The 144,179-nt window shown below is 40.1% G+C and overlaps 2 protein-coding genes across 10 annotated transcripts in view; both read right to left on the bottom strand.

Moving 5' to 3' along the window:
* The window catches only part of LOC6033674 (band 4.1-like protein 4), a 351,812-nt gene extending 345,552 nt beyond the window's left edge, over nt 1-6,260 (bottom strand). For 5 of the 7 annotated variants that reach the window (XM_038249855.1, XM_038249852.1, XM_038249858.1 and 2 more), the window contains exon 1: nt 5,194-6,260. The gene's annotated coding sequence lies outside the window, so the exon portion shown is untranslated. Of the gene's footprint in view, nt 1-4,658 lie in introns of all 7 variants that reach the window. The other 2 variants (XM_038249854.1, XM_038249853.1) reach the window with 1 other exon arrangement.
* Nucleotides 6,261-87,994: 81,734 nt separating this feature from the next.
* Nucleotides 87,995-139,456, bottom strand: LOC6033676 (twitchin). Of its 3 annotated transcripts, XM_038252837.1 has the most exons (26): nt 139,332-139,456; nt 125,995-126,573; nt 125,197-125,218; nt 124,625-124,787; nt 124,408-124,549; nt 123,462-123,597; nt 123,097-123,300; nt 118,633-118,934; nt 117,426-118,052; nt 116,345-117,363; nt 116,163-116,282; nt 115,782-115,820; nt 110,886-111,036; nt 110,325-110,698; nt 109,373-110,195; nt 108,960-109,313; nt 107,435-108,844; nt 106,961-107,263; nt 105,860-106,753; nt 104,908-105,798; nt 102,026-104,689; nt 101,686-101,967; nt 101,319-101,624; nt 89,300-101,257; nt 88,932-89,234; nt 87,995-88,874 (listed from the first exon to the last, which is right to left on the bottom strand). In XM_038252837.1, exons 2-26 carry the CDS (start codon nt 126,302-126,304, stop codon nt 88,246-88,248), a joined length of 24,426 nt encoding a protein of 8,141 aa, XP_038108765.1. In that variant the 5' UTR covers nt 126,305-126,573; nt 139,332-139,456; the 3' UTR covers nt 87,995-88,245. The 3 variants fall into 3 exon arrangements, with proteins under 3 accessions (XP_038108765.1, XP_038108771.1, XP_001844102.2); XM_038252843.1 differs by lacking the exons at nt 110,325-110,698; nt 110,886-111,036; nt 115,782-115,820; XM_001844050.2 differs by lacking the exons at nt 118,633-118,934; nt 123,097-123,300; nt 123,462-123,597.
* Nucleotides 139,457-144,179: the final 4,723 nt, after the last annotated feature.

The following is a 144,179-nucleotide window of genomic DNA, read 5'->3' as shown; positions in this document are numbered from 1 at the left end:
TTGTCGGAGAAGCAGTCGATTGGGCGGTCTCTATCACTCAAGTATCGGACTAACATTCCCATCCACTTTCCCGTGACCCTACCACTGGTCGTGGCCGGCGCCGGTATTGATCAGCATGATAGGGGCCTTTGAGAAGTTGCGAAGCGAGGAAAGATAGCACCCACTTATCTTCCACGGCTCGTGGATGTAACTTCTGGAGGTCCTGGTCAATAACGGAGTAGCAACTGCGGGTGGGCACCTATGCTTATGCTTATGCTTAAATATTATCATCCTCAATTTCAGAATTGTTACGTTACAAATTAAAAATACATTAAACGTTAAATAAAAACGTTACTTAATCCACCTTTAGGTGGTTGGTGCCTTCCTCACATTTATAAAGTACCCGAGCATGGGTAAATAACAAGGGAAATGCGTAATAATACCTTTCTCTGGTATCAATACAAAATTTTGGTATTCCTGGACCCTTTAAAATTTGTCTTAAGGATTATGCAAGAGCAAAATGTGCTATCATACCAATTAAAGGTATTGTTTTGATAATGCAAAATTGCAGAATTTGTCAATGGTCGAACACCACATATTGGTATTCTTTTGGTATTACAGTGTTTTATCAAATTCCTCTGAAACTTTGGGAAAATTTTGACCAATTTTGACAAAATAATTAATTTTGCGCTAAAATGATGTCTCGAAGCGAATGCTTTCATTGAAAACCGGAAATTTCAAACTTGATTTCAAACATTTTTGATATACCCCCTAAAGAAATGACTTGAAATTGTGGAAAATTTTCTAAGTCAGGATGGCACATTTTGGTATTATTTTGGTATTAAAGTGTTTTATCAAATTCCTCTGAAACTATGGGAACATTTTGACCAATTTTGACAAAATAATTAATTTTGCGCTTAAATGATGTCTCGAAGCGAATGCTTTCATTGAAAACCGGAAATTTCAAACTTGATTTTAAACATTTTTGATATACCCCCTAAAGAAATGACTTGACATTGTGGAAAAATTTCTAAGTCAGGATGGCGCATTTTGGTATAATTTTGGTATTGAAAGGTTTCATCAAATTCCTCTGAAACTATGGGATTTTTTTTTATATATTTTGATGAGATAATTAATTTTGCGCTAAAATGACTTGAAACCCAAAAATGTTAAAGCTGATTTTTAAATTTTTTTATATACCCACTAAGATTTTATTTAAACGTTGAAATTTCTCTAAGTTGGGATAACCAAATACTTTGAAAAACGAGTTAATCGACAGATTATAGAATTTTGGTGAATTTCAATCCAGTTTCATTTTAATAACACTTATTTTTCAATCTTGTTATTTTTCAGAATCTTCAAGAACTTTAAGCACAGGCCGTTCATCAATGACAAATGCATTCAATGTGGTGAAGAATATCACTAAGAACAACATGGAATCATCAGGTGAGTAGATTTGGCTGTTGCATATGGATCATTTCCGTTTTTTGACTAACTGCAACTGTTGCACTAAAAATGGTATGAAAATACCAAATTTAGGTATTTCTTGTGCAAATACCAGCGACCAAAATGTGATCTTGGTTGCCCAGTAATAGATGGTAAAATACCATGAAATCATACCAAAATCATGTATTTGGAAGACCATAGGAATACCAAAATCTGATTTTCCAAGGGCGCGGGAATACCTAAAAATTAAACCATGGCAACACCAAGTTTTGGTATTCAAGCAATGTTCAAAAATCCAGAAGACCTCAACTTGGTATTGAAATGGTTTTATTTTGAGGTATTATTTTACCCTTGGAATAACATGGTTTGGTATTGTTGTGCCCTTCCACATACTAGACTTTGGTATGATTTCATGGTATTTTACCATCTATTACTGGGCAACCAAGGGCACATTTTGGTCCCTGTTATTTGCCCAAGTAATAACAAAATTTGGTATTCCCGTGTTATTTACCCCTGCTCGAGTAAAGACACTACACATCCTCCAAAAAATGTATAAATAACACTTATTTTTTATCAAATTATTTGAGATCCGGCCTCAAAAAAGTGTATCAAAAACACTAAAGTACTTATAGCTTTTGATAGGGTTGTCAGATCTTCAATCTTTTGGACTTGTTGAAAAGGTCTTTTGATTACCTATCCAACGATGGGTCGCATGATAGATCCGGACAACTTTTTCATCAAAATATTTGAGATCCGGCTTCAAAAAAGTCTATAAATAACACTTAAGTGCTCATAACTTTTGATGGGGTTGTCAGATCTTCAATCTTTTTAACGCGTTGGAAAGGTCTTTAAAATACATTTCTAATAATATATAGCATGACGGGTTTTCTTACAAAAACCACCCTTTTTACAATCTTCCGAAGTTTAGCTAAAATCGTTTTTTTAGCATAACTTTTGAAGTACTTTTCTAAACTTCGTAATATTAACTAGGGTCTTGTGGGACCCCAAGACGGATCGAATGAGACCAAAACGGTCCAATTCGGTTCAGCCAGTCCGGAGATAATCGAGTGCATATTTTTCGGTGCACGGACTCACATCCAGACACACGCACAGACATTTGTTCAGAATTTGATTCTGAGTCGATACGTATACGTGAAGGTGGGTCTACGAGGTCAAATAAAGAAGTTCATTTTTCGAGTGATTTTAAAGCCTTTCCTCATTGAGGTGAGGAAGGCAAAAAGGGAATATTTCAGGCCACTGCAAATTGTCCAACATGTTCTGGAGCCACTTCAAAACTCAAAAATGACAGCACATTTTTATATTTTTGAAAAAGGACTTTTAGAATTTTTGTTCATGTTGAATTTTGGGACCATTGATCGGAAAAAGAAATAAAACTTTAAAAAAATCCTTGCACTGAAATTCGGTCCATAAATTCGTTCAATAATACTGGGGTGACATTGATAATAAATCCGGGGTGACATTGGTAGCCAGGGTGAAATTGATAGGTTGAAGATGTGTTAGCAAATTGAAAAATGAGTATTAAATTTAAACGGAATGATATGGAACCAAACCAAGCTTGGTAAAAAAGTGTCCAAAGTACCTCAAGAAGTGGTTTTCAACCAATTTAGAAAAGTTTTGAAAGTTAGTTAAATACAAAATATATAAAATATGAAAACATTGATAAATAGAAAAATTTCAATACTCTCAAAGTAACAAGGTTTTATAAATGAACATGAATTTAATATGGAAAATGAACTACACTATCGGGGTCTGTGGACAGTTTATCACTAAGAGCAGTTTACAAATTTTATGTGTTATTAAAACCGAATTTAAAAAATTCTTCTGACCTACAGTCCATACTCGATTAACCGAAGGCCTCGGAACTCGGAACTTCACATAATCGAATCACGAAAAAAAATTCTTTCGATGTCTTATTTCTGTATGTCAATATAGTATTTTTAAATCCAAGATGGCGACCAATATGGCGTTGACGAAATGTTGAAAAATGCGTTTTGTTTTTTGATAGGCAATCAACAATTCAAATTTGACTAAAATGGGGCCACAGAATTCGAATTTGATGTAAAAAAACAAGAAAATGAAATAAAACGATAAAAGATTTGTTTGTGATTTTATTATCCAAAGTCCCATACAAACCTTCGAATAATCGAACTTCGGATAATCGAGTCTGGAATGTACAGGCATTTTCATGTTATAAAATCAAACTGGGAACTTTTTATTAAACTTATATATTTTTTAAAAAAGCTGATGAACTTAGTTGAAAAACAAGGTTTTGGTTTAATAATTGACATTATCAATTCCGTTTGCAAACTTGTATACGAAAATTGGTTAGATATAAAGTAAAAGTGAAAGTAACAATTTTCAACAAATTATTTTTTAAACCTCTATTGATTTTTTGAACGTACATGGACATTGTGTAGCATACCCCATTACATGTTTCAAAAATGTAAATCTTGAGACTAGTCGTTTAAATAATATTTGAAAAATGTTTGAATTAAATATTTTGATTGTCAGCTCGGTTATTGTGACTTTTTTATCAGTTTAGAAAACAAAAATATTTTTAATTATGAAAAAACACATGAAACACAGTTATTGTCAATTAGTTTAATATGAAAATTTAAGGATTCAATGATAGCACTTGTGCAAATTTTGAGCGAAATTGGTTGAGGTTAACCAATTGAAACCCGAGCCTAAAGTTGGAGAAAAATAGTTTTTCATGCAAAAATGACTTTTTTAAATCGCTAGCACTAGCGTGCCCAGGTCCTCAAGGAAGGTGGGGCAAAAATATTAGAGTTTTGAAAATTTCGTCGTTTATGGACACCCCCTGCCCAATTTTAGAACAAATTTCCGAGGATGGTGGGGCAACTGCCCCATGTTGCCCCACCCTGGGCACGCTAGTGATCGCTAGTAACTTTTCAGGATCGAGTTTTACAGCTTTTAAAGGCATGTCTGTAGTTTTAAGAATTCTAAAATGTATGTAATAAAATTCGCGATGAAAAAAGTTTCTTTTTCATTTTTATATGACATTCAGCTTAACCCAAAAAATAAAGTTGAGGTAATCCCACGGTTTGCAAAGCAAAAAAAACTTTTCAAAATTTGCATACAAAACTTCAACTCCAAACTCATCACATTTTCCCACCTGCAACTGGCTCTCCCCAACAGTAACACAATCAAATTACACCAAAAAGTCACAATAATTGATGATTACCACCTACCTCTTGTACGGATCGGTGCATGCTCCCCGGGTAATTCAGCAGATCTTCAATTAACACCCCGTCGCTCTCTCACCATCGTCTCCAGCACACCGTCATCTTCACGCAGCGGCAAAACGCGCGAATCACACCAAAATGCCAAACAAGAGAGGAACAACAACAAAAAAAAAAGATTCAATTTCGCCCATTGTTTGCGGCGGAGGCTGCACCAATTACCGCGGTGGGATTAAAAACTCCATTCTTCTTGTTTTCTTCCGAATCTCTCACACTTGCGATAGCAGAGCCGGTGACCTCCTGCGAAACAACACCCAACTCCGGGAGTCGACCGGAGATGAAGCTGTAGTGACAATTATGCTATTGTTCTGCGCACGCGGTGGGGGATTTTACTCTTACTTTGGGAGGGAAATGCTCTCAGATTGGGGGAGGAGGAAGGTAGGGAGCGGGGATTTAGTGCAAAGTGCCAACTCGAAATTAGAACACTACTCAGCACGGTAGTGCGGAGAAAGACAAAAGAGTAAGAAATTTTCCTACGATTTACCTCGTTTCAGCTTCTGGCACTGTTTTTTTTTAATTTCCGCGCCGAGGGAAAATGAGAAATTGTAGAGCTCACAAGTGCAAAACCAACAGGCAACAACACTTTACAAGTCGCGAGGTCTGGTTTTCTTTTATTTTTATGGAACGCACACTGATCACACTATTCACCGGGAGATAATACCTGGGAACTTTGCTGTACTTATTTGGAGCAGACGGTCCCACCCCCGTTTCTGTTGAATTTCGGGCTACGACAGCCTACGCACAGGTCGCGAGAGGTCTGACACTGACGAGCAGTACACAATACGGTCTGCTGAGCAAAACCGGCAGCACCCTGATTCTCTTGGGTGGAGCCCACAACCGAGCGTGGGAGTTTTGAACTCCCCTTTGTGTCACACTCGTCACAGGATGATCTTCTTGACTACAACGGGACAGGATATCGCTGGCTTTTGTGTACCAGCTAACCACAAGCACTTTGTACCATTGTACCACTCCACAGGAAAACCACCGAAACTCGTTTCTCGGGTTTCACTTTTATCCGTCTTCACCAGTCTTCACCGGTCACTCTGGGGATCTTCTTCGAGAGGGTCCTCCCGATCCAAAACGCATCCAACCGTAACAATCCGCTTCAATACACCGCTTTACGCATAAGGAAGTGCTGCACTGTACCACCTATCGCTGCACGCCGTACAGCTATGTGTTTACACTACAAGGCAGCTATTAATAGTCTGCTGGAGCATAAAACAGTGAAACACCATAAACATCCAGAGCACATATGGCCAGACCTTCGAAAGGGCCTTTCTCCGCAAACGCACCAGATCATCCGAACATTGTTTGTATTGCTGGAAACTGGAGCACAGACTCGGTACCAGTCACGTGCAACACCGGGTGATCCCGCGCACGCACTACCGGAACCTCCGGAAGATTCCGAAAACACCACCAAATCCAAGACAGTAACACAGAGAAACACTAGACAACCGACAACACCGAAGAAGAGCGGGGGGCAGAAGGAGGAGAGATTGAACCGTCCGTACGGATCAACAGCTAGCCGGCAACTGACTGGCGGCGGCCCCCGGAACGGCGTCGTCCGGGACGTCGTTGTTCTGGGCAAACAGCGTGTTGCTCTGTAGCTCCCCCGCTGTGGGAGCGAATTCGGAGAACGAGAGAGCGAACGGGTGTGCTCGTGAAAGAGGGAGAGCAGAGAGAATGTGGCGAGCACGTGGGCGATTGTTGCGTGACGCGTGAGCGGGCGGCATTGTTTTGATACATTTTCGGAGGGTGGTGCGTGTTGCGCAGGGTTAAGGTGGGAATTGTGGACTAGAAAAATTGAAATGCAACTTAAAAGCAATTTTTTTCCTGAGTCGAACAGATTTAAACCAGTTCAAAATTATATTTTTTGCTGTTTATATAACTTACTCATTACCTTATATTATATAACTTACTCATTAACAGAGCTGTGAATTCGGAGCCGGAGGACCCAAAGTCAGAGTTGGAGTCGTTAAGTTATGAGTAGCCGAAGTCATTAAATCTTCAGAAACCGGATTTGAAACCGGAGTTGAATTAGGCTAATTTTCAACAACCTTGTATGAGAATTGCAGGAATTGGAGTGGAATCGGTGGAGTCAGGTTTATTTCGAGACCTGAATTCGGAGTCAAATTGATGAGTCGCTACAAAAACTGTCCAACTTCAGAACCATGCTTTCATGTCACTCTGAAGCAACGAAACAACTTTCTTTGTAGCTTACAAAGTGGGAGTGCTTGAAAGTTATTTTCAAAATCCGTAAGAGTGATGAAAAATTCATTTTTAATTATTTTCTAAGCCTGTGCAAAAGTAACTCGAAACTAATCTTACCAAATCAAATACACCCATCCGCAACAATTAAACAATTGACAATTAACAATTAACAATTGAACAAAATTGAAAATCCTTCGAAAATTTGTCTCAGGAACACGAAAGTTAGCTCAAAAATTCTATTGAAATATGCGCTAGATGTGAAAATTATCTTTTACAACCTAGCCCCCTAGAGACGGGCTTCGATGTAAAAAATCGCCAACAATCCATTTCAACCAATTTCTGATCTTTAAAAAGAATTGGAAAGAAGAACTCATTAAATTTTACAAAAAAATAACGCCTCTTTTTAAAATAATGTCTCATTTTAGGGGTCAACTTTGGCTGTGTTTTATACTAACATTTCCTATATTTTTAGTAAAAAGAAGTGTGCAGTACGTCTCTACGCATTTTTTTACAATTTAAATGATAATGGTGCCATTCGAGAGAAGAACGTGTGAAAACAAGCAAAAAATACAAAAAAGTGACTGTTAAAACATAACATAACATAACATGTCTGGCTAAATGTAATGATGGGAGATGGTAGAATAGGCTAATTACTACCATTAACAAACTTACTTTAAAGAAAACAAGAGAAGTAAAGTTTTTCGTAGAACAAAAGTTGCTCAAAAACACGAGAAAGAAAATTTCGAAAAAAATAGCACGTAAGAGAGCACTGGCTGACCCGATTTGGACCGTTTCCAGAAGATTGTTAAAAGGGTGGTTTTTGTAAGAACTCCCATCAAGCTACAAATTTTTAGAAAGGTATTAGAAAAACCTTTTCAACGAGTTCAAAAGATTAAAGATATGACGAGTTATGAGCACTTAAGTGTTATTTATGAACTTTTTGGAGGCCGAATTCCAGATATTTTGACAAAAACGTTGTCCGGATCTATCATGCAATCTGTCATTGCAATGGATAGGTAATCAAAAGACCTTTTCAACGAGTTCAAAGATTTAAGATCTGACAATCCTATCAAAAGTTATAATCACATAAGTGCCCTGAATTATGAAGATCTGACTACCCAATCTAATGGCATGAATAATGAATCGAGTTGGTAGAACAGTGAAAGGTCCGCCTTTTTGTATCTATTTTGGATAGCATTACCCTCTGAATGTGAGGAAGGCACCAATCACCTAACGATGGTGGCTTTAATAACACTCAACACGCAAAAAACAAGTTTGTTTATTGGACCTTTCTTAAAAAAATCGATTGCTGTGTACGTTTGAGGTGAACCATGTATATAATTTCAATTTTTGTCCCCCCCCTTCTCAAAGTTCGTCAAAGTTGAGGGACACGCCTAATAAATATAATTTCATAAAAAAAATATCAAAAATAAGCCGCATTTGTCGGGAACATCTAGTAGTTTTGGAAACAAACCTGATTTGCTACAAAGTGTAATCGGAGTTTCGGTAAAGTCCAGACTTAATTTCAGTCAAATTTAAATGGTTGACTGCTTTTCAAAATACCAAATGCTATTTTTCAATATATCTATAACCGCCATCTTGGGTTAAAAAAAACTCTTAAGAGCGAGTTTTTCACCAATGTGTAACAGGTCGTATCGAGGTGCTCCGATTTCGATGAAACTTTCAGCGTTTGTTTGTCTTTACATGAGATGAACTCATGCCAAATATGAGCCCTCTACGGCAAAGGGAAGTGGGGTAAAACGGGCTTTGAACTTTAAGGTCTAAAAACATAAAAAATCTTAAAATTGCTCGCATTTCCGTAAAACTTCATCAATTCCAACTCTCTTAGATGCATTCGAAAGGTCTTCTGGAACAATTCAAAATGTGCCATAGACATCCAGGATTGGTTTGACTTTTTCTCTTAGCTTTTGCAAATTACTGTCAAAAATGGATTTTTTTAAAACCTTAATATCTTTTTCCAACAGCCTCCAACACCCATACTCCCATACGTCAAAAGATAGGTAATTTTATGGACTATAAGCCTACGGTATTAACTTTTTGGCCAATTGCAGTTTTTCTCATAGTTTTTCGATTTTTCTGCAACAAACATTTTACAACGTTAGTTTTTGCCCTGTAGGCCTCCATAGCGGCCCTTTTTGGTCTCAATTTTGTCATATTCGGAATCCTCGGACAATTTCACGTAAACTAGAAGTATTGGAGTTGTAAATTTGATTGGAAAAATTGCCATTTAGAACGAATTAAAATATTTTTTAACAATTTGTTGGATTACGGGTAAAACAGGTTTTCGCCTACTTGATACAGCATTTGACGTATTGATCATAGGGTAAATAAAATCAATTTCTTTTTTCAAAAATATTTTATTTAATTATTTTTTAAATCAAAATTAGAATTCCAATATTTCTAACTTACGTGAAATTGTCCGGGGATTCCGAATATGACAAAACTGAGACCAAAAAGTGCCGCTATGGAGGCCAGCAGTGTAAAAACTAACGTTGTAAATTGTTTGTTGTAGAAAAATCGAAAAACTATGAGAAAAACTGCGATTGGCCAAAAAGTTAATACCATAGGCTTATAGTCCATGAAATTGCCTATCTTTTGACCTATAGGAGTATGGGCGTTGGAGGCTGTTGGAAAAAGATATTAAGGTTTTAAAAAAATCCATTTTTGACAGTAATTTGCAAAAAGCTAAGAGAAAAAGTCAAACCAATCCTGGATGTCTATGGCACATTTTGAAGTGCATCAAAAGCAGAGGTGCATCGGCACGGCACGGGTGCTGCTCTTGTTCTTCTAAGATTTAAAAACACCGTGTTTTTAATCAAAGTACGCGCACGGGCTCTGTGTCAGAACTTTAACTGTACGTGCAAATGTCAATGTTTTTTTTCTGGATTCAACTTTGTGTAATGGAAAAATGAGGAAAATAAGGCTAAAGTAAACCGTGCAGTGAAATATTCAGCAGTTACCAGTGTGTGAAACAAATAGAAACTATCCGGAATAGCTGCCAAGTGGGCTATGCTAAGAACTTCGGATGTTTGATGACCATTTTTACGGAAACCAGTTTTTTGCATATTCTTTGGCCTTTTAAACCTGTGCTGTTGGATTTCCATGTTAGGAAACAACTAATCGTGCCCTTTACTAGCAAATGTATAAATTTCATTGTTGTTTAAGGTGAGTTTTAATTTAATATTTTTAAAAAAAAGTTGAAGATCTCAGATTGAGCTTCGGCGCTACAACATTTCATAAAAAGAACTGGCCTAGCTCAAAATATAAGTGAAAAATAGTAGAACATAAAAAAAACATGTACAATTCTTCAAAGAGCCGCTAAGAGTTCGGCACGCGTTCTCGTAAGGTGGTAAAAACACCATGTTCTGTGCCTCCTAGATGTGCTTATAAGAACGGGAAGTGCAAGTACAGTTCGTTCAAATGCATGTCTGATCAAAAGACCTTTCGAATGCATCTAAGAGAGTTGGAATTGATGAAGTTTTACAGAAATGCGAGCAATTTTAAGATTTTTTTATGTTTTTTTGACCTCAAACTTCAAAGCCCGTTTTACCCCACTTCCCTTTGTCGTAGAAGGCTCATATTTGGCATGAGTTTATCTCATACATAGACAAACAAACGCTGAAAGTTTCATCCAAATCGGAGCACCTCGATACGACCTTTAGAACAAACCTAGCAATATTTACAAATACTGCCTCTTAATCACTTTAGAGTAGTTTAGGGGTCAAACAAGAAATAAGACAACGAAAAATAATATTTATATCATGATTCGATTATCCGAAATAACAATTTTCCACGGCCTTCGGATAATCGAGTAATGAAATGGTTGGAAGCAGACATGAATATTTTTTATTATTTATGCAACTATCTTAAGTAATTACCCCTGGAAATATGATTTTAATAAGATATTGATAAACAGAATAGTGTGACGAAGACGTAAGACCTGTTTGTGATCTCGCTCTTAAACACTAGTATGATTTAAATAACTTGAATATTTTGAAAGTATTAGCCATGTTTTGTAATTTTGTAACTCACAAAAAAATAATGACAAATCAACTTGTTTCGATAATATCTAGTAAAGAAACTTCCTCCCCGACCTATCAAGTCACCGCCCATGCAACACGCAGATGTCACACAGAACGCAACAGTTAATGTTGCGCAACATTGACAAGTCCCGGGCGGCTGACCACGTGACATTGCACGGACCTCTGTTTCCAAGGTTTCTTCAAAATAGAGAGAGAGCGACAGAGAGAAATCTGCTGCTCTGAGCTGAAAAAGAGAGGATCACACAGAAACCATAACAGCATCATCATCACAAGGCGGCATCATCCGCCCAATCCAACCTCCCAGTAGCTGAAGGCAGCAGCAGCATCAGGTTATTGCGAAGCAGTTTACATTGCACTTGACTTCCTTTGACGCGCATCACAACCGTCCAGTGCGTGGTGGCACACGTAAAAGGTAGCACGATTGAAGAGATTCAATTTTGATATTGGGACTGGTTCTTCTTATTATGTCTTGTTATGTGTCACTTGTTTAAATTAAAAGTTGATTTTTCAACCAAATTTTCCGTATATTTAATTGATCTAAGTGCATGACCACATAGTTACAGAAAATACCAATTTTAGTAATTTCAGAAGGAGCACAAAAAAAGTCCAAAGGGTCATTAATTTGCAAAATCGACTGAATTTCCCGAAAAGAATAGGGTAGCGTAGTCATCAATGAGACACTTTTGGTTTTCAACTTTCAATGATTTTTGTATTTTTATCATCTGCATTTTTTAATGAGCTTTTTGTTACATTTTCTTTCAATTAAAGTGTTCTAGCATTGATCAAAATATGAGATCGATCTGATGTCTACAGCCAGAGGTATTCAACTGTCTCATTGTAGACGCACTTGGCAGGAACAATGAGACAGGTGGGGAACAATGAGACACTCTATAAAAATCAAAACTTTTCGAGCTAAACATCATGTTTTTGTGTTGTATCATTGCAGGTAACTTGGCTTGAACATTTTAAAGCAATTTTGCCAACTTGAAACTTTAATTAACAAAAGTTATACTAAAAAGTATCTAAATGTTGTAAAATCCATATATTCATACCAAATAACTTTATATTTTTGGTTAAATGAAGCATAAACTCAATAAATATGCCAAAAATCACTTTAAATTCATGTTTTGAAAGATTTCCAAAGATTTTGAAAAGTTTAATGAAGAAAAATCGAAGTGTCTCATTGTTACCCATGAACTGAAAAGAGTGGGGAACAATGAGACAGCCCTGGATTCTGGGTATATTCTTAATTTTGGTCAACACTGATGAAAGGACATTGTAGCCCAACTCATTCCCTATGAATAGTCGAAAGAAATCTGAAGAAAAATTAGTTTTTGTGTTATTGGCAGCCTATGAGCGAAAATGTAATTTTTGTCCATAATTTACTTTTACACTCCAGAATCAAACATTTATGAATAACTTTGCAAGGGAGCGTCCATAACCAAAGCCACTATTATGGCAGACGTGTATCAAGTAGACACACCTTTCCCCCAAATATGAGCCTGATTGGTTGAAACTACGACTTGTGAGAGCCATTTTATCATTGTTCCCCGTGTCTCATTGATGACTACTCTACCCTACTTTTAATAGCACACAATTGGTCAAAAATGGTCAAAACCAACTCGATTTCAAAAAACTTTCTCGAAAAATTCAGTTAACTCGTGAAAAATTCATGGAAACCTCTTATGTTTATGCAAATGTTTATTTTTGTCTGCTCTACTGTCCATGTTCGCAGAAATGTCCCATATGTAAAAACAGCAAACTGATGAAAACGTTTTTGAAATTTGTCCCACACATAAGGCTATGCGTTGAGTTTTCGCGTAAGAACTGGATTATCTTCTGATTTCTATAACAAAGTACGAGTCAGTCAGACGATTTTGAGCGATGAAAATGCATATGGGACATTTATGCGATCAGGCGCAGTCTACACCTTTTTAAAACATTGGTAAATTATAGAAAGTAACCCTGCAAAGTTACAAAAACACGAATTTTTGAAATGAAATGAGTTTTGTTCTGAATAAAATAAGTGACCTCTCTGGGTTATTGCAGATTATTTCACATAAATGATCTTTCGATCATTCGATTGCTTAGTAAATGGAAGGTAGCGTTTCATCACAAGCTGCACCTTATCACGAATCCTTAGGGAAGGCGACCTATGGGATGTTAACATTCACACTAAAACATAAAACCTGATACTCGTTAATGGTGTTTCCCTAAGGAAAACTGGGAAAGAAAGTACTTTTTTATCAGACTTGAAATTGAAAAAAAATGCAAATAATTTTTTGTTATATTTTAGTTAGAAACCTCACACAAGCAAGGAAAGATAGCACCCACTCATCTTCCACGGCTCGTGGATGTAACTTCTGGAGGTCCTGGTCAATAACGGAGTAGCAACTGCGGGTGGGCACCTATGCTTATGCTTATGCTCAGGGCTGCGGAGTCGGGTCATATTTCAAGCGACTCCGACTCCGACACCGACACCAGCTATCAAAAATGGTTGGCTCCGACTCCGACTCCAACTCCACATATTTTTAAATATTTCAAAAGTTAGTTTACTATGATTTCGAAAACATTGATAAATAGGATTATTTAAAAACTTTTTAAGTGAAAAACCCAGAAAAAAGTTTCTAGTTTTACAAGTTTTAGACGTTATTCAAACAGAAAAATAAAAAACGCCAGTTTTGAAGGCATTTTCAGAAGAACAGTTTGATAGGGAAATTTGGACCTCAAATTTTCATTAAATTGATTAAAAGCTAAAATATTAAATTGTAATTTTTTTAATGATTATTGAAAGAATGCTGGCCTAAATGATTGATTTAACATATAAATTCAATTTGCTCACTTTTAAGTTGACATTTATGAGAAGCACAGTGACTATCATAGTCACCTTGTATTTTTAAATAACAATTTTAAACGAAACTATTTTTTAAAGCTCCATTGAAATTTTTAATACGTACATTGACATCACACCAAGGCTGAAGAAGTTTATTATTACAAATCAATGTATCTTAAAAAATCTTCGTGGTAAGAACGCTTCAGGGGTCCTTTTCAAATATCCGTGATCTAGAAAATATTTTACCTCGGAATTTTGGATTTATTTGAATTTTTAATTTTTATATACGATACTTCTTGCATCTTCACCTAAAACGAAGCTTTATGAATGGTCGTGCTCCTCCATGTAAATATATGAAAAAACTTAGAATTGGATAAAAACAAAAATCCACAGGATAAATATTTTCTACACGGAGAAAAGAGAGTTCCCAAAATCGTGAACAAGCGTTCATGAAAATGGGAACCTCGAACAAAGTGTTCAAATTTCATGGTACGTTTTCCTGAAATCTTGAGATTCGTAATTTGCAACAATATCAAAATAGTTTGCCTAAGGATCAACATTCTCAGACACTTTTAATTTTTTGTACAAAGTTATAAACAAAATGCGCATATTGAATTCCAAGTAATAGATTGTTATAATCGTTGAATATTTGTTGGAAGAGTTATCCTGTCAGTGATTTTTTGGTTTGCGATTTCCATAAATAGTGATTATTATTTATATTTTTGATGTCCCTCGTAACTTTTTTCCTGAACATTGATTTACTTACAATCACCAAGACATTCACTATGGGGGTTTAAGATGACTGTGTTTGTACTTTTTACAGAAAGAACTAGATTAAATTTGGTCAAATTTGAGTTTAAAGGGTACATAAATATTGGCAATAGGATGCAGTCAAAAATCAATTGAATATTTCTGACTACAAAACCAATATTGTTTATATTTTTATTTGAGTTATGATGAAACTACATACAAGGGTAGGAGCTGATTAACAGGTTATCATTTAGTGATCTCTAAAAAAATAAAATTGGCAACGCAGCGCATTCAACTTGAAAAAAATTTAAAAATATAAGAAGTTTTGTAAATTCTTCTGTTTTATAGCAAATACAAAAAAATAAAAAATAAACATATTTTTTGTTGAATTTAAGATAACTCCGACTCCGACTCCTACTCCGGGTAATCAGAAATTTTCGGCTCCGACTCCGAATCCGACTCCAGCTAATAAAATTTAGCCGACTCCGGCTCCGACTCCGACTCCAGCTGTTCGAGTTTTTACGACTCCGACTCCGACTCCGACTCCAGGCTTCCCAAAAAGACCCGACTCCACCGACTCCGGCTCCGACTCCGACTCCGACTCCACAGCCCTGCTTATGCTTATGCTTATTTTAGTTAGAAACCTCACAGGTTGAAAACTTTTTTGAATTTTATTTTAAAGACACTTTCAGCTATTACATAATTTTTAGAAGCGTTATACCCTTCATCCAATGCAATGACTCAAAACCCGAACGACAAGGCGAGAACGCGATTCGCGCCAAACCGCACACGTATTAATCACAATCTTCGCGAACGCGATATCCTCATCCGGTGAATAACCGTTCTTGTTGCAGCTCCATTCGGAATGCCCTTTCATTTTCTTTTCCTGCCGTTGTTGTTCTGCTACAGTAAAACCCGAGAAGGTGCACTGTGCTTACAACCCAAGTAAAACAAGAATCCCTGTCAAACCATCGGGGTCTTACCGTACCCAACAGCAGCTTGCTGGGCAGCTCTCCCGACGTCACACATCCTTCACTTGGGCGATTTATCACTGGAAAACACGTACAAAAACAGTTCTTTCTCCTGCTTTCGGTCTTCTCTCGCGAAAACCTTCAGGATATTACTGATTCGTTGAAGGTTTATTTTTTTCATCCACTCTACTAAAGCTTTATGCATTTCTCTCCAGCAATAACAGTTTAGTCTTGAGTTTAGTGCAAATCGGTGCGGCCCAGCGGCTGTCCACGGCCAATGAATCGTTCAATTGTGCACGCTGCTGACCCACGTGGAATGTGCGAATGCGCGCGCGCCCGCTATCTCGCGGGAATTTTCCTTTTGGTCGGGATAGTTGATGCTCAAGAATGTAGGCCCCCGAGGAAACAAACATCTGTACGTTTGCCGGATGAATGCACCGACGTTCGGAGCGTACTCGGAGGAGAGTGTTGTAGGATTCGCGCGCGCATATATGCAAATGATGCGTTTGCAGGCTGAATATAGATTCCCTTTTCCTGATAACCACAACGCGCTGCAGGAAACGGAGATAATCGCCAAAGTGAGTGAGGAGTTTCTAGGAGTTGTATTAGTGAGGTAATGAGTTCATTTCAAACGTTAAGCTCATTTTAAATCCAAGGGTCATTAGTTTCAGAATTCATATTTGTTGGTTTGTGCGCTTATCTTCTGGTGATAAGGCTTGAAGCAGATGATTTTTTTGTACATTAGTTTTGTACATATTTCTGGAACATTTAATTTAAATAATTTTAAAACCTCTGATTGACTTACTTGATGTCGGCATAAGAAAAAAAGATGGAAATATTGTTGTTTTGCCACTTTTGATGACCAACAATTTTCATAAATGCATTGAAAACATTTTTTCATAAAACTTTTCCATTTTGCTATTGTGTATTATTAGACTTTCACACAGCAAAAAAGTTGAAACCATAGCTGCTGGGTGTAAAATAAATTTTGCATTATTTTATGAAATGTTATGTAATATTACACGCTAAAATGTGCAGCCCATCAGTATGGAAAACCTGCTTGACCTGAATGTAAAGCGCGTTTATCCTTTCCAATCTTCATCGGTTTGTTGACCGAACGGGCTAATGGCCAGTCCTTACTGGTTGCTGGGTTTGAATCCCAACTCTTTTGTTTTTGTTTTACAAAAACTGTCCATGCAGTGTGTAATATTTTTACGAAGGTGGTGTCTTTTTTACGAAGGTGGTGTGCATGCTTTTGTATGCGATTTTACATGTTTGCATTCTGCATGTTCTGCATAATCCAAAATAATGTTGACTTACTTGTACAATTCGCAACTTTAATGGGGTTTTAATCGAGGGGCTGGAAACTCTGATATTACTTAGGAATACTGAGTATCCTAATGATATTCCAGTATACTTGTTAGTATACTAACCGAAAAGCAATAAACTGTTAGTATATTAAGATACTCTCAGTATATTGGTAAGTATACTGGCGGTATGTAAAGGAAATAATTAGTATACTAACATATATTTTGATATACTGGTTAACATAATAAGTATAGCTCTAAGAGTTTCCAACCCCTTGGTTTTAATAGAAATTAAAAATGCATATTTCAAAATAAAATTTGTCATGTATGTCTAAGAGGATTTTTATTTTAAATAAACTCCAAAAATTCTTTCAAGCTCTTAACTTTTGTTGCTCACAGGCACAACTTTTTTTTTTCCCCCAAATTCCCGTTTTGATAAATTATGCACTTTACTTAATTTGCACTTCTCCTGGATCGGCGCAACTCAGCGTCCAAAAAACAGTTCCGTTGAAGGATGCAGCTGATGAAGGGGGCCGACTTTCTCGGAAATATGTGTGTTTGTGTGCGTTCCCTGTTTAACAATGGACTCAATGAATCGTCCACCCTCGTCTCCCTTTAGATCCACAAATTGTGGATGCTTTTCATGATTCTGGCCCTGGCTGACCCGTGGAACCACAGGGGCTAACCAACTGTGTAGACACTATAATCCCTTTGATATCAGATAAGGAGCGATGGGGTCAGGACTTGGGTCACACACGTTGATAGGAGCTTATTTCTTCCATGAATTTTCTTTCAAATGAATTTCAAACATTGCCCTCAAGAAGTTTTATTGTCAATTTTGACAAAACTGTTCCAGATTCCCCAACAAACCCTAATTGTTTGTATTTTTGGCACGATACATTCCACCCGCCAAAGCCCATGCCTCCGGAGTTCTTTTTTCGGTTCAAATCTTTTGCGATCCCTTTTCGGAGGTGCACCACACCGTGATATATGAGAATACCTGGTAATTTATGATTATTATTATAAAGACGCACATCCAAAAAGCGCGCGGCGACTGACTACCATTAGCGGATTGATTCGAAACGGCCCTCGACGCCGCGTTGAAAGTGGTTCACCACCATCGGGACCGCTGGAGGTTTAGCTGGGGGAAACCCTCGAGGGGTTTCAGAACTTGTGGTCGGACAGAGTTGCTCCTCAGAGTTGCAGCAACCCCAAATTTATGATAAGGGATTATGGAATCGGAAGGTTGCTTTTATTTTGTGGTTTAATTACTGATAAAGATGTGAAGAGGCCTTGGACAAATAATTTGATGGTTCTTTGTGGAGATTTGGAATCTTTTGATTTGATTTATTTCCTTTCACAAGACGTTTATACTTGTTATCGAGATATAACGTCGTTATAAACAATTTATATTAGATACTGTTTTCTAATATATAACTTCATTTTTTGCGATCACGATTGCCTGAAGAAAGGCCCTCTGGCCTCTGAGTATGCTTTGATCTCGTTTTTATACTTACCGTATCTATCTATTGATAGATAGCCGAAATCCGATGGACCGATTGGACCATCCCTTTAATTTAGGACCCACTTTATTGAAATCAAACATCAAATCAAATCAAATTATTCGCTCTACAGCATTGCCTTAGCGTTCTCGATTTCGAGATTCCTACTCGAAACTAAGTGTCCGAAGGCTTGATTGTTGAGGCAATTGCAAACCTCTTTTTACACCTTAGCTTCCATCCATCCCGGGATTCGAACTGACGACCTTTGGATTGATAGTCCAACTGCCTACCCGCGACTCCACCGAGACAGGACCCAGGGAGACGACTCCTACACCTCGACTGAGCTAACGACCTAACCTTTTTAGGTTAGTCCGGGGCCAACATTCACTTCCCGTCCGACGGAAGGCGTGATCAGACAAATCTCGTCTCAAAATTTGCCACCGGATCCTTCTGGGATCGAACCCAGGCCAACTGGGTGAGAGGCAACCACGCTTACTCCTACACCACGGTCCCCGCTTTATTGACGATTTTCAAAAAAGTACTATTTTTCTTCTTTTACTCGTAACTTTGCAACTACCAGACCAAAAGACTTTCTTCTGGTGGCATAATATAGGAATTTGTCCAAGGAATTCGATTAAAAATGAATATCAATGTTTTGAAAATGTCTTCATGCATAAAGTATACCACGCTACAATCAGCCATAAATCTGAAATGGTCGCAAAATTTCCCCGTTTGTTACATCCTCTACTCTCTACTCTATTACCATGTTTTAAAGAATAAGTTTGTTTTTGAAATTTTAAACAAAATGCTTCAATACCATGATTGAATCATCAGCTCAAATTGCATTTCAAATGCAAATATGTTTTTCCCTATCCTTTTGCTTCTCATCAAATGTCAGATAACTATCAGTTCAGAAATCGATAATGATAGCCTTTCAAACCGGTTGGCCCGAATGATACGAATCGACTTCCATTATGAACTGATGTAATCCCAGGCAAATTGAATGCAAACAAACAAACAAACAGTTCAACAGTTGACCGAGCATTAACAACATCTCCCGCGTCTCCATCCCGGCCATCCCATCCCATCGACTGCGAGCACTTATTCTAATCAAAGCGATTGCCGGCGTTTGTTTACACCGGATAGTTATCGTCAGGTAATCCCAGAAAATCACCTTTCCTCTTTCTCACCCTCTTTCTCTCCCAACTCGTCCATTTACATTTAATCACATTATTCATGTGTCTACAAAGTTGCTGGCCGCCGCGCCGCCAAGAAGCGACTACGAAATGATTACCTGGCCGCCGCCGCAATCATCGCTGAATAAATTCTCGTTTACTCTAAAACAAACCCGCGCGCAAAGTGAGGAACAATCCGTTTCGCACCACACCGGGTGCCATTATCCGCGGACTAAGGGTTCTCGGGAACTCAAGCTGGAAATCTCTGGAAATTTTATTTTTATAGATATCCAACTAAAAAGCATTTATTTGAAAATCAGACCAGTTCGAAAAATATTTATTTAAATGTTAGTTACAACAAGGCCACAAAAAATATTAAAAGCTATTTGCAATTAAAAAAACTTCCTTGAACTATTCTCTGAAAATATTTTTTACTACTTCTTAAAAGTTTAACACATTCAAGATAAAATCAAAAAAAAACAGAAAGAAAGCTTTTCCATAGAACTGTCCTCTTTGAACAACCAAAACCCCAAGTCGTGGTCCGGTTTGGTGGCACGGGAGCGCAAGGAAACCAATCAAATAATTTACTCATAATAGCTTATTACTATTTCATGTCTACGTGGTTTGTGTTTTTTTCTCTGGCTGCCTTAGAGAATATCGTATCGTCAGGGCAGTTTCTTGGACTTGTCTTAAATTGGTCGCCCAAGTAACTTAAGGCAAAATTCTAAGGTGATTACGGCTCATCATTTATGCAATCGGCATAGTTTGCGTTTTTGTTTTTGCGGACTCAAGATTTGTGTAGACGTGTGCGTTCCTCAGTACAATCTGGGTACATTTTTTGAAACAGATGAATATCGGGATTTTTGCGCAAATCACCTTATTTCACATCAGAGCAGGGTCGTACTACGGTGAAGCTATCATGAAACTCCTCAGTTTATGGATTTGATTTATGACAAAGTATCAGTATCATTGATTGCATGACAATTGGTTTAAAATGACATTGGTTATCTGGAATTATTTAATTACTTTAAATATTTCACCCAAATATCACTTATATAGTCATAACTCGAGACAGGGTTGCCAGATCTTCAATGATTGGAACTCATTGGAAAGGTCTTTCAATTACCTAACCAACGATGGGTTGGATGATGGATCCGAGAATCTTTTACATACATTTAAGTGAGATCCAGATATATGTGAAAACAATTTTTTATACATAACTTTTGAACTACTTCCCGGGCAGACGGTAATAACAAAATTTATAATATTTCAATAAAAAGTCCTGTTAAAATAACAAAAAGTGTTATTGTTTTATCCTGAAGTTCAAATTCAAAAAGAAAAAATAATAACAGTTTCTGATAGAATCACAAAATTTGGTATTGAAGTGATATTATATTGAAAATGTTTAATAACACGCTAATCAGAGGAAATGTTATACATTTCAAAAACTTTTCTAATAACAAAATTTGTTATTCGTTCGTTATGCTGACTTAAAAAAAAATTACCATAAATCGCACAAATGGAAAAAATTCTAAGTGCCCATAACACAATCTGTTATTAGTTTTTCTTTTGTTAAATATGTTTAGATCTTTGGGATAATTTTGTCTAATTTCGTCGGGGTCATTATTTTGGCCATGAAATGGGGTCCTTAAGCTAAAATAATTTAAAAAGTAGAAATTTTGGAATTTGATTTTTTTAATTATTTGATATGCCCCCTAAGGAACTATGCTAAACAGTCTTCCCGAAACGCGCGCACGCCGTACACGCCGTACAAGTTTCCAGTGCAGATGAACCTCAAACACACCAGGCTGCCATGTTCGAGTTCTCCCCGCACGGCGCACTCAAGTTTACACGCGGTGTAAACACGGGGTGCACACCTCGGGTACAACGCCGTGCGAGCGAAGAGCGTGTAAAGAGACGTAAAAATGACTGCTTCTCACTCTCTCTGTGGCAAACACTGTAGTGTGACTGCAGCGGAGAATGAAACACCACTTTACAGCAGAGGGAGCGTGAGGGAACTATTTTTGTCTCTTTTCTGCGTCGTCGGCTTGCACGGGGTTTGTACCCGGGGTGCAAGGTTCGGTTTTAAACTCGAGGTTCGTGTGCGCGTACAGACTGTACACGGCAGAGTTTAGGTTTGCTTGTACGCGTGCACACGCGGTTCTGGTGTTTGATCGAGTACAGAAAACAGAGAACGCGGTTGAACGCGGTGCACGGGGATCACTGATGCTAAACTTGGCTAGAACTATGGGATAATTTTGGCCAATTTCGTCAGGATCATTATTTTGGCCATGAAATGGGGTCCTTAAGCTAAAATTATTCTGAAAAGTTGAAATTTTGAAAGTTGATTTTTTTTAATTATTTGATATACCCCCTAAGGGATTTAACTAAAATTGGCTAGAACTATGACATAATTTTGACCAATTTCATCGGGGTAATTTATTTCACTATGAAATGGGGTTTCAAGCTAAAATTAATCCGATAAAATTAACTTTTGAGAGTTCATTTTTCAAATTTTGTTATATTCCCTAACGGAATTGAGAATTTTGGAAGTGTGAATAACAAAAACTGTTATTATTTTCACAGAGCCAGGAAGTCGGAGCTGACGTTGAAGTTCGAGCTGGAGTGAGACCTCGGAGACTGCATCGGATTCAGCAAATTTTCAGCAACTTTTACTTGGAGTCGGAATCTCTGAAGTCGGGTATTTTTGGAGAGCTGAAGTCGTCGTTGACGTCATATCCTGCATCCAGAGTCGGAGTTGTCTTCAAAGTATGGATTTAAAGTTGCTTGGAGGTACCCGACTCTGCAGCCCTGACTAGTTCAGAGGAATTATGGCAACTGCAGGTTTATTTGCAAATTACAAATAAACCAATACAATAACTTTTTTTGTTATGGAGACATACCAGTTCAAAAAAATTTTTTTTTGTTATTATGCTGCTCCACCTCTCCGCACAAAATAACAAATCTTGTTATTCCTTCATGATTCCTTCTGTGTTATTGGTTTGTTATTGCAATAACAACATAATAACAGTTTAAGTTATTCTTCGAACAAATCTTTGTTATTGATTTTTGGTATTTTAACAACTAATCCGATCATCCCAAAAACATATTTCGATCTTCTCACAATATCAAAAACTGACCTTCCCAAGTTATTTCCGTCTGCTCGGGATATTGAAAGTTCAAAAAATTCCATAGCGACGTATGGGTCTCCAAACCAAGTCGAATGCAGCTTGTTTGACCAAAATCGGTTCGGCCAGCCCATGTTCTGAATTTAATGGAGGTTCTACATCTGAAAAATGGTACGATTCGGATAATTATGGCACCTTCCACAGGAAAAAAAGTAAAACAGTTGCTTTTCTCCATACATTTTGACGATTTTTCCCATACAAACTTTAGCTTAGTGATGGTTCAATCTTTGATTTCAGGGGGTAGCCCCGAGAAAGCCCAGATTTGGACCACCCTAACGAGGATGGGTCTACGAGCTTTAATTAAAAAGTTCATTTTTAGAACAGGATTATAGCCTTACCTCAGTGAGGAAGGCAAAACCGACAGCTACTCAAACTCCGTGAAAGGCCACAGTATGGTTAATTTTACGATTATTCTATAACAAACTATTGGCGCCGGTAATGTTTTTTCTTGTGCTCTACACGAAGGCTCAATTTTAACTAGCTCTAAGTTCTCGAGAATTTCTACGTAAGTTTGAGGTACAAAGAGACGAGTTGTTCCTAAAACGCTAAAACGCTCAACCAAACCACAAAGGTTGAGGTGTTGGTGTTGTAAATTTGATTGAGAAAAATTGCAATTTAGTATCAATTTACAGAATATTTGCCTACTTAAGAGCATTTGACGCATTGATCACAGGTTTAACATGATCTGTTTTGTAACAAGATTCTTTGTGAAATTATTTTACAATCAAATTTCTCCCACACCTCCAACTGTTACACGACAAATCTGAATCTTTTGAAACCGGAAGCATCCAAATTGATCAATTCTACCAAAAGTTATGAGATGTTTAAGAAAAAAAGAAGTCGTATGACTACCCGAGCGTTTAAGTGTTTATAACATAGACTCGTCGCCGAGCCCTCTAAGCTATGATGCTATGAGATTAGTTTTCTGATCAATACAAAAACACTATGCCTAATTAAAAAAAATTTGCGCTGCTGGCTATCGGCTATCGTTATTAATTTTTTGCGCTGTTGGAAAATTATATTCAAGGCTTATCAGACAAATTCTATGGCAGTTCAAATTGTTATATTACCAACACTTGACATTATTGCCTGATAACTACATAAATCAAGAACCATTTTAAGATTAGAAAGCAATACACCTTTGATTTTGCCAGTGACATAATTTCAGAATTAGGTTTTCAGGTTGTCTGTTATTTACCGATCCGTCGCTGACAAAGCTGACCAATAAAATTCGATTTAAAATTTGGCTAGGAGAAAATGAGATTTTTGGAATGAGCTGTGAGTAACGAGGAAATGACCACATAATAATGTTAAACAAAGAGCTGCAAGCCAAGAGTTTGACGTTTAATTAAAATTATTTAGTTTGGATCGTCAAAGTTTAAACAGTAAATGGTAGACCACAATTCCTAATACAAATTTGAAATCACATTTTCCTCCAGTCAAATTTCGAATTTAATTCATTGGCTAGGTTTGTCAACGTATGAACAGTGAATGGTAGACCACTTGAACTAATATAAATTTGGAAACTGTTACACAGCCAAACCCAATGCACCGTGGTCCAGATAGGAAAATTAAGTGGAAAATTGATTTTCCGATACTTCATGAAGTTTTGGAGCTTTGAGCTTCAGAAGAGTTATTGCAAATGGAAAGGGCAACTTTTGATTTGGTTGAAAATAAGAGTAGTTCACGGTTTGGGTGATTTGATTGGAATTGTTTTGTCTTCTAGAAATTTTGTGGGCTTGCTAGTACAAACAACTTTGCCCAAGTCACCGAAATTTTAACTAGCAATCTACGCTTTCTACGACAAAGTTAAGTGAAAGAATTTTAGCAAACCTTCCAAAATCAGTTTTTTTATTGTAGCAATTCAGGATTGAGTCTTGAAAGTGATGTTCTGAGCATTTTTAGAACTCTAAAAAAATAAACTTTTTTTTCTGGGGTCAAAAGTTGACAGCCATTTTCAGGTAAAAAATATTATCAGGGATGTTTTTTGCGCCTCTTCCCAAAATACTTTCCTCGTGTCTTCGCATGTAAATAATGCCCAGCCGATCGGTATTGCACTGCAGTCCAGTCGCATTGTCCAGATCAGAGCAAAGGGAACACCGCAAGATTTGCGCCGCAAAAAGATAATTGTCTTTACAAGACCCCGCGCGGCAAATAATAGCTGCTGGGAAGAGCTTGAAAAATGACACGAAAAAATTGTCACCGCGGTTCTAGCGATACATAGCGCACAAGGCACAAGGAATGGAGTTTACAGCATCTGGATGGAACAGCACTTTTCCTCTCAATAGGAACTGTGTTATAGATCTGGAAATGCTTAATAACAGCAAAAATGGGTAACACGATACAATAGTCCTTGTAATCAGGATTCCGTGTCTTAATACTCAAACGGAAAAAAATTATTGGGCCCAAAATTTTAAGCTTTTCTAAAATTTATTTCCAGAGATATAGGGGAACAGCATCTAATTCCAGCGTGCCTCTAATGTTGGCAGGTCAGAACTTTAACATGCAATAAAAGCTAATTAAAAGCGTTTTCAACTGAACTCGAGTGATAAATAGCTCAATAAGAAGTGAGCAAGCAAGTTTCTACCAAAAGTTTTGCAAAATTAGTTGTTTAAATAGTAAAAATCAGCAAATTGAATGGAGTTAGGAGCGAGAGCTTAACCTGCCAAAGATACGAGAATTTCCCCTAGCCATATTTGTGTTTTACGTCTTATTTTTACCCTGTTTTTTTCCTATTAAATTGTAGGTTTTATACAGAATCATATACTGAACATCAAATTCGAAGTCCTGGCTCATTCTCTCTTTGTCAAGTCGAAGCATAAACGCCAGCACATTTACGCTTGCGCGTTTTTCGCTGCACGTGAAAGTGTTCTTTCTGGCTTCTCATAATAGATTGACAAAGTGCAATATCGATGCATATTTTTTAAGTTAATCATAGACAATAGTCTATATATAACATTGAATTCTGAGTACCCTTTATTCTTTTCTAATAATTTCAAACCAATATGTTTTTCCTAATTAAATATAATTGTCTTGCGACCTATAATGTGCCTCTGAAATTAAAAAAAAATGGCTTTCAAGGTTTAGCCTAAAAAGATTCGAAGTTTTAGGTCAAACTCTCACTGGGTGATATCATTATGTTTCTGAAAAATTAATTGCACCAATATATTTGTCCGAGTTTCATAATTTTGTAAGAAAGGTTCTATTTCACCTCTGGTGATATTAAATCAGGTTTTTTTTTTCTTAAAACTCGAGATATGTAAAAAAACGAAACTATTGGCACTACGCCCCCCGGGGCATGGCCTTCCTCTAACGTGGGATTTCTGCTCCAGCGCCTCTGACGAGACAGGAGAAACCGGGACCGACGTTTTACTTCACCATCCGATAGAAGCTCAGTGGATAAGGCGGGAATCGAACCCGCGTCTCATAGCATCATCGGGATATGTATCTTCATTTCAAAATGTAAAATTTTCAAAGGAAAATGTATGGGACCACCCGAACAAAATTCTAAAATTGTCCAACCATATGTTTTTCAATGTAGTTTTGCTCACTGAGTCTGGATCTGCCCTCAGAATTGAGCCAAATTGTCAAAATATTGTTTTTTTGTCATATTTTGGGTTCTGTATGAAATTATCATACCATAAATTATCATAATATGTTCGTTTCAAGAATTGTTCCTCTAAAACCTGAGTCAGACCCTGTCCAACACAGTCATTTAGCAACGGGCGAAATTCTCGCCACCTTCACGAGACAAAATCACGACTCTCGAACCCGCCAACTACAGGCTCCCAGATCCTGCCGCGAGAAACAACTGATAATTGAGGATTAGAAGCAAGAGGCAATATTTGCATGTTACTGCACTATTAAGTTCATTCATAATCTTTCTTGGTACTGCAAGTCGTCCTGCCCGGACAGCCCGGGAAGGTCCCGGGCAACAACAGGGAACACGCAAATCAGTGCACGACTCGTACTCCTTTTCCCCTTTCCATTCAAACAACTCATAAGGCAGTTCTACCCGGCGTCGTCGTCGAATTGCGGGTGCTCAATTATGGCAATCCTTTTCATGAGCTGTGAGGATGGTGATTATCTTCGTCGCTACCGCTGTCGAACGATTTCCCCCCCCCCCCCCTCCTCAACCAGTTGCTCATCCTGGGATCTTCCCGGTAATGCTGCAGGGTTTCCACAGCGGACTGGTTTGGAAATTGTTTGTTTGTGTGCGCTCGCAGAAAGAGAGTACCGACCGAAAGATTTCCCGCGGGCAAATCCGACTCTGCGGTCGATGGCAAACGATTCGAACTTTAATTATGAGTCGTTTTGATGAGAGGCAATTTGTAATTACATGACTTTGATGATGTTTGTATTTGCGTGGAACTTTGGTCGTTAAGCTGATTGTTTTATCTGTACAATAAGGGGACAAGTATGTTTTATTGCAATTTTAAAATTTGCTTTGTTTAAATTTCACGGTAAAAATACTTCTTTCGCAGTTATAATTTAGGATTTTGAAGGAAACATACCGCGCAGGTGGAAACGAAACGAAATCACATTGTCTTAATATATTCGTTGTAAAATAAAACTAAATTGCAAATTTCAAGCCTAACTTCCAAAATGTGCAAATCATTACAGTTATGTTGCTATCAAAAGATTTAAGAATATATTTATAAATTTATGAGAAAAAAATACAGTCCAAAATCGAAAAATGTAGAAATATTTAATAGTTTACTATACTATTTTCAATCTACAAAAGATACAAGAGTTTTAAACGAACTCAAACATACTAAATATGATTATCAACCAGGATTGCCTGGTCAACATTTGAAAAATATGACAAAGTACCTATTACAAATCTGGAAAAATCTGAACACGGAAATCGAACAATTCTGAATGGTGAAGGGGAAGAATTGAATATGAATTAATTAAAAAAAAATTCAGACGGTTTAACTGATTTTATGACCTTAAAACGTTACTTAATCCAGGTGGTTGGTGCCTTCCTCTCATTTATAGAGTAATTCCAACCCCCCAAAAGTGTCCACATTGTTATGGATCTTTGCTAACGTGACCGCAGGCCTAAGAGGTAAGTGATGAGTAAAAAAACAGACTACCTACAGACTTATTGTCAAGATTATAGAGACAACGCCTTTGAGGAAAATGGCATCCCTCTACACGGTTTTTTCGTGGTCAGACCCGACCATTTGAGGTTATGTAAATTCAAACCATTTTTTTAACTGCTTGTAAGTTTTGATAGGTAAGTCAGATCTTGAAAATTCTTACTGCACTTAAAAGGTCTTCTCATATGCTTTCTAAAAATATGTAACATGTGCGGGTTTCATGAAAAAAACAACCCTTTTGCGAAATTGTGAAATTTATATGCAGCAAATTTTTAAGCATAACTTTTGATGTACTTTACAAAGTCTTATAAATTTCAATAGGGGCTTATGGGACCCCAAGACGAATCGAATGAGGCCAATACGGTCAAAATCGGCTCAGTCAATGACTCAGCTGGTGATTCTGAGTCGATATGTATAAATGACGGTAGGTCTAGGAGGTCTAATTAAAAAGTTCATTTTTCGAGTGATTTTATAGCCTTTCCTCAGTAAGGTGAGGAAGGCAAAATGTTGAATTTACATCTTCTCATTCTCGTACTCAAACACATTCTATTTTTACTTGATTTTCAATTATGTAAGTTCATTTTAATCAAAAATTTGTTCAAGTTGGGCATAAACTGAAAAATCTGGCAAAATCTGTTTTTAGAATATCTGGCACAGAGAAGGATGAATCTTTATTTTGGCTGACACTTGAAAAATCTGGCCTTCCTAGACTTATCTGGCAACCTGGCAACTCTGATCAACACAGGATAATCCACTTCAAAATATTTTCTGAAAAATATTTGCAAAGGCCAAATTAAAAGAAGGAATACATCAGACATCACTTTCCTTTCTTGACCAATTTTTTCAACATTCAAGGACCACACTTGGCGCAAAACTAGAGCGCCAACATCGGGAACTCGATAGCGGTGTGCTCTAATGTTCTAACTGAAAATTGGGCCAAAATGAGTTAATGATGCCATCTTTTAGCTAATTCCCTACAAAACGCTTCTAACAGATCTGAAAAATTCGTTTCCTACGCGGAGATATCGCCTTGCAACCATTTGTACTAACTGACATTTTCGAACGCATCATGGATGTGCTCTCTTATTTTCCATCATGGCTTGACCTTTTGAAAACACGCAAATCCATAAAAATACGATTACACTATAATATTATGGTAAATTGCCAGGTGTCCTTACTAGTTTGAGCAATATTATGGAGCACTATTTTGGAAGGCAAATAGCACAAGTGTGCACATTTGGAAGCGAGAAGGAATTATCAGTTAGGTGTAGTGTGTTAAAATGGTTTAGTGGAGTAGTTTTTTTTTTGTTTGGACGACCCATTGATTAGGATTAGTGTATTTAGGTTCTGTAGGTTAGTTTAAAATGTTGTTACGTAGTTTTCTTTGCATGGACGACCCCTGCAGTTGCACAACGACTTGAAGAATGTTTCAAATTGGCCTTTTGGGTTGAGCTAAATGGGCAATGGGTTGGGGAAAATTATTGTTACGTCGTTTTTTTGCATGGACGACCCCTGTACGTGAGCTAGGAGTGCACAACGATTTGAAAAATGTTTCAAATTAGACTTTTGGGTTAGGCTAAGTGGGCATTGGGTTGGAGAAAATTATTGTTACGTCGTTTTTTTTTGCATGGACGACCCCTACAGTTGTGCTAGGAGTGCACAACGACTTGAAGAATGTTTCAAACTGGACTTTTGGGTTGGGCTAAGTGGGCATTGGGTTGGGTAAATTATTGTTACGTCGTTTTTTTGCATGGACGACCCCTACAGTTGTGCTAGGAGTGCACAACGACTTGAAAAATGTTTCAAATTGGACTTTTGGGTTGGGCTAAGTGGGCATTGGGTTGGGGAAAAATGTTGTTAGGTCGTTTTTTTGCATGGACGACCCCTGTACGTGAGCTAGGATTGCACAACGACTTGAAAAATGTTTCAAATTGGACTTTTGGGTTGGGCTAAGTGGGTAATGGGTTGGGGAAAAATGTTGTTAGGTCGTTTTTTTGCATGGACGACCCCCTTCATTTGTGCTAGGAGTGCACAACTACTCGAAAAATGTTTCAAATTGGACTTTTGGGTTGGGCTAAGTGGGTAATGGGTAGGGGAAAAATGTTGTTACGTCGTTTTTTTTCATGGACGACCCCTACAGTTGTGCTAAGAGTGCACAACGACTTGAAGAATGTTTAAATTGGACTTTTGGGTTGGGCTAAGTGGGTAATGGGTTGGGGAAAAATGTTGTTACGTCGTTTTTTTTGCATGTACGACCCCTTCAGTTGTGCTAGGAGTGCACAACGACTTGAAGAATGTTTCAAACTGTTACGTCGTTTTTTTACATGGACGACCCCTTCAGTTGAGCTAAGCGTGCACAACGACATGAATAATGTTTCAAATTGGACTTTCGAGTTGGGCTACTATACAATATTATACCATTTTAACAGAATTTAGAGTCATAGAGACGCACCTGAGAAATGGTAAAATCCGTAAAAAAATACTTTGACTCAATCTCACCCCCCAGACCCAGTGTCACCCCCACTAACGGTACGTAGTATTTTTTTGCATAAACGAACCCTGCAGTTAAGCTGAGAGTGAACAACGACTTAAAGAATGTATTCAATTTGGTCTTTTGGGTTGGAACCCACTTGTAAAATGTTGTTACGTAGCTGCACAATAAAGCTCATACAAAATCCCATACAAAGTACTTAAAAAGATTAAAAAAAAGCTCACGACCCACTTAGCCCAACCAAAAATCCAATTTAATATTCTTCAAGTCGTTGTGCACTCTTAGCTCAACTGAAGGGGTCGTCCATGCAAAAAAACAACGTAACAACAATTTTCCCCAACCCAATACCCACTTAGCCCAACCTATAAGGCAAATTTTAACATTCTTCAAGTCATTGTGCACTCCTAGCTCAACTGCAGGGGTCGTCCATGCAAAAAAAAAACGACGTAACAACATTTTCCCCAACCCATTACCCACTTAGCCCAACCCAAAAGTCCAATTTAATATTTTTCAAGTCGTTGTGCACTCTTAGCTCAACTGTAGGGGTCGTCCAGGCAAAAAAAAACGACGTAACAACATTTTTCCCCAACCCATTACCCACTGAACCCAACCCAAAAGTCAAATTTAATATTCTTCAAGACGTTGTGCACTCCTAGCTCAACTGCAGGGGTCGTCCAGGCAAAAAAAAAAAAACGACGTAACAACATTTTTCCCCAACCCATTACCCACTTAGCCCAACCTAAAAGTCAAATTTTACCATTCTTCAAGTCGTTGTGCACTCTTAGCTCAACTGCAGGCGTCGTCCATGCAAAAAACTACGTAACAATATCTTTCATAGATGATTTGCACACTTGGCTCAACTGTATGGGTCCTCCATACTTAAAAATATTACGTATTTAATTTGTTTGAGGCACATTTGTTCTATTCAATACACACATCGATTCCATTGCATGAGGCACACTTGTTCCAACTGCAATTCACCATAAATCTAAATAACGGTTTGTGCCTTGGATACCATTCGTTTTTGAAAGGTCGTATGATATTATTGAAATAAAATAAAGTAGCTAAAAGTTTTTACAACATCATTTTCTTATGTTTTTAGGAATACATCAACCTAGTATTCGTCATAGTTGATGTATTATGGATGGTTTTACAATTATATTCATAAAAAATATAATTTCACTAATTTTTTCATACAAAAATTTTGATTTAAATGCTAATTTTTCCAAAAAGTTAATTTTCCTACCAAATTCAAACTAAAATAAGTGTTTGAAAAAAGTTTTGATATAAAATGTTTTTCTTACGCTGAAATTAACCAACTCGTGAAAAAATAACATTGAAACAACTAATTTGAACTATTTTAACAATAAATTTACTTTGCACGCTTTTGTACCAAAGCCCTGTGCACGTTTGTGCTAACTCATACAAATTACCTCCCAAAACACACTTGTGCCAATTGCAAGCATGATTTTTTTTCTTATTTTCTCTGCCAAAATTTTTCTAGCATTTCAAAAGTTTTTATATTTCACAATGTCTTTAAGTAATGTTAGGTGCATACTTTAAAATTGTTAGAACAATTGTTTGTCGAATAGTTTTCCAGAAACAGTAATTCAAAGTTTAAAAATCGATTTTCTCGCAACTACCAAAATGTCAGTTAGTATAAGAGAGCACACCGCTATCGAACTAATAATACGTTATTCTGCAGCCACCAAGTATGTGCATTTTGGGCTTTTTGACTCCAAGCTGCTGCCAAAAAGTTTCCCAGTTTCGAGGGCCTTTGTGTTCCATTTTTTTCCGACAAAAATGAATGGAGAAAAATCACCAACCTATCACATTGTCGTAATTTCTAGTGGGTGATATGGGGTTAAATGGTACAATCTGACATCCAAGTTTTAGTGGAAAATCTTAAAATTTAGGTGAATTTGACTGACAAATGATTTCTTGGAAACAAAAACACTATTCATTTGAGTAAATTTGCCCTAACTGCCACATAGAAGTAAAGAAGAGGAAGTGCTCAAGTCCTACCGTTGGCTATCACGAGTTTGATTCCAAGTTGAGCTGTCCGAGACGAAAAAAAATCGCAAAACAATGAACGCGCAAACTTTGGGGGAAGCTTTATGGGATAATAAAGGGGGTCATCAGGATCAAAAGGTTTTTCTTCCCGTTTCCACGCGGCGGCTGGCTCCAGACAAGACAGCAAATATTAATAACGCATCGAAGACCAAGCTGAAGGATGAATCACTAACGACTGACGAACTGCTGTTTCCACACGGATTCGTTTTTTGTGTTTCGCCCAGTCCAGAATTATTGCACCGAAAATCCCGCCGGTGTCTGCCTCGGCGAAAACGTGATCTGCAAATGCAAAATAATTGACCCACTGCGGTGCCCGCGGATATCTTCTTGCGATTCTCCCCGCGCAGGACAATCAGCGGCGGCCAGAAGCTGCGTAACCGAGGGTAATGTTAGGAGGATGATCGCAGCGAAGTCAGGTATTGAGTGTGTGTCTGAGCTGCAATTTTGGACGAGGTCAACGTACGACAAGGACTGTGAGAAAGAAGGATACACTTTTGGGATAAGCGCCTAGAGCACTGATGCCATTAGACAGGGATAATTAGTCCTTTTGGTACGTTTAACCGAACTCAATCGATGAAGGAAGCGTGAGAAATTTATTGAAATACTGAAAGTTTATATTGAGAACACCTTGGTCTTGTCTGTCTTATCTGTCTTGTCTGTCTTGTCTGTCTTGTCTGTCTTGTCTGTCTTGTCTGTCTTGTCTGTCTTGTCTGTCTTGTCTGTCTTGTCTGTCTTGTCTGTCTTGTCTGTCTTGTCTGTCTTGTCTGTCTTGTCTGTCTTGTCTGTCTTGTCTGTCTTGTCTGTCTTGTCTGTCTTGTCTGTCTTGTCTGTCTTGTCTGTCTTGTCTGTCTTGTCTGTCTTGTCTGTCTTGTCTGTCTTGTCTGTCTTGTCTGTCTTGTCTGTCTTGTCTGTCTTGTCTGTCTTGTCTGTCTTGTCTGTCTTGTCTGTCTTGTCTGTCTTGTCTGTCTTGTCTGTCTTGTCTGTCTTGTCTGTCTTGTCTGTCTTGTCTGTCTTGTCTGTCTTGTCTGTCTTGTCTGTCTTGTCTGTCTTGTCTGTCTTGTCTGTCTTGTCTGTCTTGTCTGTCTTGTCTGTCTTGTCTGTCTTGTCTGTCTTGTCTGTCTTGTCTGTCTTGTCTGTCTTGTCTGTCTTGTCTGTCTTGTCTGTCTTGTCTGTCTTGTCTGTCTTGTCTGTCTTGTCTGTCTTGTCTGTCTTGTCTGTCTTGTCTGTCTTGTCTGTCTTGTCTGTCTTGTCTGTCTTGTCTGTCTTGTCTGTCTTGTCTGTCTTGTCTGTCTTGTCTGTCTTGTCTGTCTTGTCTGTCTTGTCTGTCTTGTCTGTCTTGTCTGTCTTGTCTGTCTTGTCTGTCTTGTCTGTCTTGTCTGTCTTGTCTGTCTTGTCTGTCTTGTCTGTCTTGTCTGTCTTGTCTGTCTTGTCTGTCTTGTCTGTCTTGTCTGTCTTGTCTGTCTTGTCTGTCTTGTCTGTCTTGTCTGTCTTGTCTGTCTTGTCTGTCTTGTCTGTCTTTTCCTCTGTTTTTTTGCTTTTGATGATTATTTGATGATATTTTGCCTTGGCATCCTTTTAATAGTGGCTAGCTAATTGCAATGCAAACAGTATGCACTTCTGTCAAGCTCATACAGTCAGCCAACAATAGATCCTTTCCTCATTACGATTCAACACGAAGTCAATCATCGCTCAATCAGTCTGCCACCAACCGTCAATCCAGTGCGGAAGCCAAAAGGTTGGTTACCTTCAAAGGCAGAGAAAGAGTTCCCGCAAGGTGGCGTGGTGTGTGTGTCCTTAGCGGCAACCCATCAACCGACAAAGCCATCACCCGGCAGCCAATAAGTCATTAATCGCTTCTCGCCAACAGCCACCAGCAGCAGCCACAAGCCGGTGCCAGGAGTGTGGTTTTAATGATTTAATAAGCTTCTAGACATGCATCGGCTCAAGCAGGTTGTTGAACCATTGGGCTTTTGTAGTTGGTTTGTCAACTGGTGGATTTATTTTGAAAAAATCTTAATCTTGAATTCATTTAAATAAAAAATCAACGCTCAAATTGCAAAATGAAAAAAAATATTCAAAAAACGTGAAAATCTTATCTGCAAACCCCGCCTAGATAAACCATTTCAAAAAAAAGAGTCGATAACACTACTCGACAAAACAAAACTTGTGTCAAGGGATTCACGATATCTCATCCGTTCCTGAGAGAAAAGGCATCCCCGAATCCGATGCAATCGACAGAATTTGATTTTATGTCCACGCGGACTGACGAAAAGTTGGTACATTTTTTAACATAAAAAATCGAACAATTTAAAAAAACCATGCGTCTCCTCCCAATTATATGAGCCATCTACAAGAATATGGAAGCGCCTGGTGCATAGCCATTTCCTTTAAGCACAATGGAAACAACCAATACAAATATATAAGAAAGTTGTCAAGTTCTCGGGGGGTCCACAGCTAGCATTTTTTGTACGATTATAAAAAATAAATATTAAAATTTTAAAATTAATTTATTTAAAAAACATATTTTTTGATTTATTTGTTTACTAAAATTTTATGTATCTCAAGGTCTATGGGTACATCGGGATGTCCATGGTCATCCGAGGACTCCCTGGTGTTAAGATCTACGAGTCTACCGCCGTAACAAGCAAGAGGTCGTCGGATTTTGACCCCGAATCTTGTGTGTATAGCATCAGTGCATATGGTAGACTACTGTATGAATGTGTTGGGTTGTTCATGGTCATCCAAGGACTCCCTGGAGTTAAGATCTACGAGTCTACCGCCGTAACAAGCAAGAGGTCGTCGGATTTTGACCCCGGATCATGTGAGTATAGCATCAGTGCATATGGTAGACTACTATATGAATGTGTTGGGATGTTCATGGTCATCCAAGGACTCCCTGGAGTTAAGATCTACGAGTCTACCGCCGTAACAAGCAAGAGGTCGTCGGATTTTGACCCCGAATCTTGTGTGTATAGCATCAGTGCATATGGTAGACTACTGTATGAATGTGTTGGGTTGTTCATGGTCATCCAAGGACTCCCTGGAGTTAAGATCTACGAGTCTACCGCCGTAACAAGCAAGAGGTCGTCGAATTTTGACCCCGGATCATGTGCGTATAGCATCAGTGCATATGGTAGACTACTATATGAATGTGTTGGGATGTTCATGGTCATCCAAGGACTCCCTGGAGTTAAGATCTACGAGTCTACCGCCGAAACAAGCAAGAGGTCGTCGGATTTTGACCCCGGATCTTGTGTGTATAGCATCAGTGCATATAGTAGACTACTGTATGAATGTGTTGGGTTGTTCATGGTCATCCAAGGACTCCCTGGTGTTAAGATCTACGAGTCTACCGCCGTAACAAGCAAGAGGTCGTCGGATTTTGACCCCGGATCATGTGAGTATAGCATCAGTGCATATGGTAGACTACTGTATGAATGTGTTGGGTTGTTCATGGTCATCCAAGGACTCCCTGGAGTTAAGATATACGAGTCTACCGCCGTAACAAGCAAGAGGTCGTCGGATTTTGACCCCGGATCATGTGAGTATAGCATCAGTGCATATGGTAGACTACTATATGAATGTGTTGGGATGTTCATGATCATCCAAGGACTCCCTGGAGTAAAGATCTACGAGTCTACCGCCGTAACAAGCAAGAGGTCGTCGGATTTTGACCCAGGATCATGTGCGTATAGCATCAGTGCATATGGTAGACTACTAAATGAATGTGTTGGGTTGTTCATGGTCATGCAAGGACTCCCTGGAGTTAAGATCTACGAGTCTACCGCCGTAACAAGCAAGAGGTCGTCGGATTTTGACCCCGGATCTTGTGTGTATAGCATCAGTGCATATGGTAGACTACTGTATGAATGTATTGGGTTGTTCATGGTCATCCAAGGACTCCCTGGTGTTAAGATCTACGAGTCTACCGCCGTAACAAGCAAGAGGTCGTCGAATTTTGACCCCGGATCATGTGCGTATAGCATCAGTGCATATGGTAGACTACTATATGAATGTGTTGGGATGTTCATGGTCATCCAAGGACTCCCTGGAGTTATGATCTACGAGTCTACCGCCGTAACAAGCAATAGGTCGTCGGATTTTGACCCCGGATCATGTGCGTATAGCATCAGTGCATATGGTAGACTACTATATGAATGTGTTGGGATGTTCATGGTCATCCAAGGACTCCCTGGAGTTAAGATCTACGAGTCTACCGCCGTAACAAGCAAGAGGTCGTCGGATTTTGACCCCGGAGCATGTGCGTATAGCATCAGTGGATATGGTAGACTACTGTATGAATGTGTTGGGATGTCCATGGTCATCCGAGGACTCCCTAGAGTAAAGATCTACGTGTCAACCGCCGTAACAAGCAAGAGGTAGTCGGATTTTGACCCCGGATCTTGTGTGTATAGCATCAGTGCATATGGTAGACTACTATATGAATGTAATGGGATGTCCATGGTCATCCGAGGACTCCCTGGAGTAAAGATCTACGAGTCTACCGCCGTAACAAGCAAGAGGTAGTCGGATTTTGACCCCGGATCTTATGTGTATAGCATCAGTGCATATGGTAGACTACTATATGAATGTAATGGGATGTCCATGGTCATCCGAGGACTCCCTGGAGTTAAGATCTACGAGTCTACCGCCGTAACAAGCAAGAGGTTGTCAGATTTTGACCCCGAATCTTGTGTGTATAGCATCAGTAGATATGGTAGACTGTGAACGATGAACAAAAATCCTTGCTTACCACTTAAGCCAAACGGCGACCTATTGTTTGTTACGGCGGTAGACTCGTAGATCATTACTCCAGGGAGTCCTCGGATGACCATGGACATCCCAACACATTTATACAGTAGTCTACCATATCCACTGATGCTATACGCCCATGATCCGGGGTCAAAATCCGACGACCTCTTGCTTGTTACGGCGGTAGACTCGTAGATCTTAACTCCAGGGAGTCCTTGGATGACCATGAACAACCCAACACATTCATACAGTAGTCTACCATATGCACTGATGCTATACACACAAGATCCGGGGTCAAAATCCGACGACCTCTTGCTTGTTTCGGCGGTAGACTCGTAGATCTTAACTCCAGGGAGTCCTTGGATGACCATGAACAACCCAACGCATTCATACAGTAGTCTACCATATGCACTGATGCTATACACACAAGATTCGGGGTCAAAATCCGACGACCTCTTGCTTGTTTCGGCGGTAGACTCGTAGATCTTAACACCAGGGAGTCCTTGGATGACCATGAACAACCCAACACATTCATACAGTAGTCTACCATATGCACTGATGCTATACACACAAGATCCGGGGTCAAAATCCGACGACCTCTTGCTTGTTACGGCGGTAGACTCGTAGATCTTAACACCAGGGAGTCCTTGGATGACCATGAACAACCCAATACATTCATACAGTAGTCTACCATATGCACTGATGTTATACGCACATGATCCGGGGTCAAAATTCGACGACCTCTTGCTTGTTACGGCGGTAGACTCGTAGATCTTAACTCCAGGGAGTCCTTGGATGACCATGAACATCCCAACACATTCATATAGTAGTCTACCATATGCACTGATGCTATACGCACATGATCCTGGGTCAAAATCCGACGACCTCTTGCTTGTTACGGCGGTAGACTCGTAGATCTTAACACCAGGGAGTCCTTGGATGACCATGAACAACCCGACACATTCATACAGTAGTCTACTATATGCACTGATGCTATACACACGAGATCCGGGGTCAAAATCCGACGACCTCTTGCTTGTTACGGCGGTAGACTTGAAGATCTTAACTCCAGAGAGTCCTCGGATGACCATGAACATCCCAACACATTCATACCCTAGTAACATTTTTAAACTTACAGGTTTTATCATGGTTCTGAAAACCCTCATACGGCCTAAATAGGCTTTTATGGCCTACTTAAAACCTAAAATGTTACTAGGGTATAGTGGTCTATCATATGCACTGATGCTATACGCACATGATCCGGGGTCAAAATCCGACGACCTCTTGCTTGTTACGGCGGTAGACTCGTAGATCTTAACTCCAGGGAGTCCTTGGATGACCATGAACAACTCAACACATTCATACAGTAGTCTACCATATCCACTGATGCTATACGCACATGATCCGGGGTCAAAGTTCGACGACCTCTTGCTTGTTACGGCGGTAGACTCGTAGATCTTAACACCAGGGAGTCCTCGGATGACCATGGACATCCCGAAGTACCCATAGACCTTTGAGATACATAAAATTTTAGTAAACAAATAAATAAAAAAATATGTTTTTTAAATAAATTAATTTTAAACTTTTAATATTTATTTTTTATAATCGTACAAAAAATGCTAGCTGTGGACCCCCGAGAACTTGACAACTTTCTTATATATTTGTATTGGTTGTTTCCGTTGTGCTTAAAGGAAATGGCTATGCACCAGGCGCTTCGATATTCTTGTAGATGGCTCATATAATTGGGAGGAGACGCATGTTTTTTTTTAAATTGTTCGATTTTTTATGTTAAAAAATGTACCAACTTTTCGTCAGTCCGCGTGGACATAAAATCAAATTCTGTCGATTGCATCGGATTCGGGGATGCCTTTTCTCTCAGGAACGGATGAGATATCGTGAATCCCTTGACACAAGTTTTGTTTTGTCGAGTAGTGTAATCGCTGATTAAATACCTCAATGTAACAAGTCTCGTTTCAATGAAACATTACACTTTGCTACCAAACTCACGATGCTGGTCATCATCTGAACGGATTTTAGATCATGCACTTATCGGTTATACGTCGAATTTGCATCCAGAGTTGCTCAAATTTGTAACAATTTTGAGCTACTTGTTTTGAAATGTTGATGATGCAGATGCTAAAGTTTTTGTGAAAAATGGAATTTGAGCTTTAAATTTGAACAAAGTCGTACCACATTGAACAAATTATTTCGTGGTACCAAATTTCACCATCATTTGTTAAAGATTTTTAAGAGTGTAAAAATAATTCAACATCAATATGGTTTTGATTCAATAAGGGTTTTTAGATTGTCGTAAATATGGAATTTTACCTTTCACCATTGTAGACGCATGTGGTTATCGGCAAAGCAAGGGCTTTATGGAATGTGTAATTAAATTTCTGGTCGGCGGGCGGCGACAGTGCATTATGTGTCACATGCACTTGGGCACATGCTGTGAAAGCAATTAAATGCTTTGCCAGAATGCAGTATCGAATTGTGGTTTGTGGGATTTATGAGGGCTTGCCTGTTTGTCGATGCAGGCGGAATTTCGTTTGATGATTGTTTAAGTCATTTCAAAGTTTGATGTGTCAAACAACTCAATCAGTCTTAAACTATGATCAAATGTTATATTGCCTAATAAAGAATAACAGACAAGACAGACAAGACAGACAAGACAGACAAGACAGACAAGACAGACAAGACAGACAAGACAGACAAGACAGACAAGACAGACAAGACAGACAAGACAGACAAGACAGACAAGACAGACAAGGCACACAAGACAGACAAGACAGACAAGACAGACAATACAGACAATACAGACAAGACAGACAAGACAGACAAGACAGACAAGACAGACAAGACAGACAAGACAGACAAGACAGACAAGACAGACAAGACAGACAAGACAGACAAGACAGACAAGACAGACAAGACAGACAAGACAGACAAGACAGACAAGACAGACAAGACAGACAAGACAGACAAGACAGACAAGACAGACAAGACAGACAAGACAGACAAGACAGACAAGACAGACAAGACAGACAAGACAGACAAGACAGACAAGACAGACAAGACAGACAAGACAGACAAGACAGACAAGACAGACAAGACAGACAAGACAGACAAGACAGACAAGACAGACAAGACAGACAAGAAAATTACCATTTCAAAGATAGTTTAACAATAATAATCTTTGCAAGCACAAAAACTGACATCAAATTCATAAGTCATCGTCGGGATAATATCCTGCAGAGGAAACAAAACCACCTTCTTCTAGAAAAAAAAAGTTGCACTTTCTTCGTGTCTGCCAAGTTGTTTTGCAAATGCAGCAAAACGATGCCTTTCGCTGTACGGATATATTGCGCTCCAAACCCGTCTACGATGTATGCACGTTCGCAGTAAAGCAAAGCATCAGCAAACACGCGTCCCTGGATCATGACTTTCCGGGAAGAGTAAATCTAGAACAAGTGTTCGCAGTAAGCGAGGAGTGGAGTGCGGCGTCGCGACGCTGCTATGTTCTTACACATGGAGCGAGCGAAGTGCGCACTCCAAAGACATGGACGTGTTTGCAGAAGGCAATCAGCAAATATTGAACTGGATGAATAATGAACTTGGCAATTAATTGATTTTCTACGTTGGCTTGAAGTTTTCTGTTTACTCAAGCCAGTAATTGAATTAGTTTGTTGCGCCTCAGGAGGTGGAACTCAGCCGAGAAGTTCGTCGAACTGTTGTTGCACTTCTTAAAGTCTTGAAGTTGTGCGATGTTCTTGGCGTGGTTGTCATTAACCGATGCCACTTCGCAATTCATAAAGCAAAGCTCGACAAAAGCTTAATCAACGGATTTAACCCTTTCCCTCTGTTCAGACTCTCTTTATTTCGGGGAACATTTCGAATTCTTGTCACAAATTTGTATTCCGACAGTGATATCTTCATTACCCATTCAGCTCTTGTTGATTCATTCATTCATTCAAAGTGCATGGCTGCCATTCATCCAGCAGCAGTTTTATGCTTTTTGAGCATTTCTCTGCGTTTTGCTTTCGGCATTTTTGTTCCACCAATCTGTCTTTATGAAAGAGAGACACTTTGACTCTGCTGACTCCACTGTGTAGAAGTTTACACAACAGAACTCCGTCCACGGTAGAAAGCCTGCCCAAAATTATCCCAATAAAAGAAAGACCACTTGACCCACGTCTCCGGCCGCTCCAGTCTCTGCTCCGGCGGTCAGGTGTGCACTCGCAAGGTTGGGACGAAGAGAGGCGGTCACGGGTCGTTAAAAGAATTACACCTGAAAATACTTAACTGTCAAAAGTCATTGGCTTCGAGCAGTCAGTGGTGCGGACAAACGGAACAGAGTTCGTGTTCTTCCCTAGAATCGCAAGTCGTTCGAGTGGGTCTTTCTTCAAAAACTCACACAATTTGTGGGAGAAATGTGTGTTTTCAATTGAATTCCGATGGGTTATGCTCGCGCCTATGAATAACGACAAAATGTCAACGGCTTGAAAGAACATTCTCCTCCGTAATAAGCTGAATAGTTGGGTGAAATTGTTCGAACCGTTAGAACAAACAGAGAAAAAGGCACCGGCCGCTGGATGTGGGAGTTCGCGTGCTGGGCGGGGACACCGTTTGGACTACTAATTGGGTGTTCGGCTCCAGCGTGGACATTTGATTTGTATGGAGAATAGATAATAGAATGTGATGGTGGTGATATTATGTGTTGAAAACTTTGATAGTCATGAGGAGAATGTAAATAGTCTAATTTATGTTGAAACTAAAAAAAGTTTTTGTTTTATTATTTCGTTTTGACGTCACAACTCTTAAATGATTGATTTCGGAATGACTTGTAACATTTCAAAAGGCTAGATACTTATTTTTAAATCTTCGTCATCATAATGAGCCTTTTGATTTTTGGACGTCTAGAACTATTACGAATACATTTTTTTTTCAAGATTAATTTGCATTTGAATCAAAATAGTGTTTATGAGAATTTCCACTTTTCTCATTCAAAATCTTAGTGAGACCAATGTAAATTCTACTTCAGGTTTTTGTTTTTTTCAATTTCTCTCATAAATCAGGTAGCAGATAATACAAAAAAATTAAACATTAATTTGAAATAAGCAGAGCAACATGTCATTCCATCGAGCACCTAATGTTGTCATGTCAGCAATGTGACGTTCAATAACAGCTTTTAAAATGCATTTCCAATCGTAATTAAATAACAAGCAGCTCTATAGGAAGTATGTCAATTCGTCGAATGTTTTACAACATGATTTTTTTTTAAAGTAATATTTAGCAAAAATTTCTGGAAATAGGAACGAATCCTTAACCTGCCAAACATATTAGAATTTTTTACTTTTCAGCAAAAGTTGTAAAACATTTTTTTTGTATTTATCTAGATAGGAATCCCGGCAAGCTTAGTACAAGAGAGCACACCGGCATCGAAATGATTAATGAAAACATGTCTAGCCAAAAATATAATAAGTTTAAAATGAAAATTAAAAATCAAAATGATTTATCTAAAAACAGTCACCCGAAAGACACAAAGATATTTTCAGAAAATGTAGTTGAAAGTGTGTAGTCTAAAATGAATTATTTGATTTTGCGCCAAAATGCGCCATTTTGAAAACAAATCAACTTGAAAAAAGGCTCAAAATCACTTCCAAATAGTTATAACTCCTTAAAAACGTTACTTAATCCACCTTTAGGTGGTTGGTGCCTTCCTCACATTCATAAAGTCAATACATTCAGTAAAAAAAGCAACATTCCCTTAACATGTTTAACAAATCAACTTTATTACTCATTTCTTTTGATAGGGTTCGATGATCTTCAATTTGTCTGGCTCATCGGCACGGTCTGATAAAAAACTAACTTAATCCACCTATGTGGTTGGAGCCTTCCTCACAACAATGGCAAGTTTCATCAATTTTTTAGATCCGGCTTCCAAAAAGTACATCGATATCACTTAAGTGGCCATGTCTCGAGACAGGGTTGCCAGATCTTCGATGTTTTGCACTCGTTGGAAAGGTCTTTTGATAACCTAACCTAACCAACAATGGGTCGGATGATGGACCTGGACATAGTTTACATACATTTAAGTGAGATCCGGCTTCAAAAAAGTTCATCAATATCACTTAAGTGGCCATATCTCGAGACAGGGTTGCCAGATCTTCAATGTTTTGCACTCGTTGGAAAGGTCTTTTGATAACCTAACCAACAATGGGTCGGATAGTGAATCCGTACATAGTTTACATACATTTAAGTGAGATCCGGCTTCAAAAAAGTACATCAATATCACTTAAGGGGCCATATCTCGAGACAGGGTTGCCAGATCTTCGATGTTTTGCACTCGTTGGAAAGGTCTTTTGATAACCTAACCGGATGATGGACCTGGACATAGTTTACATACATTTAAGTGAGATCCGGCTTCAAAAAAGTTCATCAATATCACTTAAGTGGCCATATCTCGAGACAGGGTTGCCAGATCTTCAATGTTTTGCACTCGTTGGAAAGGTCTTTTGATAACCTAACCAACAATGGGTCGGATAGTGAATCCGTACATAGTTTACATACATTTAAGTGAGATCCGGCTTCAAAAAAGTACATCAATATCACTTAAGGGGCCATATCTCGAGACAGGGTTGCCAGATCTTCAATGTTTTAGACTCGTTGGAAAGGTCTTTTGATAACCTAACCAGCAATAGGTCGGATAGAGGATCCGGACAAAGTTTACATACATTTAAGTGAGATCCAGCTTCAAAAAAGTACATCAATATCACTTAAGAGGTCATATCTCGAGACAGGGTTGCCAGATCTTTAATGTTTTAGACTCGTTGGAAAGGTATTTTGATAACCTAACTAACGTTGGGTCGGATAGTGGAGCCGGATATAGTTTACATACATTTAAGTGAGATCCGGCTTCAAAAAAATACATCAATATCACATAAGTGGCCATATCTCGAGACAGGGTTGCCAGATCTTCAATGTTTTAGACTCGTTGGAAAGGTCTTTTGATAATCTAACCAACGATGGGTCGGATGATGGACTCGGACATAGTTTACATACATTTAAGTGAGATCCGGCTTCAAAAAAGTACATCAATATCACTTAAGTGGCCATATCTCGAGACAGGGTTGCCAGATCTTCAATGTTTTAGACTCGTTGGAAAGGTCTTTTGATAACCTAACCAGCAATAGGTCGGATAGAGGATCCGGACATAGTTTACATACATTTAAGTGAGATCCGGCTTCAAAAAAGTACATCAATATCACTTAAGAGGCCATATCTCGAGACAGGGTTGCCAGATCTTTAATGTTTTAGACTCGTTGGAAAGGTATTTTGATAACCTAACTAACGTTTGGTCGGATAGTGGAGCCGGCCATAGTTTACATACATTTAAGTGAGATCCGGCTTCATAAAAGTACATCAATATCACATAAGTGGCCATATCTCGAGACAGGGCTGCCAGATCTTCAATGTTTTAGACTCGTTGGAAAGGTCTTTTAATAATCTAACCAACAATGGGTCGGATGGAGGATCCGGACATAGTTTACATACATTTAAGGGAGATCCGGCTTCAAAAAAGTACGTCAATATCACTTAAGTGGCCATATCTCGAGACAGGGTTGCCAGATATTCAATGTTTTGGACTCATTGGAAAGTTCTTTTGATAAGTTAACCAGCAATAGTTCGGATGGTGGATCCGGACATAGTTTACATACATTTAAGTGAGATCCGGCTTCAAAAAAGTACATCAATATCACTTAAGGGGCCATATCTCGAGACAGGGTTGCCAGATCTTCAATGTTTTAGACTCGTTGGAAAGGTCTTTTGATAATCTAACCAACGATAGGTCGGATGATGGACTCGGACATAGTTTACATACATTTAAGTGAGATCCGGCTTCAAAAAAGTACATCAATATCACTTAAGTGGCCATATCTCGAGACAGGGTTGCCAGATCTTTAATGTTTTGGACTCGTTGGAAAGGTCTTTTGATAACCTAACCAACGATGGGTCGGATGATAGACCCGGACATAGTTTACATACAGTTAAGTGAGATCCAAATATATGTGAAAACACATTCTTATACATAACTTTTGAACTACTTATCGAAACTTCAATCTGTATAAAACTCGATCTATGGGACCCTAAACCAAGTCGAATGCAACAAGTTCGGGTCAAATCGGTTCAGCCAGTGCCGAGAAACATGAGCTAGTTTGTTGGTCACATACATACATACACACACACATACACACACACATACACACACACACACACACACATACACACAGACATTTGTTCAGTTTTCGATTCTGAGTCGATATGTATACATGAAGGTGGGTCTACGACGTTTTTATACGAAGTTCATTTTTAGAGCAGGATTATAGCCTTACCTCAGTGAGGAAGGCAAAAACCTATCCAACAATAGTTCACATGGAAGATTCAGACAATATTTTTACACAATATCTGAGATCCGGCCTCCAAAAAGTGTATAAATAACACTTAAGTGCTAATAACTTTTGATAGGGTTGTCAGATCCTTGATGTTTTAGGCTCATTTGAAAGGTCTTTCAATTATCTAACTAACGATGGGTCGCATGATGGACATGGACATCATTTTTTACTGAAATATCTGAGATCCGGCCTCCAAAAAATGTATAAATAACACTTAAGTGCTAATATCTTTTGATAGGGTTGTCAGATCTCCAATGTTTTGGGCTCATTGGAAAGGTATTTTTAATACCTTTCTGAAAATGTATAACATGATAGGGTTTCTAGCAAAAACCACCCTTTTTACAATCTTCCGGATATACGCCAAAATGGTTTTTTTAGCATAACTTTTGAAGAACTTAACTAAACTTGCTGATTTTAAATAGAGACCTATGGGACCCCAAGACGGATCGAATGAGACTAATACGGTCAAAATCCGTTCATCCAGTCCGGAGATAATCGAGTGACATTTTTTTTGTCCATCCACCTACACACATCCACACAGGCATTTGCTTAGAACATGATTCTGAGTCGATAGGTATACGTGAAGGTGGGTCTACGAGGTCGAATTAAGAAGTTCATTTTTCGAGTGATTTCATAGCCTTTCCTCAGTAAGGTGAGGAAGGCAAAAAGGCACAAAAGACTTTGCTGTCTGCGGCAAAAATGTGTAATTTCATCCTTATTACACAGAGAACAGATGTATATCATTGAACAAACAGCATTGAAAAACGTGTGTAAAAATTCAAACCAAAATACGTTGAAAAGAACTAGGTTGTGCACCATCCGTCTAGATAGCGCCCTTCATCAGAGGGTTGCAATTTTACGCGCCAAAGAAGGTAAACAAAACGAAATCGGACATAACATGTGTAAAGGGACTATTTTAAGTTGTCGCTTGAAAAATATTTTTTAAATGAATTTTCTGTTATGTTTTCGTTAATGTTAATGCCTTTTTAGCATTGTTTTTAGTCAACTGGAATTATACAGAAGTGGATTTTATATTTAAACGAGGTTAACATTTATTTTCTTTCGAAATTTGAGCCTTTTTCATTGTTAAGTCAAGTATTCTCAGCCGTGACGGTGGCGCCGCCAAGCGTATCCTGCACACTCTAATTTCTTTGATGCAAGATTGTATGCAACGTATTTTTTTAGTACAACAGTGTTTACACACAATTTCGAGCCTAGATGTACATCTGTTCTCTGTGCTTATTAGTTATCACAAAAAAGTGCGTGTAGATCAAGAGCTAAAAATTGGCATGATCAAGAAATTTCCATGAATTTTTATCCTCTACAGCTGTGCCGAAGATACCAAAGCCCAAAAAATGTCATCCAGCAAAGTTAGATTTTGATTGACATCCTGGAAGGTCGTCACCCTATATGTCAATAACTTCAAAATGTATCCCTGGTCAAGTACAACAACTCTTCCAAAGACAACATTTGACTAGGACGTTTAATAAAGGAGTTAACAATGCATTCCACTTAATTTTTCCATTCCGAACACAGTGCAAAGTTGTACAAAATTGTAGAGCAGACAATTATGTATTTATTTACGCAACTTCGGATCACACAAATATATTAACAGAACGTTCTGCTATTACGTAACGAAGTAGGTAGAAAAAGGGGGGAGGGGGGTTTGATAGCCGTGTTACGCTCCATACAAAATTCGCTTGGAAATTTGGTTTATTTTTTGTTTTGTACGAGAGGGCGTCCAAAATCGTTTTTTTTTGCGTTACGTAATAAAAGAACGCTCCCATACAGCGTTTCTATGTCAAACCAGCAAAATTAAGATCAAAACATAGCTGAGTTCACAGCTGAAAAAACAGATCAAATGAAAGATCAAATGAAAACTTTGTTTGATGATCTGATAGTCTTGGGACCGAAGAGCTCACAGCTGATAATATTTTTCTATAATTTTTCATGTTGCGTTTTTTGTAACATATCCAAAAATAATGAATATCCATTTACAGGAGTCTGAGATATGATTAAAAAAAACTAGATTTTTCGATACTCCGCGCGTTGAAACGGAAAGCTGACAAACTCGAGAAAAAATCTATGTTCGTAAAAAAACGCAATTCTTGATTCTGCTAGTTTAACGGGGAATATTTGAATATAAGTGTGAGGTTTTCTTGCAACCATCACGAGTTTGTGCGATTTTTTTTCTATAAATTTATATTAATGATTCAAAATTGATGCGTTGCAATTAACTAGTATGGGGTTTGAACGGGAAATTGATAACAGTGACCCGATGTCAAGCTCATTATAGGAATATCATTAGTTGATGATGTATCTAAACAAAAGACGCTCTAACAATCGATAATCACTAGAAATTATTATCACATCAATCATTAGTGCTTGCACTGTTCTTGACACTCTTTCGACGTGGCGTTGCGTTTAATTACTTACCGTGAATATCATGGGATGAGTCTTTCAATTCCCTAAGGCTATCCCGTCTAATGGGCACAAATTTCAATAGACAATTTGCGATGATTAATATCAGCTGCCTGTCATCGTGGCTGTGCGTTGAAAACACCTCTCTTCCCATTCCCCCTTCACCCAACCGGAAATGGTTTTCCAATTTCGCGCCAATCGAACAGCCGCTGAAAACCACTTTCCCACCAATTCTGATTCTAAAGTTATTCGCCCCAATTAAATGTCACTTTCAATTGTGCGTTGCTTCCTCGTGGGAGCTGAAATATTGGCACTGCAACATAATCAATTTCCACGTGTTTTGCGGGGTTGCTTGTGTGTGTGTGTGGGGTGGGAAATTAATTTTCCACTCGCTGCCATCGCAACGCAACACTTTTCCTTTTTTCACTGCTATTATTTGTCACCCTGGAAATTTGCCGTTCCGTTTGTGTGGGTGCGAGTGTGACTGTGAATGCATATACGACACACAACGCCAAAGGACGAGAAGCTTTTCCATCTATTATTTTCCAAGCTCACCTTGGTTCAAACCGATCCGTACGGTGGTGAGGAAAACCTCATTTTTAAAATTCAATATGCCTTCGTTTCACGCTGTGGGTGGTGGCGGCTCTGTTCGCTGTGTGTCTCTGGCAGGTTCAACTGGTTCCAGCCAGCCAGCCAGCAACAAGGTGGGCGAGTTTTCGTTAGAGTGTTCAAGGTTTTGTAGTGAAGTTTGAAAAGTATGGTTTTCATTGCAAAAGCATTTCTATTATATTTGAGCAATTCACTGGCTTTTCCAAAAACTTGTTACTGGATAAGAAATTTTCTGATCGTTTTGGTATGTTGGACAAAGTTGTAGATTATATAATGACGAATTTTCACAGTCCACGATTAAACGTTGAATAACGACTTACTCGAAGGCACTGGGTGCCATTCCATTCGCTTACATCTTCGCTTCAGAAAAAAATAACAGCTAGATTTTATCATTGGCAAAATTGTTTTTCATCGACACGACACAATTCAATGTTTTACAATGTTTTTTTTTTTCAGTTGCATTACATTTTGCAGTAAATCATGAGTTTACCAAGCCAATCATTACAATTCTCGCACCTCTCGATAAACTTAACTAACTTGAACTATACGCTATTCAACGCAAACTTAACGAAATTATACAAAGTGCTACTTTTTCTAGTTTTTGATTTGGGTTATTTTATATTAAAAAATTTGATATTTTTTCATATTTAAAAAAGGGTCCATCCTCGTGCAATGCATCTCAGCAAAGATTAATTTACACGTTGCTTTGGAAATTCTCCACAATTTTCGTTATTTTACGTTTTTCGTCCGACTTTTAATTGATGAGCAAAAAAGTGCGAGTCACTCAAAGGTTCACTAGAGCGAGCCATCCATGGCTCACAATAATAGATCCGCTGTTTTTTTGAAACTCGGGATTTTTTTAAGAACCGTTCCAAGATGGAACGATTTTTTAGCTTGTGTCTATTAAATTAAAATTAACAAATTTTGTATGTTTATTAATACCGTCAGTGGGGGTGACTATGGGTCAAAAAACGATACACCTCTCGTATTTTCTTAATAACAAAAACAATTTAAATAACATCGAAAATCATTCAACGTAGATTTGTTCTAAGTAAGTTTGCTAACATTTTACCAAAATATGGTGGATTTTGATGGACACTACCTTAAATGCCTATTGTTTGAAAATTGACCCAATCTCGTCATCCCACCAAAATAAAAATTCTGAACCACCCTAAAATTTGGACCACCCTAATGTCCACCAAACCAAAAGATGCCTTAATTGACCCTGATCATTTGTCCCGAAGACACCAAAGCTCTAAATCTTAACGTGTGGCCGCTATCAATTTTGTCACGCTAGATTTCGGTTTCGGACCACTGTGCACTGACGGTATAATTGATTTCAATGTTTATAAAAAATAATGCCAAAATTGTCCCACGGTGTACATTTTCAAGTAATTTAGGATAAAAAAAAACAGCAGGAGCTATTTTTCGACTTTTTGAGAGTCATATTGCAACTTTCTTAAAGTAGTTCTTATATAGTGAAAGAATTATTTATGCCAGGACTTGAACACCACTAAAAAGTTTTCGAACTCATATTTTCTTAGATTAGATTCTTAGATTCTTATAAAAATATTTAATATTCTTAAAGTGAATGTTTTTCTAAACAAAATAACCACCTTTTTACTGAAAAACTGATTGTAAAAAAGTATTGCTCATGTACAAATTTTGAGCATTTCAAATGGTTTAACCTGGAATTTTTTTCCTTTAATCTGCTAAATAGCCCACGAGATTTTGGAAAAAAAACATCTTGCCCGATTAAACTTTACTATTTTTAGACATTATCGATTAATGTTTTATGTTTTATTTTATTCACCGCCTCCATCTGAAATGCTCAGGCTGTATCTTAACACTAACTAATTCTAATTTCAAACACAGATTTGGTCACAGCATAATCGAAACAAGTACAGACTTCGTTGAATTTACGGAGACAAACATCGAGCGGGTTATAATAACCGTAGTCAAACAGATGCCTCGGAATCCACAATAAAGGACGTTCACTTCTGAGTCCTTGGCGCGCCAGTTCGTTGAAGCGTACGTTGCCGCGGATGCTGTCGCAGTCGATGTTGCCTCGTAGCAGGTCGAACACGAAGAGGCGCTGCATCAGGATCCTACGCTGGGCGAGAGATTGCAACCTAAACAGCAAGCAGCGTTCCTCGTACGGTGGCAGGATTTGCGGGTTGGTCCATGGTAGCTTGCGTAAAGCAAACCTCACAAAGGCACGCTGTACTCGTTCAAGCCGTGCAGAGTGCGTTACGTGTTAAGGCGCCCAGACTATCGCAGCATACTCCAGCACACTCCTGACCAGCGAGACGTACAACACCTTCAGAGCGAAAGGGTCGTCAAAGTGGGCGGTGTTTCGCTTCAGAAAACCCAGCATGGCAAATGCCTTTGCAGTTGTCAGCGCAATGTGTTCATTGAACCTCATTTTACGATCTACCGTCACGCCTAGATCCTTGATCGATGTGACACGATCTAGAGCACGACGCTCCACTGTGTACTCGAAGCGCAAGGGATCCCTAGAACGGCTGAACGAGACGACCTTGCACTTCTTCGCGTGCACCTTCATGCCATTCAAATCGCACCAGTTGAGAAGAGAGTTGATGTCCGACTGCAGTGCACAGCAATCGGCGTTGTTCTTTACTTTGCGGAACATCTTCAAGTCGTCAGCGTACATCAGCGTACTGGAGCTGGTAAACGCGCAGATTTCGTTCACAAACAGAATAAAAATAAGAGGACCTAGGTGACTGCCTTGTGGGACGCCGGAAGGAATTTCAAATATGCCGGAATGAGCGACTCGAAGGTTGACGAAGGCCTTCCGATTCGTCAGGTACGAACGAAGCCATTCAGTAATCCAGTCGGGGAGACCAAGCCTGCGGAGCTTCCGAATGGTAAGTGCATGAGGTACCTTATCGAACGCCTTCTCAAAGTCGATGTAGGGGTCAAGAAACAGCTTCACGAACAGCAGAACAAAGGAGAGGGAGAGATTTCTTGGGGCTTTTCTTCACCCTCTCTGGCTTGCTTTCGCTGCTGCTGCTGCCCATTTGATTTTTTTTTTTGACCGATTCCTTCCGAAGTGCATACACCGCTTAAATCAGAATGTGCAATGAGTTCGCAGACTGCCTACCAGTGACTCCACCGAGGCAGGACCCAGGGAGACGACTCCTACACCTGGCTTGAGCTAACGACCTAACCTCTAGATAAGACCGGGCCAACATTTACTTCCCCGTCCGGGACCTTCTGGGAACGAACCCAGGCCGACCGGGTGAGAGGCAACCACGCTTACCCCTACACAGCGGGTCCCGAGAGAAAATGAACGACTCCTAAAAATAGCGGTTTTGCCCACCTCTAAGAACAAAAATTGGAAAAGTTAGGTCATGGGCTACCCCAATTTGTCAAAGTGTCAAACAACAGAGTTTGTGGCAAGAATGGCCGCGAATCAAATTTAGAAAATCTTTACTAATCTTTTGGTGTAGAGGTGGGCAAAAAAAGAGCGAGCCGCTCAAAGAGCCGGTTCACTGAAAAGAGCGAACGAGCCGTGGCTCACAAAAAAAGTACCGCGGTTCTTTTTATACTCCGGTCTTTTGAAAGAACTATTTCAATATGGCATGATTTTTGATATAAATATAATTTATTGAATTAAAAAAAATAGTATTTAATTTGTTTTTGAGAATTGGAAGTGCAATTTCAAATATTTCGATGCTTATTAAAATAATCCCAAAAGTAATTGATTTGTTAAATTATTACCAAAAATCTACTGAATAGTTCAGAGATTTTATCGATTAAATCAGAAAGTAGAAAAAGTTCACAGAATATTTTCTCCAAATAAAATATTAGCATTTTTTCCATTCATGTAGAAATAAATAAAATTTTAAAAATTAAAAGCAATTTTTCCGGCATCCTAGATTTATGTTTGGATGCCATTCAATTACCCGAATGTTTAGGTTCGAGTAGAAATCTTGACATAGAGACCACCATGAAGTATGTTTTTCAAGGGCATCTTCTCGTTTTCAGTTTAATTTTTTTTATCAAATAATTTATAAAAGTCCAATGTGAAATAACTAATAAAATCACACGATTCTTAAAAACAAAACCTTTTCATCCAAATATTGAAAAAGAGCGAAAGAGCCGTTCAAAAGAGCGGCTCTTTTTAATGAGCGAACGAAAATGAGCGGCTCCTAAAAAAGAGCGATTATGCCCATCTCTACTTTGGTGATTTTATAAAACAGCGCTATTGTTGTGTATCATAGAATCAGCTTGTTAAGGTTAATTTTAGGCAATCGGCAATCTTTATAATCTTCCTAAATTTCGATAGAATACCATTCTACCAAACTATTTTGATTAATTATTCTGCCGAACTCAAAAATCGAAATGAGGTTAGAAAATGAGAAAATTGAATGTGAGAAAATATCGCTTTCATCATTGTAAAAACCATGTGAAATCCAAAACATATTTGTTTTGTCAAAACTACGTTAGTGAACCACCTTATCGATCACACACTTGCCACAGACAACACATATGTGCGGACCGTTTTATAGCATTCTCGCGTGGTCCCTTGCAAAAATCTGAAAAAAAAAACTGAATCTCTTCCCTTTTCCAGCACGGAACCTAACCTCACGTGCTCATGAAGCCTGACAGCGACGTCGTCCGGAAGAGAAAAAAAAATCCCCGATTCGTCCAGGTACGGACACTATTTGGTGCCTCACGTGGCCGAATGGCAGTGCAAAAAAAAAGAGATTCAACAAAACGACGCAAATAAACAAATTTTCAAACAACAAATTATTTGGCGTGAACGTCCAAACCGAACTCTCGGACACAGAGACCGACCGGCCAAGAGATGGCAGCACCCGGTGGTTGAGAGAAAGAGCGAAACACAATGGCGGATGGCCAGTGTCTGAGAGCTGGAATACTGGGTTGAGGGATTGAATCGAGTCTGTCCGTCAATCCAACCTGTCTGGCTTAAAACAGGGGATGGCAAGGCTGTGTGTGCGATTGCATTTATATGTATGCGTTCTCCCCACGGGGGGGCCTCCACTGGTCCCGAAGGGCGAATCGTAACTGCTGTGCCGGGAACAATGGCGAAATGCAATTTAAATTTGCATCAAACGCAGTGATCGAGAGTCCTAAATGGGGTGGTAGGTGAGCGGGGGTCAGATTGGTTCTAGTTGATTTGCACCGCAGGTGACGATGCAATAAAAGTGCGATGGACTCGGGGCCAGTTCGATTGTTGTTTGGGGGGAGGCCCAAACACACGAGTCCGAACAAATGAATGATTTGTTCTCAATTCAGGAAGCGCAACAAATTTTAAATGGTATGAGGTTACATTTGAAACACATCATTATCGTTTGAAAATTAGTTTGGAACTGGACGAATTGTTTCCGGTGTCAAAAGCAGTCGCCTTTTTCAAACAAGGTTTCGATGCTAATTATTTTAGTTTTGGTTTGATTGTTTCCGATTGTGTGGTGTATCGCCACGTCAGTGCAGTTAATTTGACATCTTATATTGATTTAAACAAATAGCAGCACTATGAAGCATTAATACAATTAGCGGACTTTATAGAACATTTATAAATGAAGTACTTTTTGTTATACCTCACACAGCAGTTGCCCCGAGCCCTCTTCGATTTCCGTGATATTTGCTGTAAGGAATTGTTGATCCCTGATCACGAATCCGAGGTCCATTTTTTGAAATCTCTTGACGATAGGGCGGTACGACCCCATTCATTTTTCTGGATTTTTACTAAGACACGTTTTTATGTAATTTCTTGTTCAAAACCGTAAAGAAGTAGAAATTTGGTATAAGAAGAATTTTTTTGTAAAATTGGTCGTCACAACGTAGTGAAATTCCGAAAAACGTATTTTTCATCTATTAAAAGTATTTTTTGTAAGCAGCGGCCGTGGCTGACTAGTTACGGTGTTCGCTTTAGGCTGGTACAAATATTTTTAAAAGTTCCCCCCCCCCCTCTTCAAAATTGGTCCGAAAAATCAGGGGGCAAAAAAAATATTTTTACAATAAACTTTAAAATTTCAATGAAAATTCAAGTGCAACTAGCTGAAATCAAATTAAAATACATTCTCCTGCGTTTAAAATCATTTTTAGCATGTTTGGGTTTATTAAAAAATCTCAAGATTTTTTGAAAATTTTCGATGCAAAATCTTTTTTTTTTTCGATACAATTTTTGTTTTTGTCAGATCTTAGATTTTTTGAAAACTAATGATTGCAAAACAACTGAACTAGTGTAAAATGCATTTTAAAACACTTTTTTCATTTAAATGTGAAGACTATGGCTTGTTATTTAAATTTTTATATTTTTTTATTTTTTTGCCCCCTTGACCTCGGCCAGGGCCGAGGGACAAAAACTTTTTTAAATATTTGCATCGGCCTTATAAGCGAATGTTCCTGGGCTCGATGCCCATCTGCTCCCAACGAGAAAGTTAAGAACGCAGTAATTTGAAATGATGAAAATGGACGAAAAATCAAAGTCGCTCGAGGCGGGGTTCGATCCCCCGTCTTTTGGATTGGTAAGCAAAAGCGCTAACCTCTAGGCCACACAGAACAAAATAATGTAAATTTGGAAGCTGTAATTTTTGAAGGTTGAATATTACCTCTTTTATGATGTAATTTTACCTCAATTTAGACTGAAAAAGTGACATTACACCAGAAAAGTGGTAAAATTACACATTTTCAGAGGTAAAATAACACCTTTTTTCTGACATAAAAGATGTACCCCTTCCCAGATGTAATATTACCAGGGGGTAGCGAAGAAGCCGCCATCTTGGAAGTTCAGAAAACAAACACTCAGAATCAGTATTATTCATATTATTTTGGTAACACGAAGTGTGTTATCCTGGTTAAACTCAAAAGTCCCATGCAAATGTGTAAAACCAAACCGAAAAATGTATAATGCCGATTCACAGTGTACGGGCGCACTGTTTGATCGACCAAAAGAAAAAAAGCAAAAAAAGGTAAACAGAAAAATCACTCTTTTCGATATGAATTTTCAGCCAATATTGGGATGGAATCTCCAAGGATATGATAGAATTTACCATCAGCAACACAATTCACGTGTTTTTTCAAGTATTTATCGTTTGAATTGCGGGAAAATTGAAAACCAAAAACCCAAACAATGGTTTGTTATGGGCTACCATTTGACAGCTAGTGCTTTTGTTGTGGGCTCTCATTTGACAACCGTGCTAATGTCGACTGTTGTCAGTTTGCTTTGGTCGGAATAGGGTTGCCATCCCCCCGAATATTACCATGATTTTTTTTCTGTGCATGACGACTTAATGAGCCTACACAGAAAAAAATAATGTAAAATTGGAAGCTTTAATTTTGGAAGGTTGAATATTACCTCTTTTATGATGTAATTTTACCTCAATTTAGACTGAAAAAGTGACATTACACCAGAAAAGTGGTAAAATTACACATTTTCAGAGGTAAAATTACACCTTTTTTCTGACATAAAAGCTGTACCCCTTCCCAGATGTAATATTACCATGATTTTTTTTTCTGTGTAGATTGGAATTAGGAATACTGTTGCAGGGAGCGAGTTGTGGCTCTATAACCACGGCAAATTAGACTCAGCCGAACTGTAGAGCACCTCCCCGGCTTCCTTCTCCGTGGCTTCACCGCCTCGGGAGCCACCTTGGCTGCTTCCTGCGGGTCGTGGGCGATCCTTCGCTTTTCCGTCCGGAACTGCGCCCAGCAGCGGAGGAAACTCCGCCGGCGTGAACGCCGGAAATGCTGGAATCTGCTTCTCCGCCTTCCTTGCCGGCGCTTTCGGTTTCGACGCCTACTGGCGCCTCCGGATGAAGTCCGCACGCTTGGGGCAGCTGCGGTCCGTGGCTTCGTGGGCTCCAGAGCAGTTGGCACACCGCTTCGGCTCTGCTTCTTGGACTTTGCACTCGTCTGTCTTATGGGGACCCCCACAGTTGTTGCATCTTGAGGTGGCAGTTCCTGGTCCCATGACCCAGCTGCAAGCAGTTCCTGCACTGAGTCACGTTCGGCCGCTTGTTCCGGTAGACCTCCCACCGGATGTGAAATGCTTGCAGGAGCTTAATTTCACTCAGCTTCTTGAGGTCGGTGTACCCCTTGGGGAACGTAACAATGTACGAGGTTTCCGTGGATGAGGCGAACTCCCCTTTTCTCTTGATGGCATGCATCCAGGTTGTGCAATTCCTTGAGTTTCTTCTTGACGAATTACGGGTGAAGCCGGTGTAAGTCCCCTGATGACGACACGGAGTTGCCGCTCGCTTCGTTATTCTTCATGTAAACTAATGTCAACAACAAAAACAATGACTTTTATATCCCGCCATTTGGCATGTAAATTGGGTCCTAAAATGAAGCTTAGATTGCTGATATTATAGTTTACAGCGATAAAGCTTATTTTTCTGAGTACAATGACCCATTGCACGACCACAAAGAGTTAAAAATGGATTTTTGAATCAATTTTGAAAAATTAACCCCGCGGTCCTTCTTGACAGAAAAGCTCCTACTTGACAGCTCTTTCCAAGGGGACCATAGTTGATCCATCGAAAAAATGTTGTCTTGACAAAAAAAAAATTTGCGTTAAAATGAAAAAAAGTGATCAGAAATGGTTTTTAATCGTGTTTTTTACCGTTGTACATAAAAAATTACATAGGGCTTTAGTACCCAATTGGGGTCATCCCGCCAAACATATCATAGTAACCTTGGGTTGCGATGGAAAAAAATCATGTTAAAAATTTTCAAGTGATGTTTGGAACAGTTTGGTACGGTGTCAACGGTCGATTTGAAATCGTAAATTATGGCAGGAGAAAAGAAAAGCCCGGAATAAATGGACCTTGGGCAGCGAGTGGATCGAGTTCCAGCTGCCCTACAATCTGGAGTCTTCCGCAGAATTTATCCCATCGGTATCTGTCCGGGGCCCAAAATGATGGCCGTTTGATAGCAAAATTTGCAAGCTTCTGAAGATTAGTTGTTCGATAGAGTGAGCTACGAAGCTGTTTTACGCCGACATTTTGAAGCAAATAACATCCAAATTGAAAAAAGGAAGACAAATATACTAAATAAGATGTTTGATGATTTTTATATGATTGAATATAGTTTAAAACATTTGAACGTATCAGCTTGAGGTCATCGAGAGCTCGATTTTACTGCCAATGACGCAAAAAAAGTGTTTCAGACAATCTAAGGAAGAGAAAAAACACAACTTTGCAATCTTTGTGTCTTCAATTTGTTTTCTTATGAAAAAAAAAATCATGTTTTATCTCTAACCTTTATTTATTTCTTATTAAATAATTTTCCAAGATCGACAAATAAAAATACGGTTGATCAAATACGATACAATTTCCAACTTAAACACACTCTTACAACAAGATTCACCCCCTAATAAACATATTTATTTCACTTGCAAATTTACACATAAATAACAAATTATACATAATAAGTCTTCTTAAGCCAGGTGCTTCAGATTCACTTTGAAAAAAATGATGAATATTTGCTTCGTTTCCACTCAACCGTCCGCCGAAAGCTTCGCTTCACTTCCCATCATCATGTGTATCCGGAACCGCAAAATTAATTTTTTGAGCCATTCCCCATGTTGAAGTATCGCAGATCGGGATTCACAAAGAAAGTTGACCAGTTTTCTCCGGCCTAATCCGGTCCTGTTTAAAACCGGACCCCAAAAAACACCACCGTTTCAAAAGAAAACAAAACATTTTTGACAAGGACTTTTCCAAATTTCCCCCCAGCAACCCCCAGTGTGCTGCGATTTGTTTGGCGGGTTTCAAAAATCATGCATGTCAAACGGCGGGGTTTAAAAGTCATTGTTTATGTTTTTGACATTAGTTTACATGAAGAATTCGTGGGTATAGAACTCCACTTTGTTCGCGATCAAGTGGGCCCGCGCGGTTTCAAAACGCTCCTCGGAGATACACAGCAATTTGATCCCGAACGGAGTCAACTTGTAAGTTGGTTTGGTTGTGCACGACAACATTACACTCCTCAGCTTGCCGAAGCTCATATTCTTTACCACCAGAGGAGGTGGGTTCTTGGCCACTGGAACCGGTGGGACGCTTCCTTTCCCGGCTGGGTTACCTTTGTTATTGTTGTTGTTGTTCTCCACCAGGCTGAACTTGTTGTTGTTGAGGAGCTGTTCCTCGTTGCCATTTCCGATGTCGGCTCCGTCGTCACTTGTCTTCTTCCGCTTCCGCGTTCCGACAACGGGAAGAAACTCGTCGTCGGAGGAATCTTCCACCTCCATCCACAAGCATTTTTCGCGCAGCAACAACAGAGGAAAGACGCGTTCACCACGTTGAGCTGTCAAACGGGTTCTGAGTACCAAACCTTCTAATCCAACCAAAAATTTCGGAGCGTATAGTGGTGTGTCCCCACGCTTCTTCCTCCCCTGTCGATTCAGAATAGTGTTGTTGTTCGAACACTCTGTGCTCAAACTCAACCCACTTCAATCGAATCATGTCTCTGCGATTACGACTTTACGCTGTAGGCCTGGCCGCTTTAACGTCTCTTATGTTTCAATGCATTCCGATGCAATGGCGCACTACAAATGTTAATAAATTACAAGAAGAGTGCTAGGCGTCATCTAACCTAAGGCACTCTCCTGGATCCCTTCGAAAGATTGTCTGCGCTAGGGTTTGATTATATTAGATAAGATTGGAATTAAAGTAATTTTTGTAACTTTGCAGGGTTGCTTGTTGCAATGTTCTAAAAAGCTGTAAAACAACAAAAATGTGTATGCATAAACATAAAGGGTTTGCATGTACTCTTCACGAGTTATCAGAGTTTTACGAAAAAGTTTTTTTGGTGATTTTATTGAAGATTTTTAACCCTTAAAAATCAATCGTGTGCATTTAAAAGTATTTTTTTAAATTTACCATAAAATGACATATCTCTCGATTTTTGACAATTGAGTAACGGTAAATGGCAGTGAAAAACTATTTTTTTTTAACTTTTTCGATGTTGGGTACGTTCCCTTCAATGATTTTTTTTAGCCCGAGCAATCATGCATTTTGCATGTATTCAATCACTTTCGATGAAACGACGCAAAGAGTGCGAATCCCGTCAGGGGAGCTGCTACTCCAGGTGTGAACCCAGCCCGCACCAAGGAAGCCAGATCAACGACTTTTAACGGTACACGCTTATGACAGAGGAGTGGCAGGCCGGCCGGCCGAGGAATGATGTAAGCGCCCAAGTGTATCTTTACAAACTATTTATCGCCCAAGCCTCACTCACTTTGCCCCATTGAGTCCGTTCTTTCCGCTACAGGATGATAAAATGTGTGATTATGTCACGCAATTAAGGGCTCTTCACCGCTGCAGATTTATTCCTTCCCCAACGTGGCTGCCGTTTTGCGAGCTCTTTTGACATAGGTCGTGTTGATCATTGCTTGGTTTGTGGTTTCCCTTGGTGAAAAATCAAAAACGAACGGATGTCATTCGTTGCCATCCTTTGATTTTACGGTATTCTTTTTACATGCAACGCCATTTGAAACGAAAAATTTAAATCCTTGCTAATTATGCTCCGTTTTGCTTTAGATTTTATGAAAATGATGACGTTGAAGTACCGATGTTGTAAATTTATTGAATCGAATCAAAATGCTGCATTTCTCGACTAAAAATGAACCAATTAGTAACGACATTTTAATTGAAATAACTTTCAACAGTGCACCCAAATTTGAGCAGCCAAATTTGCTTAAAAATTTGTTAGAAACTGTGACTCTTATATCCAATGTAACCGACATATTAAGCTCCTTAAAAGTGTATTTTTTTCGGAAAGCCCGTCAAATTTCCTACAAGTTTGTCTTTGACCACTTTTTGATACGATGCAACGGCTTCGAGATACAGCAATATTTAAATTACGAAATACAAAAATATTTAAAACACTTACGCCCTTCTAAAATGTCATTATCGAGTGTAACTGACTCCATATTAGGGTGCCCAGAAAAAATGACCCCCAGCTCCACAAGCCGAAAACTGATCCCTAGGGTATTCTAAGCCTCTGTGCAAAATTTGAGCGAAATCGGTCAACATTAACCCATTGATACTCGGGCATGAAGTTTGTATGGGAAAAATCGTCAAAATGTATGGAGAAACGGCACAGTTTCGTAATACTCCCTGTAGGTGGCGTTGCGAGTGATCAAAGTTTGCCAAACGTGAGATTCTTATGTGAAATTTAATGCCCAACAACTTTGTAGAAGAGTGCAAGACGATCCGAGTCAACCCCAAAAAGTTATTAGCATTTTAGTGAAGTGGTCTCCAACCGACATGGCCAAAGGGCCTAATCCGGTATTGCCACTCAGCAATTCTCCACGAAAACAGCATGGAAAAAAACCAAAGTCCTCGGATCGGGCTCAATTTTTGTCTGGGGGTTCCCTGGCTGAAATAATCAGACCCGTATTTTTTTGTTTGGCCATTAGGGTGACCTACGCCGTGTTAGGGTGGTCTGAAAAATGGCAATTTTCGTCGATTTTCGCAAAAACCACTTTTTTCGAAAAATCATAACTCCTCGCCATTTTAACCGATTTCAATTGTCTTATACGCAAATGAAAGGTGATAAGTCGGTCTTTCAAAGAAAAATGGTAAGAAGTTTCAAAAATCTAGCCTAACATATGAAAAGGGCGTATGAAACTTTAAAATGCCGTTTTGACGGTGTATGGACCAAAGAGCCTATGTCTGGAAATATTTTTATTGGATTCCCCGGACATTTTTACATAACATACTAAAAAATGGGAGGAGTTCATTAACAGGATTCCGAGATATGATTTTTTGAAAAAAAAATCCGTGTTTTTTGACGCGCCGCGCGCAAAAACCGGAGAATGACGAAATTGGCAAAAAATCAACTTTTTTCACTAAAACTGTGATAACTTCAAAATTTTAGCGATGACCTATACATGTCTGGGTACCAAAAGTTGCGTCTTTTAATTACGAAAATTTTGGTACCCAAACATCTATAGGTCATCGCTGAAATTTTAATGTTATCGCAGTTTTAGTGAAAAAGTTGTTTTTTTGCCAATTTCGTCATTCTCCGGTTTTTGCGCGCGGCGCGTCAAAAAACACGGATTTTATTTTCAAAAAATGATATCTCGGAATCCTGTTAATGAACTCCTTCCATTTTTTAGTAAATTATGTAAAAATGTCTGGGGAATCCAATAAAAATATTTCCAGATATAGGCTCTTTGGTCCAGACACCGTCAAAACGGCATTTTAAAGTTTCATACTCCCTTTTCATAAGTTAGGCTAGATTTTTGAAACTTCTTACTATTTTTTTTTTGAAAGGCCGACTTATCACCTTTCATTTGTGTATAAGAAAATTGAAATCGGTTAAAATGGCGAGGAGTCATGATTTTTTGAAAAAAGTGGTTTTTGCGAAAATCGACGAAAATGGCCATATTTCAGACCACCCTAACACGGCGTAGGTCACCCTAATGGCCAAACAAAAAAATACGGGTCTAATTATTTCGGCCAGGGAACCCCCAGAAAATTTTGAGCCCGATCCGAGCACTTTGTTTTTTCCATGCTGTTTTCGTGGGGAATTGCTGCACTAAGGAAAGCAAGCATAAAATTGTAATTTTGGGATATTTTTTGTCAAACAAAGAAAACAAAATCAACAAAGTATGAATTAGACTAAATCGATCCAGCTGAATCCGAATTTAAAGGTTGATAGGCGAAATTTTCAAAGAGACGCAAGACATTCAAGATGGCGGCTGTATAGAAAACCCTAAACACAAAGGGTATTATGTGACCGGCAAACGGCTACTCAAATTTAACTAATCTTGGGGCTCTGAGCACGATTAAGACCACTACAGACTTCCAAACAGACAATGTTATTCAAACCAAGATGGCGGCCAAGATGGCGGCTGTATAGAAAATGCTAAACACAAAGGGTATTATGTGACCGGCAAACGACTACTCAAATTTAACTAATCTTGGGAATCTGAACACGATTAAGACCACAAACTTCCAAACAGACAAGGTTATCCCTCTACAACCCAACCCCGCCTTTAGACGGGATTAGATTTAAAAAATCGCCAAAAATCCATTGTTCAACAAATTTTTCATCTTTAAAAAGCATTGGAAAGAAGATCCCTTAAATTTTAAATACTGTGTGGGTTGGAAGTACTTGATTATTGTGAGTGACTTCGTCAATGTTTTTAAAAATGTATTTTTTAGGGGTCAGCTTTGGCTGTGTTTTTTACTAACATTTCCTAGACTTTAAGTAAAAAGAAGAATGCAGTATTTTTTCTAGTGCCCCAGACTATGCCTCTTAAAATTTATTTACAATTCAAATGATTATGATTATGATTATGAATTTTGATTTGTATTTTAGTATTTTAGTATTTTAGTATTTTAGTATTTTAGTATTTTAGTATTTTAGTATTTTAGTATTTTAGTATTTTAGTATTTTAGTATTTTAGTATTTTAGTATTTTAGTATTTTAGTATTTTAGTATTTTAGTATTTTAGTATTTTAGTATTTTAGTATTTTAGTATTTTAGTATTTTAGTATTTTAGTATTTTAGTATTTTAGTATTTTAGTATTTTAGTATTTTAGTATTTTAGTATTTTAGTATTTTAGTATTTTAGTATTTTAGTATTTTAGTATTTTAGTATTTTAGTATTTTAGTATTTTAGTATTTTAGTATTTTAGTATTTTAGTATTTTAGTATTTTATATTTTAGTATTTTAGTATTTTAGTATTTTAGTATTTTAGTATTTTAGTATTTTAGTATTTTAGTATTTTAGTATTTTAGTATTTTAGTATTTTAGTATTTTAGTATTTTAGTATTTTAGTATTTTAGTATTTTAGTATTTAGTATTTTAGTATTTTAGTATTTTAGTATTTTAGTATTTTAGTATTTTAGTATTTTAGTATTTTAGTATTTTAGTATTTTAGTATTTTAGTATTTTAGTATTTTAGCATTTTAGTATTTTAGCATTTTAGCATTTTAGTATTTTAGTATTTTAGTATTTTAGTATTTTAGTATTTTAGTATTTTAGTATTTTAGTATTTTAGTATTTTAGTATTTTAGTATTTTAGTATTTTAGTATTTTAGTATTTTAGTATTTTAGTATTTTAGTATTTTAGTATTTTAGTATTTTAGTATTTTAGTATTTTAGTATTTTAGTATTTTAGTATTTTAGTATTTTAGTATTTTAGTATTTTAGTATTTTAGTATTTTAGTATTTTAGTATTTTAGTATTTTAGTATTTTAGTATTTTAGTATTTTGGTATTTTAGTATTTCATTATCTATAGGATTTTCTATACATCCGCCATCTTGGCCACCATCTTAGTTTGAATAACCTTGTCTGTTTGGAAGTCTGTAGGGGTCTTAATCGTGTTTAGAGCCCCAAGATTAGTTAAATTTGAGTAGTCGATTGCAGGTCACATAATACCCTTTGTGTTTAGGGTTTTCTATACAGCCGCCATCTTGGCCGCCATCTTGAATCTCTTGCGTCTCTTTGAAAATTTCGCCTATCAACCTTTAAATTCGGATTCAGCTGGATCGATTTAGTCTAATTCATACTTTGTTGATTTTGTTTTCTTTGTTTGACAAAAAATATCCCAAAATTACAATTTTATGCTTGCTTTCTTTAAGGGGGCAATACCGGATTAGGCCCTTTGGCCATGTCGGTTGGAGACCACTTCACTAAAATGCTAATAACTTTTTGGGGTTAACTCGGATCGTCTTGCACTCTTCTACAAAGTTGTTGGGCATTAAATTTCACATAAGAATCTCACGTTTGGCAAACTTTAAACACTCGCAACGCCACCTACAGGGAGTATTACGAAACTGTGCCGTTTCTCCATACATTTTGACGATTTTTCCCATACAAACTTCATGCCCGAGTATCAATGGGTTAATGTTGACCGATTTCGCTCAAATTTTGCACAGAGGCTTAGAATACCCTAGGGAACAGTTCTCGGCTTGTGGAGCGAGGTTTTGAAACATTTGAAATCGAAGTGGGTCGAGAAAAAAGTACCTAAAAAATTCCGGTTTTGGGCTGGAATTGCTCTTAACATTTTGACAAAGAACTTTGTCCTAAGGGCACTGTCTACGGGTGTCAATCCAAAATTTCGCGAAGCGAAAGTGTAACGATTTGTGTAATCGTTTAAACGCTTATATCTTCCACGCAATTCAAGGAATCTGCATGCTTTATCCACCAAACGAAAGGGGAAGTCTTAAATTGCAAGTAGACTACCTCACAAAGTTGATAAAACTTTGTTAAAGTACTCAAAAGTTAAGATGAAAAATAAAAATTCAGACCGGGAAAATCCCGGTCGCTGATTGGTTGAGCGCAACCTTTCCCGAACACATTAATCAGATTCAAGTATCTAGCACTTAGCAAATTTTGCTCTCTGCCACTGCTTCGAAAGCGTCGAGCCGTCACAGCCAAGCGAGGTTATAAAAGAGCGCCGTGCCGCCGGTTGAAGCTCAAACGAGTCCGAAGCTTTGCACGAGGAGGATCGAGAAGCAGCAGCAGCACAGCAGAGCCGCCGAGAGGAAGGAGAGAATTAAAAAATTGGAAAGAGAGGCAGAGCAGGCGCGGGAGGGAAAATTGCCGGCAACTTGGAGTGTCATCAACGCATGGTTTTATCATCGTCATAGGACGTTAAAATAACCCTTTTCAGGGCCAATTCACACGAAAGAGTATTCTTTAAAAATCTGGTTGGGTACGGTAGTGAGTGTTTGTGTGTGCGGAAGGGAAATCGAGTGGCAAGTTTGGGGCTTGAAAGAGCACCAAATTATCAACGCATACACACAAACGCGGGCTGGGGAGCTTCATTTGTGTGCGCCTGGTTTCTGCCGTGCAACTACCCTTCACGAGTTTGCTCATCCGATCGATCTTGGGGAAAATCGATTTTCGATATTAGTGTGGTTCCGCGAACACAATTTTAGTGTGGTTTACTACACACACACACACACACACACACACACACACACGAGCAAATCCACAGTCGATGGCGCTTTTTTGCTACAAATACACTTGCAACGCACTGTTTGGTGCTCTAGGTGGTGTGTAGTATGTGTAAAGAGAATGAATAAAAAGATCGGAACCCAATTTTTGCGGAGCGAAATCGTTACGTGGCGATTTCCCCTCTTCGCAGACTTCCCCTCCTTTTCCTTCACGCTGATTGGTTGAACAAACCTTTCCCGATCATCCTCTCCGAGAGACGTGAGATTGATGTATTTAAAATCACCTCCACTCAAGCTCATAATTTTCTGACAGCCGAGGAGTCAACATCGAGTGGCAGTTGCAGAATCAGAAGGGACAGCAGAAATTTCCCCCGGTCAACGACGTATAGAGGTTGCCGAAATGGCTCGGGCCGTCGCAGGAACGGGACGGATTGTCGCTGCAGGCCATCAAGGAAGAACGTTAGGGACCGATGTGGTCAAGCTGCTGATCCCGGAAGGCTCCGGTTAACGGCATCAAGAAGGGGTCTCCGTGTTGATCGAAAACCAGTTCCCTTTGGGTCAAGTTGGTTGTGGTTGCGATAAAGTTTATGGTTTTTGATACTGGACATGAAATTTAACATTTCGGCAGTCGTGACCGCAATCCGGAGTGGCCGGAGGCCCCGCGGATGTTCCGAAAGGGGACATTTCCCGAACCAAAAGAGTTGGGGCAATATGGGTATCAAACTTTATGGTTTTTGATACTGGACATGAAATTTGAAATTTCGGAAGTATTGGCCACAATCCGTAGTGGCCGGAGGCCCCGCGGATGTTCCGATGAGGGGACATTTGCGGAACCATAAGAGTTAGGGCAATATGGGTATCAAACTTTATGGATTTTGATACTGGACATAAAATTTGACATTTCAGCAGTAGTGACCACAATCCGGAGGCCCCGGGGATGTTCCGGTGGGGGGACATTTCCCGAACCATAAGAGTTGAGGCAATATGGGTATCAAACTTCATAGTTTTTGATACTGGACATGAAATTTGAAATTTCGGAAGTATTGGCTACAATCCGGAGTGGCCGGAGGCCCCGCGGATGTTCCGATGAGGGGACAGTTGCCGAACTATAAGAGCTAGGGCAATATGGGTATCAAACTTTATGGTTTTTGATACTGCACATGCATCTGACCATTATCTGAAGTTACGCAGTTAAAATAAATCGCTTATTTTACGCAGGAAGTAATAAATCGATTACTGCGATTGCCTTTTTATTGTGCCGTGGCGAAATTCTGTTTCTGGAAATATAGAATAACTATTTCAAATTCAATTAAAGCCCTGGAAAGGGCAGTTTTAATGTTTGCTGTTGAAATTTACTTTGCTGCCGCCAATTGGGTACTAAAGCCCTATGCCAATTTTTATGTACAACGGTAAAAAACACGATTAAAAACCATTTCTGATCACTTTTTTTCATTTTAATGCAAAATTTTTTTTTGACAAGACAACATTTTTTCGATGGATTAACTATGGTCCCCTTGGAACGAACTGTCAAGTAGGAGCTTTTCTGTCAAGAAGTACCGCGAGGTTAATTTTTCAAAATTGATTTAAAAATCCATTTTAAGCTCTTTATGGTCGTACAAAGGGTCATTGTACTCAGAAAAATAAGCTTTATCGCTGTGAACAATAATATCAGCAATCTAAGCTTCATTTTAGGACCCAATTGCTTGCAACAGCCTTGCAAAAACATTTCCGCATCTTGATAACTTTCGAGTGGTGAGGGAAAGTCGATTGATTTCACCTTGATTTCTTTTGCAGCTCCATTTGCAATTTCCGTCCCCTTAGTTCGATAGGACGTTGATATTATGTCTTAAAACTATTCACAAAAGAGTTGTCTTAAGTAATTATAAGGGAATCATGGGGAAATTTGGACCGGACATTCTTATCGAAAATTTCAACAATCATCTTGCAAAGTTCTTTGTCATACTGGTCATGTGTAACATAACCACCTGCACCTTTTTTAGCTAAACACTTCAGTTATAACGGTTATTTCTAGAGTCGACGTTGTTGCTTACTGTGCGGTTCTGAGAGCTGTACAACTTTGATCGATTTTTGCCTTACTAAGACTAGGGGGACAGCATGCAATTCCATCGTGCACCTAATTTTGGTTTATCAGCACATTTAAATTCAATCACAACCCCCCTTTTCTCCTTTATTTTGGAGATTTGGTTAAAATAGAATTGAAAATTGCTTTTTCTGGTAAAAACAATAACTATAAAAAAATTTAATGAAAAAAAAAATAAATTAAAAAAAATAATAAAAAAATAATAAAAACTCTTAAGTTAATTTGAAAATACAACGTAAAATACAACATTAATGTGAGGAAGGCACCAACCACCTTAAGGTGGATTAAGTCATGTAAACATTAAATGCATCATCCCGATGGCTGCACAAAGCTCACGTGCCCTCCGGGATGCAACGCAATTGAAGGTCGACCATCCAACCGTTCTCAAGGGAGCACGCTCTTCCGTCCCAACCTCCGATCACCACAATCCCAGTCGCGAGACGCACAGAAGGCAAGCGAAAGCAAAACAACATCAACTTTCACCCTCTGGCGGCGGAGTTCGCCGACGTCTGCCGTAATGTTCCGGACTGTTGGAAAGGGCTCCAAGAGCTCCAGAAACAGTGGCGTAGAATCCCAATGGAACGTTAGCCAACCGGAGCTATTACGGCATTTTGCGAGGTTGAGGACATTTTTTGCCCTCCCACCACTTGACTTCCTTTGAACTTGCAACTAAAACATTTATTTTATTTCATGTATCCGCCAGCCTTCCCGCGAACCGTTATGAGAGTGTTTTTTTATTTCATTTAATTTTCTGCTTTCAAAAGGACCCACTTGTACTCCACAGAGAAGTAAAGTGTTTTTAATACGCTCTCATTAGTACAGAAGAGCAGTTCTCTCAGATTTCGGTCATTCGATTTTTTTTTTGTATTTTTGAATACGACTAAAACTTTTTTGGTGCCTTCGGTATGCCCAAAGAAGCCATTTTGCATCATTAGTTTGTCCATATAATTTTCCAAAGCAATTTGGCAGCTGTCCGTACAAAAATGATGCATGAAAATTCAAAAATCTGTATCTTTTGAAGGATTTTTTTTGATCGATTTGGTGTCTTGGACAAAGTTGTAGGTATGGATATGGAATACACTGAAAAAAAATTATACATGTTTAAAAAATTGGTGATTTTTTATTTAACTTTTTGTCACTGTTCACTGATTTGCAAAAAACACTATTTTTTTTATTTTTTAATGTTTTAGAGGACTTAATTTTTCGATGTAAAATCAAATTTGCAATCAAAAAGTACCCAAGTGAAATAATGATAAAGTTCTCCGTTTTCCAGTTAAGGTTATTTTTGGTTAACTTTTTAAAAATAGTCGCAGTTTATCATTTTTTTAAATAAGTGCACATGTTTGCCCACTTTTGAAAAAAAATATTTTTGAAAAGCTGAGTAAATTCTCTATATTTTGCTTTTCTGAACTTTGCTGATACGATCCTTAGTTGTTGAGATATTGCCAAGCAAAGGATAAAAAACATGAAAATTGATGTTTTTTTAAGTCTCACCCAAAAAATCCACCGTTTTCTAATGTCGATATCTCAGCAGCTAATGGTCCGATTTACAATGTTAAAATATAAAACAGTCGTCCGATCTTTTCGTAAAAAATATTTTCAAATTTTTTAAACCAAGACTAACATTTTAAAAGGGCGTAATATTGAATATTTGGCCCTTTTGAAATGTTAGTCTTGATTTGAATTTTTTGAAAATATTGTTTTCAAAAAGATCGGAAAATTTCACGAATGTTTCATACAGGGAAACCTCTTTTTACGCGGTGGCGTTTCGCTTTTTGTCTCGAAGATTTCTCTTAAATCATACAATATTTTTGCAAACTTCAAAAAGCGTTTTGTAGATCTGAACAAAACCTACAAAATGCTTTTGAAACATTGCAAAAATTGTTCTGTCGTTCCAGAAAAATCGACAAATTAGAAAAACGTAACGCACCGCGTAAAAAGAGGATTCACTGTATTTTAATATTGTAAATCAGCCCATTAGTTGCTGAGATAACGACGGTTCAAAAATATTCTTTTCAAAAGTGGGCAAACATGTGCACTAATGTAAAAAAAATGAAAAACTGCGACTATTTTCAAAAAAGTTAACTAAAAATGGCCTTGCCAATTTGGTTTTACATCGAAAAATGAAGTTGAACATTTTTTGCGACCAATATTTTGATTTTTTGAAAAAAAATCAGAATTGATTAAAAAGTTCATAACTCGGTCAAAGATTTTTTTCATAAACTGGAAATTTCTGAAAAGTTGGCATTTGATGTCCTCTAAAACATATCAAAAAATAAAAAAAAAATGAAAATAGTGTTTTTTGTTTGCAAATGAAGTTTTAGCGACAAAATTTTAAATAAAAAAATCATCAAATTATTTTTTACCGTGCATCATTTTTGTCAGTGCAGTCCGTATCCATACCTACAACTTTGCCCAAGACACCAAATCGATCAAAAAAATCCTTCAAAAGATACAGATTTTTGTATTTTCATACATCGTATGGACAGATGCCAAATTTGTATTTACAAACTAATGATGCAAAATGGCTTATCTGGGCATACCGAAGGCACCAAAAAAGTTGCAGTCGGATTAAAAAATACAAAAATTAAAATTCTAAAAAAAATACCGATTTCGTAGAGAATTGCTCAGAAATAAAAGTGATTAATAACAAATTAGTGCGATAAGCAGAGAGAGGATTTGAAATAAGAACGGCGTTTGCACACTCTATCATTAATTCACAAAAGTTTGCTTTGTTCAAAAATTATAAGTGAAATGTTTTTTTTTTGTTTTTGGTCATAATTCATTCCTAGACCTTTATCGAAGAAATTACATCGTTCAAGAAATCAATTATATTGTAATGATTTTAACATCCAGTAGTGGAAAGTTCGTTTTCCCGCTCAAATGATTACAAAAAAGTTTTACTCTGCTTTTGAAAAAATCTGCGAGGCTGAAACATTCTCAATGTTGTCTGAAATTAAATCAGGATGTGCACCCCAGTTACAGCTCTCCGGTAAATTTCATTACAAATCAGCAGCCTAAAGTTATGCACCCTCCAAAACGCACCCTCTAACTCGATGGAATTCACCTACAGGTCGCATCATCGCACGACGTACTGCCCCCGCCAGACAGACGGACGGAAGAGCGATCCAAAAATTTGCAATTATGATTTATTTGATTGACCATCCACAGCCCGACCGAACTCCATCGATGTTGTCAGACAGGCCAGCACCTGATGGAAAGCAACAGTCAACGGCGGGAAATTCTATCGGAAATCCATGCGCTGTAGCAATGTTCCTGTTCCTGGGTACAGTTATGTGTTGTCCATGGAATGACCCAAGGGTTTCCAGCAAGGCCACAGACTGGCAAGTAATTAATAATTACTTTGATTTTTAGCTGGTAATTAGGTAATTCTTTAATTACTTAGTAATTCACGGTAATTAGCGTAATTTAAAGTAATTAATTGGTAATTAAAGTAATTTTTGAGTAATTACAGTAATTGATTTTTTTAAATTGTACTTTTTCAACAAAACTATTTACTTTTTACATATAATCTATTATAACAGAATCTTATTGATTTCAAATAAGAGTGAAACACAAAGATTACAAAAAACTGATTCTGTATGAGAAGGCCTTATTCACCACACAGAAAAAAAGTGTAATTTACTCGACACGGAAAAGATGAATCACATTTAAACACAGTTGATGTAAACTTGAGATTTGATGTAAACAGTTGAATCACACGTGAAATCATGTTTTTACGTATAATTTGTTGCAAATTTACATCAAATTCCATTTAAATTTAAATGTTTAATGACGTGCAAAAGTGTTACATCATAAATGATGTAACATTCGGAAATATTTTTTTTGTGTGCATAGTTCTCTCCTAAAACTTTCCTAAAATTTATTTTTATCATGTTGTTTATCAAACTGATTAACAACGAAAGGCCATGATATATTACCCAGTGAAAAATGTTTTGTGAATCTAAAATCTATTTATTTTTATTAAGTTATTATAAAAATATGTTTTTTTGCAAGAACTACATTAGAATCGATTTTTTTATGCTTTTTCTTCTAATAGGCAGTCAAAATAATTTGAAGTTTTTGTGGATCAAATATTTTAAACCAAAATGTACTTAATTATCATTGAAACAAACAAAGTTTTCAAGTGATGGCCATTTAAAAATCAATAATAATAAAAATATGTTTTTTTATATTTTTTCATCATCTGCAGAAATTGACAGTCCTGTAATATCTCTCTATTAAGAGATCAGTAATTTTCCCTAAAAATTTCCAAATATTTCTGAGACAAATGTTTCAATGGTAAAAATCAAACTCAGTGAAATTAAAATCAACTAATATTCAGATGCCATTGAATCCAATGTTAATGTCACGTTCCACATAATCTGTATTTTCAGTAACAGATTTTTTAAATTTGCTTGAGAAAAAAAATGCAAAGTAATGTCAAACCAATGTTTGAAAAGCGTTTTGAAACTTAACGTTATTTTGATAAATTTCACAATTCTCAAGAAAAGCCGCTGCAAATATTTGTCAAAGTTTTTGTATAGCTCAAATAATCAGGGGCCTTTTTACATCAAATTCTATATATTAATGGCATTCGACTTTGGAAGCTGAAAATATTATTAATTTCATATATTGAAGTAAAGTAGTACAATTTTTTTGCTTTTATGGCAAACATGACTTCAAAAACGTAAGTCAACTTAAATAATCTTCATTTGCAATTGATTGATAAGGGTTCGGTTGATTGAAACGTGAAACATAATGAAATTTCGAATCAGATAATGAACAGGTTAAATTGGCCATGAAACAATTATTATTGGTCATTTCCAGATATTTTTTAAAGGTCCTTTAAGCTATTGTGTTTTATATGTTTATAAGACTTTTAAAAAATTCTAGATATCAATTGAGCTACTTATTTTTACCGAAAAGTTGTGTAATTAAATACGAATGTCAATTTTATAATAAAATAAAAATTCCAAATTTCAAACCAACTCGCTGTAGGATATCATGTAAACATCACTCAAAGTTTCAGCGCCCTCTAGTTGGGGGCATTTTTGACGTTTAATCGCCTATATCTATTATCAATAAAAATTATACGTGAAAAAACAAAGTAAACAGAATAATTTTTGAAAGAGTTATCGAATGATCTATTTATCTATAATTTAGTTAAGAACCGTAGAAATGAATACTTAAATATAAATAAAATGTTTTATCGTAGTGAAAAGTAATTAAGTAATTTGTGTAATTAATCATTTTGGACCAGTAATTCGAGTAATTAATTGGCAGACTGGCATGTAATGAACGCTTCTGGAAACCCTTGGAATGACCTATTATGAGAAACGAGACAGATGCCTGGATGGCCGGAAACCGGACCTGGATAATGTGCACAATGTGAGGAGTCGGGACCGGATCAACCATCGCTGGCGTGAGGGTAAATTTGGTCGGGGAAAAGATTTTTCGATTAAAATTCCACTCATTTTTCCATCCTTTAGGGTGGGGATGATATGTTCAGGTTGGCGGTGGAAAGTGGAAAAAATCCTATATCGATAACCCCCTGAAACCTTAATAAAAAAAGGTCATTGTTAAGTTATTTCAGTTTTGTCATGTGGATTTTAACCCAGTTTCTTGATAAAACAACAAAACTCTGTCAACTTATATGAAATTTTGATTCTGTTTTCAAATGAATGTACTCTTTATTGAACCTTTAAACAATTAATAAATTCTTATATACAAGTAGGGGAAGAGAGGGTAATATGCAACCCCATTTTACCTAGTCCAAAAGTCATACAGAAAGTCCAGTCAAATGAAAACACAACGTTTTCAAGTTATGAAAATAACATAAGCTGTTTTTATACATACTAAAGTGCTCCAGTTTTGCCATGTTAACATGTTGTTACAATGTTACCCACCCCGCCTCTAGGTGCGTTTCAATCCAAAAATTCACCAAAAATCTTTTTATCAACAAATTTTTAATCTTTTAAAAGCATTGTAATGAAGAAATCTTAAAATTTAAGAACATTCTTTGGTTGGAAGTGTGACTTGTTTTATGTGTATTTGGCAATGTTTTTAAACATATTTTTTCTGAGGTCAACTATAAATGTGTTACTTACTAACATTTCCTCTATATATTGTGAAAATGAGTATGCAGCATTTTTTGTAGTGTATCACACTATGCCTCTAAGATTTTTTTTGCAATTAAAATGATAACTTTATTGATCAATATTATCGGCGCAGCACCAAACTGAAGTGCGCATCACTTCTGTTGCGCGAACAAATCAGTTGCGCCGAACAAAAATGTAGTGGTTCGTCGTTAGCGTGTGCATAATCCTGTGGTGCAACAGCTTAGACAGGTTGCGCTCGTATTTTGATTTTTGTCTGCTTTCACAATAGTAGAAAATGTGTAACCGTCGGGACATCTCTAGTGAAAATTTCCGCGGATTTCTCGTAGAAAATTCGTAAAAATGTCATCCTTGGCTAGTATTTGTGTGTCTGGTGGTTTTCTCCCAGCGAAGCCCGGCACACCTCTACCAACGAACTTCCATAACCCGCCACCAGAGGATCTATTAGTTGTGAGCGGGGAGGCGAAAGGAGTCGTGACAGGAAGGATTGGGGTCAGATCTAGATGAGGAGGCAAGGGGAAGAACTAAGACCACCATCTTTCTGGGAATCCGCGGAATCGTTCTATTCCCCGGACGACGCCAAAGCGAACAGATGGATCGACTACCATCTGTTCCGCCAGGTTTTCTTTTTTTAGTTTGCTTTTTTTTACTTTTTTTTAAGTGTCAAACTATCTACTGCCAGGACTCCTTGTGTTTGGTGGCAACCATCTCAGTGCCAACGACGCAAGGCTGTATATCATAGGTACTCGCGATCTTGCTTTGCATTAGTGTGAGTGCATGACTCCGTGCCACTAAAACCAAAACAATAACAAACGAACAATGGACCGTGCCCGGAAAACCAAAACATAAACAAAGTCAGTGTCAGTGGAGTGAGAGAGTCAGAGATATCGATTTTGACAACCGCACTACTACACACTCAATCGCGAGTACCTTAGGTAGAAAGCCATGCCAACGACGGCTCACCCGTATCGCAGACACCTACCGGAGACTCGAACTACCCTCGAGTCTCCCTGAACGCAATTGTTACCGGGATAACCTGCTCGCAACTGTGCCTATCCGGGGATTCTTGGCACTCTCGAAGGTGTACCGAAGGCCACAGCCGCAACCATCTGTGGCGAGACCAGGGCGAGCAGCGGACGGGTCCATCGACGACGCGCCGTAGGAGAACCACTTTGGACGGCAAGCGGTCGATTGTAACAAATGTGAAAAACAAGCAAACAATTGAAAAAAATCTGTAGAAACATGAAAAAACTTGACAGACAACAGGTAATGATAGGAGGTGGTAGATTAAGCCAGATACTTACTAAAACAAACATAACCTAAACATGATAAATGCAAGAAAAATAACGAAAAAATAATCAAGAAAAATATAAACAAGAAAAGTTAAGTTTTTCGTAGAAAAAAAGTTGCTGAGTACGGGAAACACAAACAACCTACAACAAAAAATTGGGCAGCAGAGGTTTAAGCTTCCAATTTGTTAGCAATTCCATGCAAAATAGGAAATCGGTTTTACCCGACCCTCTCCGATTTCAATGGAACTTCAGAGACAAACTAATCGAAATTTTGACAGGCTTTCTAGAAAACATCTAGCAAAACATTGCAATAGGGCCGAAGCCGAAGTGTAAACAAAGAGTCGATCCTGCTCGTTCCTAATGTAAGCACCAAATGACGTGAGCAGGATAGACTCTTTGTTCACACTTCGGCTTCGGCCCTTTTACATTGCTTTGCTTGACATATACTGAAAGAAAAAAAAACACTCCACTAATATGAAATTTTATGATTTTTAAGTTTATAATCAAATTTAAAGGTGAGGTCACGATTTTTTTTTGTTCCAAAACTAACAGCCTAAGGCTTGGTCTACAACAGGAAACTCGCAGGATCCCAGACGCAACCGCAAGTTTTGAACACATGCAATTCAATCTGATCTTCTACAATGGCAATGTTGCGGTGCGGCGAGGCTGTACTAAAAACACAGAACGCAGTTCGCAAGTTCTAGTTTTTTTTAAATATATGCAGACTTACCTGCGAGTTTTTTTCTGAAAAGTAGTCAAGTGGTTGAGTGGTTGAGTGGTATGCCCATTTTTTGTAGACCCTTAAAACTACTGCGACCAGTTATACACCCGAAGTTAAAGGAACGGAATCGACGTAACACCTTATTGTGGCCCTCTTAAACCTTGCGGTTTCGTCAACGGATCCACATGCGTGTATCGTTCTTTTTGCGACAAGACTCCGCCTCCCGGGTCTCCTAAGTGTGAAGGTATGGCACGGGAAGAGGGCACCGAAAATTTATATTTACACTTAGAATTTATTTGCGTCCGCCTCGGGATTTGAACCGGCGACCTCTGGATTGTGAGTCCAGTGCGCGGTCCGATCGATCCACACAGGCAGACAGAAGTTAAAGACTAAGTGGATAGTTCTCCCGAAAAGAAACGAGAGGAAAGTTTCTATTTAGCGAGAGATCTCTCGCGCTTACAACAACAACAAATCGTGTTCATTCATAGAAACAGTCCATCCCATTGAGTGGCTTATATAGACAAATGATCGCCACTTAGTCACCAAATCATGGTGGCCGATACAGCAATGCCAAACTCGGTATCGGAACTTTTTTTTAAAGATGTATTTTTCGGAAAATGAACCCATGAGTAAAGTACTATCGGTAATTTCGGGATTTATCCTCTCCGTCCATTGACAGTAGAGCAATTCCTGCCCAAAACAGGAATTTTTCAGGTACTTTTTTCTCGACCTTCTCCGATTTCAATGAAACTTTGTAGACATGTTATCCTACGCTTATATAAGCCACTCGATAACGACATTTGAGAAGGGCGTAAGTGTTTTAAAAAATTTTGTAATTCGGAATTTAAAAATTTCTGTATCTCGAAGCCGTTGCATCGTATCAAAAAGTGGTCTGAGACAAACTTGTAGTTTGACGGGCTTTCCGAAAAAAAATACACTGAAAGAAAAAAAAACACTCTACTTTTACGGGATTTTTCGATTTTTAAGTTTAAAAGTCAAATTTGAGGAGGAGTTGTTACAAAAAGACTCAAGAAAAATGCAGGATGGAGCACCTAAAAAAATACAAAAATCATTTACTAAAACTGTTTTTTTGAAAAGTGCTCTAAACGATTTTTTGATGGTTTTTTGCAATTTCTATGTGACAGACTTGATTTTTCAGTCTCGTAAATATTTTTACCGAAAAGCTCGTCCAATTTCCCATAAGATTGTCTTTGACCTCTTTTCAAAATAACTCATTTTTTTGATGATTTAAGCTAATTCACTATCCAGGTTACTATACTACACTGAAAAAAATATTATGTTTTCAGTTATGAGCAATGTAATTAGCTTATATCTGTAAGCCCATACATCCAATTGAAATGTGGTCTGAGACAAACTTATGGGAAATTGGACGAGCTTTCCGGTAAAAATATTTTCGAGACTGAAAAATCAAGTCTGTCATATAGAAATTGCAAAAAACCATCAAAAAACCATTTTTTTCAACATTTTTATTTTTAAAACCGCTGTAACTTCACAAGGATTGGACTTAGGACAGTAGTCAATATGGAGACTTTTATGTAAAATTGTCTGGAGAATCGATTCCCACTTTCGGTTTTTGAAATCAGTTTCAGTAAATGATTTTTGTATTTTTTTTAGGTGAGTTGCTCCACCCTGCATTTTTCTTGAATCTTTTTGTAACATCTTAGGCTATCTTCACAAAAATTTTGAACGAAAAAAAGTCGTGGGCTCCTCCTCAAATTTGACTTTTAAACTTAAAAATCGAAAAATCTCGTAAAAGTATGAAAAAAAGTCGGAATTACCATTTCAGTCTAACAACTCAAAATACTTTGGTAAACTTAATTAAGAACATTCATACCTCCTTTAATTTTATTTTTTTTCGGTTTAGGTTTGGTTTTTGTTGTTATCAAGTATATTTTTAACTGTTCTGATATTGAAAACTGTTCAACCTTCCCTTGATATTAAAAAAAAAACATCCATAGGGAATTCCTTTGGGAACCAACAACGAGAGAGGTATCCTAAATATTAGCTCCTGAAAAGTGCTAAAAAGTGCAAAAATGCCTCACGGCAAGAAAAAGAGGCGGTCCTCACCAGCACGATCGGTAGATTTAAAGAAGCTAAAGAATGCCGATGCGCTACCTGTAAAACCAGGCAGTTTGAGCAAGGACGCTCAAAATTCGTCTGGAAACCAGTTCGCTACCCTTTCCGTGGACGTGAGCGAGAAGGAAGAATTTTAACGACGCTTGTGTGCTTATGGACTCCAAATTCTGCTACATGGCAGAAAGGATTACAACTACGTTCGAGATTTCTTGAACAACACCAAGATTAACCACTGGAAGCCATGACGATCCAGTTAAACGACCCATGAAACAGGTCCTCCGTGGCTTGTATGACATGGAAGAGCTAAAAACTCTTAATTTGAACGTGATCGAAGTTTTCAAGATGACGAGACACAACAAGAACATCAAGTATCGTGATCAACTGTCCTTCGTTCATCTCGAGAAAGGATCGACTACGCCAGCTGAGCTGAAAGCAGTTCGGGCAATTTTCAACATCATCGTGTCTTGGGAACGTTATCGTCCAGTACACCGTGACGTGACACAGTGTTCAAACTGCTTGCAGTTTGGACATGGTGGAAGGGACTGTTTCATCAAGAGTCGTTGTGCAACCTGCGGAGGTGAGCACAAATGCTTCAATTGCGGTGGCGACCATTCGACCAAGAATCGGAGCTACCCAAAACGTGCTGAGTTTGTAAAAGATGGGCAGCCAGCGACGACGAGGCACCAACCAAATCGTCGCAAAACACCACCAGCATTCACGAACGTGAATTTTCCTGCTTTGACGTCACCAGGAGCGGGATCTGTTCGAGTGGTTCCAAATCTGCAGCCATTGCCGTTGAATCAGCGGCAAAAAGTTGCAGAGAATACAACACCTCCTGGCTTTAGTCAGCAACCGAGGGAAAATCAACCAGCATCAACGGATGAAGGCAGTGGTGACCTGTTTTCACTACAAGAACTTTCGGCTAGCGGCGTGCTGGATTTCCAATGCAGGGGTTGGGGGAGTTCGATTCTCGTACCGGGATGATGAAGTTAAAAAAAATCAAACATGCGCACGTTGACAACTCAAAACGTTGCTATGCAGTTGTTTGTTAACCTTTAATTTGGAAATGTCAACTTATCTTAGAGTTTGAAATTTTTCAAACCTTAGGCTACCAACTGTACGGATTTTTCCCTTACCATACGGATTTTGAACCTCTTCGCGGATTTTTAACAGGCCGGAATTTTTGTAGGGAATTTTACGCATAATACAGATTTGTACGGAATTTTAACAACTTTTTAATCATTGAATTGCTTTTTTGATTTGTTCGAAGCTTTTGTTAACTACAAATTTTGATTTTTCTGTGAGATTGATTTAAAAAGGGAGAGTTTTCCGGGGTTTCCTCAATTCAAACTTGATTATCAATAATTCTAAAGTTTTTGAACTAATGTCTTTCATATGTTGATAGGACCTTTAAAAAAAACTCTAGAATTGTTCTTTTAGAAATTCCTTACTAAATATATTTATCCATTTTCAAAGGCTTTCTAAAACTTGTGAAAACATTTGAACATTTGAATAAGCAAATCTAGAGTTTTTTTAAAGGTCCTATAAACTGTTGTGTTACACATGTTAAAGGACCTTTTCGATAAAAAAAACTCGGATGCGGATTTTTGCTCTGCAAGAGTTGGTAGCCTTATTCAAACCATATGTCAAGTTTCTAATTTGATTACTTTTCCATTGTAGAAAATCAAATTCATTTCTATTGAGTCAAAAAGCCAAACTAAGTGCAATTTTTTAAGTAAGGTGATTGTAGATAGGCCATGACAATATCGGAATGTTACAACTAATTTTCATAAACTCCCCTCGGCTTGACAAACCACAGATGCACCCTACTGGGAGAAAGTAATTTGCTTTCGATCTCCTGTAGTGACATTTCCTGTCGGTTGGATGCTACAGGACAAAGCCAGGTATTGATTTAATATTAATTCCGTTTCAAATTCGTCATGCTAGCTAGCGGCTGGTGGGGGAGGTCAATTTCCATGCACCAATAATGACGCACTCATACAAGCACAAAATTGAGCGTCACGGGCCATTGATTGAATATTGAAATTCTGCACGTGTGAACACCGGAAATGTGGAACCGGAACCGGCGTTGCTGTAGCTTGCAGCGATCCCCAACACGGTTCACGTTTAGTGAATATGAACATTCACACCTTGCCGGTCATTGATTTTGCACGCTAGTGTTAAGAGATAGAGAGAATGGAAAACATACTACTGTCAGTTGTTAACAATCAATGATTGTTATCAAACGTGAAAGCCATACGCGCATCTGGAGAATACAGTCCAGACTCGATTTTCGGAAGGTTTGCATGGGACTTCGGATTCGAATCACGAACAAAAAAATGTATTTTTTAGTTTTAACACCAAATTCGAGTTCTGCGACCCCATTTTAGTCAAATTTGTTTGGTTGTTCACCTATTAGAGCAACCTTACCAGCGTGAGTATTAGGCCGGTTTTAGGGTTTTGTAACGCGTGTTAGTAACTTTGCTCCCACACCGGTCGTTGCTAAATGGGTTGCTAAACTAAAACGTAACGCGTCGGTTGGGAGCGAGTTACCAAATCTAGCAACGCGCTAGCAACGCAACTAAAACTTGGAACTGTCAAAGTTCAAAACAAAGCTGGTTCAGTTTTTATGTTTGAATGTTGTTTATGTGTTTTTTTTTTCGTCTTTTGTCGGTCGAAGTGACCAATCCGCGCAAAAAATAAAAAGGGGTGGATTGCGGCAATAAAAAATCCGGTATGTATCGTGAAAAATGGCCTGGATTCCGGGTTTACTGGCCACGGAACCGGCTACTGAAGGATTGCTCATGAGAATGGTTTTCCCAGTTTTCTGAATACTCGGACAGCATCCTTCCTCTAGCGCAGAAAACTCCTTCCGGATGGTCACGGAGCTGGCAAAAAAATCCGGCAGCATCATCTCATGCGCAGGGAACTCCTTCCGGATGATGTTTGCTGGTTTCGTAACCATGCGGAACGAGTTCCCTGCGCAAGAGGGAGGAAACTGTTTGGACTTCCGATAGTCAGAGCCGGCAAAAACATCCGGAAGGAGTTCCCTTTACATCAGGGTGGATGCTTCTTGGCTTTCTGAAAGTTTTTGCTGGTTCCCACATAAGGTATTGGGGTCCTTTTCGACCCCAAACTTTAAAAAATCGTCATAAATCCAGTTTTTGACCGATTCCGGTTCTTTTGGTCACAAATGAAAACTTAAGATGTCCCCTTTTCGAAACCGACATAGAAAACCGGATTTGGACACCGGTGGCCACGGGAATCGGTTAAAACCGAAAAAAGACCTTTTTGAGACCCCAACTTTGACACCTGTATCTCCGGCAAATTTCAACCAATCAGGATGCTCCGGGTTGCATTAAACAGGTATTTACCTGTACTTTGACCACACATATTAATATCAGGGCCAGGTGACCTACCGGTTCCGGAAATCCGGAACGTCCGAAAAATTCATGTTTTAATGTTTTACACATATATGTGATACAAATACTCTCACAATGGTTGAGTTGATCCATAAAACTTACTAAAAATACAATACACGATTGCCAGAACCACTCTGGAGTGTTAGTGGCCACTTCCGGGTATCCTGGAACCGGTTCCCGAGAACCCGATGAACGGCCAACTTGACTTTTTTGGTGAAAACCCATCATGTTGCACTTCAAACTCCATGAAATTGAAAGATATGTCCATCTTTGGTAATGCCGCTATTAGCTGAGCCATCCTGGCCAATCTGGAACCGGTTACCGGTGGCCCCTTGGGGACACTTCCGGAGTATGAGAGAAACCCTATCATCCGATATATCAAACTTCATAAAATTGAAAGATATGTCAATCTACGGTCATACCGTTGTTCACTGACCCATTCTGGCCAATCTGGAACAGGTTACCGGTGGCCCCTTGGGGATACTTCCGGAATATGAGAGAAACCCTATCATCTTACATATCAAACTTCATGAAATTGATAGATATTATCGCGGGTGTCGATAATTAGAATTCACGCGCGTTGATACGGCCGCAGAAGAATGGTCGCATGACAGTCGCAGAACAAATGTTTGGCTGTTGTCAAAGGTTGCCTTGAGTTTTCTGCTGACTTTTTGGAAAATATTCAAAACAAATCAAGTTGACAGCTAAATCATTGCTGAATTTCAGTTCAACTCGCTGATTTTTGCACCGCGGTAGTTCGGCGGCTGTAACCTCCTGTCAGTCTTAGCGGAGGAGATATGGGATTTTATCTCGCAATAAGCAATATGTCAATAAACATCGAAATGTCAAACTTTATGAAATTGAAAGATATGTCAATTTACGGTCATGCCGTTGTTCGCTGACCCATTCCGGCCATTCTGTAACCGGTAACCGGTGGCCCCTTGGGTACACTCCTGGAATATGAAAGTAACCCTACCATCCGACATATCAAACTTCATGAAATTGAAAGATTTGTCAATCTACGGTCTTGCCGATGTTCGCTGACCCATTTTGGCCAATCTGGAACAGGTTACTGGTGGCCCCTTGGGGACACTCTCGGAATATGAGAGAAACCCCATTATCCGACATATCAAACATCATGAAATTGATAGATATGCCAATCTTTGGTCATGCCGTTGATCGCTGACCAATCTTGGCCAATCCTGAACCGGTAACCAGTGGCCCCTTTGGGACAATCCCGGAATATGAGAGAAATCCTATCATCCGACATATCAAACTTCATGAAATTGAAGGATGCAGGCACCTAGCTAGGGGATGAGCTTCGGGCAAACCCCCTGAATTTTTGGAATACATATGGGAGAGAGGGAAGAAGAACAAAAAAGAAGAAAAATTCATGTTCAAGCCCCCCCCCCCCTCCGGACCAAAATTCTGGCTACACTTCTGGAAGGATGTGTCAATCTACGGTCATGCCTTTGTACTCTTATTCATTCTGGCAATTCTGAAACTAATTCCCGGTGGCCTCTTGGACGCTTCCAGAATATGAGAGAAACCCTATCATCCGATGTATCAAACTTCATGAAATTCATAGATATTTCAACCAACGGTCAGCGATCAATTGCATAACCGTAGATTAAGGTAGTTTTCAATTTCATGAAGTTTGATATGTCGGATGATAGGATTTCTCTCATATTCCGGAAGTGTCCCCAAGGGGTCACCAGTAACCTGTTCCAGATTGGCCAGAATGGGTCAGTGAACAACGGCATGACCGTAGATTGACATATCTTTCAATTTCATGAAGTTTGATATGTCGGATTATAGGATTTCTCTCATATTCCGGAAGTGTCCCCAAGGGGCCACCGGTAACCGGTTCCAGATTGGCCAGAATGGGTCAGCAAACATCGGCATGACCGTAGATTTACATATCTTTCAATTCCATAAAGTTTAATATCCAACATGACAAGGTTTCATTAACAATAATCAAGTTGGCCATTTTTCTGGTATCCGTTTCCATGTTAACTGGCCATTTGGCCAATAAGCATGGTGATTCTGGAAGGCGTCTTCTGTTTTTGTAGTATGTTTTTTGTTTCAATAAAAAAAATATAATTGAAAATGGTGAAAGCTTTTATGTTTTCTTAAAAAAATGATGTCGAATCATTTTCATGAAACTGCCATACACAACAGTTCAGCAACCACCGGTAAGGTTGCCGGGTAGTAATTTGCTAACCCAATTTAGCAACGACCGGTGTGGGACCGGGTGACTAAACTAAAATAGAAGCGTTACGGGTTAATAAAATAGCAACAATTTCCGCAACGCACCGGTAATGATGCTCTTAATGTAAAAAAATGCATGCAACTGCAATGCAACTCAATACTCAATACTCAAATAATCCTGGGTTGATCCTGGGTTTTTTTTTTTTTTTTTTTTCAAACAAACACAGCAAAAATGCTCAATTACCCGACTTTGCAGGCATGATGTAACGACGAGGTCCAGTCATTCTGGCAGCAGCATTCAACCGAAATCATTCACCTCAGTTGATTTCTATAGCAGAATAAAGTGCCTCCCCGTGGCCAAACAAGTGAACTCACACGTCACGCGCCTTTACCCCTCATAAATGTCATCGATATCACTGAAATCTTGCAATTTATAATTTTATTTGTGGCGCAATGCCCTCCCTACACATTCAATAAGTGCCAAAAGTTAGAGTTCTTGTACCTATTTTTGCCTCCAATTCTTCTCTTTAGCTTTTGAGTTTTGACCCACGATGCACGTATTTTCGACCTGGATTGGCTGAAAACTCGAAGCACTGACTGGAACTTTGATATTGCTGTTTAAAAAAAAAACATGGGTCCAGTTTGCATACTAGTTCAACAATAGAGACAACAACCCTAATATAATAGAATGCATATTATTACAAAAAGGTTTCCAACTCAGTCTCCAACTTTTCGGTCAACTCTCTGTTGGAGCAAAAAGGCGTACCTCTGGCAACCACAAAAAAAGAACACCACCGTTTGTTCGTGCTTTATCGGACCCGTATCGAATTGTTGTCCCATGATTTATGGGTCGATTCACGGTGCGAGCTTACATTCGGCTCCTTAAACCACCAACTTCAACCAGAACTACTCTGTGCTGGGCGAAAAGTGGTAGGCCTTACGAAAGGCCACCTCATGCGATGAGGAACGGGACAAGACTGAACGGACCATTAAGTACACAAATTTATGCACTTTGGCAATAAAGATATCGGAACTCGCCCAAGAGGTCGGATCTATGCGACGATTTTGTAGATCTCAGGGAGGAATGAGACGTCGTCATTACGGGGAATGCTTTGTCGACATTGGTGGCACACGTTTGAGTGGTTGCGTTTGTCACGTCGTTTGAGTTTTGTCTTGTAGGGTTAAAATTGTCAGGAATCATCTGGATTTTATATTTTTTGGATATTACAGACCATCCATGAACATCGGACATTTTTTGTAAACCTCATATTTGGAATTTGGGCACATAAGCCTACTGGAACAAGTCAGTAAGTATTTTTTTCCCATAACTCAGTAGTAGTATCTCAGAGTATCGGGGACGCATTTACAAAGCGGATTTAGTGGCTATTTATTAACTTAATGTTAACATGTTATGATTAGTGTTAACATTCCATAGGTTGCCTCCCTAAGGTATCATGTTAAGTTCCAGCTTATGACGATGCACTACCTTCCCTTTACTAAACAATCGAATCCAGAAGAGAAAAGATCGCCAGTTGTGTTGGTCCGAACCGGGATTTGAACCCCGATCTACCGCTTACAAGGCGGAAGCGTTACCACTGGGCTACGTGGCTCGGTCTCGGAACAAGGCCCTGAATAAGATAGTTTCATTGATTTCAATTTAAAATTGATTTCATGTAGTTTGTGTTGATAACAACCAATAAATATTCGCTCACTAAACAACATTAACGATAACAATGCTTTCACCATGAAACACCTTCGCTGAGAGCGGAAGTTACCAGGTTTGGAAAGCTAATGAAAAACTTTCCTTCGACAGACTCAAGCAAAAACATTATCATTCTGCCTCCGTTCGACCCATTCGGTTATCTGATTGGCGACAAGGGAGTCATTTGAGAAATTATGACCACATCAACAAACAGCAACAAAAAAATCAAAACCATTTCCAATCTGTGGCAGTCGCACTATCCATCACTGTCGACAATCCGACAATTCGAGCAAAATTCTAAGCGGGTCGGGAAAAGGGCTGAAGAAATTTTCCAATTTTCCTTAGCCTGGCACAATCTTACACAGCTTCTTGTAACGCTTTGCTGTGCAACTATTGATTTCCTGCAAACAGATTCATGCCAACGAAAACAAACGATCCCATCGTGCGGGGATCATTTATCACGCCGAGGAATTCAATTTCAAAAGACGAGTGAAGGAAAATTTGGCGTGACTGGAGCAAACACTTCTGGTTCAACCATTCCCACCCAATGTTAAGTGGGGAAGGAGGAGTAACCTCAACCCAAATATTTTTTTTTTCTCTTTCGCTGTTGGTCGGTGGGGGATTTGAACTTGCTGTTCTGATTGGAAATTGAAAAGCAGCTGACGAACGTCTGGTGATGACAAAACGTTGGAAGCAATTTGCTGGTGATGCTTCTGGCTTTTGCCAAAAATATGATTGATGAGTGGTCGAACTGGGGCGATTTGTAGAACTGTGCTTTAACTTCTCTTGTTTAAAGATAATTTTACATAAATTAAATTAAATTAAAAAAACGTTGAAAGCTTGATTACGATTTTAAAAACAGGATAAATCATAGACTAATAAAAGACTACTCAGTGAGCTCTGAACCATGACTCAACCTTTTTATGACCCCTCGACAGGGCCGGTTCACTGTCAAAAATGACAGATCGAAATGTCAACAACTGGCAGCTCTGACTTTGACATGACATTTTGCGCAATGTTATTGTTTGGGTTTGGGTTTTTGTTTTGATTTAAACGGAACCAGTTTCCGGAAGAGGACGGTGATTAGTAGAGTGAACCATCGTCTGGAGGGGATCCCGAACGAGATCCCGAGGGTGGTCGATTCTAGACAAGAAGCGGCTCTCGATCGAGATCATTGCGGAATGTTGATAATCTTCTTCTCCGAGAACGATCACGTGAGCACCGTCGGGTTTGCCAAGCAAAGCCGGCGCGGGCCGCCTCCGGTTAATACCGGCAGGGCAAAACCGTCCTCCTCCAACCCGGAATTGTCACTCTGAAAGGAATGAATGTCTTTGCAGACGCCATCTTGGCCTCGACGAATTGCACCTACTTCAAAAACCTCAAAACAGCCAAGATCTTTGCTCTGAACTGTCAACTTGTGGCATTCCGAACCCCAGCGATAACGTCGTCAAACAAAAATTTGTCCCCGAACCAGCATCACCAACAAACCGCCCCGAGCACCTCTTTTGCCGTCGCCGATATAGGCGAGCTGTACGCGGAGGTCAGCAGGAAGAAAGCCCCCAAAAAGGAAGCCCGCTTCGTCCCGGAACTGAAACCCGCCGAAGTCGCTAAGTCCAAGAATCCTCTTAATGGGTCATGGGAAAAAACCCTTCTTTTACTTTAGTACAAAGAAAACAATAACGCCGATATTTTTATCCTGCACTTGAAAGTTTATTTTCAATGGTTGGTTACTATTTTTTTCAACATGATCGAAATTCACTTTTTTTGTTCACAAAGTTCTTCTTGACAAACTCCTTGCCCTTCCGGATGTTTGTTTCAGCTCCGGAATGTCCTTCTTTAGCAGCTCTAGCTCGTAGGCGTTCACGGGCTTCGGCGTAGGCCGTCGTGAACGTGGCCGATCCGACACCGGCCTTGGCCTTGAGGACCTCCTGAATGCGTGCCGTCAGGGCGGCAATCTTGTCCTGGGGAAGCTCTGGGGTTCACTGGGATAATGGTCTTGCCGGAGTGGCCTCCGATGACCGGAATGTTGGCCCGCCGAAGTCGACACCCTCACAGATGAACTTGTTGGCACGGATAATGTGCAGCGTCGAAATGCCTAACACGCTCTTTCGGGCCCAAAACTCCGGAAGGCAATCGTTACCATCGAGTTGACTAGGTTCGAGGTGATTCAATCATCCGGCGGCGAGGTCGCGGACGATCGAGCCGTTCGTATTGAACAGATTTGGCTTGCGAGGAATGATGAGAAAACAGCAATCATCTGGAAAAGAGAACATAAATGATAAACCGAATAAAATAAGCATTTATTTTAAAAGCTAAACATTACCTTACAAACCAAACACCAGTAAATTTCGCTTGTTTCGCCAAACAAAAATCCCTGCACAGCTGATTGACTTGTTTGCAGCCTGCTGCCTTGATTGCTAAGAAAAACAAAAACAAACAAGATGCGCGCGTAAATCAGCACAAAACGAAATCGAAAAAACCAGCGCTGCCATGTCGTTCTGTCATACGAGGGGCAAGCCGATGCGTGGTTCAACGTGGTACCCGCGGTTCACAGCTTATGAGTCATAATTTTTGAAAATTTTGGTTCCGAGTGTTTAGTCTTTAATTAGTCTATGGGATAAATGCTGCCAGGCGAAAACTTTTCTAGAGTCTTTCATTGAAAGCTGAGTCAACATAAGGTGCCAAATAGAAATTAATGATACTACCTTACTTTTACCCAGACATTAATTATTGGCAACATTTGTTATTGTGTATTGATCATAAGAATTATATGTCATAGGTCATTAAATAATTAACACTCACATCGTTCTCAAATATTTTTTTATTAAATTTTTCTGTAAATCAACAATAAAAAATCAATTCCTACCTCATTATGCTTGTTGGATGTCGATAATACTTTACAAAAATATTACTTACACGTGAAAGCTAAATAAAAAAAATCGCTCACAGTACCGAAAACAAACAATAAAAAAAAATCTTCCAAAATATTAAGTTCTCCTCTTCTTTGGATCTACCTAGCTAACATTCTAGTACCTTATCACTTAGAACAACCTATTACGCACTAACATTGACGGAGAAGGAAGCCAGTGCGTCACCTTGGCGTGTGACCACCCGCACCTGGTACTGGCCAATGTCCTCGAACGAGCACTTGGCAATGGTGAAGGTGTACTTGTTGTCCTTCTTCACGAACCGGTACCGGTTGGAGGACTCGTTGATAGGCTCGCCGTCCTTGTACCACTCGAGTTTGGTCGGAGAGTCGTACGTCTCGCAGGTGAACACGGCCTTCGCACCGTCCAGCACACTCAACGAGGCCGGGAACTTGGCGAAGGTCGGCGTGTCCTTCTGCTCGCTGCTCGACAAAACCGTAATGGTACAGGAACTGAAGCTCTCTCCGCCCTTGTTGAACGCCTCGCACGTGTACGTGCCGGCGTCCTCGGGGAAGATTTCAGGAATATGCAGCGAGTAAACGTCGCCGTCGTTCAGATATTCAAAGTCGGGGGTGTTTTTGATTTCGCGATTGTCGTGCAGCCAGATCACGTTGAACGGATCCGGGCAGGAAATGTTGCAAACGATCGTTACTTCCGAGCCGTCCTTGTAGTAACCGGACTCGGCGTGCTTGTTGATGATCGGGGCCTTGGACGAGCCACCCTTCTTTTCCGGTCGGGCAGTGCCGGCTGGTCCCTCTGTTGAAAGAGCAATATTAGTAATTCTTCTCGGATAGACTACCTCATTCAACTCACTCTTCACATCGAGCACACACTGCGTCGAGGTTTCTCCCATGGAGTTCTTCGCTGTGCACACGTACGTGCCAGAGTCCTCCGGGAACAGTTCGTTGATTCGAAGGCTAGCGATGCCGGATTTGTACTTGATGTCAATAACAGCCGAAGAGGTCAGCTTCTTGCCGTTCTTGGTCCATACGATCTGAGGCAGCGGATCGCCGCTCACGTGGCAGTTTAGCTGCAGTGGTTCGCCGTCGGACGCGACAACGTCCTTCAGCTTTCTGGTGAAGTCCGGTGGGCACATCATGCTGTCCGATTTCAGTGCTGTTAAACAAGAAAAAAAACCATTAGTAAGGTCTACGACAAGCTTTCTCCAGTTGACAACTTACGCAATAGCTCGCGGGTCGACTGGCGGGATCGTGCATCTGGAGGTCCGAGTTGTTTCGATGGAGCGGCCTTGGCTTCCGGTTTCTTGATCGATTTCTTACCATCAGCCTTCGGCTGTGGAAGATCCAACTGGCGGCGGCGGTCTTCAACGATAACGACGCAGCTGGTTTCAGCCTTTCCAAGCGGGTTGACGGCAACGCACTTGTACTCGCCCGAATCGTCAACCTTGGTGTCGATGATCTCCATCGTCACCACGCCATCGGTGTGCGTCATAGCGTACTCAAACCGGCTAAGCTCGCGGCCATTCTTGAACCACTTAACGGTCGGCACAGGCTTTCCGCTTAGACAACACAACAGCTTGCAAGTGTCTCGCAGCTGCATGACACGAGGACGCAGAGCAAAGGTGAACACCGGAGCGGCATCGGACTCTTCCTGCCACATTGGCCGTGGGCTTGGTTCACGCTTTCTGACGGTGAGGGTCTCGGGTTTGTAAACTGGAATCTGCTTAGACATCGGGTGGACATTCAGGAAGATGACCTCCTCGCGAGATCCGTAGTGGTTCTCAGCACGGATAATGTACTCGCCACGATCATCCAGCTTGACGCGGTTGATAATGAAGTAGTAGTCGTCGTTGGCGTAACGCTTCATGAACTTGACCGACTGCTTGAGCTCCTGGTTGTTGTGGTACCAGGTCACAACCGAAGTTGCCACACCAATAACACGGCAGTAGAACTTGCAGCTTTGTCCTTCGTAACAGAATGCCGACTGCGGACGAATGACGAACCGAGGAGCAGCCTGTCGTCGGTCGAACGAGGTTTCGTGGATCTTGTACTTGGTAACAAGCAACTTGCGCAGTGCAGAGTATTCCGAAAGTCTACCCAGCGGCAGCACAAACGATGCCCAGTTGTCGTACTTTCTGCGGATAAGATCGCGGATGGTCTTGTAGCGTTCAATCGAGATCAGCGAAGTCGAGCTGTTGTAGCTATCGCTCAACCAGGCGTGCATCAGACACTCGTGAGCAGTCATACGCTTCTCCTTGGTCTTGATCAACAGCCGGCGGATAAAGTCCTTACACTCTTCCGACACGTCCTTGAATGCAACCTCATCGAACTCCCACGTTCCTTGTTTGATGTTCTTCAACGTATCGATGTCGGTCTCTCCAGCGAATGGTGAAAGACCGCTAATCAAAACGTAAGCCAACACACCTACAGCCCACATGTCAGTGTAGAAACCAACAGGTTCACGCTCAACAATTTCCGGAGCAGCAAACTCAGCGGTTCCTGTCGAGATCTTGACCATTTCGTTGGGGTTCAGTCGTGTGGCCAATCCGAAATCGATCAGCTTAACTTGGTTGCTGTTTCTCGTCTGGCACATGACATTCTCCGGCTTGATATCCAAGTGGATGATGTTCTTCTCATGCATGTACTTGACAGCCTCGCAGATCTGCTTCATGTACTCAATGATCTCCTGTTCACACATGCGGTAGCCTTCGGTGGTGATGCGCTCAAACAGTTCACCTCCAGACAAGAACTCGTAAATCAGCACAAACTCATCCTCATCCTCGAAGGCATCGTGCAGGTGGATCAACTTGCGATGGTGCAGCTGGTTCATGATGTCAATTTCCTTGCGAATCAAGTCACGCTCAGAGTTCTGAGACACTGGAATGAACTTGGCGGCAAACACATTTCCAGTCTTGCGCTCACGGCAACGATGAACAACGCCAAACGCTCCCGTACCAATTTCCTCCAAAATCTCGTACAGGTCATAGACGCTCTTGTTGGAGATCTCAACTGGCTTAGTCTGGTACTTGGAGAACACGTCAAACACATAGGTATCGTAGTCTCCAATTGGCTCACGCTTGCCCTGGCGTTTCGGCTTGCCGTTCTCGTCCAGCTCGTACTTGACGCGCTTGACTTGCTTAATGCCCAGATCCTTCAGACTGACCAATTCGGTCTGATCTGATGGGTCAGAGCGGCCGTAAACGTTTTCAGCAAAGCAACGGAACTCGTACTGATGTCCAGGAGACAGATGCGGAACGATAAGCTGATTGAAGCGGGTGGTGCCAGCGCGGATCCAGGTTGACAACGGAACTTCGCGTTTCTCAACGATGTAGTTGGTAATACTTGCTCCACCATCCCAAGATGGTGCCAGCCAGCTCAGAGTAACATGATCCAGTCCAATCTGGTCGACGCTAAGGTTCTTCGGCTTGTCTGGACGATCGCTGATTTGAATCTTGATTTCGGCGGTGTCCTGTCCCAATTCGTTCTCGATAGTGATCGTGTAGTCGCCAGAGTCGAACTGAGAACCATCACGAATAGTCAGCACAGTGTGTCGCTCACGAGTTTCAATGTGATAATGGCTGCCAGACTCGATCTGTTCGCCCTTGAGGTTCCAGTGACATCTTGGTTTCGGGAATCCAGTGAACGGAATCTTGATCTCAATGTTCTCGCCGTTATCGAAGAAGGCAGTATCACGGAATCGCGGAGGAACGTTCAGTTTCGGTGGCGATTTGATGATAAGCGAAGCCTTGGTAGACTTAACGCCTCCCTTGTTGACGGCACGGCAAGTGTACTCATCGGCATCTTCACCAAACACATCGTTGATAGCCAAATGGTGCATATCTCCATCGCTGTACATATGATAACGCGATCCAGAGCAGATCTCGCGAGCTCCCTTGTGCCAGGTAATCTTGGGCCGGGGAACACCGGTGATCTTGCAGACGAACTCGACATTTCTGTTCTGCACGCAAGTCATTGTGTTCAGTGGTTTGACAACTTCTGGTGCCTTGCACACATCTGGATCTTCAGCCTTCACCAGCTGCGAAGCCTTCGAGAATTCAGAAATGCCAACTTCGTTCTGAGCAGCAACACGGAACTCGTAGAATCGTCCCTCAACCAGATTGACGCAGTTAATGGTGCAGATAGAGCACGACACGGTGTTGACGCGCTGCCATGTTTCAATGCCCTGTTCACGCTTCTCGATCCAGTATCCGGTAATACGGGAGCCTCCGTCAGAGACTGGTTTCTCCCATTCCAGGTTGACAAAGTCACCTCCCACTTCGTGAATGATCGGAATACCAGGGGGCGATGGCAGATCGTACGGTCCACGAGCCTTGATGGCATCGACTCCCACCAATGGTGAGCCCATTCCATTCTCGTTAACAGCCGACACGCGGAACATGTACTCGGAGTTCTCGATCAATCCCTTAACGATCAACTGACATTCCTTGACGTAGTTCGATACAATTAGCCAGTGCTGCGACTTGATATCACGACGTTCAATGACATAGTGAGTGATCTTGCGTCCGCCATCCGATGCTGGTGGTTTCCACGAAATCGTGCACATGTTCTTGGTAATATGGCTGGTAAGCAGAGGTCCAGTTGGAGGTCCAGGAAGTCCAGTGACGTGAACATTAACGTTGCACGAAACGCTTCCACTGTCGTTCTTGAAGTTGACCAAGTATACACCCTGGTCAACTTGTTCCACTTCTCTGATGTAGATAACAGCATAATCATCAAACACGGTGTATTTAATGTGCTCGGTTTCGATCAACTTCTCACGATCCTTCGAGATGTTAACCTCCAGAGGCTGGTCGCCGCTAAATCCAAGCTTAATCTTTGCGTTATCTCCCTTGATAAGGTACACGTCCGATGGAATGTTGACCAATTTCGGTGGCACTCCAATCTTGACCGCAGCCGTAGTGTGAACGACGCCAACAAAGTTGATTGCCTCGCAAGTGTAATCACCCTCATCGCGATAAGTAACGTTAGAAATGTGCAACGAGAACACACCGTTCTTGCTTTCCAGTGCGAACTGCCCTCCATGCGTAATCTCCTTTCCGTTACGCAGCCATCTGCAGGTTGGTTCCGGTTTACCATGAGCCTCACATGTCAGCTGCACAGACTTGCCTAAAGGCACCAAGCTGAACTTCAATCTTTGCACCCATTCTGGTTTCTCCGTATCGAGCAATTCACCAATTCTGACCGAGCGTGTCTCAACAGATGGTGGAGAAACTCCGTAATTATTGACAGCGTAAACACGGAACTCGTAGACTCCGCCCTCAATGAGGTTCGTAACAGTGAGCTCCGTGACTGGAATATTCGACTCGTTGCACTTGACCCATCGGGCACCACCAATGTCTCGTCGCTCGACGTAGTATCCGGTGATCTTGGAACCACCGTCACTGGCTGGTGTCGTCCAGCTAAGGTCAACGAAGCTCTTGCCAACCTTGACAATCGCTGGTGCTCCAGGTGGCGATGGTGCCGTAACCTTTCCGTGAATCTTGAACTTCTTAGACGATGCCGATGGTTTGCTCACACCTGCAGCGTTCTGCGCACGAACACGGAACTCGTATTGACGGCCAGGCAGCAGATTGTACACCTGGTACGTGTTGTCCTTAATGAGGAAGTTACAAATAATCCATGAGCTGTCAGTAACATCTCTGTACTCGAAGCGATAGCCTTGAATACGGGAACCTCCATCCATGAGCGGGCGTTCCCAGGTGACAGTGACGTAGTTGGCATCCCAATCGGTAACACGTGGTGGATTTGGTGGATCCGGAACAGTGAACGGATAGCGGGCAATAATTGGTTCCTCCAGAATCAACGGATCGCTGATGCCGTACTGGTTCTCAGCGCGTACTCTGAAGCTGTACTGCTTGTTAGCTTCCATTCCCATGTTGTCGTAATGGTTGGACCGAACAAAGCTGCTAGCCTTGGTCCAGTATCCGAGCGGCTCATATCGTTCAACAATGTAGTTTGTGATTGGACTACCACCATCATCAAGCGGCACCTTCCACGTCAGAGTACAAGATTCGGGCGTAATTTCCGTAACCTCAAGTGGTCCAATTGGTGGTGTTGGCTTGTCAACAACCAACACACGGCAAGAAGCGGTGTCCTTACCAACGCAATTGACCAAATGGATGGTGTAGCTTCCGGAATCCATGCGTTTGGCGTTATCATTCTTGAAGACAGCCTCATTGTCGTTAATGTGAAGTTCAATTCTATCGTTTCTTGAGACTTCATTACCATTGACCAACCAGAAGGCGTCTGGTCTCGGAGAAGCAGAGTATGGTACGATAATCTTGAACGGATCCTTAGCGATAACCAAGATGTCACGCATACCAATGTCGGAAGTAATCTTCGGAGAACTGAACGCAGCAGTAACCATAATTGGATCCGATGCAGAGCTGAACGGACTCTGCCCAGCTGCATTAACGGCTGCCACACGGAAGATGTATTCCCGGTTTTCAGTAAGTCCCGCAACCTTGCACACCAGATCCTTGAGCGAACCCTGCTGTACCTTGGTCCAGCTACCTTCAGAGGCGAGACGCTTCTCAACAACGTAGTGAGTGATTGGCGAACCACCGTTGCTAGCCGGCTTAGTCCAGGTAATGGTGACAGAGTCTTCGGTGGTTTCCACACGAGTCGGGGTTCCTGGCTGAGTTGGAATATCGAACGGATGTTTGGCAACAATCGCACCAGATTGTCCGGGATCAGACATTCCGTACTTGTTTTCGGCATAGACACGGAACTCATACTGCTGATTGATACGTAGATTGCGAATCTTGAGGAATGTAGCAGTGCAGTAGCTGCTGACCTTGGTCCAGTTTGATGAGCTCTTGTCCTTCTTCTCGACGACGTAGTTGGTAACCGGTGAACCACCATCATCCAATGGTGTGTTCCAGCACAGAATGAGATGTTCACCTCCAAAGGACTCAACAGCGACATTCTCAGGCTTGCTTGGTCTATCCAAAACCTTAACGTTGCACGTGGCAATATCGGTACCAGATGGATTCTTCAGCATCAAACGGTACTGCTTTGAGTCCGTACGCTTGCTGTTGGTCACGACAATGCTGGCAGCTTCGTCAGTAAGCTGTCTGTGCACACGAGAATCGGAATCGTCGATTTGTTCCTCGTTGGCCAACCAAGTTGCAACCGGTTTCGGGAAGGCAGTATACGGAACATGGATGTTGAAGTCATCTCCTGCTCTGACCGTGATATCACGAACATTGCTGAGATCCATCTTTGGTCTGTTGGGCTGTTCTGCCAAGCTGACCGAAATGCTCGGACGGGATGGGTCAGACGATCCAATGTCGTTGACAGCAATAAGACGGAACTGGTACTCCTTACCCTCTTCCAAGTTCTCTACGCGGTAATATTGATCTGAGATCAAATCATCCTTACTGTTGGCATCAGACCAGTTTTCGGCGTCTTTGAGACGATACTGCACAATGTATCCCTTGATCTTTTCCTTGGCATCTCTGCGCAACGTACGCCACGAAAGCGAAACGCTGCTGCGAGCGATCTTTTCGATTGCCGGTGGATCTGGTTGATTCGGACGCTTGCGCTGGTGTTGGGCAGTGATCGGATCGGTCGGTTCGCTTGGCTTGCTGCAGCCCACATCGTTAACAGTCTTGACACGGAATTCGTAGCGGAATCCTTCCATCAGATCAGGAATAGTGTACGTAAGGTTAGCAGTTGGATAGTTGTTAACCTGCACCCAATCTCCGGTTCCACGTTCGCGTTTCTCGACAATGTATCCAACAACTGGTCTGGTTTGCACACGTGGAGGCTTCCATGAGATGGTACACGAGCTGGGAGTGAAATCCTCGACAACTGGCTTGTCAACGGCCTGTGGTGGATCGGGGCTCTTTGGCGAAATGGTCTTGCTCTCAGTCGGTTCCGAAGATCCATACAGATTCTCAGCACGAACACGGAAGATGTATTCGTGGTTTTCGGTCAAATGCTTGACTGTATGCGAGCAACGAGGAACAGTACCGTACACCATCTTCCAGTTGTCCGATGGGAACTCTTTGTATTCAATGCTGTATCCCGTGATTTCTGAACCACCATCGTCTTTGGGAGCGTCCCAGTTGAGCGTGACAGTATCTTGAGTAGTCTCCAGAGCAAACACATTCCTTGGAGGCTGAGGACGATCAACCACGATAACTTCGAATTCTTTGACGTCTTCGCCATACTGGTTGGAAGCCTTGATCTTGTAGGTATCAGAGTCAATACGGTCGCTCTTCTCCACACGGAACACGGTTTGCTCACTGTTGGTATCAATCGAAACTCGGGAAGTTTCCGGAATCTTAACACCGCTGCGGAACCATTCGACGGTTGGGATTGGAGCACCCACCAGTGGGATAGTGATGATGATTGGTTCACCAGCACGAACCTTGATAGTTCGCTTTCTGAAGCTGTCCATGTTGAGAGCCGGTTTCTGCTGCATCGGTTTGGCCCAAGCCTTGTGAGATGGATCACTAGGACTGCCCTGGCCAGCAGCGTTGACAGCCGATACACGGTAGTCGTACTGTTTGTTCTTAGTAACGCCAGTGTCAGTGAACTCAATGTTTTGTACTGGATACTTGTTCGCCAAGATCCAGCGACCAGTAGTAGCATCGCGACGTTCAATATTGTATCCGGTAATTCTCGATCCTCCATCACTGATTGGTGGCTTCCAGCTGATTGTAATTTGATCGTAGTTGCTATCGATAATGTCCGGTTTAGTCGGTGCTCCAGGAACAACAAACTGATCCTTGGCAACCACTGGGTGCTTGCTCATCAGACCCTCCGAACGGCCTTGCAGATTCTCAGCCATAACACGGAACTCGTATTTGTTGCCCTTGTTCAGACGTGGCACGACAGTATGAGTGTACTTCGGACTGACATAAGCAACGGCCGGGACCCATCCACCGCCATGGGTGAGATCCTTCTTCTCCACAACGTATCCAGTAATTTCGGATCCTCCATTGTCCTTTGGTGGCTTCCACGAAATCGTAACGCTCTTCTCGGTGATCTCTTCGTAGTTCATTGGGCCCTCTGGTGGGTCTGGACGGTCCAGCACAGTAAGACGCATCTGGCCTTCGTCAGTACCACTCGAGTTTTTGATAACCAGTTTGTATTCGCCCGAGTCTCCACGGTTACAATTCACAGTGTGCACGATGGTATGATGTCCAACAGCGGTCAACGTGGTGCGCTTATCAGTTTCAACTGGTTTACCATTCAACGTCCATGTGACTTCCGGAGCGGGTTCGCCAGTAAAGTTCACATCCAAGTGGAAGATTAATCCAGCCTTGACCACCATGTCACGCAACGGGGTAACGATCTTCGGAGCAATGAATCTCGAACGAGTCAACACAGCATCCGATGCATCTGAAGGCTCAGACTCTCCTGCAGCGTTGACAGCAATAACACGGAACTCCCATTCAGTTTCTGTAGCAAGATCCGGAACCTTAAGGTTACGCTGGATTCCAGGAACTTTTCCAGCATTGCTCCAGTACGGGCTGTCCTTTTCTTTCTTCTGGATAATGTACTCCGTGATCGGAGCTCCTCCGTCGGACTTGGGAGCATTCCATTCCAAGCTAACCGAGTTGGCATCCCAATCGACCACCTGCGGTTTCGGGGGCTGCGATGGCTCTTCGAAGTCGTTCTTGGCAACAATCGGATGAGACGATTCCAATGCCTCCGATTCGCCAATCTCGTTAACAGCCTTCACTCGGAAGGAGTAACGCTTGTTGTGAATGAGACGAGAAATCTCGTTCACCAGCGAAGTGCTCATTCCAGCAGCGGTCCAAGTACCACGAGACATGTCCATTTTCTCGATGACGTAATGAGTGATTGCGCTACCACCGTCGTCCTTGGGTAGCTTCCATTCCAGACGGCATCCCTCAGTAGTAATGTTACTGATCTTGAGCGGACCTTCTGGTGGTGCTGGTTTGTCCAACACGGTAACGTGTGCAGAGGCAGAGAACTCGCCACACTCGTTCTTCACGATGAGAGTGTACATACCGCTGTCGTCACGAATCGAGAATGGAATCTCAAGAGAAACCTCGTTGTTGTAATCTTCACGAATAACTCTCTGAGACTCTGGAATTACAACGCCATTGCGCTTCCAGACAGCAGTGACCTTTGGCGAAGCTTGCACAGAAACGTTGTACGCAATCTTCTTGCCAACGGGAATAATCATGTCCCTCAGAGCGCCCTTGTCGAAGTGCGGGGCCACGAAACGAGACTTGCACAAAACAGGGTCGGAAGACTCGCTTGGGTCACCCACACCGGCCTTGTTCACGGCACACACGCGGAACTCATACTCTTCGTCCTTGGTGAGATCGGTGATCTTTGCGTGAGGATGGAACAAATCGGTGAATTCACCAGCAAACTTCCAATCTCCGTAACGAGGCTTCTTCTCAACGATGTAGCTCGTGATCGGCGATCCACCGTCCTTCTTTGGAATGCTCCATTCCAGCTGTACGAAGTTATCTCCCCAGTCAGCGGCCACAGGCTTTCCAGGCTTGTCGGGCTTGGCGTAAGGATCCTTGGCAGTGATCGGCTGGGAAGTAGACAGTGGGATAGATTCACCCTGCTTGTTAACAGCACGAACACGGAACTGATACGAGTGACCCTCAATCAAGTTATCCGGACGAATCTTCGTGGAGATAGTTTCACCAACCGGAATCCAGCGGAGCTGATCGGTGTCAAGTTTCTCGACAACGTAGTGCAAGATTTCAGAACCACCATCATCCTTCGGAGGACGCCACATCATTGTTACGCCATTCTTCGACAGGTTCTCGAAACGAATGGGTCCCTCTGGTGGTGCTGGAACGTCCAAAACGGTAACATTCACATCAGCAATGTCAACGCCGTTCTTGTTCTTAGCGGTCAAAGTGTAAACGCCACTGTCCGCCCGCTTGACATCCATAACGCGCAGCTTGGTTCTGTAGTTTTCGTAAAGAACCTTGACGCGATCCGTGTTGATGATCATGTTATCCTTGTGCGTCCATTCCTTGGCTGGAACAGGCTCACCCTGAACAGGAACATCGAACTCAAAGGTAAGTCCAGCACGAACCTTGACGTTGGACATCGAGTAACGATCAATCTTTGGTGGTTGGTTCTTGCTACGAGCAATGTGCGATTCAGTTGGCCTGCTGGCTTCACCTTCTCCTGCGCGGTTGATTGCCTTTACGCGGAATTGGTAAGCCGTTCCTTCGATGAGATCTGGAACCTTGGCAGCAGTTTTGTTTCCTTCAACTTCAACACACTTCTCCCAGTCTCCAGAATATTTGCTGAGCTTCTCAATCACGTAACCAGTAATTGGCGCACCTCCATCGTTATCCGGGGCCTGCCACTCCAGCTCGACGTAATCTTTGTCGTAGTCCTTGATAACGACGTTTTCCGGACGTGCCGGAGCACGGAACGGATTCTTCACCACAACAGCGTTGGCCATCGACAGTGGTTCCGATTTGCCCATCTTGTTCTGAGCACGCACACGGAACTTGTACGAATGTCCTTCAATGAGACCGTCGATTTCGGCATTGCAAACGTTGTATCCAGAATCGCCGGCGTACGCCCACGTTCCCTTGGTTTCGTCCAGCTTCTCAATGATGTAGTTGTCAATCGGTAGACCACCGTCATCCTCTGGAGCAAGCCATTCCAGGGTGGCTCCATTGTTAGTGATTTCCTTGACCTTGAGTGGACCACGAGGCGGGCTCGGAACATCCAGCACCGTCACAAACACCTCGGCCGAATCCTTTCCATTTTCATTCTCCGCTTCGATAGTGTAAGTGCCCGTTTCTCCACGAGTTGCTGAGCGAATCGTGATCTTAGTGTTGTAGTCGTAGTTCTGGATCTTGAAACGCTCGTTCTGTTTAAGCTCACGCTTGTTCAACGACCACTTGGTAGTCGGGATCGGTTCACCTGTGACCTTAACGTCAAAGACAACATTGTTTCCAGCCTTGATGCGCACATCGTTGAGGTTCGTGCGATCAATTCTTGGAGGCTGGTTCTTCTGCTTGCAGATAATTGGTGGCGTGGCGTTGCTTGGATCGCTAGGACCGGCATCGTTCACCGCACGCACACGGAATTCGTACTTTTGTCCTTCCATAAGATCCGGAACGAAGGCCTCGGTAGCACTGGCTGGCACCTGCATCTTCCTCTCCCATTCACCGTACTTATCCTTAACTTCGACGACGTAACCAGTAACTGGGGAGCCACCATCGCTAACCGGAGGCTGCCAGACGAGCTGGACAAAGTCTGGACCCCAGTCGGTGGCCTTGCAATCGCGAGGAGCGGACGGTTCGTCGAACGGATTCTTGGCAACGAATTCGCCATCCTGTTCGAGAGGCTTGGATTCGCCTTCGGCATTGATCGCGCTGACACGGAACTTGTACTTCTTGCCGTTCTGCAGTCCACTGATGTCGGCGTTCGTTTCTACGCTGCGAGCATGTGGAATCCATGCCTTAGCCTCATCGTCGTAACGTTCAATCTGGTAATATTCAATGTCACAGCCACCATCGTCACGTGGGCGCTTCCACTTGAGTTTGCAAGTTTCTTTGGTGATGTCCGACACCAGCATCGGTCCTTCCGGTGGAGTGGGTTTGTCAGTAACCACTACTTGAACTTGGACCTGGTCACGACCAGATGAGTTCGTGGCAGTGATTTCGTAGTCTCCAGAATCGTTACGGTTTGCTGGACGCAGAATAAACTTGGAGTTGTACTCCGTGTCGAGAATTTCAGCACGCCTATCGGTAACGTGAGCCTTGTTGATACGCCATTCGGTTTTAGGAGCTGGCTCACCAGTAATGACAACATCAAACTTGAGCATCGATCCGGCAGAGATCGAAAGATCTCTGATCGTTCTACGATCAATCTTGGGTGGAGCAAAGCGAGGCTTGGCAGTGAACGTGCGGCTTGCGTCAGATGGATCCGACTGTCCAGCCTTGTTGACAGCGACAACACGGAACTGATACTCGTTGCCTTCGACCAATCCTCCCACCGTAGCAGTCGGGTTCGGCGACGTCGTTTCGCATGCCTTCTCCCAGATCGGACTGTATTTATCCTTCTTCTCAATGATGTAACCAGTTATTGGGCTGCCACCATCGTCGGGCTCTGGCCATTTAAGAACAGCGTGATTCTCTGACCAATCAACAACCGTTGGAGCGCTCGGAGTATCAGGAACAGCTATCGAAGAAAGAAATAAAGGTTACTAAAATTAACATTAAAGATGATAGGAATTACTTACAGAAGCTATCCTTGGCAAGAACAGTTCCAGCGGTCTCCAACGGCTCGGATTCACCCTCGGGGTTCACAGCCTTGACACGGAACTTGTAACGATGGCCAGGAACCAGTCCTTCAACCGGGAACTCGGTGAACGGTCCGTCGGTCTTTCCGGCGGTCATCCAGATACCATTATCAGGATCGAACTTCTCGATAACGTAATGATCGATTGGAACACCACCATCGTCCTTTGGCTTTTGCCACTCCAGCTTGCAGCTATCCTTGGTCATGTCCTTGACCTCCAACGGACCCTCAGGAATGCTAGGCTTAGCTGTAATTTATAAATAACACTTTAAGTATCGTTCAACAGGGTTCACAAGGCTATTACTTACATCTCACGGTAACAGTGATCTCAACCTGATCGGTGCCAAACTTGTTGGTTGCCTTGATCACGTACTTGCCAGAATCTCTGCGATCTGGTTCGGTGTTGACGAACTTGCTGTTGTACGGTACATTGTCGATCGTACGAGTGGTAGTCACCGTAACCATGCGATCATTGATGGTCCAGTCCACTTCTGGAGCAGGTTCACCCGAGATCTTGACGTCGAAGCCAAACGGTTCTCCGACAGCAACGCTGAGGTTCTTGAGGTTGCGACGATCGATCTTGGGTGGCACTAAAAGAAAGTATTTCTTTGCTATTGAATTACCATAGAAAATATAAAAAGTACTCACGTTTTCTTGGTTTAGCGGTGATCGGTTTGCTGTGGTCACTCCAGATACCCGGACCAGCTTCGTTAACGGCTCGGACCTTAAACTCGTACACTTCGCCTTCGTTTAGTTCAGTCACCTTAGCCTCGCACTTGTTGCCAATGACCTCGGCACATCTGATCCACTTGATGGTGCCGTGAGTGCGTTTTTCGAGAACGTACTTGGTAATCGGAGATCCGCCATCGCTGACCGGTGGAGTCCAGCGCAACTCGATAAAGTTCTTGTCCCAGTCGTAGGCTTCCGGGGTACCTGGTTTGCTTGGCTCGTCGAATGGATTCTTCGCCAGCATGTACGTATCGGTAGCCAGTGGCTCAGATATACCCTCGTCGTTGACAGCCGAGACGCGGAACAGATATTCCTGGCCTGGTTCCAAGTTGGCGACTTCCATGTGAGTATCGGCAGTCCTTCCAACTGGAACCCATCGTCCAGTTTCCTTGTCAAACTTCTCCACATTGTAGTGATCGATTGGAACACCACCATCGTCTAGTGGTGGGTTCCACTTCAGAGAGCATCCCTCTTTGTGTACGTTCGATACCTTCAACGGTCCTTCTGGTGCAGTAGGTTTGTCCAGGACAGTGATATTGATTTGGACCTCATCGTAACCAGAAGCATTTTCAGCCTTAATTTCATATGGACCGTTGTGTGCACGGGTAACGCTGCTGATAGTCAACTTAGCACGATAGTCTTCAAACTCAACACGTACATCTGGGTTGTCCTTTTCAACGCGTGCCTTGTTCAACAACCAATACTTCGTCGGTGCAGGCTCGCCACTGATCTTGCAATCCAACCTCAACGACTGTCCACCCTTCAGCGTCAAGTTCTTGAGCGTAGAACGATCGATTCTTGGTGGAGCAAAGCGGTCCTTAACCAACACTGGTTCAGAAATCGGCGAGTAGGGACTATGTCCACCCTTGTTGACTGCCTTCACGCGGAACTGGTACGTTGTACCCTCAAACAGATCCGGAACCTTAGCCTTCGTGACAGGCTCGTCGGTTTCCATAGCCTTTTGCCACTTGGTGCTGTTGACATCCTTCTTTTCGATGATGTACTTGGTAATCGGAGCGCCACCGTCGCTTTCCGGTTCCTTCCACTCCAGGAACACATGCTTCCTGGACCAGTCGGTCGCCTTGGGCTTTCCGGGAGCACTCGGGGCGTCGTAAGGATTCTTCGCTCGGATGCTGGTGTCGGTCTCCAGTGGCTCAGATTCACCCTCGCTGTTGACGGCCTTTACGCGGAACATGTAATCCTTTCCTTCCTGGAGTCCAGAAACATCCGCCTCTGGGAAGCGAGATTCGCAAACTTGAATCCAGCGACCGCTGTCGACATCCATACGCTCGACGACGTACGCCTGAATGGGCTCGCCTCCATCATCCTCTGGTGGCAACCAAGCCAACTTACATCCCTCAGCTGTCACATCCGACACCTTCAGAGGACCCATACACTTGGATGGTTTAGCCAGGACAACAAGCTCCATTTCAACCATGTCGGTACCAGAGGGATTCTTGGCAGTGATCTTGTAAATGCCAGAGTCTGCGCGTTTCAAGTTCCTAATGATCAGATTAGTCTTGTAGTCTTCATTGTCCAACCTGATCCGTTCATCTCCTCCGCCAGTGATAATCTTCTCCTTGAGCTCCCAAGTAACCTTTGGTGCTGGTTCACCAGTGATATCTGCTTCAACATTGAGCAACTGTCCAGAGCGAAGAATCTTCTTGTCCAGGTTCTTACGATCAATTCTTGGCGCCAAGAAACGAGGCTTAGCGACAACGCTATCCGAAATATCGCTAGGCTCCGATGGACCAGCCTTATTAACAGCAATCACACGGAACTCATACTCATGACCCTCTTCGACATCTTCCACCATTCCACGAGTACGATCTCCACCGATCGTCGCAGCATCTTGCCACTTTCGGCTAGCTTTGTCACGCTTCTGAATGATGTACTCGCTAATTGGAGCACCACCATCCGATTTTGGCTTAGTCCATTCCAGCTCAACAAAGTCCTTGCTCCAGTTAATCGGAGTCGGACGACCGGGCTTGCTTGGCTCGCTGTACGGATCCTTCGCAATCACAACAGTCTCCATCTCCAAAGGCTCACTGTCACCTTCCTTATTAAATGCCTTGACGCGGAACTTGTACTGTTTGCCTTCCTGGAGACCAGCGACGTTAACTTCCGGAGTGGTGCTCTGTGCACACGGAATCCATTGTCCGGTGAGTGGATCCAACTTTTCAATTTCGTATCCCTCGATTGGCATACCACCGTCGTCTAGTGGTGGCTTCCACTTCAACTTGCATCCATGCTTGTGCACATCCGAAGCCTCCAGCGGACCTTGCGGCGTACTTGGCTTGCTCAAGATGGTGATCTCAACCTCAGCACGATCCTCACCGTGAGCGTTGGTCGCCACGATGGTGTACTTGCCGCTGAGATTTCTGCGACCTCGCAGGATGAAGAACTTGGTGTTGTAGTCGATGTTGTCGATCTTGTAGTCGGCATCGGTAGCAACTTCCTTCTCGCCGTGCAACCATTTCACCGTCGGTGCTGGTTCACCCTCGATGTCGATGTCGTACTGAACCGACAGTCCAGCCTTGATGGTAACTGCCGCCAAGTTGGTACGATCGATACGCGGACGCACTACGAGAGATAGAGGAGAAATAAGTTTATGATCGCTTGAATTAGGACTTCCAATGGATGACGATCTTGTGAAGTAGTAAGGAAGACTTCATGCCATTGGATTTTAGCTAAAATTTGTAATTTTAAATTAGAAGAAGTTAGGAGTGAAAGACTGTCTTTAAACGCATTTATTATTTCGTCTTCATAATAGAGTAAAAGTTCTGACGATGAATACTTACGATTGCGATGCTTGATAGTATGGAAGTTAGTTGGATCGGAAGCTTCACCCGTTCCGGCCTTATTGATCGCGCTAACGCGGAACTGGAAGATGTGTTTCTCTGGCAAATCACCCAGCTTGGCTTGACACTCGGGACTGTGCGTAGTAAGAGCTGGCTCCCATTTGGTTTCACCACGTTCCTTCTTTTCGATGAAATAGCCAGTAATTGCGGCCCCTCCGTCCGAGTAAGGACGCTTCCATTGCAGAGTTACGCTGGAATTGTCCCAATCGTTGATGACTACGTCGATAGGAGCCTTCGGCACATCGAACGGATTCTTTGCAACGGTGTACTCTTCAGTCTCCAGGGGCTCAGATTCACCCTCGTCGTTAACAGCCTTGACGCGGAACTTGTAGTGCTGACCTTCCTGCAGTCCAGTCACGTCGAACTCTTCCGCAGTTCCAGGAGTCTTTCCGATCGGTACCCATCGTCCAACCTTCTGATCGTACTTCTCCAGTACATATCCGGTAATTGGTTTGCCACCGTCATCATCAGGCTTCTTCCATTTCAGCTTGCAACCATCCTTAGTGACATCCTTAACTTCCAGAGGACCCTTCGGTCTGCTGGGACTAGCTAGAACAGTGATCTCCACGACTTCTTTGTCCATACCATGCTGGTTCTTGGCCATAATTTCATATAGACCGCTATGCTTACGCAAGCTGTCCTTGATGGTAAACTTGGTGTTGTAGTTCTGGTTGACAATTTCGTAGTGGTCGTCGTTGAACACCTGCTTCTCCTTCAGAGACCAGGTGATCTCTGGCTCCGGCTCACCCTTCACGTTCACGTCGTAGTGAACCATCTTGCCACCACGCACCACAATGGGCTTCAGATTTGTACGATCGATACGAGGTTTCACTGCAGATAGATTTGATCAATGTTTGGGCGTTCAAAGAAGTCAGCAGACAAAAATACTTACATGCACGATGCTTAACCTTATGCGTTCCAGTTGGTTCCGACTCGGGCGAGCGGCCAGCCTTGTTGACGGCAATGATACGGAACTGGCACTCGGTGTTCTCCTTCAAATCTTCCACCGTTGCGGTAGTTTCACCTCCAGGTACTTCGAGCACATCTTCCCATTCCTTGAAACGATCCTTCTTCTGAATAACGTAGTTCTGGATTGGCGCACCGCCATCGGACTTGGGTGCAGCCCACTTCAGTTTGACGGTTTTGTTGTCGAAATCGACAATTTCCGGTTGGCCTGGCTTCCATGGTTCGTCGAACGGATTCTTAGCCACAACCTCGTCCGATTCGAGTGGTTCCGATTCACCCTCGGCGTTTACACCGATAACGCGGAATTTGTACGTTTGACCTTCGTCGAGTCCAGTAATGTCAGCTTCCAGGATTTCGGGTCCTCCCTTCACGGTGCCACATCGCACCCACTTTCCGTTACGGTTCTTCAGCTTTTCAATCTTGTACTCGGTAATCGGGCAGCCACCGTCATCGGCAGGTTTCTTCCACTTGAGCTTCAAGCCCTTCTTCGTAACGTTGGAAATTTCCAACTTGCCTTGGCATTTACCGGGCGCACCCAACACGACCAGCTCGATTTCCTCCTCGTCCTTGCCCGAGGCGTTCTGTGCGATGACCTTGTACTTGCCAGTATCGGCACGTTTAGCTTCCTTAATCGAGAAGTTGGTGTGGTAGTTGCCATTTTCAATCTTAATGTTCTCGGTTACTGTCAATGGAATGTTGTCTCGCCAGCACCAGATGATCTCCGGCTCTGGCTCACCCTTCACGTCCGCAGACCAGAGATGAGTCTTTCCAGCCTTGATGGTAACGTTCTTCAGGTTGGTACGATCGATACGAGGTTTCACTGTACAAACGAATGGAAGCGTTAGAAAGCTGCTTGGAAAGCAGTTCTTGACCCATTTACGCGGCAAAACTTTAGAACCATTTGTTTGTCCATCACGGGATGGAACATTTTACTGACGCGTGACCATTTGATAGCAAAACAGTTGACAGAGTTGACAGCCTAAATCTACATGGTTTACGGGATGCTTTCCCTGCCAGAGATACTCACAGTTCTTATGCTTGACGGTGTGGTTGTCGCTAGGCTCCGATGCCTTGGAAGCGCCACCCTTGTTAACGGCACGCACGCGGAACTGGTACACGACCTTCTCCTTGAGTCCAGTAACCTTGCACGTGGCGTCGGCCGTCTCGGTCTTGGCGCACTCCGTCCAGTCGGTCAAGAACTTGTTCTTGAACTCAACGACGTAGTGCGTGATCGGACGTCCACCGTCCTTCTCGGGAGCTTCCCACTTCAGCTGCACAAAGTCGATACCGTAGTCATCAACGACCGGCTTGCCAGGCGCTTCCGGAGGATCTGTCGATTGAATATTTGTTCGAAAGGGTTAGCATATGCAGTGGCCATCAAGAGGCAGTTAAGGTAACCTCACAACTATATCAATGTTTGTGACACAGATGACCAATTTGGAAGAAGTTTATTCTAATACCCGAAAGAGTTTAAATTTGAATTGCATTCCCACGCACTTACCGTATGGATTGACAGTTTTTACCGCCAGGAGTGTTTCCAGAGGAGTCGACTCTCCTTCCTTGTTGTATGCTTTAACTCTAAATTCGAACTTCCTTCCCTTTTGTAAATGCTGGAAGTCGAACGTGAGCTGGTCAGCACCACACTCGCCGGCCTGCAACCAGGTTCCGTTTTCTACGTCCATTTTCTCCAGTAGGTAACCCGTCAACGGACAGCCACCGGTGTCCTCTGGAGGTTGCCAACTGATCACCACGTGGTTGGCTCTTGCCTTATCGATCTTGATCGGTCCGATCGGTTGCGTTGGTACGTCCAGAACCAAGACCTTGGCTTGGGTAACGAACTCTCCGCTGCTATTCTTGAGCCTCAGTTTGTAGTTGCCAGAATCTGCGCGGACTGAATGGCGCACTTGAATGGTCGTTGCGTTGTGCTCAACGTCGATGGTTTTACGTTTTTCGGAGTCGCAAATGACAAGGATATCATCCTTCTCCCAAACGACTTCCGGTTCTGGCTCGCCACCGTACTGGACATAGTACCGAATCGTTTGTCCCTTTTTCAGTGTAATTGGTTGGAGGCCTTCGCCTTCGATGAATGGCTTGACATATCTGTCTCGGATCTTCAATGGCTCTGTGGTGTTGCTTGGTTTACTGGCGCCACCCTGGTTGTTTGCCCTCACACGGAACTCGAACGTTTCGCCTACCGTTAGTCCTTTGAGGGTAGTCGTCAGCTGGTTAGGACCAACATCCTCGAACTGTTTCCAATTGGCGGCAGTGTAGGGCTTGTATTCTACGGTATAACTCTGGATTGGAGCACCACCATCGGAAGCCGGTGTCTTCCAAGTGAGTTCCACAAACTCTCTATCCCAATCAGAGATGATAAGATCTCGTGGCGGATCCGGTTCGGTCCATGGATCCTTGGCAATGATATCATCCTCCATGCTACAATACTCTGATTCACCCATCTTGTTGACTGCTTTAACTCGGAACTTGTAATGTCTGCCTGGTGTCAGGTCGGTGCAAGCAAACTTGAGCGTATCGCCAGGAACATCGGTAAGCGGGTCCCAACCGGATCGCTTGAACACATCCTGCCGTTCCAGGACATACTTCTCAAGAGCAGCTCCACCATCGTTCTCCGGAGCCTTCCACTTGACGACACAACGTGTTTGGAAGATGTTGACGCACTGTAGCTCCTGCGGTGGCTGTGGTTTATCCTGAAACACAATTTGGGTGGTATGCTCTTCCGCACCGGCGGCATTTTCCAGCACAATTCTAAACTCGCCCGAATCTTTGAATTCGGTGCTCTTAAAATTGAGAACAAGCTTATCGTTCTCTACAACTATATCAACTTCTTCCGGTGATACCGGCTTGCCATCCTTGAACACCTTTACGGTGACCTTGGACTGGCGAGACTCACCGGCTGCACAGATTCAGGGGGTGGATAAGGGAGTGGGAGGGAGAAGATATATTTACATGAGAATTATTGAAATACAACAAATTGGACTTGAAATACTGAAAAGCTAGCGTGCACTCACTTGTGAACGGAACCTCCAGCACCTTAGGCTCCTTGGCAGGCGATTCCACTTTGGGTGGTACCTCGAATTTCGGTTTCGTTTCCTTCTTGTTAACCTTCAGCGTACACTTGCTCTCGAGCGGTCCGCACACGCACGTGATCTCACCCGCGTCGGTCAGCTCGAGTCGGTTGTATACCAGCTTATGTGTACCGTCACCAGGGGAAATGATATCAATCCTATCACTCTTGGTGATCTCTTGGTCACCGAGGAAGAACTGGATGTCCGCTTCCTCATCCTGGACCTGCACCTCAAGCACGCACTTTTGCGTTTCGTCTCCAGTTGCGTCCTTGAGTTTCTTCATGAACTTGTTCGGTCCTGTAAGGTATAAGATTGCTGTGAAGTTGGAGTTCCTCCAGTTGTTGATAGATACTTACGTTTAACTGAAATTTCAGCCTCGGTTTTGTCGGCGTTGCTCACACATCGGTACATGCCACTGTCAGTCTTGGCGACATCCTGTAGCACAAGCTTATGCTTGCGACCATCCTTGATGATCTGCACCTTATCACTCTCCACGATCTTGACGTCTCCCTTGAACCATTCGACCTGTCCCAGCACGTGATCCAGCTCACAAGCCAGCGTAACGGTATCCTTGACAAACAGAGACTGACTCTTGAGCACCTTGGTAAACTTGTAGTTGTACTCGAGGATCTTCAGCTTGGTTTCCGTCTTGTCCGTTTGCTTCTCGATCTTACACGTGTACTGGTCGGCATCTTCCGCGACGCAGTTCTTGATGATCAGATTAACCGCGCCACTAAGTTCCTTGCCGATGACGTACTTGTCGCTGTTCTCGAGCTTCGTTTCACCCTTCCACCATGAGATCGGCGCTAACGAGTTATCGACGGCGCACTCCAGGTGGCAGTCGTGCGTCAGGAAGCCCTTCTCGGTCTTCTTCAGGTTCTTGGTGAACTTGTAAACTGGATCGGCCTCTTCAACGGTCAGGTATGCCATGCACTGAACTCCAGCAATCTCCAGCGTGTATTTTCCACTGTCCTCCACCTTGGGGTTCATGACCGTACAAGTGTAATGGTCACCCTCGTTCTTAAACTTGTACTTGGACCCAGTGAAAATTTCGTCCTTCCGCAGCATCCATTTGGCCTTGGCGTTGGGCTTGGTGAAGTTGGCCTCAAACACAACCTTCTTTTCTTTGCCTTCCTTGCAGGTGATATCGACCAGCGGTTTCGAGAAAGTGTCTGATTTCTGAAATGAGAAACAGATTAGTTATGTTTTGCTTTGCGAGGGGTTTGGTTAACACGACACAGAACAAAGATCCGTTATGTTAGTTACGGGACATGAACTGTGTGTGTGCGCGTCGAGCTTGATGCATACTCTTTCCACTTTCTTGAGCTGCGGCTTTGGCTTCTCCACCTCCTTGAGATCACCCCAGTCGGGATCCTTCTCCTGGTTGCCCCACTTGGCGTACTTTCGCTTCTTCAACATGGCGCGGAAGTCCATGCCGCTGGAATCGGACACGTACAGCTGCATTTCGGCTGAATCCTCACCATGTGCGTTGGAGACCACCACCCTGTATTTGCCCTCGTCGTTTGGCTTGACCTTACGGATGCAGAGCGTGATGGTGTTGCTTTCGCCATCGGTATGGTGCTTGTAGCGACCTCCATCGACCAGCTCGGTGATGTTCTTGAAGAACTTCCAGGTAGGCGCCGGATTACCCTCAACCTGAACCGAGATGTAACCAGTTTGATCTGCAAACGGACCACTGAATCAGAACCTATCCCAAGACTCAACTGGCTGAAGCGAAACTCAGCTCGAGTAGCGTGAGCAGCAGGCAAAGAAAGCGTTAGGAATTTTCAAGCGATCACTAAGCACTAAGCAGATAAGCAGACGGCGCAGTAGCAGCAGCAACTCCACGTGTAATGGCACAGTTCAAACCTTCAACAGCGGAGTAGCTCTCCTGGAAGTCGACGATGGTTGCTGGCTTGCCCTCCTCTCCGATGGCTCGCAACGGTGTACACGGCAGGTTGATCTTCTCGTCCATATCTTGAATGCTCGGGCGTCGTACGTCGATTGATGGTCGTCGTTTCTACAGGAAGGTAGCAACAGCAGTAGAATCATGTGCCAGGTTTTATTTTGGCCCGCAACGGTTGTGGTGTGGTGAGTTTTGGGGCGATCGCAGATCGAAAGTTGATATTTATAAAGATCGGATATTCCAAGTGCAAAATAACATTCCCGGTGGCACCAACGCAGCGGGATGGCATCGGCGGCAGGGGCGGAAAACAGAAAATGATTGTGATGAGCGAGATGGGAAGAAACACAGATGATATTTGACTTAATTTAAATAGAAAAAAATATCGAAATCTAGGGGATGACCAGTGTACGCTTCAAGCGATTGACATCATCAGCGCTCATTTCATGGACAATTTGAAACAAACTATCCGTGTGAAGTGTCAGCGCTAGATTGACAACCAATCAAGCAGCATAACCAGCTCCGTGGGGGCATCATCGAAGGTCGCACCCTTGTCCCAACCAGAGCCAGAACCATCTGGCGCTGCTGTCCCTGAAATTCATCAACAAATATTTTTTGCGCGCGCGAAATTTGCTCATGTAGTAGGACAAATGTTACCCGCGAGCCGAGCCAAACCTCGGAACCAGGAGGGAATAAATCAAAAGCTACCTTCTGCTCTCCCCTTGCGGCGATCCCCTCTTAAGTAGATCGCGTACTTAAGGCAGCGCCAATTTCATAAATTAGCACATTTGTTATGGGCGCGCTAAAATTAGTCGCGCAGCCAAACTTACAGCTGAGCCCGGATCGCCATTATGGTCTGGTTTGGCGCTCGATTGATTTGAAAAATTAACTGCTGTCCGACGGATCAGTATGGTGCGATCTGGTTTCCCGTGCGGTATTTTTTGCATAGCTCGTGCTGTGTGTACTCAGAGTGGATTGGTTCGGAAAGAAGTTTTGTTGGTGAAATTTGTGCGAAAATCAGTGCAATTTTGACGGTCAAAGCTAATTCATGTGAGTGCAATTTTTGTTATCAAAATCACAATAAATTGTATAGGAAATATTTTCCACTAAAAATCAACTGGGAATCCAGTATTTACTATAATACGGATCAAGACAAAGAAAGATTTTTTTATGTTTGTTTTCCAATTTGTTCCAAAATGCATCAAATTTGAGAAGATGAAAAGAACAACTTTCTTGGCTTATATTTACACTAATTATATTTCTTGCTAAGCCTCAACATATTTGTTGAGCGTGAGCTTTACTATAACACAGAAAATGTTACCTTCGCGATGGTGTCAATTTGATCCAACAAGTTGAAATTGGAACCTGGCTTCATGTCATTATCAGCAAAGCCATAATCACATTTTTGGCACGCGAAAATTATCCAAGGTGCTGTTTTTTTCCGGATGTTGTTTTATCTTAAAAACAAATGTGTGTTGAGTCTGTGCTAAGAAACTATAACTGTTACAAGCCTCAAACATTGGAAGACCAAATCTTCTCAGTTGAAATTTGATTGTTCATTATGGCTCAACGTTTGCATGGAAATTCTTTAAAAAATAATCCAATTGTATAAGAAAAAATTCCAATAATTGAAAATTCAGCAAATATGTCAAATCAAGTACTTCGAGAAAAAACCAGGAAGGTGCTGTGTCCTATCCCTCGCCTAGACCAGACCAAAATCCATGATAAAGCTGTCAGACCAAATCTGCCAGACCAAGACTGTCAGACCAAAGAGCAAAAAGTAAACAATCTTGATCTTCGACGTAGGTGCACACAAATCAAGAAAAGAAAATTTGAAAAAGAATTTTATTTTTCCAATTCAATGACTGGGTTTGGACTTCAAAATTGAATGGACGTCAGAAAATGATTAAACAGTGCGGCGTCCTGTACACCGACAATTAAATATGCATTTAAAAGCCTTATCTTCCACTTTAATTTTTGATCGCGTTTTTGGTTTACACCTGAAAAATCTTGAAATTATTTATACGGATTTGTGATTCCTCTCTTTCCATCATTCCCTTGGAAAAAACGAGTCACCAATCGGAGCCAAAACTAAACACTATTGTAGTGAAGTAAAAATTTCGATGTTGACAAAAGTCCTTATCTTCATCTTCTTAACTTTTTTGTCCTTTTTACAGTACTTGTTCGCTAACTGGGCAGTTGCCGAATGCTGCTGGCTAACTGGGAAAATTGGAAAATGACGAAGGGGCATCATCGAACGATGACGAGGGGATCATCGATGCATTATATTTTTTAAATAAATAATAAAAACAACAGCTATTAAAAATATTTCCAGCCCATACTTTTTAACAATCTTTTGAATATGAGAATTTCATGAGAGCTAAAACAGAATTATTATTTCGTGATTTTCATGTTTGCTTCCACTGACCCCTTGATGATTTTGCTTTGTTATTGTTTTTTGACGAGCGCAGTTCAACAACATCCAGTCACCGAAAAAGTAAATTAAAAAAAATCACAAGCGATGATATTAGGAATCATCTTCAAAAGTGCTCAAAAGTGAGCATCACACTCAACATCAGGCAAAAGAAGAATGTGATCATTTTTGTAAAATGAAAAGACACTTTTCACTCTTTACTTGTGTAGATGAGCCGTGCTGAATTTAAAATAGCAGTGATGAGTATTCTTACATACAAATCGGGCATTTGATTTTATGGTGGATAACGAGAATGTATGGTAGATAGCAAGGCAATTGTATTTATTTTACAATTTTGTTCAACATAAAAAATAATAAAAAGATTGTAATGCTTAATCCCTAACAATGTTGAAACCCATAAAGGAAAGGCGGTTTGGAACCAAAACCATAAAAATTTGATGGGCTTTAAAATGAAAAAAATAAGAAGATAACGTCTAATCTGCAAATCGAACAACTCTATTGTACACTGCTATTCAACTAACGTAAAAAATAAAATTGCAACGTTTGGCTAAATATAGCAAAATAAATCAAAGTCAAAAAATCTTCGGCGTCATCCATAAAGTATGTCACGCAAAAATCGGCCAAAATTAACCCCCCCTCCCCCTATGTCACACTTTGTCACACAAGGTTGAAACCCCCTTAAAAAGTACGTCACAATTTGCCAGACCCCTCCCCCCCGGGTTTCGATGGGATTTTTTTTAGTTTTTGTTTATTTAAACTCTCATAATTTTGGTATTTTTGCTAATTTTATATGAAAAAAAAAATTATAAGCTGTCTAATTATACATGTTGTAGAATAAACATTGCGATATTAAAAAACAGTTTTGTATCTTTTAAAAATTAGAAGACCTGGTATAACATCCAAGTATAAAAATATCTTGAAAAGTGTTTTTCACAGCTTTGTATCTAATAAGTTCAAACCATTTATAGCAGTTTTCTTATGAACACCTTGCTTTCAAAGCATTTTTTTATCGAGCAAATATTGAAGTTCCAGCTGAATAAAAAAAGTGCCTATATAATATTTCATAATTTGATACTTCTCAATAATAAACAAACAATTTTAGAAACGAGGATTTAATTTAATTATGTACATTTCGAATTAAAATTATGCAATCATAAAAATACCTAGCGTGACGTCACAGTCTCGCAACCCCCCCTTCCCCCTTCGTCACATCTTGTCACACCTACGGTGACCCCCCCCCTCCCCCCCTAAGAGTGTACGTACTTTATGGATGACGCCTTCTTCACATTACATACAGAAACTTTTTTTTTGCCCGACGACGTTACGCTTTTTATTTCGTCAATTTTTCTGAAACCAGAAAAATCAAGCTTACAGGCGATTTGAAAATGTCCACAAAAGGTATAAACTACTTTGAAATATTTCAAAACTATTGCGTCTTTCCAGGGAAATAGATAAATTACTCAACGTAACGCCCCCACGTAAAAACAGGGTTCTGTGGAAACTAAATGTCGACTTTGTCAATCAATCTTTTTTTTTATTGAGTAACGTTTACGCTACGATGAAAAAAATATGTTTGGTGATAACATATCAGCAAAACATTTTTATGTTTCTTTGTGGATTGAATACGAGTCCAAAAATTTTTTTGTGCGATTGGTTCAGACCTAGAAAAAAAACACAATTCACGATTACGAGAATTGATTTTTTTACGTGTTTCTTTGGACAATTCTAGAGCGCATTTTGAACTACAATGAATTGATCAAGGTTGCCTACTGCTGGCTGAGTAAGAGGGGTTAATTGGGTGCTAGCTAATCTTACAAAAAGGAGTGTAAGATGAGGAGTTGGAAGTAGCTGTTAGTTTAATATTTCGTCTACTTTTATATCAACCGAAGTCTAACCCAAACTTATTAAAATTTTGCATGTTTTGGACCCTTAAACAATCAAACACTTTCCTATCTGGAAAGTCTATATTCTCAATTTTTAGAACTATCGAAAAAGTCCTTGATTACACGGAGAAAAAAGAGTTCCCAAAATTGTGAACAAGCGTTCATGAAAATGGGAACCACGAACAAAGTGTTCAAATCCCATGGTACGATTTCCAAAAACGTACCATGGGATTGAGCACCATTTTCATGAACGCTTGTTCACTATTTTGGGAACTCTTTTTGCTCCGTGTAGGGGAACTAAACACCGTCTTGAAAGTTTTAATGCGTTAAGGAAGCAGAACCACGACTCAAGTTCACAAATCTGTATTTTTTAAGGCCACCAGGATTATACTTTTGTTTTTCGAAAAAAAAATATCCACGACTGCATCTCGAAAGTATACCGTTAGCATTTGGGTGAATAATCTGGCCTCGACGCGCGGTTGCCTCTAGCCAGCACTTCGGTGCCTCGCAGGGACGGGCTTCCGAATGTCGCACCAGATAGTCACCTTTCGTTCGTCGATCACCTCGCCGGGTCGCAGTTTGCTCTATTTGAACACAACGCACATCCGCCATTTCAGTCGCGCGTGCGGAGAAATGAACCAACGATTTACAGGACAATTGACGACATAGACGAGAAATGGTTAGAAACATTGGGAAGTTTTGCAACCAAATCGACGGTTCGATACCGTTGGTTTGTTCGCCAAATTGATCGATAAGGCTGGCTTTTGAGTGAATAATTCAGAAAAGAACTTTTTTACGGAGATCTCCATTTCAAGTTTTATACCAGTGCTGAGATTCTTCAGCTTACAATACAAGTTAGCATACACAATTTGATGATACATGGTAATAAAGAACAGTTTATATGGACGAATGCTGGCAATACTCACATCATCACCCATCAACAAACTTGGACGACGATCATCCAAGAACGAACCACGACGGCTGCCGTTTTTGTCGCGGATGATTTCGATACTGGGAGCCTCCAGTCCTTTCTGAGCAGCAGGTTGCTGGATAAGAAGAAAATGTATAAAACGATGTTTTTTTTTATGAATCCCGAAGCAAAACTCACTTCCTTGGTTTTTGGTGCCTCCGGCTCAGCCTCAATCTTAATTTCGATCTTCTCCTCCTTCTTGGCTGCAACCTTCTTTTCCTCCTCAACCTTGATTTCGATCTTCTCCTCCTTTTTGGCCTCCGCCTTTTTCTTTTCCACCTTGATTTCGGCCTTCTTTTCTTCGACCTTCTTGGCTTCGACCTTAACCTCGGCCTTCTTCTCCTCGACCTTCTTGGTTTCAACCTTAACCTCGGCCTTCTTCTCTTCGACCTTAACTTCAGCCTTCTTTTCTTCGACCTTGATTTCGACCTTCTTTGCTTCGACCTTCTTCTCTTCAACCTTCTTCTCCTCGACCTTGATCTCAACCTTCTCTTCCTTTTTCTCCTCGACCTTCTCCTCCTTCTTGGCGACCTTCTTCTTCTCATCCTTCTTGATCGTCTTGATCGTGACCTTGGCCTCGCTCTCGTCACTCTGCTGTTCGTTGCTGATGGATACCTTGTAGAAGCCAGCATCCTCAGCCTTACAGTTCTTGACGGTTAGCTTAGCCATGCGGCCGCTGAACTCCTGAATGACCGTCTCGCTGGTCTTCAGAATCGTCTTGTTCTTCATCCAGTACACCTTAAAGTGGCGATCCGGATGGACCAAGCCGACAGCCAGCACAAGGTTACCACCCTCGTCGATCTCCACGTCCTTCAACTTGGTTTCGATGATCGGTTTGGTCGGCGGTGGCTTCTCGAACACGATGTCCTTGATCTCGATCACCTGCGAGGTGGCCTGTCCCTTGTCGTTCTTCGCCACGAGCTTGTACGCACCAAAGTCAGCCTCGCTGAGCTCGGTGATGTTGAGCTTCACGGAGAACTCGCCCTCGCGGGTCTCCTCTATCTTGATCAGGTGTCGGTGCGTCTCCTTGATCACCGTCGTCTCCTTCATCCAGATGCACTCCGGCTTGAAGCGGGACGCCACGGCGCACTCAATCGACGCCGTGCGCTTCTTGATGTTCGTCACCAGTTTCGGCTTCTCCTTGATGACAGGAACAACTGCAAGAAGGAACATTGTTAAAGTTACACTCTTGAGCCCCATTTAACCCGTTTATACTCACTCTCGATGTTCAGAATTAAATTGGCATTTAATTCGCCGAGAATATTCTTAATGTTGCACTTGTACGTGCCGGAGTCTTCCGTCTGTGGATCCTTAAGCACCAGGCTGATGTGGTACACGTCCTTCTCGGTAGTCATCGTGATCTTCAACTTGCTCGATTCCTGCAGCAGCTTGCCCTCGCGCGTCCACGTAATGTCCGGCTTGATGTCTGTCTTGACCTTGCACTCCATGCGCACCAGCTTGCCGTTGTCCTGCGACACAATGTGTGGCTTCTCGACGAAGATCGGTGCGTTCTTAGTCGACTCCTGCTCGGACTCGATGTTCAGGTTGAGCGTCGCGCTGCTCTCACCGAACTCGTTGCTGATCACGCACGAATACGAGCCACCGTCCTCCGCGCTGGGATCCTTGATGTTCAGCGTGAGCTCGTACGTGTCGTCGTCCATGGTCTTCACCTCCAGCGAGACTTTGTTGGACGTCTTGACCTCCTGTTTCTTGCGCATCCACTTGACGGTCGGTTTCGGTTTCGATCTACATCTACACTTCATCGTTATCAGCGTGCCCTTGCTGTTCGGGATGATCTTGGGTTTCTCCACGAACGACGGAGCGAAGCCTCTATCGTTCTCGTTCGCTGAAGTCACGCAAGTTTGAGGGGGAGAAGAAACAGAAAGGAATTTTAATATCAAGAACCAAAAATTGTCGATGAGGCCAGGAGGAATTCAACCAAACTAAGCTATTCAGTTTGCTGGAAGTTGCAACTTGAGGCTCACTACAGAATGCTCGCCACCGTTGAGCAGAGTGAGGGTTATACTTTTCAAATCATAGCGAGCTAGCTGATGAACGTTCGTTCTGTGGATGAAGCTCGTTAATAAGCTAAAACTTAAAAGTTTGTGATTGTTTGCTAATAAAGTAAATGAAGAGTGAAATCTGAGTATACGACAACAATTTAACTAAAGTACAGTAGTAACACGTATGCAAACCGGCAGTCATATCAAGACAGATGTGTAGAGAAAAGGTACAGTTGATGACTTGGAAAACTCAATATGATCTTTCTTGCTATCGTAATAACATTATATGTGTTTCGAGATAGAAAAAAGTTACAGCAACAAACTTGAAGCAGCTTAATCGGTGTGATAGGAGGGATAGTAGGATAGTTGAGGTGTAGGAATCGAGAGCAAAGTTGAACAAAAAAAAAGAGAACTTAAAAATACCTTTAAAGTTAAGCGTAATATGTGCGTTGCTTTCCCCGAACGGGTTGAAAGCATGGCAACGATAGATGCCTCCGTCGTTGGCGGTCGGTTGCGAAATTTGGAGTGTCAGTAGGTAGGTATCGTTTGAGATCGCTTTGCGCAAGATTTTGAACCGATCGCCGTCGGTGATCGTGTCCTGGCCGTGGTACCAGGTAATGTCGGCCACCGGTAGCGCCTCCAGGATGCACTCCATCGAGAGCACCTCACCCTTCTGGGAAATGGTGGGCTTCTGGGGAAAGCGGGGCGGTTTGCCCTCGGGATTTCTGCCGGAACAACGGAAATAAGGGTACACGTGGGGTGAATCGGTGTGAGGGAAAACACAGCGTGTTTGTGTTTGTTGGAATCTCGAGAGAATGCTACTTATCTACCTAACTAACTGTTCCTCTTATTGGACATTCTTTGACAGAGAAAGTTGGTTGAGCGTTCACAATTAACTTTAGTTTATGGGTAATTCTCTGCCAACTCACCTGAATGCGAATGTGAGCACGGAGGGCATTACGACCCCTTCCATTTTTGAACATTCGAAAAAATAGGAAAAATACATGTTTTCAATAATTTGCAGCCTGCAATGGTGATGATATGGAAATTTAGAGGCAAAATGACTTTTAAGTCAAATTAAAAGTCAGATTTGATGACGTAATCACAATTCGGAAAAAAACGTTACTTTCATCTTAAAAATACAAAAATAGTTTCAAAAATGCTGCCATTTTTTGCAACCTAATTTTTTTGGACATGCCATTTTAACGGAAATGTTATGTAGTTTTCAAATCTGCAATAACCAGAAAGGGACTATCCATAAACCACGTGGACATTTTAGGTGGAAGGGAAGGAAGTTTGGCGGTTTATTTCCAAAAAAGTGCCCACGTGGTTTATGGATAGCCCAAAGGTAAATTGTTCTTTTGCGACAAAAGTTCGGCTTCCGGGTCTTCAAGTGAGAAGGTCAAAAACTTAAAAAATCACTTAGGCCTGTACCGATGGTTTCTTTAAATAATGTTCAAAACACTACGAGTTCTATATATTTTTAAAAATATCTTCCAGTTTTAAGGCATTTTTAGTAGAACATGGTTTTTTTCAACAAACTGGTTTGGTGACCGCAAAAAAAATCATGTTCTAAGAAAAACAATTCTTTCCAATCAATTTTGAGCTAATTTTTGGAGCAGCATTTAAAAAGAGCGCATGTGAATTTTAACAGCTGGAATTAGTTTGCAAATTACAGGTAACTATTTAGAAAATCGAAGTCTCTAATTAAAAAAAAAATCTGAGTGTTAAAAGATAGCTGGATTCTAGCATTTTTTTACTCTCAGAGTTTTGTCAGAAAAATATCTGCTGACATGAAATATGCAAAACAGTTCAAGCTGTCTAAATGCTCATCTAACTTTTTCTTGTGTTGCTCCAAATTTGTTACCTACTTCATCTAAAAAATGAATTCAAATTTAAATAGTTTTGAAAGAATAAGGCAGGACCATGCATAAACCACATAGACAATTTATTTGGAAATCTCAAACACCCAAAATATTTATGAACGAACCCAAAATGCATTTAAGATAGTTTTCACTTGATTAGACTTTTATATGCAATAGGGTGCCCAGAAAAAATACCTCAGCTCCACAAGCGGAAAACTGTTCTTTGGATTATTTTAAGCATCTGTGCCAATTATGATAAACATTGGTTGAGTTTAACCTATTGCATTGTATCAATGTATTGATATCCGAGCCTGAAGTTTGCAGAGAAAAATGCTTGTTATTCAAAAATAACATTTTGAAATCGCTAATAACTTTTAAGTGTCCATTTTTACAGCATTGGTATGTTCGACAATCGGCAAAGCTGTAAGGCATTAAATTATCAATGAGAATATCACTTTTGCAATAATTAAATGCACCCTGTAGACCAAACCGTAACAAAATAAAGTTACACAGTTCAACAAAAAATCAAATGTTTCTTGTCTCTGAGACGAGAATATGTGTTCCTAGTAGATTTTTGCCTGCTGAATCCGAATCTGGGTCCAGAATTGCTCCAAATGGTCCCAATTTTGAGATACACCCGTTTGAAATGTTAGTTTAGGCCAAAATTAGCTACTTTGTCGACTATTTTACAAAGAACTATTGAATAAACAAATAAACCAATACATGTATCTTAAAGTTCACGTTCTCCTTTCTGAAACACCCCTGGTTTTTAAAATTTGATTGTTTCTACGCATATTTATAGCCATTTTAAAATTAGAATTTGACTTGCATGCAAGTTGGAAAAACTTGAATGACAACCAACTGAATATATAATTTTAAAATGGCTATAAATATGCGTAGAAACACTCAAATTTTAAAAACCAGGGTCGTTTCAGAAAGGGGAAAACGAGAACTTTAAGATACATGTATTGGTTTATTTGTTTATTCAATAGTTTTTTTGTAAAATAGTCGACAAAGTAGCTAATTTTGGCCTAAACTAACATTTCAAACGGGTGTATCTCAAAATTGGGACCATTTGGAGCAATTCTGGACCCGGATACGGATTCAGCAGGCAAAATTCTACTAGGAACACATATACTCGTCTCAGAGACAAAATCTTGTTGGACTGTTGGATTATCAATACATTTAAAAAAAACAATAAGTAAATGTTAGGGCGTCCAATTTTCCCGGGTTTTGAATTTCCCGGGAAACGGGAAACATATTTTTGAAATCCCGGGAATTCCCGGGATCCCGGGAAATTTTTGTATCAGTAATAAAATTAGCTTGATAATATTAAATGGTGATAATCTTCACTTCCATCTAAACAAGGACAACAGTTTTTAAATAGCCCAAAAGAAAATAAAAATTGATAAACCTCAATTTTGTTCTTTGTGGTTTTTGGATTTTAAATCAAATACAATTTTTAATTCCAATCGGAATATTTGTTTTGATTTGCGGTTCAAATTACATAAGTTTTTTTTGTTTTGAAAATATTTCATTTATATTTTTTTATATGACATGAGAAAAACAGCTTAAAAAGTTTCATTTATTTTTCTTTAAAAACAAAAAACGACAACAAATAAAATGATACCAGTCAATGTAAAATTTAAGAAAAGTTTTGAATTCATAGATTTATATAAAACATATTTAATAAATTTACTTAAAGTAACTACCGCCAACCGGAGGAAAATCGGGTCTAAAGTCTGAATAAGTACAGGAGATTTTAGAGCAATATATTTGGAAATCGGTGTACTAATTGTTTTGTTCTGTTCCTGTTTTAACCGAAGTCATTCATTATATTTTTTTTTTTGCTCAAGTAGCATTTGTCATTGTTTGCCCCAGATGCCGGTGTTTGATTATTTTGCCGGTGTTTGATTAAAAATATTTTAACATGTTTTTTTTTTCAAATTTAAAGTCGTAAATAAACGTAAATATATCAATTCTATTAAAAAATAAAAGAGAAAAAAATTAAAGCGCTAGGCATTTTGCGGACCTGTTAACTAAAATTTTTATAATTTTTCCTAATAAGCCAAATAAATGCTTATATTCGCCGAATACAAATTTAAATGCAATTTATCGACTAATTAGTATTCAACTCATCTTCCAATTTAATGCTTCTTATCGATTATTTAGTATTCTACTATTTCCACAACCAAATCTGAATTTCCAGAACAAAATATGATTATTTTTTTCAATTTCGGGAATTCCCGGGACAAATTATGGAAAATCCCGGGATACGGGAATTCCCGGTTTTGGGAAAATCCCGGGATTTTTGTCCCGGGAATTCCCGGGATGGACGCACTAGTAAATGTTGACCGCTTTTGCCCATTTTTGGCCCAAAGTCATAAAAAAGCTGAACAACCCACTGAGAATTTTGGCTCGAGTCTCGTCACGATATGGCTCGAGTTCCAGCCAAAATTCTCAGTGAGAATATTCAGCTTGTGGAGCGAGGTTTAAAAAAAAACGTCCTGAATTTTGAGCACCCTAAAATGCACTAAATTATTTAGAACAAAAAAATATTTGTTCCTATCAGTATTACCACCGTTCAAATAGTTAGTGAACATAATTTCCAAGTTTGCTGTCGATTGGACCCACTTTTTTGCAACTATTAGACAAAGAGACTCTCTCCTGGTCGCATTTTTTTGGGAATGGCAATAATTTAAAAAAAAATTGATTCTCAACAAGTTAGAAGTTTTAAAATGTTTCAATTGATTTCTGTGACTTTTCAAGGAAAAAAAATCTCTAGAACTCTTGACGATAATTTCGATCAACTCCACAAACGATGACAAATATAAGACTTGCTTAAACAGTTATCTTGAAGTTCTTAGAAACAAGCAGATTTATTATGAAGTAAAATCAACTAAGTTAAAAAAATCATAGCTCAACCAACAATATCTGCTCCTGGAAACCGTCTTCCATTTCCTAACTAGCAAGATCCTAATCCTTCAGGAATCCCTCTCCTCCTCTCATGGTGGACACTTACACTAGCTTCGAACTCGAATCAAAGTTCAGGTTAATGATCGCCGACGAGTCACCGTGCTTGTTCTTCGCCAGCACGCTGTAGACGCCCCGGTCCAGCTGCTTCACGTCCTTGATCGTGAACCGTATCAGGTAGCAGTGATTCTGGTCTTCCTCGACCTCACTCGCGAACCTGCCACTCATCGTGATTTCATTCTTTTCGTGGTACCTTTAGGTTGTTTGTTTTGGTTTCGGTTAAGGGGATTTTGGGGTAAAAAAATGGACGCAATTGAGGTTAGGATTGTTGGATGTTTACGCAAAGTACTCTTCTTCGAACTAACTGATAAAGTGATTAACTTAAGAGAAAGAGTAGAGAAATAAAACACTTGCCATGTGTACGTTGGTTTCGGATCACCGATACATCTACACTCAAATATTATATTCTTGCCGTCATCCGATTGTCGTGTGACAGGTCGTTCTGTGAAGGCTGGTTTAAAACCATCCGCTGGGACCGGAACTTCCTCACCTAGAGAGAGAGAGCGGGGTGGAAATATGCGGGAAAGCAATATTTGTGGTTTAAAACGGTCTCTCACACTGTAGGGAACTACAGTTCTAGTAGATCTCTCAATACATTTATTCTTTTAATTCAAAAGAGCGCTTTTTTAAGTCTCGGATTTAAACACTCGCTGAGATATTATCATTGTTTTAGCACCCCGATGTTTTGGTTTATTTTTAATTCATTTGATCGTACTTTTATTTTTTGTTTCACTCATGTTACATTTTGGTTATTTTTAGTTTGTGAATCTTGGTTCCGATTTAGAAGCGACTTTCAGTTCATCTTTTGAACAACAACAATTCGGCCGATATTGTTGTTACGATAGCAATTACAGCGATGATGGAATGTTTGAAGGTGAAACTAAAAGTGATGAGCGTCAAAAAATGGTGAAATATCAACTATATTTTCAAAAACACTAACTAGAGCTGAATAATACTAACGTTACAGCTGGTGATTTATTTGAGGAAAACAGATTGGAATTGCTCACATTTTGACCAATTTAAACTTATTTATATTATTATTTTTTTAAAGAGCAACAAAAATGTGAGCATTTCTCATCAGCACTAAATCGCATAATATTTACAGATGAATAAAATGAATTTAAAAAAAAAAAAACAAACAAAATGATGTAACTATGATGATATAGGAAAAGAAATGTCGCTGCAGTAATGTAACAGAATAGATAGAGGAAAAACTAAACACAAACACTGGAATTTGACGCGTTTGTCAAACATAAAAAGTGAAGAAAACAGCAAAAGAAAGTCGAAAGTGTATACTTACTGTCGAAGTTCAAGCTGATTGTAGCACTCGATTCGCCCAGTTCATTCTTGGCCGTGACCTTGTACTTGCCCGAGTCCTCAAACGAGACGTTGTCCACCTCTAGCGTTGCGCAGTACAGTTTGCCATCGTTTTGCACTTTGAACTGAAAATTTAAAAAGCGGTTAAATATAAGTTAATAACTGAATTAAATTGTTCTCGTTGATTTTAAATAACCCACCTTATGCCTCGGGGTGTTGTCAATCACTTTGCTGTTGTGGGACCACCTGATCTGGGGCTTCGGATCGGCCTGGATCTGACACTCGAAGATCAGCCGCTTGCCGTCGTTCTCCTGCTGGATCGAGGGCTTCTTGATGAAGGTCGGTGCGAGACCATCGATTTGTCTGTTTACAATCGTTAAAATCAGATTAGTTCAATTTGTCTTCTTCAGCAAGCAATTTATCACACAAATCTCGAACAAAAGCGTTATTTTAAATTATGTAAGACTTTCAAAAGTTGAACACGCAAAAACAACGGCTACAATACGCACCGTTCTCGCTTTTCGACTCTTTCTGTTTTTTTTTTTAAATTTTCCATAATTCAGTTAGCAGCGATTTCAAAGCATCAGGCAGAGGTTGGAAGCATGAAAAGCAGCAAATAAACAGTGTAAAAAGATTTTAGTAATTTGTTGCAAATATGTTAAATGTAACATTGTATGACAAAAAAACACAAACTGTTAAACACGCAGCATAATGTTCTGCTCCTCCACTGAGTCATCAGTGGGGAGAGTAGAGTGAAATTTAATTGACTTACTTCTCAACAGGCTCATCAACGGCTGATTGATGGAAAATATTCCACGATGATTACAAAGTTTTCGGAACGTGACGGTGTAAGTGACAATGTAGATGGAGACGGTCACAGCACAAAAAAAGATAAACGAATTTTTATATTAGCAACACATAAATATGTAACATCCTTTATTTATAACTTTCAATGTATAAGAATTCATGTTAAAAATTATAATTAATTTTTCATCCTCATACTTTAAAGTTAAATAACAAATGAATTAGTTTTAATAACAGAGCTTTTGCAGAACTAATATTCTACAGCTTAGAATTTCAATTTTAGCAGGATAAGTTCACAAAACCTATTGAGTTACTAGTGTCCCAAGACGTGCAGACATTTAAAAAAAATCGTGTATTCGACTGTTTATTGAAGTATTTTTAGAGTGCAATTCTTCAACAAGATCCAATGAAATAAAGCAAGATCAGGAAAATAAAAAAGAAAAATAATTCAATTTAAATTTATTGCAAATAAAACATACAAAAAATTGTCATTTTCAGATAGAATGTAAGAAACAAAATAACTTTGCGTAATAAACACAAAAAAATCATTGGAGTCAATGATTTCAATTTGACGTTATTGGTAGTATGACAATATTTCATCCATAACTACATAAAGTTAATCTAATTGTTGCTATCTTAAAAAAAAATCGAACAAATATGTTGTCATTGGTTACAACACATAACAAATTGATAAAGACTACAACGTGATGAAATATGATTATGTTGAAACAAGAACTAACAGCACACCCGCCCAGCAAATACTCACGGCTAAAGTTGAGGTTGATCGAGGCGGACACCTCGCCCATCCGGTTCTTGGCCTTAACCTTGTACAGGCCCGCGTCGGTGTCGATCACGTCGTCCAGCTCCAGCACCACAAAGTACTTGTTCTCGCCAAAGTTCTGGATCTTGAACTTGGTGCGGCTGTTCTGTGACAGCAACTCCTCGCTGCGGTACCATTCGATCGCCGGTTTGGGCTTCGCGATCAGCTGGCACTCGAACACCAGCCGGTTCCCGTCGTCCTCCTGGCGCAACTGGGGCTTCTGGGTGAAGCTCGGCGCAAAATCATGGTCCGCCATGATTTAACACAAAACACTTAAGACACACACACGGTGACACTGAGAGATACAAGACACTTTTCAACACTCAGTTATTTCGGATCCGGTAGTTCAAACATTTAAGATTCTTTTTTTGTTGATGCTGCACTTGGCGCAATTTGAACTTCTTATTATTCTTTTGTTCCGTGGAGAAGACTTGTATTAGTTCTAGTACCGTGTTTCACGTGCGATTCCGATTTCTTTAAGATTCTGTGTACCCGTTGATTTGTGATTCAAATGCTACGTTTACGCTGAAAGAAATGAAAACATAAATTATGTTTAAATAGTGTCAAATGTAGGGGACCAATAATAAGAAGTTTCCATACAAATATTTTTTTCTGTATGGATCGTAGACAATCGCCAAACAGCACCTCCCCTCCTCCCCCTAAAGTGCCCACGTGATTTATGGATAGTCCGTAGCAACAACTTCTAAACCTATAAATTATATAATGAAAGGCTTATATTTGTGGCTGGAATCGGTTCAGTTTTAAACAACTCTATAGTGATAGATTGGTGGTAGCTGGAAAAAGCATTAATCATTACCTATTTCAAATCGACTGACCATAAAACGTACGTATTTTTATATCATTTATAACATTTTTTTCAGAAAACCCCCTAAAAATCAACCGTTTACTCTTGAAATATTTTTTGTAAGTTCACCATTTTTTGCATTAGGGTGAACCTTTGAACGGTTTTGTGGAATTGGAACATCTGTTTTTAGAGCACTTTAAAGCTTGAAAATTGGAAAACGATGCACTTTTTTTGTTATTTTTGTTCTGCCAGAAACCAATCAAACATTTCCAAAGATTTTGCAGTAACAAGGATAAAATAACTGTCCCAATTATTCCCATGTGCCCCGATTCACCCCGGATGACGACACTATCGTTAGTCATGATAATTTTTTTAGGAAAGAATCCTCTTATTATTGCAATGCATGAGCCACAAAACCTTTCAAAAAGTCTTTCTGATGCAAAATTTGCGGTTTTTTTATAGAAAACCAGAAATCACACAGTTAAGTTAAAAAAGGTCGAAACTTCGAAAAAATATTCAAAAAAATTAAAAATCGTTCCCTAAGATTTTTTTTTTTTTTTTGTAAAATTCAGTCCTTCACGATTTCGACCAACGAATCATTGAAAAACATGTCCTGATTAAATTCCAGAAAACCTAATGTAAACATTGAGTGTATCCCTTTTACTACGACAGACAATGAAATAAGGTTTGACATCGATACACTCAATGTTTACATTTGTTTCTAAGACCTAATAAAACAAAATCTACACCCAGAACTGGGCATCGGTATACAAGATGATAAAATATTAAAATGGCACTGTGAACGGACGGAGAGGATAAATCCCGAAATTACCGAGAGTACTTTACTCGTGGGTTCAATTTCCAAAAAAAATCACCCATCTTAAAAAAAGTGTTGATACCGAGACTCGAACCCGAGACCTGCGGCAGTTATATTCGCGCCTTTGCCGTATCGGCCACCACGGTTCAGTAAATGGCGGTCATTTTTCCATATAAGCCACATTATGGGATGAACTGTTTTAATGAACGAATGAACACAATTTGTTGTTGTTGTAGCGCGAGTGGTTTTTACTCTCGCCAAATCGTCAGTTGTGTGCTATCTTGTGACAACGACCATTTAGTACTTTTCGAGAAAATCGATTTTTAAAGTTTGTTGGTAAATAATTTCAAAACTATGAATGATAGAGACAAACTTTTTGAAGCAATCGGTTCGTATACTATCGTTTAACAAACGCTCCAAGTTTCAACTAATTTGGTTACACCAGTTCAAAGATACAGTAAATAATGTAAACAAAAATCTGAAAAGCACGTGTCACAAGTGTGTTTCGAAAGTAAAATTGTACTACGTGTCACAAGTGTGCACAGAATTTCCATACAAACTAAAATAAGCTCAAATCAATGGTTTAATCGACTTAATCAGTACCTATATATTTTTTAAGAAAGTATGTGTGTACATAAATTTGTGAAAAACAAGAAAAATTTTCCACATTTTCTAACAACATGTATGACGTGTCACAAGTGTGCACAATCATTTTGATGATAAATTGGTCTATGTCACAAGTGTGTATTGCGATATCCGGGAAACGGAAGCGAGTTTCCAAAATGGGGTTAAAGCATCTTGTAGTGTTTGTTAAGTATAGCAAAACGTCATCATTAACTCATTTTCGACCAAAATGGTCTATGTCACAAGATAGCACACAGCTGACGAAATAGTACTTTCCTCTCGTTTATTTTCGAAAGGCCTATCCGCATGGAATTTAACTATTTAAACAACTAACTTTTGATAGAAACTTGTTTGCTCACTTCTTATTGAGCTATTTATCAATCCATTTCAGTTGAAAACGTTTTTAAGTAGCTTTAATTGAATGTCAATGTTCTGACCTGCCAACATTAGAGGCACGCTGGAATTAGATGCTGTTCCCCTATTAAACTTTTTTATGAGTAAGACTTGTTTTTCTCAAAAGAGTTGAAAATGATGAGGGCATAGGTTAGATGTCCTAAATGATGAGTTTAGACTAGGGTGCCCAGAAAAAATGACCCCCTGCTCCACAAGCGAAAAACGGTTTTTTGGGTAATTTTAAGCATCTGAGTAAATTTTGAGCGAAATTGGTTAAGATTAACCCATTGATACCCGAGCCTGAAGTTGGTGAAAAAAATGATTTTCATACAAAAATGACATTTTTAAATCGCTAATAACATTTCAGGATCGAGTTTTACAGCTTTGGTGTGTTCTACAAAATTGTAGAGCATTAAATTTCGAATGAGAATCTCACTTTTGGGAATATTTGGATGTAAGAAGCGCATCGTGGAGACCAAACCGTAAGAAAATTGTGTTTTCCATACATTTTTTCGATTTTTCCCATACAAACTTCACCTTCGAGTATCAATGGGTAAACGTTATCCAATTTCGCTCATATTTAACCCAGCGTCCTAAAATAGCTCAAGGAACAATATTCAGCTTGTGGAGCGAGGTTTTGAAAAAAAGTCCCATATTCTGGGCACCCTAGTTTAGACTTATATTTTATAGTTAATTTATACTATTTTTGTCAAATTGAAATTTAGGATCCATTTGTATGTATCATTGAATCAAGTGAACTTTTAAGTATCCATCATGATCGTTACTTTTGTAAAAAAAAAGTTGTAGTTTTGAGGGTATGTTTATTCAGAGTGGACAAATCGCTTCACACTCTTCGCCAATGGTGTACGGCTGAACACAAGCTACACCCAAAGGAAAAATATACTTCAAAATCTGCAACACTTGATTTGCTGCAGAAAATGTTACATTTTACAACTGTTTTTGCAGCAAGCCAATATAGTCCTTGTGTAAACATGTCAGCGATCTGCAGTTCTCACCAATTCATCAGAAAATGGTGACAGATTTTTTGTCAAAAAAATGTGTAATATTACATCAGAAAATGATGAATTTTCATGAGTTTCTGGTGAATATTCTTCAGGTTCACATTTTTACACATTTTTTAGGTAATATTACTCAAAAAAGAGGTAATATTCAACCTACCAAATTGTCAACATTCCAAAACTCAACTTTTTCTGCTATGTAAAAACACCGCATAAATAACTGATTTTTTGATACCTAGTATACCTGTCTAATCTCATTATAAAAAAAATCATTGAAAGGTTGACTTTTTATGTTTTATTTTATTTTTTTATTATTTTTATATATTTCCACGAGCATTGGCTCTTCAAAGGATTTTAATGGCAAAGCTATTGGATTACCTATGTTATAAGACCTTTTCAAATAAAACTCTAGACTTGTTCTTCTTACTCCACTTTCTCCTAAGTATCCAGTATGAAAATCATCTGCACTATCAACAAATATGAATCATGAATGCATGGCTGTAAATGTTCAAGCAAATTTTCATTTCCCTAAAAAGACAAAATTACTTAAAACATACAATCAAAGCTGGCCTCAAGCATTACAAAAAGGACCAAGGGCCACTATTTTATAAATTTTACATAAAAAATCTTTTTCAGCCCAGACAAAACAAAATTTCAGCTGAGCTATGAAATTTGACCTGAATTTACACGATTCAAAACCAAACTAAAATTTGATTGGACAACCAATTTCAGTCTCGCCACCAAATCATGTGACACACTGAGCCGTGAATCACACTCCCTCAACCTGTTAGTGCCTCCCCACCTCAAACTTGCCCACGCACCCAAAGTCATTACCTTTCACGCTCACGTGACATTCAGTGCTTGTGTCACACACTACTGCTGCCCTACACTCGTGAGCGAGCGGCCCAACCGTGAATTACGACGGTGGTGATCAGTTTCGCGTGTTTGCGCTTCATTCACAAATTTGCCTTAGAATTTACCCCCCCCCCCCCCTCTTACTTCTTCTGAATTTCCCTTCAAGCAAAGTGTCACCACCAATTAGACCTCCCCTCCACCCCCTCCCTAAACCGACTGCGATTTTGGCTTGACGAACAAGGTTAATTAAATGCTGCCCTAGAGTCGCGTCTGGTTTGGTCGTCGTTTGGCATTCTGCTGGTGTTCTAAATCCACCACTTTTGGCAACACTTCTAAGAGAGAGAGAGAGAGAGAGAGAGAGAGAGAGAGAGAGAGAGCGAGTGCAATGCATCACACACCAGAATCGCGCAAAACCGCAAGCTTAAATTAGGTTTATTTTGGGCGGCCTACGTGTTTTGGGGTGGGGTTATTCTTAGCCACCAAACCTTAAGGAAAACGTGGGGAACCCGTGGGAAATTGTACAGGAAGGGAGAGGTATATTTGCTGTAAATAGCGAAAGATTCATTCGGGATAAAATTAGTTTTTCGCGATTTTTTCCCCCAAATCATTCGCGTTTAACGTCAGTTAGTTAACCAGTCGGGGTTATTTTTAAGTACAAACCCGGGTTAATATTCCTAACTCCACTTAAACTCGGCGAACCGGAGAGCTCGAGCTAAAGCGGGGTCGGAAGTCGTCTGTTTTTCCTGCGTGCGCGTTTGCGTCCACGACTGACTGGCGTTTTTGTTTGGTGGATCATCGCCGGCCTGGTTTTGGGTCTGTTTTTAGAACCCGGGTCTGGGTTGTCGGTGGTCGCTATTTTTGGAGATTTATGACTGGTAAGTGGGTGGAAGTGTAAACACAAGTGTAACCGGCGATCGTGCGCCGGAAACAGGCGAATCCAGTGCTCAAAGTTAAGTGATTGAAGGGAAATCATTTCACCGGAAATTTGTAAAGTTTTGAAAGCAATACGTCGCAAACTAGATCACACAGTAGGATGTAACAAACTAAGTTCATATTACAGGCATTTCAGAAAATCCTGAAAACGTGTGCTGACGAAAAAACGATGCTTTTTTATTTGAGCCATTTCACAAACTCAATAAAATATCTCACTGTTGACAAATATTTTTTACGATTTTATCCTATTACACCAGGGGTGACCAAAGTATGGCCCGCGGACCCATTTTGAATGATCATAAAAAATGGCCCGTTGACCACCTGTAAAGTGATTTATGCTTTTCGAAGTTAATCTTTTTTTTAGTTAGTAAAAATCAATGATGTATTAATATTTGGATCCCCAGCTTACGACACAAATATTTTGTTCAATAATATTAATAATCAAAACAATTTCAAACGTTTCAATGTGAGTGAAACTAGAAAATATCGTCAAAACCTTCATCAACAATTTTGTATAAAACATTCAAATTTTAGTTAGATAGAAATTTGAGATAATTGTTTTTTTTTTTTTCAAAAACATCAAAATGTACAAACTAAAAAAGTGTCAAACGAAAAAGTAACCAACCACCGGGGTTGAGTGTATAGTTGATTTTCGAACTTATTATATTGTAGAATATTCATTAGTGGATCTAATTTGGCTTCATCCATAAAGTACGTCGCGCTAAAATCAACCAAAATTTAACCCTAACCACCTTTATCACGTTTTTCCTATAATTATAACATGCAATGTCACGCTTGCTCAGACCCCTCCCTCCCTCCCCCTAGAGCGTGACATGACCTACTTTATGGATGACACCTTTTGTGATAAACGATTCAAAAGCCAGATCGTTTATGCAAGCTGTGAAATACAATATAGGTCTTCACCTGGGTGCTGAATAGTGGTTCGCAAAACGGCCTCAATTTTGAACTGTCAAAGTGGAACCAAAAGTAGAGAGTATTGTGATCGATCATTAAAAATTGTTTTTTTTTTGCAAGAATGAAACATTTTTGGCTTTTGAGAACCTGTGGTTGAAGTCAAGAGACCTTAAGAAAGTTGAAGGCGAGATCGTATTTTTTTATAACTCGTCACCATCGTGCTAACTTGTCGTACGTGCATTTTAGGCCAAATTGAGTTAAGAACGCCATATTGTGCAGCTCACAATGCCTCACCTTTTGACCGTCACAGATCCCCAAAATTCGATTTCAATCCTGAGATATTCAACGAAAACCGAAAAAACTCCGTGCATTTTTGTCACTTTATATATGAAAGTAGTTTCAATCTTGTCGTGCTATCTTGTCACTCCATGAAAATTGATGTAAGTGCGACAAAAGGCCAAAGGGATTTCAGGCCAGGAAAGTCAGGATGCGTTTGTCGCACGTACCGTAAACATTTGTAATTATAACTCGGTTACTCCAGCAACCAGAATGGTCAGCCAAACAAAACGTGTTTGTTATTGTCTACATTGCGTGCTCTCGTTTTTGAATATTCAAGGTCAAACATTAAAACGCGTTTTTCTCGGAACGTCAAAATGGCGGGTGCGACAAGATAGCACGACGACGTCGAACTATGAATGGAAGTTGTTTATGGAGTCGATGCGGTTGTATCCATCCAGAAGCTGTCTCTATTGTTTGATTCTGTTTGAAATCCTGGTTTAGTGAAAATTCTTTCTGTCTATTGGATCAGCTTCGTTAGAATTAGCGATGTTTTTTGCTGGATCAGGAAGAGCTGCAGGATTCCAAAATCAGCCAGGGAATTTATTTGCGACATCGCAGAATTACACTCTTGCCGCAGATCTTTGTCACCCGTAGAAAAGAAAAATCTCTTCTAACCACAACGCAATAATTTTCCACCAAAAAATTTCAAAAACAATACAAAATAAAACACAAACTACTGATTATAAAACAGCTCATTTAGCAGTAAGAAAAAAGTCATGCTTGTGCTTGAACATCGTCCTACTTTGTAGATGCAAACAAAGTGGGATCATTCGAAAATCACGTTACGCATTCTCTCTATTCACCACCCAGGTCTTCACCTATTTGGCAGGAACAATGAGACAGGTGGAGAACAGTAAAACAATCAACGAAAATTTATACTTTTCTAGCAAAATCTCATGTTTTGGTATTGTTACATTACAGATATCATACTGTAAACATTTAAGAACTATTTTATTAATTTCAAACTTCAAATATCGAAAGTTTTACTAAAAAGTATTAAAATTTTATTTTAAAAAATACATTGTTATCTATGGGCTAAAAAAAGACGGTAACAGTGAGACGGCCTAGGAGTCTGGGTATATTCTTAAATTTGGTCAAATCTTGGTTAAATGAAATGACGAAAAAATATTTGATTTTTTTTTTTAATCAAAACCTCTCTTATGGATGGACAGTAGACACACCATTCCCCTGAATATGAGCCCGATTGGTTGAAACTAAGATTTGTTAGAACCATTTTATCATTGTTCCCCGAGCTGATTGCTGATTGATGACTACTCTACCCTACCGTAAAGTTTTGCCTTGAGGGCAAGTTTTGGTTCCTAATTACTAGGCTTAGTGATTTTTCACGCATAAATTGCAAAAAATGCATTTCATTTATTTTTGCTTGTATTGTATCGTAATTGTTTTTGTCGATTGCTAATAAATACAATAATATTATTAATTTAAAGAAAAAACATTCAAATTTATTAGGTCGTTGCAAGTTTTTTAAAGCTTAATTTCCTCAACACATTCATGTATGAAAAGAAATCAATGAAGTAAGGAAATTTTTTTTAGCGAAATATGGATCCAAATCTTAAATACAAAAAAAAACATTTTTTGCGTTGCGGGCACCTTTATAAAAAATTATTTTGCAAAATTGTAAAATAAAAATTGTTGGAAATTGTAAAAAAAAACTGAAAAAATTTACATTGAATAGTTTTCGAGTTTATTTCTTTAAATTTCTTTAAACTATGGAAAAAAATAAAATAATAATAAATATGTGCAGCTATTTTTGTGTACTGTCTCAATATTTTGCTTTTTATAAGCTTTTATTTCAAACACAACTTTATCACTGTAAAAATCAATTTCAATCAAGTTCCTCAGAAAAGAAAAAAATCAATTTTAAGAAAACACAATTAAAACTGTAAACAAAAAAATTGTGTCTTTTTGTGCATTATTATTGAAAAATCCATGCTTTTCAAAAGCAATATAGAAATGATAAGAATTTAATTTCAAACATAAAGAATGTTCGAATTTGAAAAAAAAGTTAAAAAAATCAAAGGCAAAATAAAAAAACGCTGAATTGTTAAAATTATTTTAATATTTGAAACAGTCTTAAGGGCAGATCAAATTTCTTTTTGAAAAGCCGTCGCGGGCCGGATGAAATGGCTTCGGTCATCAGACTTCCATTTTCATCCAAGAAAACTAAAATCGGTTGAAATGGCGTGGAGTTATGATTTTCTGAAAAATTTGGTTTTTCCTAAAAATGACGAAAATGGACGGTATAGGTCGCTCTAATGGCCAAACACAAAAATACGGGTCTAATTACTTTGGCCAAGGAGCCCCCACAAATTTTTTGAGCCCGATCAGAGAACTTTTTCTTCTGCTTGTACCCTTTTCAAATACCTGCAGGAAATGCATTTCACGAATTTCACGCTGTTCACAAAGTCGTGAGCAATAAATTAAAAAAAAGAAGAATAGAAAAAAAATCAAAATCACACCTTTAAAATTTAATAAATCATACAGCATGTCTACAACTGGTGAGCTCTTCTTCAATCAGTTGAACTATATAAAGCAAATCAACGATGTTTGATGTGTATTAAACATTTCTTGTTGTGAAGCTCAAAACCAATTAGCACTAATTAGTAAAATGTTGATTTATCTGCGAATGTTTATCACGCTAGATTGTGTAAGCTTGTATTAAAACAATCTCAATCCAAACGATCTGCATTAATTATGTGACATCCAAAAAAAAACAATACTTCACCGTTTCGCAAACAAGTCATTCTGTTGAATGCAGATTCATCACGAGAGATACTGACTCAAGATACACGCCAAGGCTTTTCAATGTTATCATCAATCTCGTTCTGAGGAATTTTGTTGTTACAGTTTTCGAAAATAATTGCACCAGAAAGCACACTTACAATTCTTTGTAAGATTGAAACTAATTTAGAATGTGAATCAAAATGGTTTTAAATTCAAAAAAAAAAGTCTGAAAATTCCCAAATGCTTTAAATTTTCTTTAATTAATTTTCAGTTAACAACTTGTTCAAGGAAACATTTTATCCCAGCACTAAACCGGTTACATAACCCACCGGGATCATCCACGATCCGCTACCGTGCAGTCGAGTTCAACGGACTTAAGCCATCGAATTTATCACCCACCCTCGATTTCACAATTCGAAGGCGAGAAACTGTTTTACGAATCGTAAATTTCCGCCTTCCCGCAAGAAGACGCTTTCACTGTGCGCTCGTGGACAGGGCAAATGGGAAAGCGACAAAATTCCCCACATTTTGTGACAACATGAGGATTTCTCGATTTCTCGCTTGTCACAGCTTTTTGACGAAAGTAATTAAGTAATTGTTATTTTTAACATTCTCATCATCGCGCTCAGACAAGTTGCACACTTGCTTGGTGTGTGATTCGAGGGTAAAGGGCACATTTATTTGATCTTTAAAAAATAACGATGATTATTAAATGTGATAAAAACGTAACAGATATTTTGAATTTTCAAGCATTTTTATAAAAAACTTACAATAACAAATCCTGCTTAAAAAGTCAAAAAAGGTTACCATACACGTAGTTGCACTTTTGCATTCAACTGGGATGGGATTGACGAATTCAATGTAAACTCTTGATGTGACGGATTAAGTCCGAATCCCTCGTGACAGGTTACGTCAAAATGTTTTATTTTCACCGCGATGAAACAGCAGCCAACAATTTTGGGTGGTATTTTGGTGAAAATGATTCGGTTTTCGGTGCGGACACGTTGGAAATGTTTGTTCACCGAAGGGAAATATGTGCTAATGCGGAAAATGTTATGTAAAATACAAATGAAATGACAGTTAAAAAACATAAAAGGCAACTGACATTCTGAGTTAACCACAGGCATATTCTAGTAATTAGAATATTGTTTAAACTCGTTTATTTTTATCCAACAATTAAACAAAACTGTAATAGAATAAAAAGTGGCAACATCTGTCAAATTCTGGAACAGAGAATCTTTACTTTGGTTAACTCCTGAATATTTTCACAATACCAAATTTATCAGGCAACATACGGTTTCCACTATTGGTTATTTTGCATTCTTCGGCAAAATTTACAAACTAAATTGGTGAGTGAACTACATTTATTGCCATGTGGAACAACGAATTTGAAATAACCATTCAATTAGGTCGAATGAAACTAATCAAAAAGTGTAAACTAATGAAATATGAAATAATCCAAATTCTAAAATCAATCAAAAATATGGTTTTTGAAATGACTTGATTTCAAAAATTACGTTTGAAAATTAAAGATATATCACAAAGATTAATATTTTGCCAAGATGTGGCCAGTTAGAAAATTAAGGCTAGTTGGAAAACAGTCAGAAAATTTAAATTTTGTTGATGTAAATTCATTGCAATGGCAAGGTTGTCAATTGCAAATTTTATTTTATTATTAAAACCAGTATATGAAATGTTTGAGTTATATTTTTGAAAATTCACGTTTTTTTTAAATTCATATCTCCACGGAAAAAATCATATTAATTCATGTCCACACTTTTCTGTGGCATTCAAAAATAATAATAAACAAAGACACTGTTTTCAACTTTTTTTTCACTTTAAACGTGAACATATTCCTTTGTGGTTCTCAAATTCACGATTTGGAGATTTGATCTTTTTTCGTGTAAGAGATATATATTTTTTAAGGGGAAAACGAACAGGGTTTACTTAGAATCTGTTTTTTTCGAATTAAATGTTTTTTTAACATCAAACAATCATGATACTTTGGTCTTTTTAAGATAATATTTAATATTATTATGAGTAGATAATATCCAGAGTTTTTTATATAATAGGTCCTATAAACATATGAAAGACAATGGCTTATAGGACCTATTAAAAAATACATTAGAAAATCTAAACTGAAATCAATCAATTCTGAAGCTAGAGATCGAATGATGATTAGCGTAGTGCCGAAGCCAAAATTGAACTGATTCTTTTGCGGTAAGACAAGAGAAAAACTCATTTATAGTCGTCAACTTTTAAGTTTGGCTTGCTGTTGCTGAATCAGGAAAAAAAAACTTTATAAAACTTAGTGATGAAAAAAATAGAAAATCTCATATCTCAACATTGAGGTTTTAAAGTTTTCAGTTTAGAACTTAGCTCTTTTTCTGAATCATATTCTATCCTTCATCAATTTCCATTTTTGCAAAGCGGAATTGGCAGGATCAATAGATTCAGAAAGCCTCAAATTGTTTGAATGTATAGGTACGTGTATTTATCCTGCACTTTAAGATTTAAAAACAAGTTCCATTGAGTCGTGTTTATACTTATCGCCAGCATGATCCTAGATTAAGTGTTGCTCTGTCCTTCAGATCTTGCGCACTTGGAAAAGTCCTTGGTACAGTCCACCCACGTCGCCGTCGCGCATGTCTTTCTGTCCACTTTTCACGCACCCCGAAATCTTGGCACAATTTCTTCGCCCAATTTCTTCAACAACAATCACAACAAAAACAACTCCGACCGCCAAAGTGAGTGTGCGAGAGCGTGCGTTTCACAAGCTCACGAAATCCGTCGTGATCTGCTGCGCGCCCACACTAGTGACCTCCGGTGGGAAAAATTCACACTACCTCTTCGCACTCACACATACACGGGCACGCACACACACACACACACCCTGTTGGTCATAGATCATAAATTTGAAAATTTTCTTCGTGCAGAGCATGTTTGTTCTTCGTTACATAAATCTGTCGACACTTTGGAAGGTGGCACTGGCACGGAAAGTGATATTTTTTTCTCCTCAGGTGTCCCTCGATGCTCAACAGGTCTCTCTCCAAATGGCCACAAGACCACCGGTGCCGCGGATTGGCCAGTGGGAAAAATCTTCTGTTCCTTTATTTATAGACTTTTTTCGGTTTTTCTATTTATATCATTTTAATAGTATTACATTCAGTCTCGAATTTCTTCAATGTTTACACACTGGCGAAGCAAAAATTCATTGCGAGGCGTTATATAACGTCAGATTTGTCACCCAAATTCACTGCACTATCGAGAAAGTTAGTGGGAAAATTCAGTAATCCACCTTCACCATAAATCAAAACTGCCATAACCCTTGCGAACACGTAATTTTTCTATTTTCCATCGCTCTTGGATGGTTTCGTGAAAAACCGTTGTTCCACCCACGAGCAGCATCCGGTGCCTCAAAGTGGAGCAAGGTGACGAAATCACCTCGCCAAGTGGCATTGAAGTGGGATATTTTTCACTTGCCCACCCCCTCACCATTTTTCATCGTGCGAAAATTTTCTTCTAGAACAATCGTTTTGCCAAAAATATGACCAGCTTTCCACACATTCACACACACCCCATGAGTCAACGCGCAAGAATTTCCACCGCGATGGAGTGAGCTGAGCCACTTTTCACCATTTTATTCTATAAATGGAAACACACATGGCTGACGAGATTTTCCACTAAATTAGCTCTCCAACGGCTTTCCCGTCTGGAAAATTGACCCACTGCGTTCAAAATCCAGCTCCAGTACCACTGCCAATCGAAATCCTCCAGAAATCAACCGTTTTCCAGCCACAAATTTGAATTGCCTTCCATATATGGAATAAATTCTTACTTTCACTTCACTCAAAATTTTCACTAAGAGAGAGCGCGCTGCTCCGTCCAAGGAGATTTTCCACCCAGCTGTGTGCTTTTCCTAGCTGCTGACTTCACGCATCCGATGAGCTTAACTCGCCGACTGAGCCGTGCTCGGGCCGTGCACCGCAGTATAACTAAATTTCGAGCGGACCAGACCCACCCGATGCGCTGGCAGCACTGCCCAAATCTTGTTGGCACATACCAAATGCTCAAACCAGAGTCACGTTTGAATCCAACCACATTTTGACAAACCAAATAAGTCGTTTCACGTAAAAACGTTTTATCCTTTTAAAGTTGTAATCAAATCACCCGCAAATTCATCCCAACCCAACAAATCATTTAAGTTTTCCCGCCAATCAACTGCCGAAATCCCAACAAATTCGGCAACCCTGTCGCGCGAACCAGCGCCGAAGCCGGAGAGCCGAACGCATCCGTAGCACGAAGCAGTTCGGCGGATATTCCCGAAACTGCTGCGCCGTGCCGGGGCGTAAAAATAGTCCCGCCGAGATCTAGATTAAGTAATGAGCGTGGTAAAAATAGGCTCCAATACTGGCGGACGGAACGAGACTCTTTCGGCGTCTTCTCCGTGGAGGGCAGTGTTTTGATTGGAGAATGGAGGAAGCGCAGGGTTGACAGCGATTATCTGATCGATCACAAACTGAATTATCTTCGGTTGTGAACAATTGTGGGAATTTGATCTCTTTCGATCAACGGTTACAAGATTCTCGGATATGAGTCAACAACTTCGGCTCATTGTTCTAGTATATTTGAGCTTCCTTAGGTTTTTGTTGTATATTATATTTTGAAATTCCCATGTTTCCAAGCAGCAGAGCTCATTGTCGATTGTACAAAATTTTTTTTGTTTCAAAAACTTTATCTATACACAGCATGCCCTGAAGCATGTGAACTGTTGAAATATTAGCAATAACTTAGAACTACGTTTTGCTCAATAACTCACGCCACAACAAGTAAATTAATAAATGGGTTATTCTTTTTTTTTTTCAAAAAAACATAAATAAGGCCGATGCAAATATTTTTCTAAGTTTTTGTCCATCAGCTCTAGTAAGGGTCGAAGGGGGGGACAAAAAAATAATAATTTGAGTGAAAAAGGAGTTTTAAAATGCATTTACTGCAATCATTAGTTTTCAAACAAAAAATGACGAAAACTAAAATTTTAGCGAGAAAAAAAAATTGCAGTACATACATCTCAAATATTAAAAAAGGCAAAAGATTTTTGAATAAACAAACTGAAAATTAAAAATAATACACTTTCTTCAGAAATTTCTGAAACCTTTCCCTGCTTGTGTCTGTGTGAGCAATAGGGTGAAATAAAAAAAAACCGACATTAGGGATATCCTCTGATTCAATTCCTTTGACAAAAATGAGTATCTGTGCCAATTCTGAGAAAATTCGGTTAAGGTTTTGGGATCGCTTTTAGTCCAAGGGTTCAAAACGCTTCGAATTGATCCCGATTTTTGGTGATTTTTTTAGTTAAAAAAAATATTTTTTTCTATATATACTTCTTATAACGTCATGATTCGAATTCCCGGACGCTTCGAAACCCGGACACTTCAACTAGTTTTATCAATTATTTGGATATAAGTTCGCATTATGAATGTCAAAACTGTGTTATTTGATGAATTCCAACATCAACTTTCATTTTAAGTTTGTTTGAACGCTGTAGTTAATGCCAAAACAATTAAATACAATAAAATTATAATTTTACCATAAATTTGAAACATTTCACTTGAAATATTTCATTGGCGTTCGAAGCACCGGGAAGGCAAAGCAGAAATTCATGGTTTCGATTTCCTTAAATTCTAGCAAATTTTTATATAAACTATGGATTGTTTTGATGTAAACAGCTTCAGGTCTCAAAAGAATGCCATTCACTAACATTTCAGTCCAAAATTGTGCGATTCATAAGTAAAATCGAGTGTCTGGAATTCGAAGCAAAAGTGTCCGGATTTCGAATCAGCTTTTTTCAGTGTCCGGGATTCGAAGCACAACAAGTCATTTTAATTTTAAAATTCTGATGAAAAATTGTTAGAAAAGACATATTTTGCATGCATTTTCTTGAAACTGACTGTTAATACTACATCCTGATAATGTTTCTACATTTCCAACCAATTAAATGATTGTTTGCCAGCTATAACAAAAATGATATGCTACTAAGTGTCCGGATTTCGAATCATGACGTTATACCGTCAGTGAGGGTGGCATTGGGTCTGGGGGGTGAAATTGGGTCAAAGTGATTTTTTACGGATTTTGCCATTTCTCAGGTTCTTCTCAATGAAACTTAATTCTGTTAAAAGGGTTGTGTAGGGGACATCTTAAGATGACTTCGCTGAAAAAATCTCGTTCCTAGAACAAATCCTGTTATTTTGGCAGCTTTCTCAAGTTAAGGTTCGTTTTTGGCCAAAAATGACAAAAAATAGGGTAAATAGGGCAAAATAGGCCCTTGCTGTCATTTGAAAAAGTTACAAATCAATTCCTCATGATTTTTCAATTAAATAACATCCTTTTAAACTGATTGAAACTACAGCAATTCAAGATTTAAAAGAAAAACTCATGAAAAAGGTGTAAATGGGGCAAAATGGGCTCCTGCCGTCAATTGAACCATTGAGAGTATCCATTCAATTTCTCGTGATTTTTTGCATAAAATATGATACTTAAGATAATAAGAAGTGCGGCAAACTACAGCAGTTGAAGATATTGCGCGTATTCCCGAAAAAGACACACCGCACTTTCGGCAAATGTGCGCTTTCAAATCCCATACTGCGCGTTTTGTTTTTGTTGATCTTCTTTTTCGAATTACATGGCATTGTTGCCGGGTATGTTTTTTATTGCACCAAATGTGTAGAAAATCGCTGGCATCAGTGTCTGCGGCATGTACCTTCGAGAGAAACGGACAATATTCGAGAAAAACACCCAAACAAAGGCTAAATGGGGTAAAATAAACCACTTCCCGTCATTTGCCGCTAATAACAGTATCACCATTTGATTCCTCGTAATTTTTTACATTTAAAATGACACTTTTGATTGGCAGAAACATCAAAAGATCCGTTTTTTCACTCGTTTTTGCTCACTGTGCAGGGGGTTGAGATCGTCCGATTTTTTTAATTTTTCTTGTAACCCTAGAGTGCAACCTATCAAACGGGACCACGTGGCCGTTTCTTATAAATTGAGTTGTTTCCATCTATTTTAGAATAACATTCTATACTTGCCAATAACTAACAAAGGTATTTGGATGGTGTCAATTCTACCGAGATTCGATGAACCGACAAGCCCCGCCCTAAATAACGTTTGCATCAATCGGATTCAAACTTTATTTAGATCTTCCGAACCCTTGTCAAATGGACAAAGACCCTGCGCGTATATAGTTAATAATATTAGTATTCCTTATTCTATTCATAACTCATCAAGCCGTGATGGCCTAATGGTTAGCATTTTTGCTTATCAATTCAAAGGACGGGGGATCGAACTCCAGCTCGAGCGTCCTCGTCGATGTTCCTAGTCTCAAATATTTGTATTTCCATAACTTTATCAATAGGGGAAAATGGGGATCGAACCAAGAACCGACCATTCGGCTTACAAAGCGAACACCGTAACTAGAAGTGCCTTTGTTCAAGCAATCGTTATTCGCCAGAAAATATTTTTTTCAACCTTGCTCACTTATAAAGAGAATCCAGGATTGCTTACATCTCTAAGCATATGTGTTCATAATTTGTAGATTTCATGGCCTTTTTTTTTGCAGCCCCATTTTTTTATAAAAGCTGTATCTTTGAATCATGTTAACATTCCAACGCCCAAGGCTCCAAAAATGTTGGAACGGTAACTTCAACTCAATGGTTCTCGGGCATAACTCAACCAATCAAGATGATTCTTCTTTCCTGTGATTCGTTAGGATGTCTGGATAATTCTAGACCTTTGCAGAACTTAATTTGATCAAATCTGTAATTTTTGCGATCGAAAACATCGTTCCAACTTTTTTTTTCGCGTGTAAAAAAAAATTCGCCGAAAATTCCGCGGAGGCAGTCGTTTAAAAGTTGGAACGATGTTTTCGGTCGCAGAAATTACAGATTTGTTCAAATCAAGTTCTGCAAAATTTTAGGATCATCTAGACATTCTTACAAATCACTGGGAACAAGAATCGTCCCGATTGGTTGAGTTATGCCCGAGAACGGGCGTGTTGAAGTTACCGTTCCAACTTTTTTGGGAGGCTTGGGCGTCCGTGTAAGTTGGACATGCGTTGGGCGTTCCAGTGTTAATGTACTTTTGTATAATATCAGCGAGTCCAAATCCAACCAGCAGAATCCAGATCGATTTTTCTCAAGTTCGTATCCAAAAAAGGTTGGTCCAAGAAAGGCAATTTCAACCACTTTCGCAAAAACTACTTTTAACAAAATCATATCTCTGGAACCGCTGAACCGATTTTAGCTTGCCTCATATAAAAAAGGTGCAGGTGGTTATGTTCAACATGACCAATATGACAAAGAACTTTGTACAAAATTCCTGAAAAAATATTCTATTTTTTATATATTTTTAAAACATTGCTTATTTATTTTATCCAAAATAATTTAATCTAAACAAATGTTTTCAACCTTTGGCACCTCTGTGGAAATAAATTGCCAAAACAAGTATGGTTCGGAAAATGTCCCCACGGGAGAACCTCCCAGAGCGAACCGGCCACTCCAGGTTATGGCCACCACCATCAAAATGGCCATTTTCATTACCAGTTTCAAAAACCATGAATTTTGATATCCATCCTTCCCCAGGGCACTGGCCACTCCAGGTTGTGGCCAATATCCTACCAATTTGGTCC

The sequence above is a fragment of the Culex quinquefasciatus genome, chromosome 1, assembly GCF_015732765.1.
Source record: "Culex quinquefasciatus strain JHB chromosome 1, VPISU_Cqui_1.0_pri_paternal, whole genome shotgun sequence".
NCBI lineage: Eukaryota > Metazoa > Arthropoda > Insecta > Diptera > Culicidae > Culex > Culex quinquefasciatus.
Note: the sequence above shows the minus strand (reverse complement) of the source record. Positions and strands in the feature narration are given on the sequence as shown.

What these genes read in the sequence shown, in the direction of transcription:
- LOC6033676 (XM_038252837.1), bottom strand. Translation starts at nt 126,304, where the DNA reads ATGGCGGACCATGATTTTGCGCCGAGCTTCACCCAGAAGCCCCAGTTG. An exon ending in TATTACGCTTAACTTTAAAG is followed by an intron (nt 118,053 to 118,632) that starts GTATTTTTAAGT and finishes GCGTGACTTCAG; the next exon opens with CGAACGAGAACGATAGAGGC. An exon ending in GCTGGAGGTTCCGTTCACAA is followed by an intron (nt 108,845 to 108,959) that starts GTGAGTGCACGC and finishes GAATCTGTGCAG; the next exon opens with CCGGTGAGTCTCGCCAGTCC.